Here is a 144,179-nt window from a genome sequence, read left to right as displayed (position 1 = left end):
AGACATTTCATGATTATGTAACAACTAGGATAAAGTCATGCAAAAACATTGGAAACAAGGATCTAATTAGAACTTGCAATCAGAAGATTTTAAGCTTGACCACAATTGTTTAACTTTTTGTCCATTTAAGTCATTCATCACCAAAATCTAAGAAGCTTTAAGCTTCAAATTTCAAAAGCATCATAGATCAGTCATCTGTATACATGAATCCCTCAAATGCAGGTCAACAAGGTTATCAATTTGTAGAACCCATAACATAATAGATATAAAACCTTGATGAATATAATAATTGATAATTTTTTTTTTAACTTCTGGTATGCAAATTAACCAAGTATATAGTGCAATAGAACTGTTAGTCAAATAACCAACCCTTGCCAAATCCCAAAAACCAGATATGGCTTTAACTTTAATCATTCATGTAATGTTTTCCACTATGCCAGCAACAAAATTTCTACAAACATTAATATAAAAATTGAAAACTTGAGGTAAGAAATACAAATAAGAATTTCAATAATCAATAATAATAAGGCACATTACTTACTTCTGGTGTTCCATGGCTGAAAATGATAATCAAGTATAATGTTTCAAAAATTACAGATGAATCAATATGCTCATAGTTGTATAGCTCTCCCAAGAGTCGCATGTAAGCAAGGCGCTGCTGCTGCATTCCATAATCATTCAATTCTAACCCAAGCCTAATCTCCTCCAAAACCTGAAATTGTTTATCATTCTTTTTTAAAAATAATTATACAATGATATTTTTAAATGCACCAGCCATTAACTGAAAAAAATAAAGCATAGTACCTTTGGGGCTGGAAAATTCTACTGAGCATCTTAATAAGTGTTCTGATATTTAGGTTTAAGGGTTGGAAAGCAGAACAGGAGACCAAAGAAGATGGATGGATATGGCGAAATATGATATTGTGGTTCATAAAACTTCGGATGTCTAGGCTTTACACATGTCATGAACATTTATTGGCTGCTTATTTCTTGTTTATCTCTATATTCGATATGTTCAACACATTGTAATTTCCGTCGGCCATCTTTTACATATGGCCCCTCGATACATATTACATATGTCATGTGATTACATGACTTGTACTCAAAATATGAACTTCCATACGAGTTGAAACGAAAAATATGCAATGTATGTGCAATGACTAGATCAAAAGGGTATACATCTAATGACCAGATCACGCTGATTCTTCAAAAGAAACCCAAAAATGATAGAAGGCTTAAATGGCCAACAAGCCTCCTTGTAGTTTCATCGACTTCCAAAAATGCTGAGATGAAACTCCAGAATATGGTCAACGGAACCATCCCGAACCGCCCGGTTCAGAGCGTACCAAGCCGTATCGGCGGCGAACTGGGACGGTTCCAGCAACCAAACCGAAATGCCGTCTTCAGAGGGATAGAAGGAGAAAAAAAAGGAAACGAGAGAGAATGGAGGAGGGAGGGAGAGGGAGAGGAGGGAAGAGAGGTCGTCCCAAGGCTTGCCGGCAGAGGCCGGGGAGCCTCTGTGTGGAGGAGGCAAAGGCCGGAGAGATGCGGAGGCGGGGCTCCACCTCCGGTCCCTTGTTTCGTTCGAAATAGGGGCCTGAAGGGGAGCCCTTTTATTTTTGCATATTTCAGTTGAAGCCGGCAAACCTATTGCCAACTTCACTTAATTTTTTTAAAATATTTTTTGTAAACTTCACTTAAAAATTGCAAAATTTTTTAGCGGTCGGACCCTATTTCGAACGAAACAGAGACCTAGCCGCAGCCTCCGCCACCTATCCGGGCACTGGCCTCCGCCAGCGCTCCTCTCCCCCTCCCTCTCTCCCTTTTCTCTCACCTGTTCACTCTCTCTCCTGCCTCCTCTGCTGTGTCAATACAGGCTCGGCACAGCATGGCGTGGGCCCGTACCGACTCATGCCGCCAGGCAACTAGTACGATGCCCGGTACCAGAACAACAGACCTTGCTTAGAAAATAACAAACTCGCCACTCATTTAACTCTGACCAACAAAGCATAAAACTCAAAACCTACATATGACAAATCATATAATTGAGAAATCTAGGGAAAGGTCTCCATTAAAATTATGAAAGCCAGAGAAATCATTCTTTCCTTATCAAATGAAAGGCACCGAACTTGTTGAAATAAAAGCTAAATGAAATGTAAAAGGAGCTTTTTGTAGCAATTCTAGCAAATTATATTAATCAATTCAGATTTAACAAGATAAAGAAAAAAAATCAAATCTGAGGATACTAAAGACTTTACATATCTCAGGATCCAAAACAGGGTCGGTGAAACCATCCCGAATAGGGTGGTTTTGGCCGTTCCGAGTCGTTTCGACGGCTGACCGGCACAGTTCCAGCAACAGAAACAAAATCCATTGCCGGAGGGGGAGAAGGAGAAAGAAATAGAGAAAAAGAGAGCGAGTGGGGGAGGGAGAGGGAGTGGAAGGAAGAGAGAGGAAGAGGTGGAAGCCAGCCGGCGGAGGCCGGCTAGCCACGCGAAGGACGCTCCTCCGGCCTCTGCAGTTCCACAGACAAAAAATAGGGTGGGTCTCTTGTTTCGACCCCTTTTTTTATTTTACAATTTTTAAGTCAAGTCGAAATGATTTGCTTTCACTTAAAAACCACAAAATAAAAAAAAGGGTCGGACCCCAGTTTCGAACGAAACAGGGGACCCGCCCTGGTTTCTGGCAGCGAAGGTTTCCTCCGTCTCTTGCCCGGGTCGCCGACCTTCGACGGCCCTCCGCCGGCCTTCACCGGCCCTCCGCCGGCCTCCCTCCCTCTCTCCCCCTTCTCTCTCTCTTTTTCTCTCTCTCTCCTGCCTCCTCTACTGTGTCGGTACGGGGCCCGTACGGCACGAAATGGGCCGAAACCGACTTGTCCCACCAGGCAACTGGTATGGTGCCCAATACCGGTTCATCCGACATTGATCCTAAATTGACATTTTAAGATGGGGATCCCCTTAATTTTTTTAAAACAAAAAAAAACATTTTGAAGATGAGGAGTATACACTTCCACAAATTACACCCAGCCTAGATATACCTAATCCATAAAAGAATACAGCTGAACAAGAGACGAGTCAGAATAATCTGCTAAACTAACTTGAATGCTCAATTTTGAAACTATAAAATCCACATGTATCAGAACATGTAAAACTTTAAGATACCAGTAGTCAGGAGAGATTTAATATGAACTAGAACATATACTGTTATGATGCAAGATACCTCAAGATCTACCAATAGGAGCTTAAATTAGCTTTTGAAGGAAGACGACTCTGTTTCTTATATTCATAATTAATTTTAAAAAAAAGGAAAAAAAGACAAATTCCCTAGCAAGAAAGCTGACGTCATCTACTACTGCCACTGCAAATTCATCATGATAGCGACTGCGGCCTGCAGTGAGTAAAGCAGTTAGATGAACATGACTGTACTTCCTCTTGTGGACCTTCAAAAAGCACTTTAAGATATAAGGTTCGCATTCTGCCCAAGGTAACTTGCGCAACTGCCAAAGAACATGTTCAACAGTTGACTTATCGAGGTCTGAGAAAAGCAATTTCCTGATATACAGCAGAAGACAACAATATATTAACTTACACAACTTATTGCAACTGTGTAATCTGAACAAAAGAATTGAAGAAGTACTAATGTGATACCTGATGTAATGGAGGGCGTACTTTAGAAACTCTAGCAGCTCGTTCAGGTGGTTTGCACAAGTAGTAGGCATTTTCTACCAGTGTACTATGACATGGATCCAAATTTTTGACATTCTTTAAACGCATCATTATTTCCAACATGTTTGCCATGCGTATTGTTGTTTCTGCAGATCGATACAGAAAACGGCCACATGTCTCAAGAAGATTGCAAGCAACATCTATGTTTTGATGAAGGAAGTCATCTAAACAGGCCTGAACAAAAAGAGATGACCCTCAGGTAAAAACAATGTTGAAAGCTGCCTATGTTAACATGGACTATGTTGAAATGACCATGATATTACCCTAGAAAAACCCTATAGAGGGAATAATGCAGTTTCAAGTCACATAAAACACCTTAGATCAAAAAGAAAAAAGAAAAAAAAAACTCAAATTTTGTGCCTCAACACTCGTGGCTCACTGCATTAATGAACAACCATATAAAGAAGCAGTTGTCATGTAAAAACAACATAACAGTTGATTAGAATTTGTCAGTTAATGATTTTTATGGGATCGCTGTGTAAACTATTATACTTCCTAATTTTTTGATATTGTCCATTTCAATCTGGCTTTAGTATGATTAAGAGTATGAGATGGAATCCTATAATATTTCGAGGGTCAAACTACTGTAAAAGTACCCAAAACTAGAAACACAAAGCTTGGCAATATAACAACAAATCAAATACTAAGTCACTGAGCAGCCCAACCCTGATTTTTATGATTACAGTAGCTTATGACTTCCTAATTGATCACCAAGCCCTTGGATCTATTGATTTGGGTGCCCAATAACCATAGTAAAGAAGGGGGCAACAAAATCGTCCTAAGGCCAACACCATTTAAAATAAGTTTGAAGTGAACTGTGATCTAGGTAGTTTGCTAAATAAATTGGTTGCTTTAAACTATTTATTAAAATAAAGTATTATATTTAAATATTTGTCATACCTCGAACCCAACACCTAGGTCGGCTACGTATTAGTGATCTGTGCCAAGGAGTATTGAGATAAAAACTGAGAAAAATGGTTAAAGGATTGTTTCGATACGGAGTGTATACCATAACATCTCAAACCGAAACTGGTACCGTACCTGGTATCGAAATTGCAGAACTTGCTATGAATAGCTTCCATTAAAGAAATATTTCATTATGATCCTTACAAACTTTTCTAGTTAGGTCATAGTTATAATGAAAGGGTGCCCTTTCTCGTATGAAACCTACTTTACCCTATTGGTGTTGTCTTAAGCTATAAAGAGGCGGAAAAATGTTGTAATTGTATTGCTTTGTAGTATATATAGTTTTTTAAACAAATCAAGCTTACTCTTTTCATTTTAGATCTCAATGCTTCACTGTCTTTGCTTTTATTTGGGCCAAGGATTGCACCTTTTGGACAACGATTGGAACATACCAGCTGATATCATTCCTGATTTGTTGTTTCCTTCTCAACATCGTAAATAGTTATATTGGATAATGTTTCTATTGTAGATTGTCATCCAAGGTTGCACTACATAGGTTTAAATTACTTCTCCCTTCACAACTATTGCTCCTTCACCCTAATGTAATACCTATAACAAATTTGGGTAGCAAAATCTCAACAGATGACAAAGCCTGAATCCTTTCCCTTCATCAATTTAGTATCAAAGTGAACTTTTGTTAATAGATAGATTGATTATCTAAACAATCCTTGGCAAGAATTTTTAGAATTTGTAGCGAACATTGACAGGAGATGTTGAGATCTTGATGAATATCATGGAGGAATTAAATGATAAGCTCAAGCAACTAGCATAAGGGATTACGTGCCATGATGAAACTCCTTTCCCACCAGATGAATCTAGCCCATTTCACATTATATTGCTCTCGTTCATTGAGATTTATAAACCACCATAACATTAGGAAACTTCTTCTCCGTGTCATTATGCTCCCATAACTGTGGTTAGCAAGACACAATCCATCCCTTTCCACTACACATAAATGTGTTTTGAAAGGAAAAAGTTCAGGACCATCCTTAATCTAAAGAATAGTGTGATCGGTGATGGATTTTCCGTATCCCCTTGAACCACAAGAAGAATTTCCATGGTGATGTGTAGTTTGCTAGAAATGCATATTAAATCCTACATTCTTGCATACACAAATGCATTTTGAATAGTAATTCAAGAACTGAGAAGTTAAACTGTGAAAAAAAACTGAATATATTGTTGAAGAAAGAGATCAACGAAGTGCACACCTTATTTTTGATACTATTAAGCTTGTTAGGTTGCTGATTTATAGAAAATATCACAAGTTCTGAAAATTTACAGCATCTCTTTCCCTTCAAGGTATTTTTTGGCTGCAACTTGCAAAGCATAATTATATCAAAACCAAGGTTCGTTGTACCGACCATACCGACGTACCAGTGGGCACCGGTACAGGCACGGTACTGGTACCATACCGAACCGAAGCGGTACTGTGCCGGTTCGGCTGGTTCAGGCCAAAAGCCAAAACTAATTTGAGGTCGGTGGGGGCCGGTACCATTCGGTACGGACCGGTACTGGGTCGGCTCGGGCCGGTACCAGGTTGGCACGGTACCGGTACGTACCGGCCCATCCGGTACCGGTACGTACCGCACCAGTTCTGTCCGGTACCGATACGTACCGGCCCACACCGATCCGTACCAATCGGTACGGCAGACTTGACTCAAAACTCTAGTTCCTGAAAAAATAAGCTTTTCATTGGTTTCCTTTCCATGGAAACTTTTAGTACTTTCAACGATTTTCTTCCTGTTCTTTCAAAACCTCCCCTAAAAACTGAAATTGTGATTTATTGAATCAATTTACAAATAAACAATCCAAAAGAACCATAGAAAATCATATCAATGCAAAGCTTAATGCTGGTTGCGAAGCACAATTTCTTTATTTCTCTTAATGTAAAACTGCTTCTATCTTCTGGAGAAAACAATTACAAGCTCAACATAAATAGTCAATATTTTCATCTTCAAAATTGTCGTCAATATATTTCATGACATAAGCAGTCACCAGCCTATGTAGAACTAGGTGGTGTTTCCTGCAGCTTCTATTCAAGTATGCAAAATATCTTGCTAAATCATAGGATCTTGCTAATCTGTGATCATCCTATAACTCTGAATCTTTTTAGCCAAACTATGATTGTTAGAGATCTCCTAGAATTACTGCACCGGCAAAATATCTCAAGATTGCATAATTGATTGACTGGAATATTAATGCTAAATTGAAGGTTTTCACTTATATATATATTCCCGTTCCGTTTCTCTTACTTGTTTCAAATAAAATAAACTAAAAAGGTTGTTTTAGGATGTCTGGATTGTGAAGAAGAGAGAGAGAGAGAGAAAGAGAGCTAAGAAGGAAAGTGTATGAAGGAAGGGGTTGTGAGCTTGAATGATACTACTCAAATAAACTCTCAGTTGCATGATCTTGTCATTTTTCTGAATTTACAACATGCACCCAAACTTCATTTCAGATCAAAGCATACATTGCAAAATCACAAAATATCATGATTATGAATTACATGCAAGCGGGTGGGTCACTGCCAGCCTTTCCTTTCGTTATCGGAAGCTCATCGGTACATCGCCTATATTCTCAGACAAGCTACCTTCCCATTCAAGAAGTTACCGAGGTTCCCAGCTGAGCATGGAGAAAGATCTTTTAAGATGACAGACTAATAGAATTGTTAAATAAATAACAAGAACATGATGCCTGAGAAAGTGGTTTTTATATGTTTGGTTAACCATGAAAAGTGGTACATTCCAAAGCAGCTTATATTTAGTTTACAAATGAAACTCTTGGTGTCGATTTAGTTGGGTTTATATGGTTGGTTGGGTGGATATGAGTGGATGAAGGGCAAGGAGGTGGACTACATGCCAACTTGCATTATTCTTCAGAAATCTGATACTTTGATCAATATCTCTCCTTTATGATGGAAGAGAGAGAAAACATAACTTCAAGGTGTAAAGTTCCTCTGCTTCTTGGGGTTCCTTTCTGTATTCTGCAATTATGGAACTATGCAACAAAGCTTGAATACTTGGAAGCATAGCTGAATTTATTATTATAAGGAAAGGCCAACTTTGATTTGTGCTGCACCTTTATTCAAAGCAGAGAGACCAGAATTGCAAACCCAGCAGCAAAATCCAAACCTTTTTCATTTTTCGTGAGATGTGCCATAAACTAGAGCATCTTTTATAAGGCTTTACCTGCCACTAAACTGAAAGGTGAATTAAGAAGCATTTGAAAAATATTTGGAACAAAATAACTCTCACCAAAGGTTACAAACAAATGTTATATTGTTCACATCAGAAAACATACTGGAAGATGGTTCCCATGGAAGGGTTAGATTTTTTTTTTTCAAGAATGAGTCTTCGTGGAAACTAAACCTCTCCTAAAAAGTGAAACTGTAATTTATTGAATCAATTTACAAGTGAACAATCAAAAGGACCATAGAAAATCACATCAATGCACCGCTGAATATTTGTTGTGAAGTGCATAATTTGTTTATTTCTTGCTGTGTAAAACTTGGAAAAAATGATTACAAACTCAACGTAAATAGGCAATGTTTTCATCTACAAAATGGTCATAAATATATTTCATGATATAAAAAATCACAACCTATGTAGAACAAGGTGTGCTTCCTGTAGCTTCTATTCAGGCAATTAAGGAGAAAAGCTCATCATGCCATGTTGCTCAACACCGACGCCTTCATTGGGTGCATCAGCGAATTATTGGAGAATCTCATCAGCCAGTGGTGGTTCAAAAATCTTTTCCAGCTCATCAAGAGTCGGCAATTGCAGAATATCCAAGTTTGTATCAGGTGCATCAGCGATTTGTTGGAGGATCTTTTCAGCTGGCAGTGATTCAAAATTCTCTTGTAGTTCATCAGGAGATGGATACTGTAGTGAGCTATCGTGCGACTTATAAGAACAAAACTCCACCTCTTGGTCAAATCCTTCAGTGATCTGCTGAATTGGTAATACAAAAGGTTGATACCATATTTCTTGCACCTCCAGCTCTCTGCTTTCCATTGTAGGAAGTTCTGTACCACACAATTCTTTGCGAGCACTCGGCCTCAGATAAATCTTGCAAACAACCCAGTCATCCAGCTGCCATAGAGGATGAGAGGCACAGAGTTAATATAATAATGAAAGATATTTCATTAGCAACTACTAACAAGAGATATATGATATTTATGGAAGCATGACAAATACCTTGTTTCGGTCCATCGTCATAGCTGCATCACCACATCTTCTTCTAAGGTTCTGGATGGAGTACTCTTCCATCAACCAGATGCTCTTTTCCTCCTTGCCCAAGGGGGTGCGTTCCATATAGATGAAGTTTTGCTTGGAGCCAATGACCTGGCCCTTGCTGTTGAGCACTAGCTTCACCGATTGGGTAGATTTCCAACGACCTTGGCCTGCAACCCGAGATGCCCTTGTGCTGGCTTCTGCATTTGGATGCTTTCGAGTGGTCCAGGTGAAGAAGAACCACTCCGAGTTTCTATTTTCCATGGCCATTTGACCTAAAGAAAAGGATGACGAGTTAGGAACCTTAATCATAGCAAATATAGATAGAGAATAAGAAAAAGAAGAGATCATGGTGTTGATATATATATAATACGTTTACCAGTAAGGTTGCTAGGGTGGTTTCCATAGACATCGGCTTCTTTGATTATGTCGCATGGAAGTGGCTGATGGAGGAGCTTCTCCTTGAGGAAGAAATCCAAGAGCTCCTCATCCGTTGGCTGGAAAATAAATCCAGGTGGCACCATCATGTATTCTAGCTGTGGTATCAGAATATCAGATGAGAGGGAGTCGGCAAAGGAGACAGACAAAAAGTCAAATAGGAGAAGAAGACCAATAAGAAGAAGAAAAGATGGAGAAGAGTAAGGCACCTCTATCCTTCTTCTTTTGAAAGCGGGTTCCAATGTAGCACTAGCAAATTGTTTCAAATCAGCGTGAGCCTTGCGAGCTTTTGGAGTCAAGTAAATCTTGCTGATGACCCAGTCATCCAACTGCAAGTAAAGGATTAGAGATGCAACGTTAGAACATCAATTCCTACACTCAAGAAAAACACAGCAACAAGAACATTGACAGTTATTTAGGGTGATATGCACCTCATTTGTGTCCCTCATCTCACCAGCACTACCTCTCCTTCTAAGGTTCTGCATAGAGAACTCCTCCATCAACCAGATACTTTTGTTCTCGCCACCGTCCGAGTTCTGTTCCATGTAACAGAAACTCTTCTTCGACCCAATGGTGTTATTCTTGGAATCCACCACGTTCTTGACACCTTTCGTGGCCTTCCATCGTCCCAGGCCTGCGCGCCGAGATGCACGGCTGGTTTCGCTTGCGCCTGGATGCTTCCGAGGGGTAGAAGTGAAGAAGAACCACTCGAAGTCCCTGTTTGCCATGAGATACTCCACTGAAACAACCCAAGAAAACTCAAAGAAAGGGTTAGAAACCGTGAATCAAAAAAGAAGACAATGGAGAAGCACAAGATGATTACAAGCCAAGTCCTGGGGGTGGCATCCATAGACGTCAGCCTCCACAATAACATCGCAGGGAAGAGGCCACTGAAGTAACTTGTTCTTGAGGTAGGTGACGAGGAGAACCTCGTCGCTCGGTCTGAACAAGAAGCCCGGCGGCAGCATTGTCGTCCCAGCGACCTCTCTTGGACTCCAAGCTTCTCAGACGAAGATCAGAGGATTGAGGAGCAAAAGATCGCACAAGAGAGACGGAGAGAGCGAGAGAGGAAGAAGGATCAGGTGAGGAGGAACGACTGACCGAAGTACAGATAGAATACAGAGAGGCAGTGATTGACCCTCTAGAGATTCTTTCACACAGGCGAACCCGCGCGCTAACGGTCACATTTTTGCTCGAAACGGTTGCAATCGCTGCCGGTTTTGCTCCGGTGGAAATCCTGGAGATTAGCTCATCTTTAGTAAACCGTTGTGTCCCCGGAAATCTTGGATTTGGCTGGCCGGGACCTCTCTTTCAACTAATTCCTTGTCTTCTCTGGATTCAGCTGCCACGTTCTATATTTGGATTAAATTTGGCCTCCGAAGGCCAAATTTCACTTCGATTTAGTTCTAGCTTGTTGCTATAAGGGCCTTACTGAGATTACGTTGACCCTTAGTTTGCAAATCCTGATACTTGGGAAGGTTTAGTAATTATGGTTTATGGGATTTCATGTTTGGAGGATTTTGAGTTATTTGAGGTCAAGCTTCCTCAATCTTATCAATGGCTCAAGGGATTTGAAACTATCACTTATGATTTATTTTTTGCACAGCCTTGTACACGAACAATATTCAGTTGTTATGTTCACGAGAAATTCATTGAATTCTGTAACAAACACCAGCTGCAATTACTTATGTACAGCTTGTTGTGCACCGTTACCCAGGGTGTGACCGGGGACTTCAATCTAATTCAGATGATAATGCACCGATACAAAACCAGCATGCATACTCCTCTGCAGCTTTTTGACTTTGTCTAACGAGTTGCAGTTTCTCCCGAATAGCTCCAATAGATCGAGCGTCATCGGTCCTGTTAACTCCATATTTTTGAATATAGCCATGTATCAATAGACTTTTGCTTTCCACTCCCTCACCACAATCACTCACTAAATAAACCCAGAATCCTTGATGCACTGATTTTTTATAAATATGATGGCATTTGATGACTTGTTATTTTATCTGCTCTTTCTCACGTTCAAACTTCTGCTTCCAGAATCATGAAAGGAAGGACTGGAAATGATAAAGTGCATGGGTTCGTTAATTCAGCAAACTTGATGTTCATGCAATTAAGACAAAAAAATATTATAACATTAAGCTGTAAGGGCACAGATACATCCTCGGTATATAGAAAGCTCCAGCTAGGTCAAAAATCTTCTGGTGGAATAGAAAGCTCTAGCTCTTTAATGAAATCACAAATTCCAATTTTCAGTCTGAATGCGACGCCAAGAGATGCCCTAGTCTTGATCCTACATGTGGGAAAACTGCTTTAATTCTATGGAGTAGCGTGTGCAGGTTCTAAAATGTTCTTTGCCAAAATATATGTCCGCATATTAAGGTTCTTCATGTTTTCAATGATCTATTCAAAAGGGTCAAAAAGAAACACCAAAGAAGAAAAATCATATAAAGAATTGAAAGGGTCAGTTTCTATAGAAAAAATAGATATATAATATAAGCCTATAATTGATGATTTTTTAGAACCTAGTCAAAGGTGCTGGGATTGAACTTATATTGGTCTACTTGTCATAGTTTAGGTATTTTTTAGATATCTCTAATCCACTGAGAAAGATCATCCAAAAATGACTAAAATCCACTCAGAAATAATTAGAAAAAGAAAAAAAAGTGAGACATTCGATATTTTGAGCTCTAACTTTCCCTTCCAAACTTCACCATTGATTCCCTCCGTCTCTAGCACAAGTAGCCCCTTGGAGGAGAATTGGATCTCATTCTCCCATTTTAGATCTCTGCTAGTTTTTTTGAGCTCTTTTCTAGTCATTGATTTCTTAGTTTGAGCTCAGATTCTCTTTAACTTTCTCTATCCCCCTTGCCTTCCGTTCTGCTTCTCCCACAATTCCATTAAATCTAGATCACCCAAATTCTAGGAGCAAGATCCATTTTAAATCCAAGAATGCTTAAAGCAAAGAAAAGTCCACGGTAGAGGAGATCCCTAAGGGCCTCCTCCAAAAAGTTGGATACAAGTTAAATCATGCCAATCTATATACTACCAGAGAATTCTTCTTTCCCCTTTTTCCATTTTTCTTGCTATGAACTTGTGATCTCCATATATATCATGTAATTGACTTGATTTTAATAACAATTCTTTGCCCCGTCTGATAAGATTGTGTGTCTTTATTTTCTTATTTATTTCAGCTTAATTCTTTTATCTTAGTTAAGTAGATTATGGTCCTTTACTTTCTTTTTATTTTTAAAATATCTAAATGGATGGATCGGGTCCAAAATCCCTTGATCTAACTTCTTAGAAAGCTCTTGTACTATCAAAACCCTAATTGTAGCATTATAGAGTGCACACGGGGATTAAACATTTGGTTTCTAAATCTCAGCCTCTGATTGCTTAATAGGTGTATGGTATATATGCCCTGGACTCCTTCTACGTGAGGAAGTATGATCCTAGGCTTTCATTAGAGGGGTTCTCCATCTTTTAGCCTTCCCTAATTGTACATTCAAGTCTCACTCAAGACATAGGTTTTGTCATGTTGTCATTATCTACTCTTATCTTTTGATTTTTTGGTTCTTTCTGATTTTAAAGGGCAGGTGATGACTCCAAACCTACCACAGACCATGGCCATGGCCCTTTGTCTAGAGGTATTTGCATTGATAGGATGAAGGGACTATAATGCATGATGGATCATAGAGAAACATAGGCAAGCAACAATCACATGTCATTGTCTCCCAAACAAAAATATGCAAATCAAATAAAAATAAATAGTTAATTTGTTACGAGGTAATATTGACTCATAAAAGGAAAAAAATGATACATAAAATATAAGTGTCAATTAATACAAAATAAAAAAAAATGACACATCAACTAAAAAAAATTCAAAATTCAAATTGACTTTTAAGAGAATATTCCAAACAGATGCAAAAAAGAATATGCACATCAATTTAATGGTTCGACAAAAAATAATTTCTAAATCTAAAGTATATTTGAAGTTTAATTTTCAAGAAAGAAAATTCTCAAACCAGCATCACAAGAACTATATGCTAATTGAAGTGGGACAAAACTTGCATATTGGATTAGAGATTTTGAATTCAATGGTTGAACAAAAATTATGTCTAAATCTAAAGTATATTTGAAGTTTAATTTTCAAAAAGCAATTTTTCAAACCAACATCACAAGAACTATATGCTAATTGAAGCAGGAGAAAACTTATATATTAGATTTAGAGATTTTGAATTTCGTTAAAAAGGAAAATATCAAGCCAACGCACAAGAGATATGTTCTAGAATAGACTAAAGCATTATATCATGCATCATATTGATGTAAAGGTAGAAATAAAAATTTCAAACCAATACAGGCAATATGCGTCTATTAGCATAGAAGAATGAAAGTTAAAAAAAAATTAAACCATGATTTGGGGTGGAAGTATTTTTCTGAAATTAATATCTAATTGCTAAAAATGGAATTGTAGTTTTTTCTTTTTTTTTTGGTGAAAACGGCAATTCATATAACTCTAACTTGAGTACATCCTGCCAAATCAAAGAAAAACAAAAAGTACAGAGGTTGGGGGATGTCCCCTACCGATGTCCATAGAACCTCTCCGGAGTGCCTAGCAATGAAAGAGGAGAATAGTAGTTAAAAAACAAACATCATGTCCTTAGAGACATTCAAATATCTCCATGTAACATACTGAATTGGGGTCTTTATTAATCAACTTGTATGCTATTTGATCATTTGTTTAAGTTGTGCTCAACTCATTAAATAGGTCATCTTAGATTTAAATTTGATTGGGCATAAATGGGAGATTTATTTCTAGCACTTTTCAGATTTAGAATTAGAATAAATAGAGGAATACTTATGTTTGAATTTGAAAATTTTTATTATTAAACAATTGTAGGTTTCTAAATTTTATTTTTTGATTGCTTACAAATATTAAGAAAAAAATATAGGAGCACTTCCTCAACTTAGGGCTTACCCTAGAGATACTCCCTCAACTATAAAATTTCTAAGTGGGTCCTTCAAGTTTTCAAATTAGTCCTCTAGCTCCCTAACTAGCGGACATCGTTAGCTTGCCAACCTCCCTCGCCCACTTAAGAGTGCAAATAAATGAAGGGTTTGAAGTGCTTTGAGATCGGTGCCATGGGTGATATTTAACTATAGGCCATATACTAAGGGCGAATGTATGAAGGGTTTGATGTGCTTTGAGATTTGCACAGTGGGTGATCCTTAACTATAGATCATATACTAAGAATATTTTGAGATCTATGCTAGAGAATAAATGAAGGAGTTTGGAGTGCTTTGAGATTTGCACAGTGGATGATCCTTGTTTAACTTTAGGTCATATACTAAGGATGTTTTGAGATCTGCACAGGCCGATGAATGAAGAGGTTCGAAGTGTTTTGAGTTCTATGCGGTGGGCGATCTTTCACTATAGGCTATATACTAAGAATGCTTTGAGATCTATGCTGTAGATAAATGAAGGTGTTCAAAGTGCTTTGAGATCTATGCAACAAATGATCCTTAACTATGGACCATATAATAAGGGTGCTTTGAGATCTGTGCTATAGATGAATGAAGTGGTTTAGTGTGCTTTGAGATTTGCATGATAGGTGATCCTTAATTATGCGTCATATACTATTAGTCATATTTATTTTAGGATATCTAGTCCTATTATAACTAAATGAGGAATCCAACCCAAATTGTGAAAAGAAGATCTTGCTAGTATTATAAATAGGAGCTATGTACCTAAGTTTAGGAGGTATAGATAATCAATAAAATAAAAGAGGACTTAAGCCCTATTTTTGTGATTTTTCCATTTTTTTCTAGATTTCTTTTGAGAGATTCTAGTTGAGTAGGTTAAAGAAAATCTTTCTTCTCCTTAATCGAATCAGGTTGGTATCAGAGACAAATTTCTTTACATCTATGGGAGTAAGTTGATATGATAGCCATGCTCTTACCTGATGAAATTCTAACTTGATCTGATTAGATCAAGTTAGTATCAGAGCTTTGATCTTCTACATCTATAGGAGTAATTAATATTAGAGCTGGATTCCTTTACATTTATGGGAGTAAGTTGGTATCAAAGTTAGAAATTCTTCTTTCTCCTCGATCAAATTAAGTTGGTATCAAAGCTTTGATCCTCTACATCTGTAGAAGTAAGTTAGTATCAGAGCTAGATTCCTCCATATTAATGAGAGTAAGTTGGTACCAAAGCTAGAAATTCTTCTTTCTCTCCAATCGGATTAGGTTGGTATCAAAGCTCCGATCCTCTATATCCATGGGGGGCTCTATACACATGAACAACAAGCAATCAAGATGATGACCCAAAGATTGATTCATAGATTGATTTTGATGATCACAAAACCTTGAAGTATAGATACTAATGTTTATGTTGCAAGGAGAAAGATATTTATTTTGCAAGGAACATAGCAAGTTGGAAGAACACAAGAAGGCCTCCAAAGCTCTCAAGTTGGAAGAAAGCTACAATTTATTGGCCCAAGTTTAAAGTTCAAAGGATTCAAATTGGAGGAGTAAAATCAAAAGAAAAATTCAAAAGAACAGTCTTCGAGTCGACTCCAGTGGAATTCGAGTCGACTCCGGAGAAGTATGAGTCGACTCCGGAGAAGTATGAGTCGACTCCTAGGAGTCACAGGCAGAAAAGTCAGAGAGCAGTTTTCGGGTCTGAGATTCGAGTCGACTCCCGCATTGCACGAGTCGACTCCGAGACTCCGCGACCATCAACAGACAGAAAACCAAGTTACTGCCTCTGAGATTCGAGTCGACTCCCAGACAGCTCGAGTCGACTCCAAGGCAGCGCTACACCAAGATGGCAGAAGGCTGTGTTTCGCAAACTGAGAGCCGAGTCGACTCCAAGGAAGTTCGAGTCGACTCCAAGACTGGACGAGCCAAAAGACAGAGGATCGGGAGTTCGGGCTCTGAGATTCGAGTCGACTCCCAGGACAGTCGAGTCGACTCGAGAGGACAAAATTCAAAATTGGATCCACGGACTTCAGTGGATGAGCCGACTCCGAAATTGCCAAGTCAGCTCCAGAAGTTGGCGAGTCGACTCCAGGTTAAGACGAGTCGACTCCCAGTCAAGGCAAGCACATTAATTCAAATTTGGAACAGTGGCCGAGTCGTCTCCGGTAAAACACGAGCCGACTCCTGCAACAGGCGAGCCGACTCCTGATCGCGCGAGTCGACTCCGATCCCAACGGTAACATTGTCAGAAAATGCAGACTGTGTCCAACGGCTCTTTTTCTTGTCTCTAACGGCTATATTCTTGTTTCCACGCCATCTAAAGCTATAAAAATAAGAAGAGAGCTAGGGGAGAACTCATGGAAGTGGGAGAGATCATTTAGAAAAGAGATTCCAAAGAGATTACAAGGGAAATCTCCCATAAGCACAAAAGGGCCATTCAAAGTAAAATAGAGAGAAGAAGAGCATCCAAGTGAATCCCAAAGCTTCCTCTCCATCCGTGTGCTGCCTCGGTGATCCTCTACTTCGTGCCAAATCAGAAGAGGGTCAAGTAAAGAAGAAGCCGAGCTCCTTCATCTTCAAAACTCGTTTGAGGGCTTCTCTTTACTCTATTTGTTTATATTGTCATATTTGCTTGTTTAAGAAGCTTTGTTTTGTTTTATACTTTGTTTTAATATCTTGTAACTTGATTCAATCAAGGGATTGAATCAAGGGGTTAAGGTTTGTTGGTGAGCCAAAGGGAAAACCAACGGTGATAGGTTTGTTGGTAAGCCGAGGGTAAAACCAACGTGTAAGGGTTTGATTGTGATCCCGGGAAAACAATCGGGGAGGTTCTAGTCGGTGAGCCTGGGAAAACCGACCGAGTTCGTTGTGCGCTCGTAAAACAACAAGTTGGGTTGTGAGCTTGTAAAACAACCGGCTGTAATCGGTAGGATTATAGTGAAATTCCCAAGAGGTCTTGGGGAGTGGATGTAGGTGCTGGGGTGCACCGAACCACTATATGTCCTTTGTGTTTGTAATGCCTCTAGTTATTGTCTAACTAACACACTTACTCACTTAGATAAATTGCTTGCTTAATTCTTATCCGCACATCCTTTAGTTGCAAGCATATTTAATCAAGTCGAAGTCTATACATCAAACCCTTGCTAAGTTTAACTTTCACCGTGCATCTATACAACTTAGCATAGTTAATCAAAAAGTTTTAGAAGTAGCATAAAAGTTTTAAAAGACCCAATTCACCCCCCCTCTTGGGTTGTATCTACTGGGCAACAAGTGGTATCAGAGCAGGTGCTCTAAGTTTAATCATTGATCTCACGATCAAGAGCCAAAGATCATGACAACTCAAATAGATAGTTTTCTAAGAGAAGGACAATCAATTAATACACCTCCACTATTTAATGGCATAAACTATACACATTGGAAAATACGCATGCGCATCTTTATTCAATCACAAAACTATTACTTATGGAAAATCATAATAAATGATCTTCACATACTCTCTCAAACTTTTAATGAAAAGGACTTAGCACAATTGAATGCTGATGCTATGAACATATTATATTGTGCTATTCAAGAAACAAAGTTTAATGAAATTTCTGCATGCTTATCTGCTAAGGAGATCTGGGATACTTTAAAAAATATTTATGATAAATCTCAGATTAGCTCTCATGTGCTTCAATTACATTCTAACAATGAGACTGCAGAAAAAGGTGTTGAATCTCCCACCTCAGTCGAGTCGACTCCAAGTATTTCAGAGTCGACCCTCAAGATAACCGAGTCGACTCCAATAAGGTCCGAGTCGACTCCGAGGCAAATCAGCTTCCTAAAGACAAAGAAAAAGAGGAAGCAAGAAGAAAGGAAGAAAGAGATAAAAAGGAAGAAAGCCTTGACCAAGAAAGAGTCAAGCCAGAAAATAAAAGTTAGGAGCAACAATGATGATATTAGCTCCAAGAAACTACAAGAGGTAACGGACTTGTGCTTTATGGCACAGGAAGATAAGGTAAAATCTGAATCTACTTTTACCTCAAATGATTTTCAAGACGAATTCTCTTATGATGAATTATTAAATGCTTTTCACGATTTGTATAGTGAATGTAGAAAATTAGCTGTAAAGAATAAAAATCTTAAGAAACTAAATCTGAAAATTTCAAAAGAAAGAAATTCTAATGATGAAATACAAGAGAAACTAAATTCTGAAAATGAAAGCTTAAGGTCATTTTCAGAAGAATTAATTCAGAAAAATCATAGCTTAATTAGAGAAAATCAAAACTTAAGTAAAGAAATTAATCAATTAAAATCTTTTATTAACAAATTCACCGTAAGCTCAGAACGATTGAAAATGATGTTTGAAAGCCAATATGTTGCTTATGATAAATCAAAACTTGGCTTGACTCCTTTACTTAACAATAAATCTCTAGAGAAAAAGGTTATCAATTCACCATGCAAACCATTAAATAAGATAACTTATCTCAAACATGAAAAGAATGGGCATAACAACTTTTTCCATCATTCTAACACAATTAAATCAAATGGTAAAATTATTACTATTAAACAGATTTGGGTTCCAAAAGAAACCATATGTCCTAACTCTCAAGGACCCAAGCAAGCTTGGGTACCCAAAATGAAAATATGAGGATGGAGACATAGATGTGCCAAGATACCCATGGAACAAATAAACTCATACAAGTGGGTGTTCTAGACACACTGAAACTTAAAACATACTTATGAAAAGTAATTTTAAATAATAATAATAATAATAATAATAATAAGAAAATCAGTAATTCTTGCATTTCATTATTATTTGTGCTTTAGTATTTGATATGATTTGCTAGTAGTGATCAATTTTGTGATATAGAAAATACTTTTGGAAATATAATCAAATCATTTCATTTTACTCACTATTGGATAATGTGCTAAATGATTAATCAACTTATTAAGAATAACTCTATGAATTCTCTATATGCTTGATTGAGAGTTTTTATCTATGGCATTATTGTTTATTGATCATAGATATGATAATGTGTACTTGGTATGCTTTTGAATATATGCACTATGAATACCAAAATTAAAGAAACCATATTTGGCATATGAAATCAGCTCATGCTAGTATGTACTTAATCTCAAAAGACCTTGCCATAGGCTTACTTAGATTATCCTCTTAAAGGTCAAAGTTTTACTATGCATGCTAACTAAGGAAACAAACAAAAATAATTTCTAAATCTAGAGATGTTGTTTTCAACACTAATTTTTCAAAAGCTTACATTAGCCTTGTTCTTGGCACTCAAATTGAAATATTTTCTGCATTGGCACAAACTCACAAAAAGCGATCAAATGATAAAGGTTTGCAAACTATGAATCACGGCATAGTTTTGAAAACCAATTTTTGTGTTAAGTTGTGCACAGAAAATAATATTGAATAGAATTCTTTCTGCACCAAGAACACTATAGGTAAAATAGGATTAATAGAATCTTTGAAGAATTGAAAAAGGCAATGTTGTATGATAGTCAGATTTTTAAAAGCTATCATCACTGCTTGTCATACATATGACTTCTATTAGATCTATCTTTGATGAAAACTTCTTTTGATCTTCTGAAAAATAGAAAACGAACTATTGCGTATCTCTCATATTTTTCAGTCGTACATGTTATGCTTGATATGTTCTCTTGAAAAATAATGCCAAATCTAATAAAGATATTTCTATCCTTGGATATCATTCATCAAGCAATGCATATAGAACATTCATGAAAAATTCTAGATGTAGAAGTATCAATTCATTTTATTCTTTATGAGACTAATGATCTATTATCAAAATACTAAAATCAAATTATATGGTTAAATCTTTTACATATAACAATCTGAAAAACTTGTTAATTAGAACCAAATTGGATTTTTCAGATATACACTTAATGATTAAATCAAGAAAAGATGAAATAGATCTTGATAAGATTATTGCATGATTAGAAGTAAAAAATCACCTTTATCATTTGTTTGCTTTATAAACGTTATATCCTATCAAATGAGTGTGTAGAATGGACTCCTATGTGCTTACTTTATATATGTTAGATAACCACCATATTTGAAAACACTCATTACAAATATGATAAAGCATTATATGATTTGAAACAAGCATCAAAAGCATGATATAAAAGCTTAAGCAACCTTTTTGATAGAAAGTAATAATGATAAATCTATGTATCAAAAGGAAGAATTTGTGACATTATTTTTGGTTCTACTAATGAAGATTTATATTTTTACTAAACTCATACAAGGTGAGTTTGAAATATGTATGATGAATGAATTAACATCTTCTCTCAAACTCCAAATTAAGACAAACAGGAAAGGGGATCTTCATTGACCAACATTAGTCCACAAGAAAACTCTTATAGAAGATTGGCATGAAGAAGGTATATCTATGACCCCAACTTATAGAGTTTGAAAAGGATGAGCAAAGTAGATCTATTGTATTAAAGCTGTATTGAAGCATGATAGAATAATTATTTTATCATACAGCTAGTAGACCAGATTGTATGCTCATTATGTGACCGTGTGCAAGACTTCAATCTAACTTTAATTAATCATATTTTATTGATAACAAATAAATCATAATCTGAATTTTGATAGAAACAAATGTTTAAGATAAATTGATTAAAACATAGTTAACATATCTTATTGATAATTATCTTAAGCAAATAGAATCTAAACTAAATTGTCTTGAACTATCTTGGTTAATGAATCTATCTCTTTAGTTCAAATGATATGTGCTTGCTTATATTTAGGCAATCTCTTGAGTAAAGTGACTCAACATGCAACTATTGTCATATCTCATATTGAGTCATCTAATTAAAAAATATATATATGTTGGATGAATGCTTTGTATCTTAAAGAAACTAATGACCTTCCGTCAAGAAAGAAAAATGAGAAATTTCAACTTGAAGGATATCTTCATGTAAGATACACTAAACATTCACATGCAAACAAGAGAGAGGATCTTCTTCAGCCAAAAGTTCACACATAAGAAATCTAGTTTGGCTTGAAGAACATATAATGAATAGGTAATTTTAGATACCTTTCTCACAAATTAATTGAGCAAAGTCAATAACTTAAATCCTATTATGGCATGATTAAATTCTTTAATTATTAATTTTTGATATCATGTCTATATGTGTATTGACTGACTTATACTTTTAGAAATTATTTCATAGTTTGCCCAAACTAAAATATATCTTTGCCTATGTCATAACTATGAAATATACAAGTATATGCTTAAAATTTTGATGTAAAATAACTTGTGAGAAGTTATGAATCCTTGAGCACAATGAAAATGTTGTTTGCATAATATACATCTATATGATACATAAGATTATCTCTTTATTCTACTCTTTCATGTAAATTACTTGAGAATGACAAAAAGGGAGAGAGATAAAGAAAAGAAAATGGACATTGTTCAAGAGATGAAAAATCTGAGTAAAGGCAAATACTCCAATCTTAAGGAAAAGCAAAACAAACATAGTATACTCGGAACATTTGTGAGACGTTTGGAAGAGATAAAATCTGTAACTAATTACACTCAAACAGGGAAAGTTAGAAGTGAACATTTTAACCTTTCTATATTGCTCATCATAGGGATGGTGCCAATGGGGAGGCTAGTGGTAGTACCCGGCACTATTTGACCCAACTATTCGGTGTAGGGCATATTAGGGACGGCACAAGAGGGAGGCTAGTGGTAGTACCTCGTGCCCCTTCCCAACTCCACCGGATAGGGAGCAAATAGAGATTAAAGCATAAGAAAGTAAAAATGAATGACAAAGTAAATGAAAGTATATAAGGAGAATCAAGTCAAGTATTAATCACTTGAAAACACACCTTAAGGATGAAATCATTGCAAGATTATATTTAAATAGGGGGAGTTTATTTGAAAAGAATTGATTTTGATCCTTGACATTCTTGTACTTAGTATTTTAATGCATGACTTAGCACATGGTATATTTTGCATATGGTATGATGTCTTGATTTATGGATTCTCAATATTTTGTAATGTTTCATACTTGGACAATTTGATTGAATGTTTGAATTGCTACATAACATCTTTTGTTTAGTTTTATTGAAAAGAAATTTCAGATTTGTCATTCATAATCATTGTTAAAATCTGAAAGCTAAATAAAATTGTAGAAAGGAGAAGAGAAGAACATCTCTATTTAGAAAAAATAAATTGATATTGATCTATCTTTCTACTTGCCTAACTTTGATACATAATGTCCTAATACTTGTTAAAATATCCTTTATTTTGTATCGAAACTCAAAATTAAACACAAAGATTCTGAAAGTGCTTTAATGTTATTGAAATATGTATTTTTCAATCGTAACAATTTAAGATGAGCTACATTGTGAAAGATACATATCTCATATTATAACTTAGAAAGCTTCTATTGAAAATCCTATGTAATTCAGAATCCGATTTTGTATAAAAGTTTAAACTCCATATGATTACTAAATAAAATGTTAATGTAAGAAAAACAGAATTTATTTTGATTGCTCCGATACGCATCCGAAACATATCATTTCTTACCTTCAAAGTATACTAATTTTGATTCAAATGATGTGCCTTACGATGATCTTGATTGCAAGTAAATATTTTTAAAATATATGACTTTATTTTAATATTTAAAAAAATTTATTGAGCTTCATGTATACATTGCTGAAAAACTGTGATTAAGAAATTGAGTTCTATAAATACACATACCTCAATGATCATCTATATGTTTTTCTCTCCTACATTCTTAGAAACTATCATCAGAATATATATATATAGAGTGAATACTATAAATTTTGAATAATTCTAGATCACTCTACATTCTCGATAACATAGAATTTCAGTTTTATTCACGTTTATTATTAAATTCTGAAATTCAACCAAAGAAAAGAATGATTAAAGAAGAATGCATCTTTTGAGGGGGAGCTTTAGATATTCAGTATCTTATCCTAAAGAAACTTTAATTTGATGCATACCTTGAATTTTATGGATTGATTTTGATGAACCTCCTTATATTGCAAGACATGCTTTAATTACCTTGAGATGAGTTCTATAAAGGCTGTCTTATCTCAAACCTTGAGTCTTATGAAAATGAGCTGAAACTTATAGAAAATATATTTTTGAGATTGACAATTTTATTGAACATTATCTTCAAATTCTAATTTAATGAAAAAAGGGGAGAATAACGTGTTAAATTTTCTTGAGTATCTCGTAGAAAATCTATTTTGGAATTCACTAATGAGTCCTAATTGGCTTGCTCTTTAGAACTTCAATATTGTGCCAATTCATATTTTTATATATGTATCAAATCGTGCTTATTTTTTAAAGGAATAAAAGAAAGTCCTTAAAAGAGCTCTAAGATATATCATAAATTGCATGAATTCATATTTTGGTATTTGTGCCCCAATGCTCTTATTATCATAAAAAGAACTTTGAAGTCATGATCCAACATGATGATATGTTTTTCAAGTATATAAGTTTTGATCTTCAAGTATATAAAATCAATTAAATTGCTCTCATGTTGATAAAATACTTAATAGATTGGGCAAAAGTTCTTCAATGAACAAGCTTTCATACTTATTATTAAAGAGAGGTTAGATTTCCACTCATGTTTTTCCTTGAATATCATTTGTGGTACTTCTTGAATTAACCTAAGGAAGATTCCACCTACACTTGATTAGAAAACTATCTGTGGTATCAAATTAGAAAATCTTTTGAATTCACACTCGATGTGTTCTGCTCTGATCTTTGTACTTAATGTTTCACTATCTTTTTGATGTTGTCAAAAAGGGGGAGAAATATCTAAGTATATGCTATATACTCAGAATGCTTTATTACTTTGAATTGAATACAAATCAGCTTAAAATTTAAATATGTTGATTGTGTTAAGCTGATTAAATCTAAAGCATTATCATGAAGTATGTTTTTAAATATATATGTTTTCCACTTCATGCAACTTAGCTACGTATTACTTCTAGAAATCAATATCTTTTATATTGCATATACTCCAAGTTTTGTCATCATCAAAAAGGGGGAGCTTGATGACCCAAAGATTGAATCATAGATTGATTTTGATGATCACAAAACCTTGAAGTATAGATACTAATGTTTATGTTGCAAGGAGAAAGATATTTATTTTGCAAGGAACATAGCAAGTTGGAAGAACACAAGAAGGCCTCCAAAGCTCTCAAGTTGGAAGAAAGCTACAATTTATTGGCCCAAGTTTAAAGTTCAAAGGATTCAAATTGGAGGAGTAAAATCAAAAGAAAAATTCAAAAGAACAGTCTTCGAGTCGACTCCAGTGGAATTCGAGTCGACTCCGGAGAAGTATGAGTCGACTCCTAGGAGTCACAGGCAGAAAAGTCAGAGAGCAGTTTTCGGGTCTGAGATTCGAGTCGACTCCTGCATTGCACGAGTCGACTCCGAGACTCCGCGACCATCAACAGACAGAAAACCAAGTTACTGCCTCTGAGATTCGAGTCGACTCCCAGACAGCTCGAGTCGACTCCAAGGCAGCGCTACACCAAGATGGCAGAAGGCTGTGTTTCGCAAACTGAGAGCCGAGTCGACTCCAAGGAAGTTCGAGTCGACTCCAAGACTGGACGAGCCAAAAGACAGAGGATCGGGAGTTCGGGCTCTGAGATTCGAGTCGACTCCCAGGACAGTCAAGTCGACTCGAGAGGACAAAATTCAAAATTGGATCCACGGACTTCAGTGGATGAGCCGACTCGGAAATTGCCAAGTCAGCTCCAGAAGTTGGCGAGTTGACTCCTGGTTAAGACGAGTCGACTCCCAGTCAAGGCAAGCACATTAATTCAAATTTGGAACAGTGGCCGAGTCGTCTCCGGTAAAACACGAGCCGACTCCTGCAACAGGCGAGCCGACTCCTGATCGCGCGAGTCGACTCCGATCCCAACGGTAACATTGTCAGAAAATGCAGACTGTGTCCAACGGCTCTTTTTCTTGTCTCTAACGGCTATATTCTTGTTTCCACGCCATCTAAAGCTATAAAAACAAGAAGAGAGCTAGGGGAGAACTCATGGAAGTGGGAGAGATCATTTAGGAAAGAGATTCCAAAGAGATTACAAGGGAAATCTCCCATAAGCACAAAAGGGCCATTCAAAGTAAAATAGAGAGAAGAAGAGCATCCAAGTGAATCCCAAAGCTTTCTCTCCATCCGTGTGCTGCCTCGGTGATCCTCTACTTCGTGCCAAATCAGAAGAGGGTCAAGTAAAGAAGAAGCCGAGCTCCTTCATCTTCAAAACTCGTTGAGGGCTTCTCTTTACTCTATTTGTTTATATTGTCATATTTGCTTGTTTAAGAAGCTTTGTTTTGTTTTATACTTTGTTTTAATATCTTGTAACTTGATTCAATCAAGGGATTGAATCAAGGGGTTAAGGTTTGTTGGTGAGCCAAAGGGAAAACCAACGGTGATAGGTTTGTTGGTAAGCCGAGGGTAAAACCAACGTGTAAGGGTTTGATTGTGATCCCGAGAAAACAATTGGGGAGGTTCTAGTCGGTGAGCCTGGGAAAACCGACCGAGTTCGTTGTGCGCTCGTAAAACAACAAGTTGGGTTGTGAGCTTGTAAAACAACCGGCTGTAATCGGTAGGATTATAGTGAAATTCCCAAGAGGTCTTGGGGAGTGGATGTAGGTGCTGGGGTGCACCGAACCACTATATGTCCTTTGTGTTTGTAATGCCTCTAGTTATTGTCTAACTAACACACTTACTCACTTAGATAAATTGCTTGCTTAATTCTTATCCGCACATCCTTTAGTTGCAAGCATATTTAATCAAGTCGAAGTCTATACATCAAACCCTTGCTAAGTTTAACTTTCACTGTGCATCTATACAACTTAGCATAGTTAATCAAAAAGTTTTAGAAGTAGCATAAAAGTTTTAAAAGACCCAATTCACCCCCCCTCTTGGGTTGTATCTACTGGGCAACACAAGAGAAGTTCTATCCGTGCTTCAAGTACATCAAAGGACAAAGGCAAGTATGGATGCTAGTTCTTCCTCGATGGATAACGAGACAAAGGGACGTCTCATACAACTGAAGGAGAAGATTGTTTGACTCACTAAGATCATCTCCAGATTGGCAATACCTCCAATACAAGCACAAGCAACTCGTATTGCCAAGTTGTTTCCTACATCTCAAGATGACGATCCACCATCCAGGAAGGAGGATGGGGATAAGCAGCCTATAGGTACAAAAAATATCTCTCTTCAACCATTTAAAGTTGAGGGTCGAATCAAGAACAGTTAACCAGACCAGTTAGAGACATACTTTGCTATCTATATACTCTAGTATCCAAAAGGTAGCTTTTGCCTATCTCATAGTTTCTAGACATGGTCCTACCTGGTGAAATTCGTACATGAGGAAAACAGCGTCTCAAATCTAACATAGAATAAATTCAAGAGTCTAATCAAGTAGTTCTACCCAATCAGCCATGAGAAGGATCGGTGGATCAAGCGACAGTACCTATGGTGTATGATCAGTTTGTCCAAAACTACACTACCGAGATCCACAAGCGAGCAATTTCACTCGAAATATCCATTGATCATGCATTTTTTATCAAGTACATCGGAGGTCTCCACGAAAGCATCCGAAAAGAGCTAAAACTCTTAATAGGTAAAGACATTAGCGAAGCCAACGTAAAGCCCACGGAGATTGAGGAGAAGAATCGACCTAGGAAAGGTAAAAAGGGCGACAAGTTTAAGAAATGCAATAAAAAATCAAGCCAAAAGGAGGAGCCAGGCATGAAACAAACCAGCACGACTTAGAGAAATTTTTGCAATTATTATAACCTCTGTGGACTCACTAAGAAGAAGTATTGGAAACTTCACCTCGACCTGTGGCCGATTATCTTTGGGAGTCTTTACTTTTAGGATCGAGATGCAGTCTTCTATCAACATCTAAAATAGTATTGTTTCATAAAAGATGGAAAGGAGTTTATGATCAATACTTCCAAAACACAAGATAATATTGACCTTGCAGCTGCTACCCAAGCAAAGCGACTTGTTAATGCCTGCAACAAATTTGTGATAATAACCACCACCCACCCAAGGCAATGCTCTTTCCCACACCATGGAAGACAGCTGTGGGATGATCACTCTTAGGCTCTTAGGCACAAAAAGACCAAGTGCTAGTTATTGACAACAAGTTGGTTGAAATGAAAAATAAGCTGCTCTATAGAAGCAAATCTCACATGAAACATATCCCAGCTGGGTATCATAAGCTCCCCTAAAAGCAGGCCGTTGAATAAAAATGAGGCCATATGTAAAAGTATGCTTTCCTATTGCTGCTGGCATGTATATCTTGATCATAACTGTAGCAATATTAATCACAACGCAACAGCATCGTCAAAATCTTCTTCATTAAAAGAGATGAAATCAAACAAAAAAAGTTACAAGGTGAAAAACAAACAGCAACAAAGAACCTGTAACAGCACAGTAACATCTGATAGAATACCATCAAAAGAGTTAGATTAGTTCTGGGTCCGATGTGAATTGTTCAGCACTTATCAGTCTCATAGACCTAACCATGTGCTCATCAGAAGCCCGGATTCCGCTTAACCTCTCTTGTACGGCCAGGAATGAAGGGATATCAAAAGCTTCAGAAACTCTCTCATGGTAAAGCAGGTCTTCTGCAAAATTAATCAGAACTTCCCTGGCATATTCCCTCAGTTCCGCTGAATCACCTCTCAACAGATCAATCAGGACCGGTATAGCACCAGCTTCCACCATAGCTTCCCTGTTCACTCCTTCATAACTTAATTGTGCAATGGTTCCTGCAGCTTGAGCAGCTAGAGTTATTGAGAACAATTTACAAGATGATACAGCTTCAAGGAGGAAGGGAAGTCTGCCAAGGTAATAGCCCTCCTCACCTCTCACAACATTGCCTGAAACTCTTATAGAACCATAAAACAACAATTGCAGAAGAGTACTTTCCTCCACTCCTCTCTTTGTATTCTATTTTACATTACTAATATATGTAATATATCAAATTGTATTCAGCATTATATGGTCTATAGATGAAAATAATCACAAGCTCTAGCCTTTAAAAAGGAAACCAGATGCAAGCTTTAGCACCATGGTAAAACTTTACTAAGGCACAATAAACTAAAACAACTATTAACCATGACAATTATACCCTGGCACAATAGTGAACAGTAGCTGACACTGAAGTGCCAGTTACTGAATCACGTTCGAGAAGAAAGAAGGAGAGAGGAGTAGATGAAGAAGATGAAGAGATTTCATTTCATACTTCCATGCCACAAGAGAAGGTGAGACAGAGGTTTTATAACTCTCCTGGGAACATTCTGGAGTTGGGAGTTTGATTGAGGTTTGTTAGGGAGAAAACGGAATGCATGTGTTGGGGCCTCCTCAGTGAATCTGGAAAGAATTCAGAGGGAGCTAACATCCCCCTACAAGATGATGGTGAGGTAATCAGCATCAGCTTGTTGCAGAGAGCACGGTGACGGCGAGTTGAGAGAGCCTTGGTAAATATGTCGGCTGGCTGATCGTCGGAGGCTATATGAGCCGTGCAGAGCTCGCCGGAGTGTATTTTCTCCCTTACAAAGTGGTAGTCTACTTCAATATGTTTGGTCCTAGCATGGAATACAGGATTAGAGGCCAAAGCCAAAGCTGATATGTTGTCGCAGTGTAAGGGAGTGGATGCACAAGGTGGTATTTGGAGCTCGGATAACAAACGACGAAGCCAGATGATCTCCGATGCAGTTACTGCTAGAGCTCTATATTCAGCTTCGGTGGAGGATCTGGCGACCGTAGGTTGCTTCTTTGCATACCATGAAATTAAGTTGGGACCGAGATAGATGCAGTATCCTGTAGTGGATCGCCTGTCATTGAAATCCCCTGCCCAGTCTGAGTCGGAGAAGGCAGAGAGCTGAAGAGAGCCAGGTTGGAAGAAGAGACTGAGATCGGCAGTGCCTTTGATGTAGCGAAGAACCCGCTTGAGAAGCTGAAAGTGTATCTCTAGTGGGTTATGCATGAATTGGCAAAGGTAGTTTACTGCAAAGGAGAGGTCCGGTCTGGTAATTGTCAGATATTGTAGAGACCCGGTGAGACATCTGTAATGTGTAGGGTCTGAGTATAGAGCAGAGCCGTTGGGGAAGACAGATTGTTTCAAAGGAAGGGGTGATGCCACCGGTTTGCAATCCTGCATGCCTGCCTTATGAAGAAGTTTCAAGGCATAAGACTTTTGGTTGAGTGTAACTCCATGGGTAGAGAATGTAGCTTGAATGCCTAGGAAATGAGAGAGTTGGCCCAGGTCTTTCATCTGGAATTGACCTTGTAGTTGAAGAAACAAGTTTGTCATGGCTGGGGACAGTCTCCTGTAAGCAAGATGTCATCCACGTAGATGAGAATATATATTGAGGCATTTTCTTGATGGGAGAAGAATAGAGACGGGTCGGCAGCACTGGATTTGAAGCCATGTTGTAAAAGGAAATTGGAGAAAGTGGCGAACCATTGCCAGGGACTCTATTTGAGGCCATAGATGGCTTTTCGAAGCAGGCATACATGGTCTGGGTGCTGAGGATCGCTGAAACCTTGCGGTTGCTCCATGTAGACCAGCTCTTCTAGTTTCCCATGAAGAAATGCGTTAGAGACATCCAGTTGTCTAACCTGCCAGTGTTTGGTGACTGCTAGAGCAAGGAGGAGCCTGATGGTTTGGAATTTGGCGACTGGGCTGAATGTCTCAGTGTAGTCGATGCCAAATTGCTGTTTGAATCCCTGGGCGACTAATCTGGCTTTATACCGAGCTAAGGATCCGTCTGAGTTCCTCTTGATTCTATATATCCATCTGCATCCGAGAACCTGTTGAGAGGGAGGCCGAGGTACCAGATCCCAGGTGTGCTGATTGAGCAAGGCGTCGAACTCTGTGGACATGGCTTTTCTCCACTGGATGTCCATGACTGCCTTTGTGTAGCATGTTGGTTCAGAGGGATCTGGTGAGGTGCTGAGGAGTGAGAGTATATGTTTGGGTCTGAGGGAACCAGTTTGCTGTCTGGTGATCATGTGGTGGCGAGTGGGTGGTGGAGGTGTGTTATTTGTGGAGGAAGAGGAGTCTAGAGTTTCTGGCTGTGGTGAGACATTAGAAGAGAAGCCTGATGGAGATTGTGGGGATTGTGGGGGAGAGGGAATGATGTGTGAATTGCTGGGTAGTAAGGAGGGTGGGACAAGGCAGGGAAAGGGCAGAAGAGGAGGTTGTGCTGAAGTAGTGGATCGAGAGGAAGCGTGAGGAAAATTAGTTTCATCAAAGCGGACATGCCTGGAGATGAGTACTTTTCCCGTAGCTGGGTTGTAACACCTGTAGGCCTTGTGGTTTGGGGAATAACCGATGAAGATGCATGGGGTGGAACGAGGGGATAGCTTGCTATGGGATTGAGGACGTAGCCAGGGATAGCATTGACAACCAAATGTTCTAAGGAAGTTGTAGTCTAGAGTTTGTTTGTAAAGTACCTCGAATGGAGATTTAAAATGGAGAGTAGGTGTAGGTAACCTGTTGATTAGATATGTTGCTGTGAGCAGGGCATCAATCCAGAACGTTGTGGGTAGAGAGGAATGAATGAGAATGCTACGAATGACTTCAAGTAGGTGTCTATGTTTTCGCTCTGCTATTCCGTTTTGCTCTGGGGTATACGGTGCTGAGAATTGATGGACGATGCCAAGAGATGAGAAGAGTGAGTTGAATCTATTGTTTGCAAATTCACCCCCGCCGTCAGAGCGAAAACGTTTAATGGAGTGACTGAATTGTCATTCAACAAGGGATTTGAATTGTAAAAATTTGTCAAATACATCAGATTTACGAGCTAGAGGATATACCCACGAGTAACGAGTAAAATCATCAACAAACAACACATAGAAACGAGCGGCATTATCGGAGCTTGGAGGAGAGGGACCCCAGACGTCGGAGTGGATGAGTTCTAGTGGTGACTTTGTAGTTCGTGAGTGCGAATTGAAGGGAAGACGACTGCTTTTGGCCATGCAGCAGGGCTCACAGAGGGAAGAGGAGTTAGTTGTCTGACGAAGGCGGAGGTTGTTGGAGAGGTGTTGCAGCACCTTGTTGGCCGGGTGACCCAGACGAAGGTGCCAGATTGAAGAAGGGAAGGATGTAGACGCAGTATAGGCTGTAGGAGATGACTGGATGAAAGTGAAAAGGGATTTTGTAGAGACCGTCAGAGCACCGTCCCTGAAATAGAGTTTTGTTGGAGTTCTTGTCCTTGATAACACAACCAGAGCAGTCAAAGATGAGGATGCAATTATGATCCAAAGCTAGTTTGTGGACGGAAAGAAGGTTATGTGATATGTGTGGGGTGTGGAGTAAAGTAGGGAGGTGAAACGTGTGTAAGGGAGTATGAAGAATACCTGAACCTGTATGAGTAATATCCGTGGCAGAGCCGTCTCCGAGTATAACCTTGTCTGAGCCGGAGTAGGAACTTGGCTGATGAACCAAGGATGAATCTGGTGTCATATGTAATGAAGCTCCGCTGTCAATGATCCAATCACCAGAAGAAGATCCGGTAGAGGAATGAGCGAGGTGAGCTTGTGGACGGTTGAATGAGCGCGGGTTGCCTTGATAACTAGGATCCATTCGAAACCAGCAGTGAGCTGCTGAATGACCCGGCTTGTGACAGATCTGGCATTCGATGAGAGGTGTGGAATCCCTGCTGTGAGAGGATTGAGACCAGCCGCCTTGTCTTGAACGACCACGTCCCCGAGATGTGGAGAAGAAACGGCCACGACCGCGTCCTCTGGCTGCCATTAAAGCAAAGGAATTATCGAAGGCAGAGTGTTGCTTTTCTTTGGAGTTCATGATAATTTCCTTACTACAGAGGAGAGCATATAATTCATCAAGAGTGATGGAGGAAGAACGAATTCTAATGGCAGAAGCGAAGGAGTCATAGCAGGTTGGTAAGCCGTTGAGGATGTAGAGAATAATATCCTCTGCTTCTGGGTTAGATCCAGCAGCTGCCAGAGCATCAACCTTTGATCGGACTTCGTTGAGGTACTGTTGCATTGACAAATTGTGCTTCCGAATATTGTGTAGCTCATTCTTCAGCTGGATAATGTGTGTCCGAGTAGCTGAATTCAGACGGTTTTCAAGAGTCCTCCAGATCTGGTGACAGTGTTCTAAGTTGACCACAAAAGGAAGAAGAGAAGGAGAGATAGTAGAGTACAGTGCAGTGGATAAAAATTGGTCTGTAAACAACCAATTCTCGAATTCCTCTGAATCAATGGAGGACACTGGGGGTGCTGTACTGTCTAGAAAGTTAAGAAAACCACTCGCCTTGAAGACACGAGTGATTTGTGAGCGCCAGGTAAGGTAGTTCTCAGCTGTGAGCTGAGTTGGAACCAAGGATTGAATCCTGGTAATGAGGAATTTCAGATTTGGGGAGATAGCAGAATTGGAGAAACTTCTGCGGGCTTCATTGGATTTGTTTGTCGATCCAGGAGATGCCATGGCTTCGTCGTCGAGAGGAGCTAAGATCACTTCAAGGATGATTGAGTCGGATGACATGAACTGTGTGAGAGAGAGGTTTTCAGGAACTCACGAACATACAAGGAGGATTCCCTGCTCTGATACCATAAAACAACTATTAACCAGGACAATTATACCCTGGCACAATAGTGAACAGTAGCTGACACTGAAGTGCCAGTTACTGAATCACGTTCGAGAAGAAAGAAGGAGAGAGGAGTAGATGAAGAAGATGAAGAGATTTCATTTCATACTTCTATGCCACAAGAGAAGGTGAGACAGAGGTTTTATAACTCTCCTGGGAACATTCTGGAGTTGGGAGTTTGTTTGAGGTTTGTTAGGGAGAAAACGGAACGCATGTGCTGGGGCCTCCTCAGTGAATCTGGAAGGAATTCAGAGGGAGCTAACAATACAAAGATAATGGTCACTCAAAGTTACATATTAAGATAAAGGTAGGATTTCTGAGTTTGCATTACAATATAATAAAGAGATTAATCTACTCATGAAAACAAGAAAAGACATTAGAATAGGAACTATGAGACATTTAAGTTCAAAGCAAAATATCAAGATAGAAAGTTTGGCTAACGATCTTACAAGGAGACACAACGAAATAAGTGATCATAAGATTTCCTAAGCTTCTCGTACGAAGCTGCATTCTCATCGCTAAGCTCCCCTTTAGCACTCAAGATCTTTGCATTCTCAAGTTCCAGCATTCGAAGAGACTGCATAGTAAAAAGAAAAATGAATATTATTCAATGCTTCTGGAAAGTTGTTGCACCAACATGGAAAAACATAAAAGGATTATACTAATACATCAAAAATGAAGGGTAAAGCAAATGAATTACAATCAAAGCAAGCAGCACATGCTCAACCAGGCTAAGAGAAGCATATTCAGATTATGCCAAAATTTTAGACAGTTCCAAAACTTACATTATGCTCAGATTGAAGTAGTTCAGCTACAGCATCATAATATGAGTGCAATGCTTTCTTGAAGAACTTCTTTTGATCTGCAGCGACATTAAGGCCTTTAAAGAACTGCAAGAGACATGGTAGAAAGTTAATTGAGGAAGAAGGAATCTGCAATCATACAGTTAGAAGATATAGAGATAATAAAAATCAGAAAATAAAGGTGACCAATCTAGTACTTACTGAACAAAATAAAATCTAATAAGAATTTAAGAAAGCCTATGAAGAGTGACCTATGTTTCATACAGCCAATAAGTCAATCTTACCGTACCTAATATTCTGGCATGCTATTCGAAGCTAAAGAAGATGGAAGAAATGAGCTTTGACAAATTCTGAACAATAAGTATCTGAAATTAACAGTGCTGCAACTATGCTTTTTATACCAATAAATGCCAATATAGGAGCAAGCTTTTAAGTGCAATTTACTCTTTCTTCCCAATGCCAACATTTTATGATAAAATGGAACATGAACACAGCTTTCATCATGCATGTGAAGAATTCTCACATTTTTGGTAAATTATAATATTAAGCCATTGCAGCAACTGAAAAATGAGAGAAATATTCTGGGATGAAAAAAAAATAGACTTATAGCTGAAGTTAAGACATGCTTTTCCTGGAAAAGAAAAGGAGATGAACCTTCAAGATTGATGGACACAGAATTCACAGCATCTGCTGAGCTGCTGAACGTATCTATGTCCAGTAATTTATTTATGTACATATAAATGTAGCCATTCAGGACATGCCAATTGCCTTCTGGTCAGTCAAAGCTAATAAATTTTCAGTGTTTGTTGTAGCATATTTTGCTGAATCTAGATATAAACTAACTAATCTTTGATCAGAAAGGGTGCAAAATAATGGATTTTCTTCATAATTTAAACCTGGCCCAATCCTCCATCCATCCTCGCTCCATAGCCGTATGTAACAGTTTATCACAAATGTCCTAGGCTGAATCAGAAAAAGGAATATATGAGCCTAAGACAATTCTGGTTCAAGCCCTACAGGTTTAGTTTTCCAGAATCAATTCAGGTGATTGAACATACCTAAAGAAAGTATTGCCTACTGAAGTAAAATGGACATATTGCTTGAAGGAATTTCTAGCATAGGTAGGGGAGACAGATGCTTAAGCCACCATGCAAAAGTCTGTGATCATTATTTGGTATGGATAAGCCAGTCCACACATCATTTTGAGAAAATGCCCATCCAATGGATCAGCCAGTGCATCAGAAACCCTTCTTTAGCTTCTTCAAACCAAGGTCCGCCGTACCGGTACCGGTCGGCGTACCGGTGGCGGCCCGGACCGGTACGAACCGGTCCCGTACCGGGCCAAACCGGTCCCTTACCGGGCCGAACCGGTCCCGTACCGGTTCTTCAACAATAAACTACCGGTACCGGATTCCACGCTGATCCGGTACCGGTCTCAGGCCGGACCGGTACGTACCGGCTGGTACGGCAGACCTTGCTTCAAACAGCATTAAGGAGGTCAACATAGGAACTCAACCCGTGAAGGGTGATGATGTAAATGAGCAGGAAGACATTTCAGGAGAAAGAGCTCAAACTCTACATAAGTCAAATAAGCAGGAAGACAACACAGAATCTGCATAAGGTGGAGTACCACATAGATCCATTCTACAGGATCATTCTATATCCATTCTCTATTCATCTGTTGATGTGTTTCTTTAATGCAATAGTCTTAAAAAATGAACAAACCTTCTTGAGATTGAGTTCCGCTCAGCATGCATGTTAAATTTAATTTACGAAGATTAATTTTTAGAGAAATTATTGTTCTGTAAATTTTCAAATCAACTTTAGCATACATGATAAAACAATAAAAAGATTATATAGACTAAAATATATGCATATCATATCACTGCATACCTTCACTAATTTGGTTAATACTTAATAGCATGAACGACAGCATGAGAATGAGATAGTATAGAGGAAATGGTATGCGTCGAATTGTTCGCAACAAATATGGCAAAACAGAAAAAAATAGGGGATGGAACTGGTTAAACACTATGAACCCCACACAACAATGCCACCAAGGTTATGGCAGATTGAAGTTTCACATGAAGGCATCAAATTAAATTTTAATTAATTTACACTAACACCACAAGCATGCAATACATAAATTGTTATGGTTGTCATCTGCTCATCCAATGACCCCAAAAATGGGGTGATGGTTCCAAGGGAATCTGGTGAGGAGATTGATCAGTTAAGGAAACACAGATGGCATCACTGAACCCTATGAATACAAAACATAGTTCGAAAGTTGACATCTTCCCAGAAGACATTATTTAGAATATTCAAGTTCTCTTCACCAAAATGATGAAAATTACATTATGTCACTGTTGGTAAACAATAATGTGAAGTACAACATTCTAATAGTCTCTGGAAAAATTGTAGTCCACCTCCACTCTAGGTAGGTTGGTGCGAGAAGATTATCAACTTCTCATTACCCCATGAAGAACAAACTGAAGAGCAAGCTAAAACCTACATCACTATGGTCGAGCAATATTAACCAGTGAATTAACAGGGTTTTTCATGAATTATCTACTTGATAACATAATCATCTAGAAAGGGACATCAGCCACTTCGAGCCGTCCAATAATGATGTTCCGTGGTATTGATGCTTCAGTAAATTAAATACAACCACTGACCACAACACGTTCCACTCATAGCTGATATTCAGAAAGATGTCCTATCGTGTATATTTTTTGCAGACGATATAGCATTGATCAATGAAAAGAAAGCTAGATTAAATACTAAATTGGATTTATAGAGGACAAGGGTTAGAGGATAAAGGTTAAAAACTAGTAGAACAAAGAGAATACATGAATTGTAAATTTAATGAGAATGAAAATGAAGACATATTATCAAATAAGATTGATGGACAGGAGATACCACGGAAATAGATTTCATAATTTAGGATCTATTGTACAAAATGATGAGGAGATAAATGAAGATATATACAATAGCATGAGCTGGATGGATGAAGTAGAAAGTGCATCTAGGATATTACATGATACATGCATTACCTTGGAGACATAAGGATAAGTATTGTAATAACAGTAACACCCGCAATATTGTAGGCAAAAAGTGTTGGGTGATAAAGAAGGTACATGAAAACAAATTAAGTGTGGCAGAATGAGAATATTAAGATCGATGTATAGTAAAACTAGTAAAGATAGATTAAGAAATGAATATATTAGAGGTTGCACAAATTAAGGATAAAGTGATTGAAAATCGATTGAGATGGTATGGTGATGTACATCAACGATCTAAGGCAGCTCCTGTAAGGAGAGGTACTTTTGTTTGTGTTAAAGGTTGTAAGAAGAGGAAGACCTAAATTAACATGAATAGAGGTTGTGAGAAAGGAAATGAAGAAATTTCGAACAACATCAGAGGTAGCCCTAGAAAAGGATACTTGGCAAATAAGGATTCATAAACCCGACCCCAAATAGTTGGGAAAAGGCTAGATGATCATGATTATGATTATCTACTTGATAACACAATCGTCCAAAAAGAGATATCAGCCACTTTAAGCCCTAACATGATGATTGTTCAAGGTATTGAAGCTTCAACAAATTAAATACTGAACACTGACCACAATATATCTAGTTGGGTAAGCTAACTATAAAATATTATCTAGCATATTAAATATTGAATTATCAAGCACATAAAAGCTATACCACTTACAAGTTTCTTTGAACTACAATCTATCAAACCAGACAATATTGTATTTACTTGTCCACTTGTTTAATATCATCTATGAGATGGATTATGCAACCACATATCAGCAAACTTACTCCCAGCAACAAGCAGATGGTGATATTTATTACTATATCAAAAATGCATCTTTTCTGACTTTTAGTTTTTTCAAAACAATTATGAGCACAAATCTATAATGAAGCGAGGATGAAATCTCACTAGTGCTAGATGGCTAGTATGATCATGTTAATAAACAATTGGAGTATTCCTATATTACTTTATATAGAAACTTCGATGCTGAGCATTAAATATATCAAAGAAGAAAAGAAAATAGTAAGTACTTAGTGTAGAAGCATATATTTGTACAAGGTTTTAAATACCAGTACCGAATCCTACATTATTTTTCCATTAGAATGGTAAGGTTCTGGTATCAATGGGCTCATAACAAAACTAAGAGCTTCAGGAAAAATGAAAAACTGTTGGTGTGTCCTGGTACAATTGGTAGGATACCATCGTTGCACACCAGTATGGAGTAGTGCAGACTAGTATGGCTGGTACATACCGGTACACAGTTTTGGCAATGCCAGCACCTATAACGATGCCTGTTTTACATCGAACGTACGATATCAGTCATACAATCCCGTTCCAAGAGTTTTGAAACCATGTATTCATATATGATGGTAGGTTTTTGATACTTAAATACATAACAAGACTAATATCCAGATTATTAGATGGCATATGTGTTGGGGTGTGATAAAAATAATTGGCTTCCATTGTCTTACAATGAAAATAGAATAATATATACACATATGCAAACAATTTCAAAATTCCCATTAGGTCCACCAATTTGGCAGAACAAGACCTAACCATCATCCATACTAAGTCAACTTACAAAAGCAGTAGCATAAAACTTAGCAAATTCTAGGTAGTACCTCATCGTGAACTTCTTGTCCAGGCTGATGGAGCTGGAGCCCTAAGAAATATCTGCCTTGTCGAGCAAAACTGGTAAGAAGGGACAAATTTGTCTGAGTTGCATCCCGATGTTTTAAATGTTCCAAGCTAGTAAGATCCTTAATAATATTTACGAAAATGCTGGCATCCTCAACAACTCCAACAAAATAAAGTTGCATTAGAAGTTTTAGAGTGCTCCTCTTCTTTATTGCCCTCATGTTTTTATCTGCATCCAAATCATCACCACATTTTCCTGGAAAGAACACTTTCAGGAGGCCCTGAATAAGACAAGGAGAGATGTCTTTGTATCTCCGATGAAGCAACGAGCAGACCTACAAAGAGGAACACATAAATAAAAAAAGGATTACAGCCATGCTTTTGCATTCTTCTTTTATCTTTGTAGCCAGCACACCGCTGAAAGCAGACAGACGAGCATAAAACATACAATGACAAAATTTGGCAGCATGGTACAATCAACAAATAACCAGATGAGACTAACTCTACTCGAGAAGGCATGACTCTGTTAATTAAAGCATGCTATTTGAGAGTTTTCTGAAAATAAAGTGGAGAAAAAACTGCTACGAGAACCTATAAAAGACTGATCAACAAAAATAATCAGAGTAATAGATAAGTGAATGTTCCCACGTAGCAGAATAAGATGCCTGAATGTATAAAATTGATTCATGATGCTGCACGATTCTGACTCTTATGGATCAGTGTTTCGACCTTTTTAAATAACACAATGAGGTGGAACAAAAATACTTGACATTGCAAGGAAGAACCACAAAATTATTAATAAGATTATCTTAATTTTGTGGTGTGTTTTTTTACAATCATTCTTATTGAACTGTATATATTGATTATCCCTAAATTATACAACTTTGCCATAAACAGGTAAATGTAAGAGAAACCATAGATCATCAAGAGCATGTAGACAACATTAACTCATTAAGGATATATCCTAAAGGGTTTTATCTGTCAACATTAACTCATTCCCTTAAAGCTATTCCTGAATTGCAGGTGTAGAACATCAGAACAAACCTGAGCTTTAATTTGCATCACCAGATGCAGACCTAGCATCCAGAACAATAACAAATGACATAAGAAATGTCAAGTTACCCCCAGGTAACGTTTGATTACCAAGCATAGACTAGTAAAAACGGCAGTAAGAGAGAAAAGAGTAAGAGTTAGGTGGTGGTTATGTTCTTTCGGCCCTTGATAATTGACATATAATGGCAAAATATATAAGGATAAGACGGATGAATGGAGGCAAAAGGGGACCTTATGGTAGAAGGTATCAGCTAAGTGGCTGGGCCGTGTAGGCAAATCTAAAGTTAAAAGATGCTTAAACAAAGTAACTGAGTAGTAAACCTAGGGTGTAATACATAATTAATAAGAAAAAGGTCTCAGATTGATAAATGACATGAAAAATAGATTACATCAAGAATTCCAAGGCAGAGAGGTTGGAAACCGTCATTGAACAAGCAGCTTTGCATATTAACTTCTTCACATAAAACATGACTAAGAAAGAAACCCAGATCTAGCAAAGATGGCGGTTGAATAGATAGAGCTCTAAGCCATATTAGAAGCATAATCCATGAACCATAAAGATGTTGATATCCTTGTAAAATATGATGGGACTATAGAACAATGAAAAAAGACTTTCTTAACTACCAAAAAGGATTTGCACTAGGAGTACATAGTAATGATTCAAAATTTCAAATACGTTGATGAAGAAGATCTGGCTCAGACAGTAATAACAAAATAATGATTCAGCAAGGACGTAGAAATGGAAAGATGGAAACCATACAGATGACAAATAAAGGTGTCAAAATCATTTCAGGTGGATCTGATTTTTCAAAAAAAAAAAAGATAATAGCAACTGATATATTAAAAGAAGGATTAAGTAAAAGAAAATGGATAACACAAATTGATTGTGAGTTACAAAATGAAGTTCGGGATGACGGCAAGTAAATATGCATAAATACATACAACAAGGGTATCAACTATTCTGATTCAGGTCAATTTCCAGCTGGATCCTAATCAAATATCCACCTGACAATGTGAAGCATCAAATCCATAACTGTTTTGGAACATCTTAGTTGACTTACAAGAATAGAAGGGCATAAGGGGGAAAGACTAGTGTAAGTACAATGGAAACACTATGAGTTGCCCTCTCCTTTGCACTCTGCTTTGCTAGAATCTCACACCATGACGGTGATTCAAACTCTCTTATACATCCTTCACCCTTCTTAAAACATCACACTGCACCACCACCCTACCTCCCAGATGCAATATGCCCCTACCTCCACTTCCACATCCCATAGATGGAAGAATTGTGTGCCAGTAAGGTGCTGGCATAATACTAGTGTCATTCCTGCCATGCCATCCCGTGCCATTGCTTCACACAGTAGCATAACAAGTAATTATATGCGGATAAGAGCCGGTTCTGCATGCTTATAAGGTACTAGCATGATCCGTATCATGTTGTGTCATGCCAATCAGCACTTAATCCATAATATCTAGTTCCAAAAGGTGCTATCCAAACCAACGTTGGTGGAACCAATACCGGGCACCATACTAGTTTTCCAATAAGACGAGTCGGTACGGGCCTGTATCGTGCCATGCCGGGCTCGTACGGACACAGTAGAACAGATAGGGAAGAGAGAGAACAAGAGAGAAAAAGAGAGAGAGCGGGGGAGGGAGGGAGAGGCCGGCGGAGGGTGGCGGAGGCATGGCAGAGGCCCGGCGGAGGCCGATGCTGGGCGCTTTCACGATTTACGCGATTGTTCCCTTGTTTCGAACGAAACAGGGGAACAGCCGCGTAAATCGCAAAAGGGCCCTCTGCCAGCCTCCGCCACCCTCTCTCCTCCTCTCTCTCTCTCTCTCTCTTCCTTCTCCTCCGCCTGGGGAACAGCTACGTAAATCGCAAAAGGGCCTTCTACCGGCCTCCGCCACCCTCTCTCCTCCGCTCTCTTATACTCTCTCTCTTTTCCTTCTCCTCCGCCTGGGGAACAGCCGCGTAAATCGCAAAAGGGCCCTCTGCCGGCCTCCGCCATCCTCTCTCCTCCGCTCTCTTTCTCTCTCTCTCTTTTCCTTCTCCTCCGCCATCCTCTCTCCTCCGCTCTCTTTCTCTCTCTCTCTTTTCCTTCTCCTCCGCCTCCGGCAATGGATTTCGTTTTTATTGCCGGAACCGTACCGGTGAGCCACCGGTACGGCTCGAATCGGCCGAAACTGCCCGATTCGGGACAATTCCGCCGACCATTATCTAAACACTTTAAATTGAATTTCATGAATAACTAGACATTTTATAGGCTTGACCCTCCAATTACACATCAACTTCTAGCAATTCTACGTATAAGTCAAATTTAATGTAAGTTTGGCTTATCATTTACCAATTTTAGCAAATATCAGGAAATAGATGCAATTAGTTGCATGTTACAATATATAGACAACTGCATACACATCAAATACATATGCTTTTGGCAAGATATGCTGAACCGGCCGGTACGGTTCAGCCTGTACTGAACCGGTACCTGCGCCGACCGGTCTGGTTCGGCTACACAAAACGGTTCCGGCCCCGACCGGTACAAGGCGGAACCAAACGGAACCGGACCGGTTCCGTCTGGTTCGACCAGGACTTAGTGCAAACCGGCACCGAGTCCAGTCCACTGTGGCATTTAATGCCACTATAGCCATACACTCTAGCTATGCTACAGTGGCATTTAATGCACTGTAGCTTTGCTAGAGTGCATTTAAATCCACTGTAGCGCATTGTGGCATTTTCGCGCGTGCTCACACTCGCCTTCACTGTGTGTGCGCTGTGGCCGGTTTGATACCGGTTCGAACCAGTCTGAACCGGTATCGGCACAAACCAGTACCGGTTCGGCGATCCTTAGCTTTTGGACACCTAGTAACTTGACAAAACATCATGTACCCCATAACATCAATTCCAAACTCAATGAAAAAAACATAATTCACATTACCTATTACTTTATTGTAATTATGCTCTACTTAAAGACAAGTACAAGACAAGCTTCGAAGTACGCAACAAACTATCAGGCACTAAAAAGGTTGTGAGCATGCTGCAAACAGAACTGAAATGAAAATGCTGATGTAAATGCAGGATCAAAACTAAGAACAATGAAATTAGAAATGAATAGTTAAAAAAAAAATGTTGTAACACCAAGATTTTCAGAAATGGTTTCACAAAATTAAATGTTTTCTGAGACAAACCCAGTAAGGATTAAATAGTTAATCACATTCAAATATTAGAAAAAAGGGGGGCCAAATACGATATAAATAGCAGAAAAATAGAACCCAAGAACAACTCCCAATTCAGAAAACTTGACCACAAAAAAGACCAAAACAAAGTAAGATACATGGAAACAACTGCAAGTATGATGAAATGATTTGACGTTTTTCTTCTGGACTATTCTTAAACAAAAAGCCAAACTTAATGCAAGAAAAATAAGAAAACAAAGCACACAATCCATGTCTTAGGAATATTATATGGGTATACAATTTAAACATGCACCAACTAAAAGGATAGATGTAAAAGGTCCTAGAATCCTATCAAGTAGTCAGTAGAGATTTGAGATGTTTTCTAATAACTAACAAAGTTCAAGCTGGACACAAAGATAAAGACGATATTTGCAAGCAATGCAGGAACAAAAATGTAAATTGTCAATTTGATACCTGCACAGCAGCTTGTATATCTGAAGTTCTAAGCTTGGCATCACAAATAGCTGCCACAGCTTCACTGACAAATTTGCTTAAGTTGACACTTCTTAACTCATCCATCAACCCTTCCCGTTGCTCATCGTTTATCCATTTAAGCTTTTTAATAACTGATGTATTGCGTTTAATACTAGAGTCCAATGTTCTGAGAAAACCGGAGTCTGGAAGAAAACATCAAAATATTATTATGTAAGAGAGACATCTGCTCTGATGACTGCACAGGATGAATAAATATAATAATTTAACTCAGGCATCATTCAAAAGGAAATGAGAGAGAGAAAATTCAGCTTCCCTAGCATCACTAGGGCAAAACTTATGGACACCTGTTGTGTAAGCAAGGTGTGCATGATGATGATAAAACTACCATGGGTCTAAATTTTTCATGCACAAAAAGAATTTCAGCGGATAAAAATAAAATGCAGGTGAACCATATATGGAACAGTCAAAGATTTAACATAGGCTGCTAGGCAGTTACATGGTGGCCCAAACATGACAGGCCAAATCCCATAAAATTATAAAAAACTAGTGATCTGAAGCAATTGAATAGGTCATCTTGGAATCAACTATGTTTCATCCACTACAGTTCAAGATCAGAAAAAAAAAAAGACATGATTTCAGAGGGATTAAAAGAGGCTAGAGCAGTGTTTGCCCTACCACCCCGAACCACCCAGTATTCGGGTTGGTACAGGCCCCATTCGAACCCGTACCGACTCATACTGAGGCATACCAAGATGTATCGAGGTGACCCAGGGTACATATCGACCTATACTACCCAGATTCAAGCAGTACCGAGATAGGAAGTAAAAAAAATGACTCGAAAGATATCTAGGTACAGCGTGTGTCCCCGTACTAAACCGGTAACATACCAGTATGGTGCCCGACACCAAGACTCCAAACCTTGCTAGCACCAATCCCAAGCTTAAAACATAAAAAGCTTCAACAATAATTCACTATTTACTTAAAACCCTAAGCCATCTGATCAACATTATTGATAAATAAAAGACTTCTACAGTCATAAAGTTGGATTTGCATTTTCATTAATAAGCATCATATCGAATGAAAATAATTTGTCTTTTGTAAAGAAATTGGAAAATATAGTATGTTGTATTCATTACACGTCAAGTACCAAGGAGAAAGAAAGCAAAATATATAAATAACACCTATGAATAAACTGAGGGTTAAATAGAGGAAAAATATATGTACACCGTGCATCTAGAACAACAGAGGCATAAAAAGGAAGAAGCTACCTATTTATAGAAGCCACAAGAAATCATAGGATTTTGTTGTATTATTTTTAAAAAAGTGTTTCTTAATATGCCAAGGTATGAAAGAAACATAATTATAAATTTTAACTTCATGACATTTGTTTGGCATCCAGTCCTCCATAAGCCATTTCTAACAAGAAGATATAACAGACATCAGAGAAGGTTTAGAAGGATACAAAATTGAATATGGAAAATAAAAAAATAAACTTAATGTAAAAAATAAAAGCAGACTGAATTAAAACAGAAAATAGTTAAAAATCAAATTTAAAAATAAAAATAATGCATAACTATGAAGAAAACATTTGATGGATAGATGCGATAATTTTTGATATTTGGAATCATTCATTCACTTAGTTATGGTAAAGATATTCTATATTTCGTTCACTTATCTTTTTTTCTCTTTTTTTATGGAAGAAACTATAGAGTAAAGAAAAGGAAAACTTGCTACGTGACCTCAATAGAGTGTTATGATCTGAATCTGAATGGAATATGATAGAGTGGTCAATGTTTACGATAATTTGGCATCAGGAAAGAGCAATGGTGTCTTTATTTTTGATACCATTAGATTGGAATTGAGGAAATGTGTCTTTATTATGGTGCAATGACATGTTAAAGAATCTAAATTATGCAACTACATTTTTTGGCACTATATCTTCTTTATGCTTCTGATATTTGAGTGCTTCTAGGAGATTGCATGGAAATATTCTTTCTGTTAAGGAGAGTTTTTATTTTCGCCCCCTGAATTATGCAACTACATTTTTTGGCACTATATCTTCTTTATGCTTCTGATATTTGAGTGCTTCTAGGAGATTGCATGGAAATATTCTTTCTGTTAAGGAGAGTTTTTATTTTCGCCCCCTGGGAGGGGGGGGGGGGGGGGGGGGGGGGGGGAGGCGGGGGTTGCAACATACAAAATCTTAATGGTATATTCCAAATTTTAAAACTTTCATTTCTTTAATATGTTATAGACTAGTGGAACAAGTATAATGCTGAGAAACCTTTAAATTACACCCAGAAAAAAAAAAATTGAGAAAGAAGATCATGAATAGCAAGATACCAAAAATCTGCCAAAACTGATTGAGCATATAAGAGCAAGAATTCAAGTAGCATCAGTACAGCCCATAAATACCCACTCATACGGATACAGAGTACTGGCTGAACAGTTTGTCGATAAAGGTGTTGTAACATCCAGTGACTGACATGGGCTGGCATCAGCCCTTTTCTAAAACATTGTGTAAGAAAGCTACTAGAAAGCAGACTGTATGTCATCTAAGAGAGCTACTAGACAACAGACTCTGTCATCTCATCTGTTAATAATCACTTAGCTGAGGGTGAAATTTCTCATAGCTTTCACTAAGAATACCCTCACTCATTCCTAATTCCTGATAGTTGGTAATAGACCCATGACCAACCCCAGTGTGCCTTCTTTAAACCCATCAACTTCATAAAAGTACTTGTAACCATAGATGTACTATTCGACAAGACAATTCAGAACATCACTTGAAAATTTACTTTGTTATTTTAAAAACTATTAAGCAGTAGTTGGATAACATCTTTATCTTAAATATAAATATGGAAGGAAGTCCATTCTAAGCTTCACAGAAGAATACTAACAAAAGCAGACATTTGGTTTTAGCTAAAAACAAAACATTCCTCCATGAGATATGACAGGAAGTTGGCAAAACCACAATTTTCAAACAAATTCAATTATTTTAAAAAAAAAATTGATACCTCAGGTTATAACTAAGCCAAAGTTAGAATTTGTTAGCATATCCCAATCAGCAAAATCTAAAAATCAATATCCTTCAATCATCATTCGTTAGATCATCCATGTGGATCACATAATCAAGTAATTACTTGAATTTACCAAGTCTTATTAACTATTCACCACGTATTGTTCATAAGTAGATCTAGATAAACAATATACACATACATTTCCTCCTAAATCTAAAAATTATAGAAGTTAATGAAGAAAATACTACTTAATCAATTATAAATACAAATTAATAAAAAAATAGAATAAAATGGAAAAGAAGATGAAACTTCTATTACTACATATAGTTTGTTTTATGCATAACTTCCAAAATGGAACCAAGAGTTTTAAAAAATGGCCACATTTTGTGAGCAACTAGGGTTCCACATAGTGCCTATGCAAAGTAGAAGAGAAAAGCAAAGAGAACAAAGGATGGTGGCACAAGAAGGCAAAAGATTTGGACAAGGATGAGGATGGGGATGAAGGGACATGGGTAGCAAATGGAGGGGTAAAACATATGTGCGAAAATGTCTGTTGTTCATAGCCATTTCCAAATTTCACCTCTAGCTAGCTTGTGCGATCTTAGAGAAATTCCTTCGCACTTAGCATAGTAAGCTAGATTGGAAACCTAAGCAAGCCTGGTACTCCAGGCATTATGGTAGGATATGGATCGATTATGACGAGAATGGACTTCTCCATAATGTAATTGTTTAGAAGACTCACGATCTAGTTCCATGTCGGGCCTTTTCCCTTCTCAACTAGATGATGGAAATATGTATTCCATTCGGGCAGGTGAGGAAGGGTGGCTTGGCTTGACCGTATATTCTCTCCTGGTCAGGTCAAAGGCGAAGACTAGCTAAGTTAATCACTCAACCAAGTATGGTATGTCGTAGGGGTCAATACTGGTGTATACCTATCGGTACGCGGTATGAGAGGTGTATTGAGTATTGGTAAGCTGAACCTACCCCTTACCAAGATACTGTCACTATACCATGATGGCAACGGTACGAGATCCGCTACCAAAGATGGCAAACCTTGCAAACAAGTTTTGCTCTCTGTTGGGTTGCAAGATGTCTGCACTCTCTCCCTTGCCTATCCTTGATGTCTGACTCTAGCACTTTTTTAACAGTAGAAGACAGAATCTGGGTGAAATGGTTTTTAAAGCCCAACCAAACTAAGTTAAGCCCCCCTTAAAAATCATTTTCTTTCTAAGCCGTATATTTTTACTCTAGCCTCTACCCGACCCGCTATGGATCCAAGGCGGGTATGAGTAATGGCAAAACCCGCCCCGTGCCCGACCCAGATATATATCACTCTTCAGAAATCCCCTAACGAGGCAAAAAAAATGATTTGTACGCAAAAAATATTGATTTTTACAGCTTTACCCAACCTAATCCTCCAATCTGCCCCTTCTAACTCTACCCACCCGGCCTTGAGGCAAGTACAGGTAATTGCCTATCCAACCCGTTGCCATCCCTAACATCAAGTCAATAATTATACATCATTACATCTCTGTAGTTTTAGATCATTATCAAGCAGTCGAATAACATAGACTGCAAAGTGATGTGTGACACAATTATTTAGCATTTTTTGCTGGTTTAGATATGACCTTGTCCTTAAATATTGTCAGTTCAAGACATTCTGTCTGAAAACATTGGAATCGTACATTCAATCATTCCAAATAATACAACTTTTTCCCCTTGGCATGCTTCCATCATTCCAAATAATACAACTTTTCCCCTTGGCATGTTTCCATCTCTAATATTTTTTCTATTTTTCACTGAATTTTTTGAAGGAAATAGAGAATTCTTGTAACATAAATTTGATGGGCCCAGCCAAGGGGGAATAGTTTCTGAAACCTTTCATCAACCACTCAGTGTACAAAGTAATTGAGTAGTCTAGTATCCAGAAAAGAACGAGAGTTAAATGAGGAGGCTATCCTAGACCCCAAAAAAGAAAAAAATCATTCCAAAGATGAACAGTACCTAAGGACAGCAAAATTAGGTAACCATTTGTAAACACCATAACCCAATACCTGGAAAGTCCAAAGAATATCCACTAATTTATCTACAGACCGGAAAGTCTTCTAGCAAGTTCTCAAAATTCTCTCCAACCGCAAATGTTTGCGAGTTGTGGCTGATGAAATGTCAATCACTATATAATTGCTTTTTCAATCTGATTTTGCAGCCATACTGTCACGCCCCCGCCTCTGCGAGGCACGTGAGGCACCTAGTGCCCATGTGGGGGCCACATGAGGGGGGAACACGGGGCTCCTCTGCCAGATATTGTCCGATTTTGGGGCTTCACGCAAGCGTCCTTCACCCCTCCTCGGTTTTGTTTTCCACCCAAAACGCGTCTGCAGGATTAGGAGACACCCGCCTCATATGCCCAGGCTCTAGAACGAGTCTTTCCGATGTGGGACTATTAGGCCTTACACCCTTTCCACCATCGGACAAGAGCCGTCCTCGGCTCCGATACCAAATGTCACACCTCCGCCTCTGCGCGGAGCACGTGAGGCACCCAGTGCCCACGTGGGGGCCACATGAAGAGGGAGCGCGGGGCTCCCCTGCCAGATATTGTCCGATTCCGGGGCTTCACGCAAGCGTCCTTCACCCTTCCCCGGTTTTGTTTTCCTCCCAAAACGCGTCTGCAGGATTTGGAGTCACCCGCCTCATATGCTCAGGCTCTGGAACGAGTCTTTCCGATGTGGGACTATTGCGCCTCACACCCTTCCCACCATCGGACAAGAGCCGTCCTCGGCTCTGATACCAAATGTCACGCCCCCGCCTGCGCGGAGCACGTGAGGCACCCAGTGCCCACGTGGGGGCCACATGAGGGGGGACCGCGGGGCTCCCCTGCCAGATATTGTCCGATTCCGGGGCTTCACGCAAGCGTCCTTCACCCCTTCCCGATTTTATTTTCCACCCAAACGCATCTGCAGGATTAGGAGACACCCGCCTCATATGCCCAGGCTCTGGAACGAGTCTTTCCGATATGGGACTATTGGGCCTCACACCCTTCCCACCATCGGACAAGAGCCGTCCTCGGCTCTGATACCAAATGTCACGCCCCCGCCTCTGCGAGGCACGTGAGGCACCTAGTGCCCACGTGGGGGCCACATGAGGGGGGAATACGGGACTCCCCTGCCAGATATTGTCCGGTTCTGGGGCTTCATGCAAGTGTCCTTCACCCCTCCCCGATTTTGTTTTCCATCCAAAATGCGTCTGCAGGATTTGGAGACACCCGCCTCATATGCCCAGGCTCTAAAACGAGTCTTTCCGATATGGGATTATTGGGCCTCACATCCTTCCCACCATCGGACAAGAGTCGTCCTCGGCTCTGATACCAAATGTCACGCCCCCGCTTCTGCGGAGCACGTGAGGCACCCAGTGCCCACGTGGGGGCCACATGAGGAGGGACCGCGGGGCTCCCCTGCCAGATATTGTCCGGTTCCGGAGCTTCACGCAAGCATCCTTCACCCCTCCCCGGTTTTATTTTCCACCCAAAACACGTCTGCAGAATTAGGAGACACCCGCCTCATATGCCTAGGCTCTGGAACGAGTCTTTCCGATGTGGGTCTATTGGGCCTCACACCCTTTCCACCATCGGACAAGAGCCGTCCTCGGCTCTGATTCCACCAAATCTGTCACGCTCCGAGCCCGAGGCGCGGCAGACGCCGCACGCCCGCACGGCGGGCCGCACAAGCGTGCAAGGCATCAGATCATATCAAAGCAAATACAGATGTTCAAAACTGACATAATTATTTAAATTTATTCAAAAGCAGTCTTACAAAATTTTAAAATAACATTTGCTAACATAATTCAAATGTCCAAACTAATCTAACTGAAATGCCAATAACTGATGGAATCATCGGAACATCTAACGCACTCCCCAATCCCGTGCGATCAAGCCTCTGGATCTGAAAAATAGATAAAGTAAAATAATGAGCTACACTAGCCCAGTAAGCAACAAAATACCCCAAAGTGGGGTCGGAGCATATCAGGTCAAAATACAGGATAATGACTGGAATAAATCATAAATAATCCCCATTGGCGGGGCCAGAACAGAACAGATCATATCATAGCCATGTTGAGAATGTATATATATAAAAACAGATTTCATAAATTGTACAGTCATATTTCACGGATTTTAGAGCATATAACATGATTTTCAAAATTTAACATGTCAGACCCATTTTACTAAATACAAAACATATTTCAAAATTTAATCCAGTAATAATTATTTTACCAAATAATTTAGAAAAAATGCACTTTGAAGCATTAAGTTACTTACCTCTTCTCGCTTAGCCCTTACTTCAGATAGGTAGATCAGGTTCACCTGTTTAAATTTAATTAATTTTTGTTAATTTCAGAGCTAAGCAGAACTAAAAAAATAATACTATTGTACATGGCCCAACAGGGCCCAGAGTTGGCCCATAATGGGCATGGCCCGAAAAGGCCCAAATCTGAAACTCAGTCCAAACCCGAAATCCGTTCCGAACTCGAACCTGAACTCGAAACCCGAACCCGAACCCGAACCCGAAACCCGAACCCAAAAACCCGAAACCCAAAACTCGAAACCTGAAACCCAGAATCCGAAATCCGAAACCCAGTTCAGACCCGAAATCCGAAATCCGAAACTTGAAACCCAGAACCCGAAATCCGAACCCATTTGGCCAATAAATGGAATTTTGCAGATAAGCCCTTGACAGTATATTATTTCACAAAAGGGTATTCTGTAATTTATGTTTGGTCCCTATAAGAAAGATTATTACATAAGGCTCCCCAAATATATTTGATTGGTCCCTCCACTAAAGTTTTATTATAGAACAGTACCCTGTAATTAAGTATTAGTCCCTCCAATAAATTGTGTTGCATAAATAATCCATTAGAGACCAACGGCGGCGGGGCGTTCCGACGGCCAAAATAGATCAAGAAATAGGGGACCCGGGTGGTGATGGTGTTGGATCCGGTGGCACGCTCGGTCGGGATCCGCCACCTCCGTCGACCGTCGGTAAGCCTCCCTCCTCCTTGCTTTCATGGATTTTGTTCTCCCTGTTTCAGCCCCAAGCAACCGAGTCGGTTGCTTCTCCTTCCCGTCGGCCACAGCAACAGTCGCCGGCCACCATGGCGGCCGGCTAGCCGTCGACCGAGGGGTGACCTCCGGCCACCCAGGCCGGCCACCCCGCCGGCCCTCTCTCTCTCTTCTGTCTTTCCTTCTTCCCCTGTCCGTGGGGGGTTTGGGGAAGGAGGAGGCCCATCACGGGCTAAACTGGGCCCATTGGGCCCATCCATTGCAGGCCCAACTTGGGCCCAGTCTAGTCCGGTTGGGCCCAGTTGGGCAGTACCTTTGTGGGCCCAACTTGGGCCCAGTTCAAATCCGAACCCGGAACCCGAAATCCGGAACCCAAAATCCGAACCCATTTGGCCAATAAATGGAATTTTTCAGTTCAGCCCTTGACAGTATATTATTTCACAAAAAGGTATTCTGAAAATTTGTATTTGATCCCTGTAGGAAAGATTTATTACATAAAGACCCTCAACTATATTTGTTTGGTCCTTTTACCCAAGTTTTATTACGGAACGGTGCTATGTAATTAGATATTGGTCCCTGAAACGAATTTTTATTGCATAAATGAACAAATTAGAGGCCAACCTTGGGAGGGCCCTATTGGGCCGAGTCTATGTGGGCCCATTGGGCCATGTCTGATGTGGGCCCTATCGGGCCATGTTCATTATGGACCAATTCTGGGCCCTGTTGGGCCGCGCCCAATAGTATTATTTTTGGATTTTTGCTTAGCTCTGAAATTAACAAGAAATTAATTAAATTTAAACAGGTGAACCTGATCCGCCTATCTTAAGTAGGGATTAAGCGAGAAGAGGTAAGTAACTTAATACTTCAAGTATGATTTTCAAATTATTTGACAAATAGATTAAATTCTGAAATATGTTTTGTATTTAGTAAAATGGGTCTGGCATGTTAAATTTTATTTGAAAATTATGCTCTGAAATCCGTAAACTTTGACTGGAAAATTTATGAAATCTGTTTTTATATATATGTATTCTCAGCATGGCTATGATCTGTTCCATTCTGTTCTGGCCCCGCCAATGGGGATTATACGTTGGACCTGTCGACTTGTAATCTGTGAGGAACCGGTTTCAACACCGCGCCACCGGTGATTAGAATAGTGGTTTCTAGACACCGTTTCTACCGGTGACTAATAATAGTGGTTTCTGGCACTCTGTGCAACCCATGCCACTGGGTTACGTGGCCGTAGCCTATTATGTTGAGATTCTGGTATAAGAGTTTTTAAAAAAAATGATAATAAGTTTTGAAAACAACAAAACGATGTTATTTATGATTTATTCCAGACATTATCCTGTATTTTGATCTGATATGCTCTGACCCCACTCTGGGGTATTTTGTTGCTTACTGGGCTAGTGTAGCTCATTATTCTGTTTTCTCCATTTTTCAGATCCAAAGGCTTGATCGCACGGGATTGGGGAGTGCGTTAGAGTTTCCGATGATTCTTCAGTTATTGGCATTTTAGTTAGTTTAGTTTGGAGATTTGAATTATGTTGGCATATGTTATTTTGGAGTTTTGTAAGACTGCTTTGGAATGATTTTAAGTATTTTGTCAATTTTAAGCATCTGCTATTAATCCTTAAATAAAGTCTTGAACATCTGTATTTGCTTTGATGTAATCCGATGCCTTGCACGTCTACGCGGCCCGCCGTGCAGGCGTGCGGCGTCTGCCGTGCCTCGGGCTCGGGGCGTGACAGATTTGGTGGTATCAGAGCTCAGGTTTCAGATTCCTAGGGATTGTGTTTGAAATAGTCGGATGGAGCTTAAGTTTTAGGATCTCTAGGATTCGTCGGAAAGTTGAGAGATGGGTAGGAACCAGATAAGGGGATAATGTTCATTTGTTTTGTTAACTATTATGTATTATTCTGTTTGGATAAATTTATAATATTTATATATTTTTACTGAATCAGAATGCCGCCTCGTCGTGTCCGTAGCTTGAATCGGATGGTTGGGCGCTCTCGGGGAAGAGCCCCCACTAACCAAGCGGGCGAGGCACTGCATAACTCAGGGGCCCAGGGTCAATCAACTCCAGATGCTGCCGCCGGAAATCAAACTCGGGTGCTCGAACTGATCGAGGAGGTCGTCGGGTTAGTACGCCAACAGAGGCAACAACCTCAGCAACCAGTCCAGCAGGATGTTGCTCCTCCTGAGCAAAGAAAGAGTATTACAGAATTCAAGAGAATGGCACCTTCGGCTTTTAAAGGCACTACTAGTCCTCAAGAGGCCGAAACCTGGATAGATGAAATGGAGAAAGCCTTCAGGGCAATGGAGTGCACCGATGAAGAAAAGGTCAGATTTGCCACCTATATGCTTCAGGACCGAGCTCATCATTGGTGGATGTCTGTGGAGCGCACATTGGCACCCGAGCAGGAGGCTGTGGAGTGATTGATTAAAACCCCGTTTGATTTTGATGAGCTCAAAGCATTTGAGTATATCGTGTGATTACTAATGAATTCAATTGAGTGTTTCAGTGAAAATCCTGCTCAAGTGTTTCTAGACATGGTTTACAGTATTTTGGATAAGTTAAGAAGTCTGCTGAACCAATGTCTGAGACTCGAGTCGACTCCCGAGTTTCACGAGTCGACTCCAAGCGTATCAAGGTCACTGGCACGAGCTCGAGTCGACTCCTAATCAGTATGAGTCGACTCCGACTGAAAACAGACAGAAGGATAGAAGAGCAGTCTTTCAGATCTGAGATTCGAGTCGACTCCAGTGGAACGCGAGTCGACTCCCAGCGGTACACAAAGAAAGAGTCAGAGAGTATTTTATGGACTCTGAGATTCGAGTCGACTCCAGTGGAACGCGAGTCGACTCCCACCGGTGCACAAAGAAAAAGTCAGAGAGTGTTTTATGGACTCTGAGATTCGAGTCGACTCCAGTGGAACGCGAGTCGACTCCCAGCGGTACACAAAGAAAGAGTCAGAGAGTATTTTATGGACTCTGAGATTCGAGTCGACTCCAGTGGAACGCGAGTCGACTCCCACCGGTGCACAAAGAAAAAGTCAGAGAGTGTTTTATGGACTCTGAGATTCGAGTCGACTCCCGCATTACGCGAGTCGACTCCAAGATTGTGCGACCATCAACAGAGAAAACCATGTTACTGCCACTGAGATTCGAGTCGACTCCCAGACAGCTCGAGTCGACACCAAGACAAGCTTCACGTCAAAAGGCAGAAGACCAACTTTCGGAAACTGAGAGCCGAGTCGACTCCAAGGAAGTTCGAGTCGACTCCAAGACTGGATGAGCCAAAAGACAGAGAATCGGGAGTTCGGGCTCTGAGATTCGAGTCGACTCCCAGGACAGTCGAGTCGACTCGAGAGGGCAAAATTCAAATTTGTATCCACGGTCTACAGAGGAAAAGCCGACTCCAAAATTGCCAGGTCAGCGCCAGAAGTTGGCGAGTCGACTCCGGGCCAAGACGAGTCGACTCCCAGTCGTGACGGCAACTTTAATTCAAACTTGGAACAGTTGCCGAGTCGACTCCTGAAAAGCTTGAGTCGACTCCCGCTACAGCCGAGTCGACTCCTGATCGCGCGAGTCGACTCCAACCCACCAACGGTCACATTGTCAGGCTGCGCAGAGTGTGCAGAACGGCCAGAAAAAGTGGAGTAACGGCTAGTTTCCGTGGGGGTTGGCTTAAATAGCCACAGAAGACTGTAGCAAAATAGAGAACATACATTCCACTCCAAGCATTCAAGTCTTCAAGCTTTGCAAGTGCTCTTCAACGAGAAAAAGGGGAGATCAGCATTTACTGCGCCACCAACTTCTCCCCAGCATTCAAAACTTCCTCCTCCTACATTCAAGTCGATCACTCATCCAAGAGGAGACCAGAGTCAAGAAGCCATTCCTCTACTTAAGCTTAAAAGCGTTTGAGGGCTTCTAAACTCATCCTTGAATATATTGTTTCATACCTGCTTTTGAGAAGCTTATTTTCTGTTTTCTTTCTACTACGTGTATTTACTTGGTTCAATCGGGGGATTGAATCAAGGGGATAAAGGTTAGTTGGTGAGCCAGTTTTAAAACCAACGTGTGAAAGGGTTTGATTGTGAGCCCGGGAAAACAATCGGGGTTGGTTCTAGTCGGTGAGCCTGGGAAAACCGACCGAGTTCGTTGTTAGCTCGTAAAACAACAAGTTTGGTTGTGAGCTTGCAAAACAACCGGCTGTAATCCAAGGGGGTTATAGTGTATTCCCAAGAGAAACTTGGGGAGTGGACGTAGGAGCAAGGGATAGCTCCGAACCACTATAAAACTTGTGTTTGTGATTGATTGTCTCTTCCTCTTCTCATTTCATATTGCTCACAGCACATAGTAATTAATTAAATAACTTGGCATAGTTTTTAATTAATCATCCATAACGTTTTAAATTATCCAAATTGTTTTAAAACCCAATTCACCCCCCCCTCTTGGGTTGTCTATCTGGGCAACAGGTGGTATCAGAGCCAAAAACTCTTCCACTCAAGAGTTAAAAGATCAAAATGACAACCCCATTTGGATCTTCTCACATTGAGGGTCAGTCCACCCAAAGACCCCCTTTCTTCAATGGATCCGACTACTCATACTGGAAGGCTAGGATGAAAATATTCATCCAAGCCCAAGACTATGAGATGTGGACCATTGTTGTAAATGGCCCATACATCCCATCCATATATATAGATGGTGTCAAGGTACCCAAACTAGAAACGGATTGGGATGAACATGACATGAGGAAGGCACAATTAAACTCTAAAGCAATGAATGTCTTCTATTGTGCCTTAGACCGTAATGAATTCAATAGGATTTCAACTTGTAATTCAGCAAAAGAAATTTGGGACAGACTTGAAGTGACCCATGAGGGCACGAATCAAGTCAAGGAATCCAAAATAAACATCTTGGTTCATAAATATGAACTATTTAAAATGGATTCAAATGAAACTATCACATCCATGTTCACTAGGTTTACTGATATTGTCAATGGCCTAAAAAGCCTTGGCAAGAACTATACTAACAGTGAGCTTGTCAGGAAAATCCTTCGATGTCTACCGAGGTTGTGGGAAGCTAAAGTGACAGCGATCCAAGAAGCTAAAGACTTGAACAAGCTTCCACTTGAGGAGCTCCTTGGATCCCTGATGACTCACGAACTCACCATGAAACAACACGAGGAAGAGTCTTCCCATAAGAAAAAGGTAATAGCTTTAAAATCTACTTCTTCTAACAAGGACTTATCTTGCAGCAGCAGCAGTGAAGAAGAAGAAGATGAGGAAGATGGTGGTGAGGCTCTTCTTGTGCGCAAATTCAAGAAATTCATCAACCACAAGAAGTCCTATCATCAAAGGAGAGGGCCCTCAAATTTCTACCGGAAGGACAAAGGTAAGGAAAGAGAAAACGAGGGGATTGGATGTTACGAGTGCAAGAAGCCGGGTCACATAAGAGCTGAATGCCCCTTACTGAAGAAGGGGAGTAAGTACAAGAAGAAGAAAGCTCTTGTCACTACACTATCCGACTCCGACTCATCATCCTCCTCTTCTGACGAGGAACAAGAAGAAAAGGCCAATTTCTGCTTCATGGCCAACGAAGACGAGGTAACTTCCGATACGCATCCTGATTTTTCTTTTGATGAACTTTATGATGCGTTCAATGAATTAATGATTGAGTATAAGAATATAAATGTTAAAAACAGAGAACTAAAAGTAACTAATCAAACTTATATTCATAAGCATGATTCATTAATTAAGGATAAAGATAATCTTACCAAAGAAAATCTAGAACTTAAGACAAGCAATCAACTTTTAATTAAGAAGACTAACACCTTAACTAAAGATAATGAAAAACTAACTAAGGAACTTTCAAACCATAAACAAGTCTTAAACAAGGATCTAACAAAAGAACTAAATGATTTAAAAACAGAAAATCAAACATTAACTAAAGAACTTAACAAATACAAACCCTTAGTTGAAAAATTTACATATAGTTCAGAAAAGTTAAACATGATACTAAATAGTCAACGTGCAGTATTTAATAAAGCAGGCTTAGGGTACAAACCAAGGAATAAGCAAAAACTTCTTAGTAATTTCTTTGTTAAAGCTGGGGAAACAAAAACTAAGAAAATCACCTGTTTCTGTTGTGGAAATATAGGACATAAAGCAAATACATGTGACTATAGGAAAAGGAAAACTAAAAGAAAAATTAAAAGGGTATGGGTTCCAAAAGGAACCAACTTGACTAACCATGAAGGACCCAAGAAAACTTGGGTACCTAAGATGACATGATTTGCTTGTGTAGGAGTGTCTTGCAGCCAAGGTCAACAAAAATTGCTGGTATTTGGATAGTGGCTGCTCAAGGCACATGACGGGTGATAAAGACCAATTTTTCACCCTTGAAGCTAAGAAGGGAGGTGTTGTGACGTTTGGAGACAACAACCAAGGTCACATCATTGGCATTGGTAAAGTTCAAATCACCCCTTCTACTTTTATAGATAATGTTAGATATGTTGATGGTCTTAAACATAACTTGTTAAGCATTAGTCAATTATGTGATAAAGGATATGATGTTATGTTTAAACCATCACTATGTATTGTAACAAATCCTAATGATAATAGTTTGGTCTTTAAAGGGATTAGACGTGGAAATGTATATGTTGTAGACCTAGAAGATCTTGCAAAACATAACCAATGTCTAGTTGTAAATGAAACCAAAGAAAATGATGCTAGTTGGTTATGGCACCGTAAGTTAGGTCATGCAAGCATGGACACAATAACTAAACTAGTTAAAAGAGACTCCGTGATAGGTTTGCCAAAATTAAAATTTGAAAAGAACAAAATCTGTGAAGCATGTCAATTTGGCAAACAATCTAGGAATTCTTTTAAATCCATAAAATGTGTCTCTACCTCTAGGCCTCTAGAATTATTACATATGGACTTATTTGGTCCTACTAGAACAACAAGCCTAGGTGGAAATAAATATGGTCTAGTTATAGTAGATGATTACTCTAGGTACACATGGGTCATGTTTCTAGCGCATAAGGATCAAGCATTTTCTATGTTTAAGAAGTTCCACAAGGAAGTAACAAATGCTAGAGAATCCTCAGTTATAGCTATTAGAAGTGACCATGGTACCGAATTCGAAAATCAATTATTTGATGAATTTTGTAGCAAAAAGGGGATAACCCATAATTTCTCAGCACCTAGGACACCACAGCAAAATGGAGTTGTTGAAAGGAAAAATAGAACACTAGAGGAAATGGCTAGAACGATGTTATGTGAAAGTAACCTCCCTAAGTATTTTTGGGGAGAAGCCATTAATACTTCTTGCCATATATTAAATAGAGTTCTATTAAGACCCATCATAAAGAAAACACCATATGAACTGTGGAAAAACAGAAAACCAAAGGTTAACTATTTTCATGTTTTTGGATGTAGGTGTTTTGTACATAATAATGGGAAAGATAATCTAGGGAAATTTGACCCTAAATCTGATGAAGGAATATTCCTAGGTTATTCTACAACTAGTAAAGCCTATAGAATCTTTAATAAAAGAACTCTAGTTATAGAAGAATCCATACATGTTGTTTTTGATGACTCTAGTGACATCTCATCTAGTAAGAAGGTTAATTTTGATGATGATATTGAAATACTTGAAGAAAAGATAGATGAGATGGGATTACGAGATGATAATCAAAAGTTGTTTGAAGGAGAATCATCAAACCAAGAGCCTATAGTGGATCATGGGCTAACTAAAGCTTGGAGGTATGCTCACGGGCATCCTAAGGAACTAATTCTAGATGATCCATCACAACCGGTTAGGACTAGAGCATCCCTTAGGAATATGAATAATCATCTAGCCTTTGTTTCACACTTTGAGCCCAAACATATAGAAGAAGCCGAAAATGATGTAAATTGGATAAATGCAATGCAAGAAGAACTAAACCAATTTACTAGAAACAAAGTGTGGGATCTAGTAGAGAGACCTTCTGAATATCCAATTATTGGTACAAAATGGATATATAAAAATAAGCTAGATGAAAATGGAATTGTTATACGGAATAAGGCTAGACTAGTAGCAAAGGGTTATAATCAAGAAGAAGGTATAGACTTTGATGAAACCTTTGCTCCCGTAGCTAGACTTGAGGCTATTAGACTATTATTAGCATATGCATGCTCTAAAGATTTCAAACTATTTCAAATGGATGTAAAGAGTGCATTTTTAAATGGGTATATTAATGAGGAGGTGTATGTAGAACAACCTCCTGGTTTCGAAAATCATCAATACCCTAATCATGTGTATAAACTAAACAAAGCACTTTATGGGTTAAAACAAGCACCTAGAGCATGGTATGAGAGACTTAGTAAATTCCTATTAGAACATGAATTCTCTAGGGGAAATGTAGACACAACATTATTTCTGAAAAGACAAAATAAGGATATGTTGTTAGTACAGATTTATGTTGATGATATCATTTTCGGTGCCACTAACAATCGCCTCTGCGAAGAATTTGCTGATTTGATGCAGAGTGAGTTTGAAATGAGCATGATGGGAGAACTGAACTACTTCCTCGGGCTTCAAATCAAACAATCTGAAGAAGGCATCTTCATCAATCAAGTAAAATATATCAAGGAGATGCTCAAGAAGTTTGATATGGAGGGAAACAAATCAATCAGCACCCCCATGAGCTCATCATGTAAGTTAGACCAAGATGAATCAGGTAAATCCGTCGATCAAAAACTTTATAGAGGTATGATAGGTTCTTTACTGTATCTTACTGCAAGTAGACCTGATATTATGTTTAGTGTGTGCATGTGTGCTAGATATCAGGCTAATCCTAAAGAATCACACCTAGCTGCAGTTAAAAGAATCTTTAAATACTTAATAGGAACTAAGAACATAGGACTGTGGTACTCTAAAGAATCTAGCCTAAACTTAATAGGGTACACAGATTCAGACTTCGCTGGATGTAAACTTGATAGAAAAAGTACCAGCGGGTCTTGTCAATTTCTAGGAGAAAACCTAATCTCATGGTTTAGCAAGAAACAAAACTCGGTTGCATTATCCACTGCAGAAGCTGAATATGTTGCAGCCGGGAGTTGTTGTGCTCAAATCTTATGGATTAAACAACAATTAGAAGATTATGGCATTAAACAAGATGAAATCCCCATTAATTGTGATAACACAAGTGCCATAAATCTAACTAAAAATCCAATTCAACACTCAAGAACTAAACACATTGAGATAAGACATCACTTCATAAGAGATCATGTATTGAATGGTGATGTGTCACTCCACTTTGTGTGTACTGATAATCAATTAGCAGATATTTTCACAAAACCCCTAAGTGAAGAGAGATTTAGTGTGCTTAGAAGGGGATTAGGAGTGATTGATCCATCCTAGTGGGAGTTACCACTAGATTAATTGATTTTGATGATGAGAATGAGGTTAAAAGAGAGTTTCTATTCAATGATCATCATATCAGTCCTTAATTAGGTGATTTTCCCTCATTTGGCGCGATTATAGCAAGAGTTTTAAGTGCGTGCCAAGGTTAGAGACGACTCGAGTAAGTTTCAGAGCCGGCTCCTAAGGGGGAGTCGACTCGCGCATTTGCGGGAGTCGACTCGCAAAGCTGGCAGCAAAAGGGGAGTCGACTCGCGCATATTCTGGAGTCGACTCGAGGTCGAGTCGACTCGCGACTCAGGGGAGTCGACTCGCAGTCGGGATCCGACTTTTTAACCCTAGGTTTGTCGTTTCGCAAACACTTTTCCTCAAGCCGCCACTGTTCACAAAGCCCTAGAGCCGACTCCTAGGTCATCCCCGATCGTCTCCAAGCCTTTTTCCCGTCGATTCTTCGCCGGACATTGAGTTTCCATCCGTTCCTAGGTCATTTCCGGTCCGTCCCGAGCTTCCTCTGTCCGTCCTTCATCGTCCTCAAGGTATTTTTATTCCCGTTTAGGTCAAGATGCCTCGTAAGGCCGTCGTTAGGAAGAGGTCCCGTCCCGCGGCCGTTCCCGAGCGGCGCTCCAAGGCGCGGCATGATCCCGCGAGGCAACCACCTCCGGATCGTTCCCCGCCTAGGGAGGTTCATGTTAGGCCATTGGCCGGGAAGGCCGTCTCCACCGGGAGGTATGTCGATTTTGACTTCCTCTCCCGGGAAGGGTTCACCATAGGCGATAGGCTTAGAGCCCAGGGTCTAGAGTACTTCCTCACCTTGGACCTTCCCACCTATCCTGGCCTAGTTCAAGAGTTCTATAGTACCGTCCATCGGGGAGATGGAGGTATTGAGGGCACGGTATTAGGTGTCCCATTACGTGTCACGGAGGATCTCGTTGCCCATATCCTCCACCTCCCACTGGTAGGGGTAGCTCCTGCACATCCTGAGGATAGATTTGAGGCCCTTACGATCGTCTTAGGGCAGCCACCTCAGTCCCCCCTAGATGAGGTATCTGCTAGCTCACTTCCTATTGAAGTGAGAATCCTCTTGAGCATTCTATCCAGGTCCATCTTCCCTAAGACAGGAAGATTTGATTTTGTGAATGAGAGGGACCTAGCTATTATGTCTTACATTCTTCAGGACACCCCGGTCAACTTCCCCAAGCTGATTTATAGGTATATGTGTGAGCCTTTAGATAGACCTAGGCTCTCCCTCCCATACGGGATGATATTCACTCTCCTGTTTAGGCAGTACGAAATTTCCATTCCTGAGAGGGAACCCTCTCGTGCCTTGCGATGGACTGATCGCTTGGGTACGGGGACCATGCACAGGATGGAATTTCGGAAGAAAGACGGGATCTGGGTCAGGAAGTCCACTCTCACTGCTCAGACCACCAGACCATCACCCAGTCCTGAGCCAGACTCTGATTACCCAGACTCTCCACATCATCCAGACCTTCCATCCACTCCTCCTGCTCCTACCACCTCTGCCGGACCTTCCTCCTCAGCTCCACCATCTATGGAGGTCCGTATTGATCCAGAGCAGCTCCGAGAGCTGCGGCAGGAGATCGTCCGAGATTTGAGGGACGAGCTGCTCCGGGAGCTCCGAGGTTCCGTGCCAGCTGCCACTCCTGCACCCACTCCTGCACCCACTCCATCCTCCGCATTGGTGCCATCCTTGACAGCCGTGACAGACATGACGGCTAAAGTGCGGGAAGAGATATATAATATCAGGGATTTGATGCAGGCCCAGTTCCGCAACATGAGGGAGATCAAGAGCACCACTCGACAGTTTCGAGAGGAGATAGGCCGTGACATGCACACCACTACCGAGGGGGCCGAGCGCTTGTCGAATGTGATTGTCGGCAAGCTGGACGCACTTCAGACCTCAGTGACTGGGCTTCAGACGTCGGTGACTGAGCTCTCCACTATGCACAGCAGAGCCACCTCGTCTATCATCACACAGCTTAGCCATGTCACAGAGGCAGTCGCCCTCCTCATGGAGCGGAGCAGATTGGGAGGAGGAGCCACATCCTCCAGAGGAGGAGACGCATCCTCGAGAGGAGGAGCTACATCCTCGAGAGGAGGAGCTACATCCTCGAGAGGGGGAGCTACATCCTCGAGGAGGACATAGATGATTTTGAGTTGTGTTTTATCTTCTTTTGTATTGTTTTTGCCTTACTTATAGTATGCTCAAATGTATTCACCTTCATATCAATACAATGAGTAGACATCTTATCTTTATTTCTGTGCCAATTGACTGTGCCATTTGATGTTTGATTGTGCCATTTGTGCCATTGATTGTGTGTGTGATTACCTCCTTTTTGATATGATGACAAAAAGGGGGAGAAATATGTATAAAATATGTAATAAGGGGAGAAATATGGTTAAAATATGTAAAAGAACTCTTAAAAACACACACAAATTTGTTCTAAGTGGATTCGGTACCTCGAGGCTCATTATCTCTCTTTTGGGGCTCCTAATGGAGTAATCTCCAGAATCTATTCAAGGGATATTCGGAGATTAGCTTAATCGTACTCAAGAACAAATTGACAGATTTTCCCTCTAAAAACAAAAAATTCAGTTCAAAAATTTCAAAGCATTAAAAGGAAATTCAGAAAACTAAAACTAGTTGAATGCATATGTTGAGGGGGAGAATCTGAATTTTAATCAAGATAAATCATTGATAACATATAAGCCAAACAATTGATTGCATAATATGGAGGCTTATATAATTCCAAATGAAAGGGGGAGCTTTAACTCCGAAATTTAAATGTTTCACACCTTTCAAACTTGGATAAATTAAATTTTCAGACATTTGAATTCACTTGTGAATTTTATTTCATTATTTATTGAGCAATTCATTTTACGTATACTCAAAGTTTTGTCATCATCAAAAAGGGGGAGATTGTGGAGTGATTGATTAAAACCCCGTTTGATTTTGATGAGCTCAAAGCATTTGAGTATATCGTGTGATTACTAATGAATTCAATTGAGTGTTTCAGTGAAAATCCTGCTCAAGTGTTTCTAGACATGGTTTACAGTATTTTGGATAAGTTAAGAAGTCTGCTGAACCAATGTCTGAGACTCGAGTCGACTCCCGAGTTTCACGAGTCGACTCCAAGCGTATCAAGGTCACTGGCACGAGCTCGAGTCGACTCCTAATCAGTATGAGTCGACTCCGACTGAAAACAGACAGAAGGATAGAAGAGCAGTCTTTCAGATCTGAGATTCGAGTCGACTCCAGTGGAACGCGAGTCGACTCCCAGCGGTACACAAAGAAAGAGTCAGAGAGTATTTTATGGACTCTGAGATTCGAGTCGACTCCAGTGGAACGCGAGTCGACTCCCACCGGTGCACAAAGAAAAAGTCAGAGAGTGTTTTATGGACTCTGAGATTCGAGTCGACTCCAGTGGAACGCGAGTCGACTCCCAGCGGTACACAAAGAAAGAGTCAGAGAGTATTTTATGGACTCTGAGATTCGAGTCGACTCCAGTGGAACGCGAGTCGACTCCCACCGGTGCACAAAGAAAAAGTCAGAGAGTGTTTTATGGACTCTGAGATTCGAGTCGACTCCCGCATTACGCGAGTCGACTCCAAGATTGTGCGACCATCAACAGAGAAAACCATGTTACTGCCACTGAGATTCGAGTCGACTCCCAGACAGCTCGAGTCGACACCAAGACAAGCTTCACGTCAAAAGGCAGAAGACCAACTTTCGGAAACTGAGAGCCGAGTCGACTCCAAGGAAGTTCGAGTCGACTCCAAGACTGGATGAGCCAAAAGACAGAGAATCGGGAGTTCGGGCTCTGAGATTCGAGTCGACTCCCAGGACAGTCGAGTCGACTCGAGAGGGCAAAATTCAAATTTGTATCCACGGTCTACAGAGGAAAAGCCGACTCCAAAATTGCCAGGTCAGCGCCAGAAGTTGGCGAGTCGACTCCGGGCCAAGACGAGTCGACTCCCAGTCGTGACGGCAACTTTAATTCAAACTTGGAACAGTTGCCGAGTCGACTCCTGAAAAGCTTGAGTCGACTCCCGCTACAGCCGAGTCGACTCCTGATCGCGCGAGTCGACTCCAACCCACCAACGGTCACATTGTCAGGCTGCGCAGAGTGTGCAGAACGGCCAGAAAAAGTGGAGTAACGGCTAGTTTCCGTGGGGGTTGGCTTAAATAGCCACAGAAGACTGTAGCAAAATAGAGAACATACATTCCACTCCAAGCATTCAAGTCTTCAAGCTTTGCAAGTGCTCTTCAACGAGAAAAAGGGGAGATCAGCATTTACTGCGCCACCAACTTCTCCCCAGCATTCAAAACTTCCTCCTCCTACATTCAAGTCGATCACTCATCCAAGAGGAGACCAGAGTCAAGAAGCCATTCCTCTACTTAAGCTTAAAAGCGTTTGAGGGCTTCTAAACTCATCCTTGAATATATTGTTTCATACCTGCTTTTGAGAAGCTTATTTTCTGTTTTCTTTCTACTACGTGTATTTACTTGGTTCAATCGGGGGATTGAATCAAGGGGATAAAGGTTAGTTGGTGAGCCAGTTTTAAAACCAACGTGTGAAAGGGTTTGATTGTGAGCCCGGGAAAACAATCGGGGTTGGTTCTAGTCGGTGAGCCTGGGAAAACCGACCGAGTTCGTTGTTAGCTCGTAAAACAACAAGTTTGGTTGTGAGCTTGCAAAACAACCGGCTGTAATCCAAGGGGGTTATAGTGTATTCCCAAGAGAAACTTGGGGAGTGGACGTAGGAGCAAGGGATAGCTCCGAACCACTATAAAACTTGTGTTTGTGATTGATTGTCTCTTCCTCTTCTCATTTCATATTGCTCACAGCACATAGTAATTAATTAAATAACTTGGCATAGTTTTTAATTAATCATCCATAACGTTTTAAATTATCCAAATTGTTTTAAAACCCAATTCACCCCCCCCTCTTGGGTTGTCTATCTGGGCAACAGAGGCACTTACCTGGCAAAGATTCCGCACCGCATTCTACTCCAAGTATTTTCCCTCCAGTCGCCTGAGGGAGCTAGAGAGGGAATTTCTCAATCTGAATCAAGGAACTATGACTGTGGATGAGTATGAGGTAGAGTTTGACAGGCTATCTCGGTTTGCTCCCACCCTCGTCATGGATGCAGAGTCCCGGATGAGAAGATTTGAAGAAGGATTGAAGCCTCACTTACGTCGGAGTTTGGCCGCAATACACTCGACGAACTATGATGATCTGGTAGACAGGGCTAAGAATCTGGAAATTGTCTGGAAAGAAACATATGATGCCAAAGATAGGAAACAAAAGAAGAGAAGCAGAGATTATGATGCTTGCAGTGGACAGAATTCTAGCAAGACTGCAAAATCTCATAATCAATCTTGGCAATCAGGGAAGCAAGGATCTTATGGAAAAACTATTCAGCAAGAGAAGCATAAGTGTGATGCATGTGGTGGTATGCATAAGACTGAACACTGTAGACGATTATCCGGTGCTTGTTTCAGATGCGGCCAGCAGGGTCATAAGGTGACGTCTCTTTCTGCTTCTCTTTTTGATTTAGTGCACTCTTATGTCTGGGGTCCTGCCTGAGTGTCCTCAACAGGACCTTCGATCAGTTTAGAGGCCTCAAACTACAAGAACCCAGCAAGTGCAAACTTATCCTGCTCCGGCTCAGTCAGCTCAGCCTTCTTCTCCTAAGCAGCAGAAAGGGGGGAGACCGCACACACAGGGTCGTATTTATGCACTGACTCAGCAGGATGCTCAGGCATCCAACACTGTGGTGACAGGTTCATTGCCAGTTGCTTCTGTTTATGCTCATACATTATTTGATTCTGGTGCTACGCATTCTTTTGTGTCATCTACATTTGTGCAAAAACATGACTTGCCTTATGTGCAATTAGAGTATGATCTGCATGTTAGCACTCCTGCCGGGAGCGGGATGATTGGTAACCAGGTCTGCAAGACTTGTCCGATTCAGATAGTAGGTAGAGACTTGCCTGCTGATTTGATAGTTATAGATATGCATGACTTTGACATAATCCTCGGTATGGACTGGTTAGCATCACAATTTGCCACCATTAACTGCCATGAGAAACGGGTAAACTTTCAGATCCCCGGAGATACCGAATTCAGCTTCGAGTGGTGCTTATACCTCCCCTCGAGTTGTCTCCGCTATGCAAATTAAGCGGCTGCTTAGAAAGGGGAGTATGGCGTATATTGCCATAGTGGTTGATACCAGACAATCAGATCAAAGATTGGAAGATATTCGAGTAGTGAATGAATACCCTGATGTCTTTCCGGAAGACCTTCCTGGCTCTGATACCACCAAATCTGTCACGCCCCGAGCCCGAGGCGCGGCAGACGCCGCACGCCCGCACGGCGGGCCGCGTAGACGTGCAAGGCATCGGATTACATCAAAGCAAATAGTCCCACATCGGAAAGACTCGTTCCAGAGCCTGGGCATATGAGGCGGGTGTCTCCTAATCCTGCAGACGCATTTTGGGTGGAAAACAAAACCGGGGAGGGGTGAAGGACGCTTGCGTGAAGCCCCAGAACCAGACAATATCTAGCAGGGGAGCCCCGTGTTCCCCCCTCATGTGGCCCCCACGTGGGCACTGGGTGCCTCACGTGCCCCGCGCATGCGGGGGCGTGACATTTGGTATCAGAGCCGAGAACGACTCTTGTCCGATGGTGGGAAGGGTGTGAGGCCCAATAGTCCCACATCGGAAAGACTCGTTTCAGAGCCTGGGCATATGAGGTGGGTGTCTCCTAATCCTGCAGACGCATTTTGGGTGGAAAACAAAATCGGGGAGGGGTGAAGGACGCTTGCGTGAAGCCCCAGAATCGGACAATATCTGGCAGAGGAGCCCCATGTTCCCCCCTCATGTGGCCCCCACGTGGGCACTAGGTGCCTCACGTGCCTCGCAGAGGCGGGGGGCGTGACATTTGGTATCAGAGCGGACCCCGCCCATAACCTATGTGGACTAGGAGACACTGGAGCACGGATCTATTGGAACTGACCACGGGCTGATCGTGGTATTTGTGATTAGATTCGAATGGATTTGAACCCTTAGCCTGACGAGGACGTCAGGGCTTGAACGGGGGGAGTATGTGAGGATCCGTGCGAGCGTGTGTTTAGTCCCACATCGGTTATTCGCTGGGTAGATCTTGGGTACTTATACAGGATCAAGGAACGCAAATAATACCTTCCGGCTAGCTATTTTGGGTGAGATCCTGGGTTGTTACACATACATTGATGTAATAAACATTCAGAGCACCTTCCCTTTCATGCAATATCAACAACATATATGTGCTGACAGTTTATCCACCTGGTACAAGGGTGCACACCTCTATCAAGTGTGCTGACCTGTATAAATGCATATTGACTTTGTATCAGTTTGTGTTGTTTCAATATGCATCAGTACATGCTAGTATGTAGCAGTATAGCCTTATGCTGAATTTTCCTGTTTTAACCCATACCCAATCTAAACAACTTTTTAGTATCTTTGCAAAATGATCTGAATCACTTCATAACTACCTTTTCTGATAGGATTTGAAACTGTGATCAACAATTGAACATAATAGCAATAAAAGTCGGCATGTAGTTTGACCAAAGGTTATAAATTGGTATGACATAGTATATAGGCTTTCCTTAGTACCATTAGTAATATGAACTTCCCATAGTACTGACAATATTTTTACAACACTAAAAGTCTGCTATTAACGTGTAAAAAGAGTTGCATATACTCATATTGTTATATCATAGATTTGAGCTTATTTGTATTGTAATAGGTGTATACAACTGTTCACAAATGTTAGCTTTGACAAATCACGCAATGCAAGTGTTAAATCCCAGTATGTATAGATATGTGAGATGATTAATGATTCCCAATTTCTACGGACTAATTAAGACTATATTTATTTGTCTAAAACATGTCTAAGCACTAGTACAAAGCAATATAATTGATCTATTTAAAACAAAATGAATGAAGTAGCCTATCCAAGCATGCATGTTGTGAATCTGCAAGCTAGCATAACTTTCCATACCAGCGCATTCCAAGTGGACATACTATATTCCACCATAATAAGCATATCATGCCAACACCAGAGTCTTGGTTGAAACTGCTAACAGGATATACTGTATGTAGCCAACTGATGCTGGATTTTTCTTTTTTTTTTTGTGGGTTGGAGTGGGGTGGGTGCAGGACTCAGGCACATGGACAAGGGATCTTGTATCAGATTTTTTAAGAAATGGACAGACATAGCTCGCCACCTCTCCTCCATACTTCACACATAAGAAGACCAATTTCACTAGAATGCAAAAAGAAAACCTTAATTTTTGTGTGAATCCAAAACTCCATATTTTCTTGCATAGGGACATCTGACAGCATCAATAATAAAAATTTGTAACAACACAAAGAATGGTTTGCGTATCAGCTGTTGAGGTGAGGACCAGTAGGATCAATTCCCTTCATAATTTTGGGGTATCACAACCAGAATTGGAAAAAAAAATAATATAGTCCAAGTACCTATCAATTTTTTTGCATGCCATCACTTGTGATGAAATATTGCATCTCCTCACCTAAAAATGTTATTGGGTATGTCACTTGCATTTGCGGAGGGGCAAATTCTGATGTCTGGATGTCCATAGATCATTTTGTTTTAGTTTTATTAAATGTCAAGGTAATAGGGCTCATGTAACTTTTTGACATCTAACACAATCATGAAATAGTAGTAACTAATCCTAAACTTGAATGATTGAATCCCTAACTTTCTAGCAGAATACAGTCAAAAAACAACAGAAAATTTATGAAGATGACATGCTTCGCTACATAGTTACCAGGCCTTTCAGGATTCAGATTACTATGACGGAGAGCAAGTTTCCCATCAATTGATTTCTTATATTCCTCAAGACGTGCAGCACTTTCCTGCAAAGCAAAAAATTATATTTATAAGGTTCAGTTATGTGTTAGTTGCATGTTCTGATCTTGAAAACCAGCTGAAGATCATATAGCAGATTACTAGTACCGAATATCTGATGAATATCAATCAGCCTATGAGGTTTACAAGAACAAATGCAAATTATAAATTCTGAGTTCACTATGTAAAATTAATTGCAGAACAAGAAATTGAATAGGACTATAGTTATTTATCCCAAACAGCACTAGTGTATCATGCACTGGTAGCGTTCCCAGCTCTAGGTGAAGACCAACAGAGTGAGGCCAGGCCTTATACCTTTCTCCCTCTCCCATTTAATCTCATTTATAATTTTGGTGCACTTTTTCTTTTTTTTTAAATAACCTCAGATCCTCAAATCATTGGTAAAACCCCAATATCCCTTGCATTTTTCCCCTGAAGAGACGCCACTCGTAGCTAACCTTTATTGAAAATGCATATTAAATTAGAAACTACAGTCAACTATAATTTCAGTCCTGGCATCCTGAAGCCAAAACCTCAAATTACCCCTTTCTCCTTGGCGAAACAAGATCATTTTTTGGCATCAGAGTTATGTTAACACTCTATGCACTCATGAAGGATAGTCATGGTATCAAAGGGACAGTCTTCGACACCAAGAAAATGTAATTAATTGTGGACAATGATAGCAATCAGCTTGATGTATTATTTGACACTATGCAAGACACCAATCAATATAGATCAAGGTCAAAGTGCAATAGGTCACAACCTCTTCAAGCCAAAGACTCTCAGATGCACATTATATCTAAAGCATTGAAGCACCTACTACCCAAGAGCCTAGTCAAACATGTGAAAGTAGCATGCTAAAGAAGATGGCATCATCTACAACTTCCAATGGATTCTCATAATGCAAAACTAAGAGTCTAGCAAAGAGTGCATTGTAGCATAAGAATTGAAAGAGGAGCTGAAAAAAGCTCCCCAAAGTTTTGCCAACAAACAAGATATCCAGAATGATATTGAAGATCAGAATTCTCTCAAAAATATTGAAGATAGAATATCGAAAAAGCTATTTATGATCCTATCATCATCCTTTGTGTTTAGATAGTCAAGGATGACATGCCACAGTATCCACCACAAACTGAGGTAGCTGCATATGATAGCCCCAGGATTGAAGAACAAGTTGCTTATGAAGTGCACTTGAGGATAAAGAAGCTACAAATTTAGAGGTAAACAATGCTTACACAAGAGAAGTGCTTACTTTCTGATGCATATTCTCTTCAATATTGAAGAATATTATCTTTTAAGATCCTTAGTTACAGTGTCTGTCAAAGGACATTGATTTCAACAAGAAGAAATAGCACAGTGAAAGGTGTATAGGCAGCCACTAGAGAAGAACTTGGAGCTTCAAAAGGATATGTTGAGGAATTTATTATCATATGTCATAAGGAAGAGAACATTAGGAAGATCTTGAACATTAGATAATCCAGGATAGCAAGCATGCATGATGCAGTCACTAAGTTGATTTTTTAGGAACCTGTGGACCAAGAGAGTCAAGGATCAAGTAATTTGGTTGAGGCAATCAAGTATTAGCTAATTAATAGACCTGAGAGTTAGTGGTCCTGGCTTTACTGTTTGAGAGAGTACTTGAATTCATGTTGTTTTTCTATTATTTTGTACTATTTTGCTTAATCATTAGATCACGCACTCCTGCACATAGCAGAGGCTATTTTATATTTATGTTTACTAGGTCCATGAGTTATATGGGCATGAAATAGTGACTAACTTGTAATTCGATTATAAGTGGAGAGGCATTTTGGTCATAAGCCATTTTTAGGTCATTTATGAACAGTCAGGCCCCCTTAGGGTATTTAATATAATGATAATAATGTAGTCTTGTTTAATGTTAGAAGTTCTTTTTTCTTTGGTAGAAGAGCCATTTGTCATTTGAGTTCTGCTTTCTATAATACAAAGTCACATGCTGGGCCCTCCAATGAGTTCCAGGTAACCATATATTCTCTTTCTCTATTATCTTTCCTTCTCACAAGTGTGAGGTTCAATCATGGAGCAACACCCCAATGTGAGTCCAGATCTTCACTCTTTTCCTTCTTTCTTTCTCACCAACTATCTTTTTCCTCAAGCATCTACTCCATCCTTACATCCAGAAACATGTAAAATTGTAAAACACTATTGCATATTTTCGACTAGGAATCCTCACTTGTAGTTCACCTTTTCTCAAAACCCAGATCTGAGTAGAAAGTCCAGCCAACTATAGGTTTAGTTCTAGAATTCTAAAGCCCGAAACCTTGAACTTCTCCTTTCCCCTGAACTGTTCTATATCACATTAGGTTCAAATGATATAGAATTATATGATATTTTGTGAGAAACCCAGTTAGTTTGGTTAATTAGGTTATTGACTGCGAATTTAAACTACAGAAACTCCCAATGATAGGTGACTAGTATAGCAATAATTTCTAAGCTGTATAATCATTAAAACATTAAAAATAAATTAAAATAAAAGTATGGAAGATGATAATGTAAAGAAGACCATAAAAAACAAAAATAAATAACAAAACAATTTCCCTTATTCTCAGGATAGTCACTTATTAAGGCTAGTTCCACATATAAGGAACTGATAAAAGATTGACAGGACAGTATGTTGAGATCTTGATGAATATCATGGAGGAATTAAATGATAAGCTCAAGCACCTAGCATAAGGGATTACGTGCCATGATGAAACTCCTTTCCCACTAGATGAATCTAGCCCATTTCACATTGTATTGCTCTCATTCATTGAGATTTATAAACCACCATAACATTAGGAAACTTCTTCTCATGTCATTATGCTCCCATAACTGTGGTTAGCAAGACACAATCCATCCCTTTCCACTACACATAAATGTGTTTTGAAAGGAAAGAGTTCAAGACCATCCTTAATCTAAAGAATAGTGTGATCGGTGATGGATTTTCCGTATCCCCTTGAACCACAAGAAGACTTTCCATGGTGATATGTAGTTTGCCAGGAATGCATATTAAATCCTACATTATTGCATACATAAATGCAATTTAAATAACAATTCAAGAACTGAGAAGTTAAACTGTGAAAAAAACTGAATATATTGTTGAAGAAAGAGATCAACGAAGTGCACACCTTATTTTTGATACTATTAAGCTTGTTAGGTTGCTGATTTACAGAAAATATATCAAAAGGTTAAGCACAATTATATCAAAAGGTTCGTTGTACCGACCGTACTGATGTACCGGTGGGCACCGGTATCGGTACGATACCAGTACCATACCGAACCGAACCGATACTGTACCGGTTCGGCTGGTTTGGGCCAAAAGCCAAAAAAAATTTGAGGTCGGCACGGGCCGATACCGGTCGGTACGGGCCGGTACCGATACGGTACTGGCCGGTACAGTTACGGTACATACCGGCCCATCCGGTACCGGTACGTACCGGTGCCGGACGGAACCGGTACAGAACGTACCGGCCCGTACCAATCCGTACCGATCGGTACGGCAGACTTGACTCAAAACTCTAGTTCCTGAAAAAAATAGCTTTTCATTGGTTTCCTTTTCATGGAAACTTTTAGTGCTTTCAACAGTTTCCTTCCTGTCCTTTCAAAACCTCCCTTAAAAACTGAAATTGTGATTTATTGAATCAATTTACAAATAAACAATCCAAAAGAACCATAGAAAATCACATCAATGCAAACCTTAATGCTGGTCGTGAAGCACAATTTCTTTATTTCTCTTAGTGTGAAACTGCTTCTATCTTTTGGAGAAAACAATTACAAGCTCAACATAAATCGTCAATATTTTCACTTTCAAAATTGTCGTAAATATATTTCATGACATAAGAAATCACCAGCCTATGTAGAACTAGGTGGTGTTTCCTGCAGCTTCTATTCAAGTATGCAAAATCTCTTGCTAAATCACAGGATCTTGCTAATCTGTGATCATCCTATAACTCTGAATCTTTTTAGCCAAACTATGATTGTTAGAGCTCTCCTAGAATTACTGACCAGCAAAATATCTCAAGATTACATAATTGATTGACTGGAATATTAATGCTAAATTGAAAGTTTTCACTTATATATATATTCCCGTTCCATTTCTCTTACTTGTTTCAAATAAAATAAACTAAAAAGGTTGTTTTAGGATGTCTGGATTGTGAAGAAGAGAGAGAGAGAAAGAGAGCTAAGAAGGAAAGTGTATGAAGGAAGGGGTTGTGAGCTTGAATGATACTACTCAAATAAACTCTCAGTTGCATGATCTTGTCATTTTTCTGAATTTACAACATGCAGCCAAACTTCATTTCAGATAAAAGCATACATTGCAAAATCACAAAATATCATGATTATGAATTACATGCAAGCGGGTGGGTCACTGCCAGCCTTTCCTTTCACTATCGGAAGCTCATTGGTACATCGCCTATATTCTCAGACAAGCTACCTTTCCATTCAAGAAGTTACCGAGGTTCCATGCCGAGCAAGGAGAAAAAGATCTTTTAAGATGATAAACTAAAAGAATTCTTAAATAAATAACAAGAACATGATGCCTGAGAAAGTTGTTTTTATATGTTTGGTTAACCATGAAAAGTGGTACATTCCAAAGCAGCTTATATTTAGTTTACAAATGAGACTCTTGGTGTCGATTTAGTTGGGTTTATATGGTTGGTTGGGTGGATACAAGTGGATGAAGGGCAAGGAGGTGGACTACATGCCAACTTGCATTATTCTTCAGAAATCTGATACTTTGATCAGCATCTCTCCTTTATGATTGAAGAGAGAGAAAACATAACTTCAAGGTGTAAAGTTCCTCCGCTTCTTGGGGTTCCTTTCTGTATTCTGCAATTATGGAACTATGCAACAAAGCTTGAATACTTGGAAGCATAGCTGAATTTATTATTATAAGGAAAGGCCAACTTTGATTTCTGCTGCACCTTTATTCAAAGCAGAGAGACCAGAATTGCAAACCCAGCAGCAAAATCCAAACCTTTTTCATTTTTCATGAGATGTGCCATAAACTAGAGCATCTTTTATAAGGCTTTACCTGCCACTAAACTGAAAGGTGAATTAAGAAGCATTTGAAAAATATTTGGAACAAAATAACTCTCACCAAAGGTTACAAACAAATGTTATATTGTTCACATCAGAAAACATACTGGAAGATGGTTCCCATGGAAGGGTTAGATTTTTTTTTTTCAAGAATGAGTCTTCGTGGAAACTAAACCTCTCCTAAAAAGTGAAACTGTAATTTATTGAATCAATTTACAAGTGAACAATCAAAAGGACCATAGAAAATCACATCAATGCACCGCTGAATATTTGTTGTGAAGTGCATAATTTGTTTATTTCTTGCTGTGTAAAACTTGGAAAAAATGATTACAAACTCAACGTAAATAGGCAATGTTTTCATCTACAAAATGGTCATAAATATATTTCATGATATAAAAAATCACAACCTATGTAGAACAAGGTGTGCTTCCTGTAGCTTCTATTCAGGCAATTAAGGAGAAAAGCTCATCATGCCATGTTGCTCAACACCGACGCCTTCATTGGGTGCATCAGCGAATTATTGGAGAATCTCATCAGCCAGTGGTGGTTCAAAAATCTTTTCCAGCTCATCAAGAGTCGGCAATTGCAGAATATCCAAGTTTGTATCAGGTGCATCAGCGAATTGTTGGAGGATCTTTTCAGCTGGCAGTGATTCAAAATTCTCTTGTAGTTCATCAGGAGATGGATACTGTAGTGAGCTATCGTGCGACTTATAAGAACAAAACTCCACCTCTTGGTCAAATCCTTCAGTGATCTGCTGAATTGGTAATACAAAAGGTTGATACCATATTTCTTGCACCTCCAGCTCTCTGCTTTCCACTGTAGGAAGTTCTGTACCACACAATTCTTTGCGAGCACTCGGCCTCAGATAAATCTTGCAAACAACCCAGTCATCCAGCTGCCATAGAGGATGAGAGGCACAGAGTTAATATAATAATGAAAGATATTTCATTAGCAATTACTAACAAGAGATATATGATATTTATGGAAGCATGACAAATACCTTGTTTCGGTCCATCGTCATAGCTGCATCACCACATCTTCTTCTAAGGTTCTGGATGGAGTACTCTTCCATCAACCAGATGCTCTTTTCCTCCTTGCCCAAGGGGGTTCGTTCCATATAGCTAAAGTTTTGCTTGGAGCCAATGACCTGGCCCTCGCTGTTGAGCACTAGCTTCACCGATTGGGTAGATTTCCATCGACCTTGGCCTGCAACTCGAGATGCCCTCGTGCTGGCTTCTGCGTCTGGATGCTTTCGAGTGGTCCAGGTGAAGAAGAACCACTCCGAGTTTCCATTTGCCATGGCCATTTGAGCTGAAGAAAGGAACCCAAGAAAAGGATGACGGATTAGGAACCTTAATCACAACAAATATAGATAGAGAATAAGAAAAAGAAGAGATCATGGTGTTGATATATATATATATATATAATATGTTTACCGGTAAGGTTGCTGGGGTGGTTTCCATAGACATCGGCTTCTTTGATTATGTCGCATGGAAGTGGTTGATGGAGGAGCTTCTCCTTGAGGAAGAAATCCAAGAGCTCCTCATCCGTTGGCTGGAAAATAAATCCAGGTGGCACCATCATGTATTCTAGCTGTGGTATCAGAATATCAGATGAGAGGGAGTCGGCAAAGGAGACAGACAAAAAGTCAAATAGGAGAAGAAGACCAATAAGAAGAAGAAAAGATGGAGAAGAGTAAGGCACCTCTATCCTTCTTCTTTTGAAAGCGGGTTCCAATGTAGCACTAGCAAATTGTTTCAAATCAGCGTGAGCCTTGCGAGCTTTTGGAGTCAAGTAAATCTTGCTGATGACCCAGTCATCCAACTGCAAGTAAAGGATTAGAGATGCAACGTTAGAACATCAATTCCTACACTCAAGAAAAACACAGCAACAAGAACATTGACAGTTATTTAGGGTGATATGCACCTCATTTGTGTCCCTCATCTCACCAGCACTACCTCTCCTTCTAAGGTTCTGCATAGAGAACTCCTCCATCAACCAGATACTTTTGTTCTCGCCACCGTCCGAGTTCTGTTCCATGTAACAGAAACTCTTCTTCGACCCAATGGTGTTATTCTTGGAATCCACCACGTTCTTGACACCTTTCGTGGCCTTCCATCGTCCCAGGCCTGCGCGCCGAGATGCACGGCTGGTTTCGCTTGCGCCTGGATGCTTCCGAGGGGTAGAAGTGAAGAAGAACCACTCGAAGTCCCTGTTTGCCATGAGATACTCCACTGAAACAACCCAAGAAAACTCAAAGAAAGGGTTAGAAACCGTGAATCAAAAAAGAAGACAATGGAGAAGCACAAGATGATTACAAGCCAAGTCCTGGGGGTGGCATCCATAGACGTCAGCCTCCACAATAACATCGCAGGGAAGAGGCCACTGAAGTAACTTGTTCTTGAGGTAGGTGACGAGGAGAACCTCGTCGCTCGGTCTGAACAAGAAGCCCGGCGGCAGCATTGTCGTCCCAGCGACCTCTCTTGGACTCCAAGCTTCTCAGACGAAGATCAGAGGATTGAGGAGCAAAAGATCGCACAAGAGAGACGGAGAGAGCGAGAGAGGAAGAAGGATCAGGTGAGGAGGAACGACTGACCGAAGTACAGATAGAATACAGAGAGGCAGTGATTGACCCTCTAGAGATTCTTTCACACAGGCGAACCCGCGCGCTAACGGTCACATTTTTGCTCGAAACGGTTGCAATCGCTGCCGGTTTTGCTCCGGTGGAAATCCTGGAGATTAGCTCATCTTTAGTAAACCGTTGTGTCCCCGGAAATCTTGGATTTGGCTGGCCGGGACCTCTCTTTCAACTAATTCCTTGTCTTCTCTGGATTCAGCTGCCACGTTCTATATTTGGATTAAATTTGGCCTCCGAAGGCCAAATTTCACTTCGATTTAGTTCTAGCTTGTTGCTATAAGGGCCTTACTGAGATTACGTTGACCCTTAGTTTGCAAATCCTGATACTTGGGAAGGTTTAGTAATTATGGTTTATGGGATTTCATGTTTGGAGGATTTTGAGTTATTTGAGGTCAAGCTTCCTCAATCTTATCAATGGCTCAAGGGATTTGAAACTATCACTTATGATTTATTTTTTGCACAGCCTTGTACACGAACAATATTCAGTTGTTATGTTCACGAGAAATTCATTGAATTCTGTAACAAACACCAGCTGCAATTACTTATGTACAGCTTGTTGTGCACCGTTACCCAGGGTGTGACCGGGGACTTCAATCTAATTCAGATGATAATGCACCGATACAAAACCAGCATGCATACTCCTCTGCAGCTTTTTGACTTTGTCTAACGAGTTGCAGTTTCTCCCGAATAGCTCCAATAGATCGAGCGTCATCGGTCCTGTTAACTCCATATTTTTGAATATAGCCATGTATCAATAGACTTTTGCTTTCCACTCCCTCACCACAATCACTCACTAAATAAACCCAGAATCCTTGATGCACTGATTTTTTATAAATATGATGGCATTTGATGACTTGTTATTTTATCTGCTCTTTCTCACGTTCAAACTTCTGCTTCCAGAATCATGAAAGGAAGGACTGGAAATGATAAAGTGCATGGGTTCGTTAATTCAGCAAACTTGATGTTCATGCAATTAAGACAAAAAAATATTATAACATTAAGCTGTAAGGGCACAGATACATCCTCGGTATATAGAAAGCTCCAGCTAGGTCAAAAATCTTCTGGTGGAATAGAAAGCTCTAGCTCTTTAATGAAATCACAAATTCCAATTTTCAGTCTGAATGCGACGCCAAGAGATGCCCTAGTCTTGATCCTACATGTGGGAAAACTGCTTTAATTCTATGGAGTAGCGTGTGCAGGTTCTAAAATGTTCTTTGCCAAAATATATGTCCGCATATTAAGGTTCTTCATGTTTTCAATGATCTATTCAAAAGGGTCAAAAAGAAACACCAAAGAAGAAAAATCATATAAAGAATTGAAAGGGTCAGTTTCTATAGAAAAAATAGATATATAATATAAGCCTATAATTGATGATTTTTTAGAACCTAGTCAAAGGTGCTGGGATTGAACTTATATTGGTCTACTTGTCATAGTTTAGGTATTTTTTAGATATCTCTAATCCACTGAGAAAGATCATCCAAAAATGACTAAAATCCACTCAGAAATAATTAGAAAAAGAAAAAAAAGTGAGACATTCGATATTTTGAGCTCTAACTTTCCCTTCCAAACTTCACCATTGATTCCCTCCGTCTCTAGCACAAGTAGCCCCTTGGAGGAGAATTGGATCTCATTCTCCCATTTCTATTAAATCTAGATCACCCAAATTCTAGGAGCAAGATCCATTTTAAATCCAAGAATGCTTAAAGAAAAGAAAAGTTCAAGATAGAGGAGATCCTTAAGGGCCTCCTCCAAAAAGTTGGATACAAGTTAAATCATGCCAGTCTATATACTACCAGAGAATTCTTCTTTCCCCTTTTTTTATTTTTCTTGCTATGAACTTGTGATCTCCATATATATCTTGTAATTGACTTGATTTTAATAACAATTCTTTGCCCTGTATGATAAGATTGGGTGTGTCTTTATTTTCTTACTTATTTCAGCTTAATTCTTGTATCTTAGTTAAGTAGATTGTGGTCTTTTACTTTCTTTTATTTTTAGAATATCTAAATGGATGGATAGAGTCCAAAATCTCTTGATCTAACTTCTTAGAAAGCTCTTGTACTATCAAAACCCTAATTGTAGCATTGTAGAGTGCGCATGGGGATTAAACTTTTGGTTTTTAAATCTCAGCCTCCGACTGCTTAATAGGTGTATGGTATATATGCCCTGGACTCCTTCTACATGAGGAAGTATGAGCCTAGGCCTTCATTAGAGGGGTTCTCCATCTTTTAGCCTTCCCTAATTGTACATGCAAGTCTTACTCAAGACTTAGGTTTTGTGATGTTGTCATTATCTACTCTTTTCTTTTGATTTTTTGGTTCTTTCTGATTTTAAAGGGCAGGTGATGACTCCAAACCTACCACAGACCATGGCCCTTTGTCTAGATGAAGGGACTATAATGCATGATGGATCATAGAGAAACATAGGCAGGCAGCAATCACATGTCATTGTCTCCCAACCAAAAATATGCAAATCAGATAAAAATAAATAGTTAATTTGTTACGAGGTAATATTGACTCATAAAAGGAAAAAAAATGATATATAAAATACGTGTCAATTAATACAAAATAAAAAAATTACACATCGATTAAAAAAATTCAAAATTCAAAATGACTATTAAAAGAATATTCCAAACATATGCAAAAAAGAATATGCACATCAATTCAATGGTTCAACAAAAATTATGTCTAAATCTAAAGTATATTTGAAGTTTAATTTTCAAAAAAGAAAATTCTCAAACGAACATGACAAGAGCTAGATGCTAATTGAAGTGGAACAAAACTTGCGTATTGGATTTAGAGATTTTGAATTCAATGGTTGAACAAAAATTATGTCTAAATCTAAAGTTAATTTGAAGTTTAATTTTCAAAAAGCAAATTTTCAAACCAACATCACAAGAACTATATGCTAATTGAAGCAGGACAAAACTTATATATTAGATTTAGAGATTTTGAATTTCATTAAAAAGGAAAATATCAAGCCAACGCACAAGAGATATGTTCTAGAATAGACTAAAGCATTACATCATGCATCATATTGATGTAAATGTAGAAATAAAAATTTCCAACCAATCCAGGCAATATGCGTCTATTATCATAGAAGAATGAAAGTCAAAAAAAAGAAAATTAAACCATGATTTGGGGTGGAAGTATTTTTCCAAAATTAATATCTAATTGCTAAAAATGGAATTGTGGTTCAAAAACAAACATCATGTCCTTAGAGACATTCTAATATCTCCATGTAACATATTGAATAGGGGTCTGTATTAATCAACTTGTATGCTATCTGATCATTTGTTTAAGTTGTGCTCAACTCATTAAATAGGTCATCTTAGATTTAAATTTGATTGGGTATAAATGGGAGATTTATTTCTAGCACTTTTCAGATTTCGAATTAGAATAAATAGAGAATACTTATGTTTGAATTTGAAAATTTTTATTATTAAACAATTGTAGCTTTCCAAATTTTATTTTTTGATTGCTTAAAAATATTAAGAAAAAATTATATGGACACTCCCTCAACTTAGGGCCTACCCTAGAGATATTCCTTCAACTTTAAAATTTCTAAATGAGTTCTTCAAGTTTCCAAATTAGTCCTTTAGATCCCCAACTAGCGGACGTTGTTAGATGGCCAACCAAAATACCTTCACCCACTCAAGAGTGCGGATAAATGAAGGGGTTTGAAGTGCTTTGAGATCTGTACGGTGGGTGATATTTAACCATGGGCCATAGGTGCTTTGAGATCTGTGTAGATGAATGGAGTTCATAATGCTTTGAGACCTGGGTGATATGTTATCTTTATCTATGGGCCATATACTAAGGGTGAATGTATGAAGGGTTTTATGTGCTTTGAGATTTGCACGGCGGGTGATCCTTTTTCTATCAGCTACTTTTTCTGAAGCAGTTGTCTCTGCTGTTCAGGCTGTCTCGTCTCGTACAGTCTCTGCTTGGCTTCCGGTGCTTGCCCCTTCCAATGTTAGGCTGTCTATGCTAGAGAATAAATGAAGAGGTTTTGAGTGCTTTGAGATTTGTGCAGTGAATGATCCTTATTTAACTTTAGGTTATATACTAAGGATGCTTTGAGATCTGCGCAGGCGGATGAATGAAGAGGTTCGGAGTGCTTTGAGTTCTATGCGGTGGGTGATCTTTCACTATAGGCTATATACTAAGGATGCTTTGAGATATATGCTGTAGATGAATGAAGGTGTTCAAAGTGCTTTGAGATCTATGCAACAAATGATCTTTAACTGTGGACCATATAATAAGGGTGCTTTCAGATCTGTGCTATAGATGAATGAAGGGGTTCGGTGTGCTTTGAGATTTGCATGATGGGTGATCCTTATTGTGGGTCACATACTATTAGTCATATTTATTTTAGGATATCTAGTCCTATTTTAGCTAAATGAGGAATCCAACCCAAATTGTGAAAAAGGAATCTCGCTGGGATTATAAATAGGAGCTATGTATCTCAGTTTAGATGGTGTAGATAATCAATAAAATAAAAAAGGACTTAAGCCCTATTTTTGTGCTTCTTCCATCTTCTTCTCGATTTCTTTTGAGAGATTTTAGTTGAGCGGGTTAACGAAAATCTTTCTTCTTCTTAATCGGATTATGTTGGTATTAGAGCCAAATTTCTCTACATCTATGGGAGTAAGTTGATATGATAGCCATGCTCTTACCTGATGGAATTCTATCTTGATCTAATTAGATCAAGTTAGTATTAGCGCTTTGATCTTCTACATCTATAGGAGTAATTAATATCAGAACTAGATTCCTTTACAATTATGGGAGTAAGTTGGTATCAAAGTCAGGAATTCTTCTTTCTCCTCGATCAAATTAAGTTGGCATCAAAGCTTTGATCCTCTACACACTACAGAAATAGTACCTTTTACCGACGTTTTTCACAGCCTTTACCGACACTAATAAGCATCGGTAAAAATTCCGCCGACGTCAGAGAAAGCATCGTAAACGCATCGGCGATAACTGAGTGGGAAAGGTTTTTGCTGATGCTAAAGAAAAGCATTGGCAAAACCCGGGATTTACCGACGCTAAAAAAAGCGTCGGTGTAGGCGCTTTTGCCGACGCAAACATGCATCGGCATAAACTACTACTCGGGCGTGCCGCCATAGTTGCTGGGATTTTTGCCGACGCTTATAAGCATCGATGAATAGTTTTACCGATGCTTTTAAAGCGTCGGCGAAAGCGTTCCAGCCACTGGTTTTTAACGACGCTTTAAAGCATCGGGAGAGGAATTTTTTAAAAAAAAATATTAGAAAAACACATGCATATCATAAATCAACATTTACATCAATATAAACCTGCATTATATTTACATCAACACAAATATTCAAATCATGCAAAACATTCATATTGTCATATATGATTAATAAGTTTAGAATTACAATGTACTTTGAAAAATATAAGAAAGATATATATAAAACTTCTTAAATAACAGTCTAAAAAGTAAGAGGGACCAAATTCAGCACCATCATCATCTCTACGAGTTATTGAAGTATCAGAAATCTACAAAAAAAAAGAGAAACTTTAGAAGTTAGGAATATGAAAATCATTAACTCATGCAAAATAAGTGATAATTATATAAAGTCATCAAATACATATAGTGATTTACCTAAGGAGGGAGAAATCGTTGTAACATAGATGAAATATGCTCGAGCTGAGACTGCAAAGTTTGTTGGTTCTGCTTCAGCTCCACCAACTCTGCCTGATGGCGATCCTTCATATCTTCAATTGATGCCCGAAGTCTACTAACTTCTGCATTGTACTGCCTTCTCCAGCTTTTTTAGTATACATGCCCATTGTAGACAACTGAGTGGGGGTAACTCCAACGCCATAACCCCTCACTCTACCATAATGCTCTGGGCCTAATAATTCAGCGAGCACCTGAGCTTTGACATGATTGGTCGCGTCGGATGATGATGACTCCCCGACGTGCTCTAAAATAAGAGTTGTTGCCCTATCCTATATCTCTCAAAAGAAAAAATCATATTAATGTATGCCAATAATAGAACTAATAAAAATATCGTTGAAAGATTCAAAAATGAATACATACAACTATATCTCTTGACTCCTTTCGAACAAAACTGCTATCTCGGTGGGTGTGAGTCATCTTATAAAACTCCACCTTATCAGGCTCCCTCCCATTATCATCCATCTATAACAAAAAGTATATTGGCAAGCTAGTTATCATGATATATACTATATGATAGAGCAGTTTAAAATAGTTTCAAAGAGTTTCAAAAAAACTTACGAATTCAGCTCTACGTCGAGCATAACTCATCGAGCCTGGAGTATGAGGAATAGTCTGTACCAATGTTGGAATATGTCTTCCCAAAAAAAGAATGAACAATATAAATTTGTAATCTAAATTATTAGTAAATACAATATAAGGTATTGAAAAAATATATACAACCTGAGCTTTCACGGAAAACTAATAGTGGACAAGCTCCCTCTACTGATGAGGGATTACATCAGGAGGAAAAACACGGGCAATCTCCTCTTCTGTCATACCATCGTGCTTCCAGTCTACCTTTAACTTGGCCCTATATTCTTTCCACTTGCGGTTGACGGACTTCAGCACCCAATCATGGCTCTCTCTTTGAGGAGCAAAAACTTTTTCTACATCAAAGTAATTAAAGAATGTTATAATAATGTTAAATCAAAAAATAAAATTATGATAGTAAACAAATTCAATTCTTTACCTCAATAACTTTAATAAGCTCAACCTTATTTGAAGAAAGCATTTTATTTCTTTTCGTATAGTTGAGCGAACACAACTGACCCTTCCACTCAACCGATCCTAGAAAAATCGATAAAATGCTTGCAGCCCTCTTGATAGGCTGCCCTAGTTCATTGCAATGTACCACGATCTTCTCATCCTCGCATAGGCTCCACACGTCCCATGCTCGAGTGGGTCCTCGTGTCCTCCTCACTCTCCCCAGTCCATCTATAAAAATAAAATAAAATATCCATCCATTAATTAAAATATTAAAGGCAAATGATTTAATATAATTAGATTGTAAGAAAAATTAATATATAAAATATAAATCAAATTATCCTGCATGTGCACGTCATCCATGTATGGACAATCAGTAGGTGGAACGTGCTCAGACTGAGACTCGTGCTGAGTATGGGACTCGTGCTGAGAATGGGACTCGTGCTGCTGGGGCTCGTCGGGCTGTTGGGACCGCAGGGACTGATAGGAAGAAGATCCCACGGACGTGTACTGAAACTCAACATCTCTGAATCATTTTTCTCGCAGCATGTTGTTACCTAATATGTACAAAAAGAAACAATATTAGTTAAATAATAAATAAAATCTATATGAATTGATAATTAATTCAATGTGACCAGCTGAGCAATTGAAATTGACCTTGTCAACAATTATCTTGCAAAGAGATCGTAGCAATCCTATAATCACAAAGAATCTTTCTATTGCCAACATGGCATACGGCAAATGGCACAAAGAGAGATTGGTTTGTAAACTATATATATATATATATATATATATATATATATATATATATATATATAATGGTCTGGCTGGGTTAGAATATTAAGACATCCAACCCCTTAACCTGGAAATGAACTAATTCAATTAGTGAGAATTGGAACCAAACTAATCTATATTATTTAGACCTTGCACTGATAATGTACTTCTTATTATCTGATGAAATATTACTCAGAAAACATTTCTATGTCAAGAACAGTTGCTGACCATGCCAGGGACCTTCTCTGTTTTTCAGTTACTATATTTTGCATAGGTTGTCATTCTTGGATTCCGTCAGCGCACGTATCTGTAGTTTGATGCGGTAGAAATTATTATAAGGGCTTAAGGTTTTCATTTCTTATTTAGGTAGAGTTAGTAGTCTATGACATTAGAGTTTATAGTGGTGGATTAGAATCTTCGCACATAATGTGAAGATTTATTTAGAATTATCTGAATGCATTGCGGGGTCCTCCTTCCTACCAATATTGGCCGGCAGTTTGGGGGTTGGAAGCATTAATTGCTTCAGAGCGTTTGGTCTGTGGTCTCCATATTTTGCATTGCATAAGCTTATGTTTAAACACTGAGCCTTCAACAGTAGACAATAAAAGCCATGTTAATTTTCTGAAAGTGAAAAATATTTGTCAAAAACTGGGCACTGTTTCAGTGAAAACAGGCGGAGGTTCCATCTTCTCTCTTTTGTTTACAGTGATGCTAATCTCCTCGACCATGTAACCAAAGAAAAAACAGTAAAAAAGACAGAAGACCTATCCTGCACCCACAGCAAGCGGGCCATCCTGCTCGTGATGCTCCCAGACACGCCTAAACAAAACTTCCATGAAATGTTCTTTCTCTATCTTGTAGCAGAGGACTAAGAAACAAGCCCCGTAAAAATAGTTGCCCATTTATATTTTTTTTCCTTTTTTGGGGGGGTTTCGAATAAGGCCAATAAAATCAAGAACAAAATGCAAAGAAGGATTACAGAAATTCTACATAGAATCAGAAAAATCAAGTGCTGCAATAACAACCGAGGAAAATCTAAGAGGCAAGATAACGTAAAAAAACCATATAAGTATCCAAAAATAAGCACCACGAATCACCGCAAATAAGATTAGAAGTAATAGACAATACATCATGCATATAAATAAGGACTTCATATAGGCATTGTTTCTATGGACCAATCCACGAGCTACTAATTTTTGGTTAATTCTAAAATTTGAAATGCCAGAGAGGGTTGGGAAAAAAACTCACCGCTATTAAATGCCAGAGAGGAGGGAGAAGGAGAGGAGCTTGCCATCGGATGTCGCTCGGCACCGGAGAGAACAAGGGTCGGCCACTTGTCGTCGGAGAGGAGGGAGGAGGAGAGGAGCTTGCCGTCGGACGTCACTCGGCCGGAGAGGACAAAGGTCGGCCGCTCATCGTCGGAGAAGAGGGAGGAGAGGAGCTTGCCATCGAATGTCGCTCGGCGCTAGAGAAGAAAAGGGTCAGCCGCTCTTCATCGGATAGGAGGGAGGAGGAGACGAGCTAGGGCTAGCCTTGATCGGGATGCAGAATTTGGAGGGGAACGGCCGCTAGGTTTTGATGTCAATTTTACTTCTAACGATGCGTATAAGCATCGTCTTAGGCCACAGTCTACGACGACGCTAATTAGCGTCGTCTATGGCCGTCGCTTTTTAAAAGCATCGGCAAGTTTTGGCGCTAGTCCGAAAAGCGCCGACGCTTGGGAAAAGCGTCGGTAAAAAAGGGTCGTTAAAGCACGATTTTCCTATAGCGACACCTGTAGGAGTAAGTATCAGAACCAGATTCCTCTACATTAATGAGAGTAAGTTGGCACCAAAGCTAGAAATTCTTCTTTCTCCCTAATCGGATTAGGTTGGTATCAAAGCTCTAATCCTCTATATCCATGGGGGCCTCTATTCATGGTCCAAACACATGAACAACAAGCAATCAAGAGAAGTTATATCCGTGTTTCAAGTACATCAAAGGAAAAAGACGAGTATGGATGCTAGTTCTTCCTCGACGGATAATGAGACAAAGGGACGTCTCATACAACTGGAGGAGAAGATTGGCTGACTCACTAAGATCATCTCCAGATTGGTGATACCTTCAGCATAAGCACAAGCACAAGCAACTCCTATTGCCAAGTTGTTTCCTACATCTCAAGATGGCAATCCACCATCCAGAAAGGAGGATGGGATAAGCAGCCTACCGGTACAAAAAATCTCTCTCGTCAACTATTTCAAGTTAAAGGTCGAGTCGAGAACCGTTAGCTAGACCAGTTGAGACATACTTTACTGTCTATAGATACTCTAGCGTCCAAAAGATAGCTTTTGCCTATCTCAAGCTTCTAGCAATGGTCTTACCTGGTGGAATTCATATATGAGGAAAGCAACGTCTCAAATCTAACATAGAATAAATTCAAGAGTCTAACCAAGTTGTTCTACCCAATCAACCATGAGAAGAATCGGTGGATCAAGCAACAATACCTATGGCGTATGATCAGTCTATCCAAAATTACACTACCGAGATCCACAAGCGAGCAATTTCATTCAGAATCTCCATCGATCACGTAGTTTTTATCAAGTACATCGGAGGTCTCCACGAGAGCATCCGAAAGAAGCTAAAACTCTTCAAAGGTAATGTAACAACCCAGGACCTCACCCAAAATGGCTAGCCAGAAGGTATTATTTGGGTTCCTTGATCCTGTATAAGTATCCAAGATCTACCCAGCGAATAACCGATGTGGGACTAAACACACGCCCGCACGGGTCCTCACATACTCCCCCCGTTCAAGCCCTGACGTCCTCGTCAGGCTAAGGGTTCATATCTATTCAAATCTAATCACAAACACCACGATTGGCCCGTGGTCAGCCCCAATAGATCCGTGCTGCAGTGTCCCCTAGTCCACATAGGTTATGAGCCGGGTCCGCTCTGATACCATTTGTAACAACCCAGGATATCACCCAAAATGGCTAGCCGGAAGTTATTGTTTGGGTTCCTTGATCCTGTATAAGTACCCAAGATCTACCCAGCGAATAACCGATATGGGACTAAACACACGCCCGCACGGGTCCTCACAGGTAATGACATTAGCGAAGCCAATGTGAAGACCATAAGGATTGAGGAGAAGAATCGACCTAGGGAAGGTAAAAAGGGGGATAAGTTTAAGAAAGGCAGCAAAAAACCAAGCCAAAAAGGAGGAGCAAGGCAAGAAGCAAGCCAACACGACTTGGAGAAATTCTTGCGATTATTGTAACCTCCATGGACACACTACGAAACTTCACCTCGACCTGTGACCGAAGAGGAAGATATAAAAGGATGAGGACCCGAAAAAGAAGGAAAAGACAGTTCTCACTACTGTAGAAGTTGAGGATCTGCCTGAGTTTGAGCAAGCATACTCCAAATTGAGCCTGATGGCGAGAAACTCGAGACAACAACTCAAGCAAATCTAGAAGCACGAGCGAAACTCTTTCGCCTAAAGATTTAAGTAGAACATCATAAAGACTATTATAGATCTTGAAAACCAGAAGAACCTCATCTCTGACAATTTGGTTCGAAAACTGACGTCGCAGAGAAAGCCTCATCCACATCCCTATCCTCTTGATTAGATTCAAAAGGGCGTTGAATTGAATATCACTAAGCAGTGTACCTTCAAATTCGCCATAATTGAGATGCATATTAATAAGGTAACTTATGAAGTACGTTTTTCAAATGTTTGTCAGATTATCTTTAGAAGTCTGTACTTTTAAGATCGAGATGCAGTCTTCTATCGACGTCTGAAAAAGTATTATCTCATAAAAGATGAAAAGGAGTTTATGATCAATGCCTCCAAAATACAAGATAATATTGACCTTGTAGCTGCTACCCAAGCAAAACGACTTGTTAATACCTGCAACAAGTTTGTAATAATAACCACCACCCACCCAAGGCAATGCTCTTTCCCGCACCATGGAAGGAAGATGTGGGATGATCACTCTTAGGCTCTTTGGCACAAAAAGACCAAGTTTTAGTTATTGACATAAATTGATTGAAAAGAAAAATAAGCTGCTCTATAGAAGCAAATCTCACATGAAACATATCCCAGCTGGGTATCATAATCTCCCCTAAAAGCAGGCTATTGAATAAAAACGAGGCCATACGCATTTCTATTGCTGCTGGCATGTATATCTTGATCATAACTGCTGCAATATTAATCACAACGCAGCAACATCGTCAAAATCATCTTCATTAAAAGAGATGAAATCAAACAAAAAAAGTTACAAGATGAAAAACAAACAGCGGCGAAAAACCTGTAACAGCACAATAACATCTGATAGAATACCACCAAAAGAGTCACATTAGTTCTGAGTCCGATGTGCATTGTTCAGCACTTATCAGTCTCATAGACCTGACCATGTGCTCATCAGAAGCCCGGATTCCGCTTAACCTCTCTTGTACGGCCAGGAATGAAGGGGTATCAAAAGCTTCAGAAACTCTCTCATGGTAAAGCAGGTCTTCTGCAAATTAATCAGAACTTGCCTAGCATATTCCCTCAGTTCCTCTTCTGAATGACCTCTCAACAGATCAATCAGGACTGGTATAGCACCAGCTTCCACCATAGCTTCCCTGTTCACTCCTTCATTACTTAATTGTGCAATGGTTCCTGCAGCTTTCTCCCTAAGGTCACCATTCCCATTTCGCAAAAGCTCAGTTAGAAGTGGAATAGCACCCGATTCTCGCACAATTGAAATGGAATGTTTGTACCCTGAAAGATCCCACAAGACATCTACAGCTGCAGATTTTGCTGCTTCTTCATTGCCCTGGAGAATCCTCACCAGCTCTTCCACAATCAACACAGCGTTCTCCTCTGCCACGGCCAGTACACAAAAGACATCCACTGCAATTTCTTTCCCAAGGGGTTCAGGTTCTCTAGGCAGCTCCACATACGTAGGCATTGCACCAGCTTGAACTACTGGCCTAAGATAGTCAAAGTGAGATGAGATAATACCAAGAACATTACCAGCAATGATGCATCACATAGTAATTGAATGAGTGCTGGAATAGCCCCCAAGTCTACAAGCATATGCCAAACTCTTCTAGCAACCCCAAGCAACCCAATGGCTTGAGCAGCTAGAGTCATTGAGAACAATTTACCAGATGATACAGCTTCAAGGAGGAACGGAAGTCCGCCAAGGTAATAGCCCTCCTCACCTCTCACAACATTGCCTGAAACTCTTATAGAACCATAAAACAACAATTGCAGAAGGGTACTTTCCTCCACTCCTCTCTTTGTATTCTATTTTACATTACTAATATATGTAATATATCAAGTTGTATTCAGCATTATATGGTCTATAGATCAAAATAATCACAAGCTCTAGCCTTTAAACAAGAAACCAGATACAAGCTTTAGCACCATGGTAAAACTTTACTAAGGCACAATAAACAAGCTACATCCATTATCCAAGTAGAGGTCCATTCTCCAAGTAGTTTAGATCTCATAAGGCTAATTGCCAACTTTCATGGTGGCATCTTCATAGCATGCTAAAACAGAAGATGTACTACATAAAAGAAATAGAATTTCTAGTAAGAGCATAAATATTATCTAATCTTAACTTCTGAGATCAACAAACGCCAAACAACTATATCCAAGACGATGATAGAAAGAGTATATACAGACTCACAAATACTTCACTCTGAAGACGAATGCCTGGGTGGTGCAGCAGCTTGCATTTATCAGGCTGCACCGAACAAGTTCCAGGAGTATTGATTTCGGATAGGTGACTATTGACTACCATTCTTCAAAACTTGAACCTTAACGATGTTGAGGAACAGGCTTAGATGGCAGTTCCAATGACCATCCTTTCAGATAAACCCACTCTTCATTTGTAAGAAAAATCAAAAAGTACCATGGCACCAATAACTGTCATCTGTTCATCTCCTCCTGCCATACCCATGATAGAACCCCCCAGATGAATGGTGTCGCTGCCGTGCTCCTGGCTTTCCAGCACTATCCCAATTGCCACGACCCACCAGCCTACTGTTACCACCACTGCTCCCAACTTGCATCCAGTTTCCGGCCTGGGATGAAATCCCATTTGATTCCTCCTCTTCCCTCTCATTGTACTCCAGGATCCTCCGCTTAATGCTCTGCTTCTCCTCCAGCTCTGCAGCCTCTTTCTGCTTTGTGCTCTGCACGAGTGAGCAGTCCTGAGGGATATACATCTGCTTTGTCTGCTGTTTGTTCCCCTTCTTAACAAGCACCTTCACTCTCACCTTGTTACCTCCACCACTGCCACCCTCCTCATCCATTGTCTCCTCCCCGCTCTCCCCCTCAATGGTCCTTGAATCTTTAGAACCCTCAAAAATATTCATTGGTATCATCATGTTCAGAGTGGGCCTTGCCCGTAGCTCTAATTTGCGGGACTCCAAACTCTCCTGCATCAGGGCTCTCATTTCCCGATCAAATTCCTCTTCCTCCTTCGGATCAACTTCCACCAACTTCTGCCTGACCTGGACACTGTCTTCCTCATCAGAACCAATGGGTCCCCCATCATCTTCATCGTCGCCATCCCCTTCAGATCTGTCATCTGATTTGTCCTCATACAACAGATCTTCCTCGTCTTCATGTCCCTCCTGATCAATGCTGCCACTATCTGAATAGCTTTCACTGTCTGGTGGTTCTTCCTGGCCCCTGCCATTTTCCTCCATTCTGTTTGCTACACTGCTGCCATTGGCTTTGATGGTTGTAGTTGTTTGGGATGGAGCTTTCTGAGATTCACCATCAGAGTGTTTCTCACTGCTGGCCTTCTCCATTGAGGCTATGCGCTCATGTTCTTCAAGTTCAATCAGTGCCGCATTAACTTCCTCAATGGATGAGTATCGAGTCATGTTTGGTCGTAAATCGGCGAACATATCCTGCAAGCATTTTAATTAATGAGAATTATCCACTAAATTTATTAATGCAGAATAAATACAGAATTTCTTTGTTTCTTCTATTATTTCCTTTTGTTTTCCAAGAATTATAGTGGGAGGGTCACGTGCCAGGATCAAACCTGGATCCCCTCCTTGGAGCTAGCACCAAGGAGGGAGGTGCCAATTGACAAACCAAAATCCAATCAGCCAGAATCTCTATGTTTCATTCAGCAATACTATAAAAAGAACTTTATTTCCATAGTCAAAGCTAAAAAGAGATATGTGACTTTTTCAAAGCATAAGAATTATGCACATTGTGATGCAGCACGGGATACAACCAACATGTACTATAACTAGTTAGACCATGTCAAGCGTTGGAGGAGCCAGTGGATTCATCAAATTTTCTTATAGATTTTTCATTAAGAACAATATCAAATTTTAGCCAGATTTCCATATTTGCAGTAGAATAACTCCAGCATATTTCCTTATTGTCGAGTCCTATTTCAAGTATGATTTTGTATCGAGTTTAATGCCCGAATTAGGGTTAGGGGATTATATCCTATAAATATGTGTATAATACATTGTAAGAGGTAGCCTTTGGCACGATAATACAATTTTTCAAAAGAATTTCCATCACCAAGTAAAAGGGTTCTTCAATCCAGTTTACTTTTATTTGCATGTTAATATTCAAAGTGCAACCTCTTTGCTCCAGTTTACTTCCTCTTCCTTTTGATTGGCATGTGGCACAGGCAAAGGGTTATAAAATTCCATATTTTGTTTTTTGACTTTAGCTAGCTGACAAGTATGAAACTGGAAAACTTTCATCTGACTCCTCCAACGCTTGGCATGGTCTAGCTGGTCATAGTACCTGTTGGTTGTACCCTTTGCTGCATCACATTGCATACACAAAATAATTGTAACTATAAGGTATGACAAGTGCATCGACAATTCTAAAATAACCTTGCATGCTACGAGGCTCAAAGCAACTTACTGGAGAAGGAATACCACTATTGGATGATAGAAAAATAAATAACTACTTGACAAGTAAATTTTAACTAACCTGAATGTCAAACTCAATATCTAGTGGTATTGGACCTTTGCTAAGGACGTATCTCTGAAAATATATCAAAAATCTATCAAGTTTCCTCTTTGAAGAACCTCGATCAAAATAGTGACCGCATGTCTGAAGAAGTGTTATTATCATCCTGATCCGAAAATAGTCTTCTGGTGGATCCAGTGCATCTTGCTTTACAATAAGAAAAATAAAAAAATGCACTAATAAGAAAAATTGGCCAAAGAATATTTCCATCATGTTACATGAAGTAGAAAAATGAAGGAAAAGAAACACCTGATTTCATGAACAAGGACAAGTTCAGATTGCAAAGTTAAAATGCTATTCACAACACCAAATAACTGAATGCATTAAAACAACATCATCTTTTTGATGTGTCGGGCATATTGCAGTCAATGCTTGTGCCATTCTTGTATCGAATATATGCATCTACCAATTATGATTTTGTCAATATCTTAACTTCTAAACAATGACACAGTTTTTGTCTTTACCCCCGAGATTTCTAGAAGTTACAGTAATAAGATAAGGAACAACAGTTGGCAATTTGTGCATTCAGAGCATTAGTTCTCTTACCCTCTTTCTTATTCTCCTTCTCTTTGTTGTACTGCCTTTATTTTTTCACATAACTAGAAAAGCTGTTGTTTGATCGCAACACACTATCTCCATGCAGCTTCATGTCTGATTTTTACATATGTTAATATAGTCCCTATGTACCCCAAAGAAAATTTATTGCTTTATGAGGAAAGTATGCAAGATACGGATATGCACAAGCAGTATACTATTGAAAGAATCGCATGTTATATATTTCCACAAGAACCATATTCTGTCAATATATCATGGCTAAACTGAAGAGTGCTCCGGACCTTGAGTAATTAGGTGGGCATTCAGTATATCTCAGCCTCCTTGTCTATAATATTGAAATCCTGTCTTAGTTACTTTCACCTTAATCTGCCAGCCATGTGGATCTGGCCATTCAATCTGATCACTAATAACTAGCAGAAAATTAAAGTTTCCCAACCTCTACTAAACTGCAATAGGACTAATTATCTTCATAAAGGCTATGTATTTTAAAGTACATAGTGCTCAAAGTTAAAGATTTCCACACTTTACATATGATGACTGAGAATTAGCAGTTTTCTTCATTTGAAATAACGATGATCCCATTGGTTTAGAGTTCCATTAAATGAACTGGAACTCCCATGTGGGACTCTACAAGCTTATGCCTCACCAACATCAGCAACAAAAGGTACACGACATTACTTTTATCAGTTTTTCATCTGTACTTTATAATTCTTTATGAACAACCTCAAGTCTTGACCATAATTTTTTTAAATTATGTCTTGATTGACTAAACTTGATTGTAACAAATTTTTAGATTGTTGAGCCTGTGGAATGCCCAAGCCAGCTCACAAGAAACTGAAAGAGCATGAAATGAGAGGGAAGTGTCTTTATCTACATTGAATCCAGAAGCTATGTAGAAACATCAAGCTTTGGTAGTTGGTTACACCAGTTCTCTCCTAGCGACCATTTCACATCGCATTTTTAACATCATGACTAACTGGAGCAAAGCTTCCTGTTTTTGTGATCATAAACAGTTGACTTAAAAATGCCCCAAGTAACAACAGTTTCAAATAGTATTACATGGTTCAGCAAGAAGGAAAAAACAATAGAGAAACAGCAAAAATAAAATGTTAGTAATTAATGGGAGAAAAGTGATTAGGACACAAGTAGCATGAGAAGAAAGCATTTCTATTATGAATCCATTATACAGGATTTTATAAAATTAAAAAACATTTCATGATTATGTAACGACTAGGATAAAGTCATGCAAAAACATTGGAAACAAGGATCCAATTAGAACTTGCAATCAGAAGATTTTAAGCTTGACCGCAATTGTTTAACTTTTTGTCCATTTAAGTCATTCATCACCAAAATCTAAGAAGCTTTAAGCTTCAAATTTCAAAAGCATCATAGATCAGTCATCTGTATACATGAATCCCTCAAATGCAGGTCAACAAGGTTATCAATTTGTAGAACCCATAACATAATAGATATAAAACTTTGATGAATATAATAATTGTTAATTTTTTTTAACTTCTGGTATGCAAATTAACCAAGTATATAATGCAATAGAACTGTTAGTCAAATAACCAACCCTTGTCAAATCCCAAAAACCAGATATGGCTTTAACTTTAATCATTCATGTAATGTTTTCTACTATGCCAGCAACAAAATTTCTACAAACATTAATATAAAAATTGAAAATTTGAGGTAAGAAATACAAATAAGAATTTCAATAATCAATAATAATAAGGCACATTACTTACTTCTGGTGTTCCATGGCCGAAAATGATAATCAAGTATAATGTTTCAAAAATTACAGATGAATCAATATGCTCATAGTTGTATAGCTCTCCTAAGAATCGCATGTAAGCAAGGCGCTGCTGCTGCATTCCATAATCATTCAATTCTAACCCAAGCCTAATCTCCTCCAAAACCTGAAATTGGTTATCATGTTTTTTTAAAAATAATTATACAATGATATTTTTAAATGCACCAGCCATTAACTGAAAAAAATAAAGCATAGTACCTTTGGGGCTGGAAAATTCTACTGAGCATCTTAATAAGTGTTCTGATATTTAGGTTTAAGGGTTGGAAAGCAGAACAGGAGACCAAAGAAGATGGATGGAAATGGCGAAATATGATATTGTGGTTCATAGCACTTCGAATGTCTAGGCTTTACACATGTCATGAACATTTACTGGCTGCTTATTTCTTGTTTATCTCTATATTCAGTATGTTCAATACATTGTAATTTCCGTCGGCCATCTTTTACATATGGCCTCTCGATACATATTACATATGTCATGTGATTACATGACTTGTACTCAAAACATGAACTTCCATACGAGTTGAAACGAAAAATATGCAATGTATATGCAATGACTAGATCAAAAGGGTATACATCTAATGACCAGATCACACTGATTTTTCAAAAGAAACCCAAAAATGACAGAAGGCTTAAATGGCCAACGAGCCTCCTTATGGTTTCATCGACTTCCAAAAATCATGAAATGAAACTCCAGAATATGGTCAGCGGAACCATCCCGAACCACCCGGTTCCGAGCGTACCAAACCGTATCGGCGGCAGACTGGGACGGTTCCAGCAACCAAACCGAAACGCCGTCTTCGGAGGGATAGAAGGAGAAAAAAAAGAAAACGAGAGAGAATGGGGGAGGGAGGGAGAGGGAGAGGAGGGAAGAGAGGTCGTCCCAAGGCTGGCCAGCAGAGGCCGGGGAGCCTCCGTGTGGAGGAGGCAAAGGCCGGAGAGATGCGGAGGCAGGGCTCCGCCTCCGGTCCCTTGTTTCATTCGAAACAGGGGCCCGGAGGAGGGCCCTTTTATTTTTACAGATTTCAGTTGAAGCCGGCAAACCCATTGCCAACTTCACTTAATTTTTTTTAAATATTTTTTTGTAATTTCACGATATTTAAGTGAAGTCAGCAAATGATTTGCGACTTCACTTAAAAATTGCAAAAAATTTTAGCGGTCGGACCCTATTTCGAACGAAACAAAGACCTAGCCGCAGCCTCCGCCTCCTGTCCGGGCGCCGGCCTCCGCCAGCGCTCCTCTCTCCCTCCCTCTCTCCCTTTTCTCACCTGTTCACTCTCTCTCCTGCCTCCTCTGCTGTGTCCGTACAGGCCCGACACAGCATGGCGTGGGCCCGTACCGACTCGTGCCGCTGGATAACTAGTACGATGCCCGGTACCAGCACAACAGACCTTGCTTAGAAAATAACAAACTCGCCACTCATTTAACTCTGACCAACAAAGCATAAAATACAAATCCTACATATGACAAATCATATAATTGAGAAATCTAGGGGAAGGTCTCCATTAAAATTATGAAAGCCAGAGAAATCATTCTTTCCTTATCAAATAAAAGGCACCGGAGTTGTTGAAATAAAAACTAAATGAAATGTAAAAGAAGCTTTTTGTAGCAATTCTAGCAAATTATATTAATCAATTCAGATTTAACAAGATAAAGAAAAAAAAATCAAATCTGAGGATACTAAAGACTTTACCTCTCTCAGGATCCTAAACAGGGTCGGTGGAACCATCCCGAATAGGGCGGTTTCGGCCGTTCCGAGCCGTTCCGACAGCTGACCGGCACGGTTCCGGCAACAGAAACAAAATCCGTTACCGGAGGGGAAGAAGGAGAAAGAAAGAGAGAAAAAGAGAGCGAGCGGGAGAGGGAGAGAGAGAGAGGGAGAGGTGGAAGCCAGCCGGCGGAGGCCGGCTAGCCACGAGAAGGACGCTCCTCCAGCCTCTGCAGCTCCACAGACGAAAAATAGAGCGGGTTTCCTATTTCGACCCCTTTTTTTATTTTACAATTTTTAAGTGAAGTCGAAATGATTTGCTTTCACTTAAAAACCGCAAAATAAAAAAAAGGTCGGACCCCAATTTCGAACGAAACAGGGGACCCGCCCTATTTTCTGGCAGCGAAGGTTTCCTTCGTCTCTTGCCCGGGTCGCCAACCTTCGACGACCCTTCGCCGGCCTTCACCACCCTCCGCCGGCCTCCCTCCCTCTCTCCCCCTTCTCTCTCTCTTTTTCTCTCTCCCCCGCCTCCTCTACTGTGTCGGTACGGGCCCAGTACGGCATGGAACGGGCCCAAACCGACTTGTCCCACCAGGCAACTGGTATGGTGCCCAATACCGGTTCAGCCGACATTGATCCTAAATTGACATTTTAAGATGGGGATCCCCTTAATTTTTTTAAAACAAAAAAAAACATTTTGAAGATGGGGAGTATACACTTCCACAAATTACACCCAGCCTAGATATACCTAATCCATAAAAGAATACAGCTGAACAAGAGACGAGTCAGAATAATCTGCTAAACTAACTTGAATGCTCAATTTTGAAACTATAAAATCCACATGTATCAGAACATGTAAAACTTTAAGATACCAATAGTCAGGAGAGATTTAATATGAACTAGAACATATACTGTTATGATGCAAGATACCTCAAGATCTACCAATAGAAGCTTAAATTAGCTTTTGAAGGAAGACGACTCTGTTTCTTATATTCATAATTAATTTAAAAAAAAGGAAAAAAAGACAAATTCCCTAGCAAGAAAGCTGACCTCATCCACTATTGCCACTGCAAATTCATCATGATAGCGACTGAGGCCTGCAGTGAGTAAAGCAATCAGATGAACATGATTGTACTTCCCCTTGTGGACCTTCAAAAAGCACTTTAAGATATAAGGTTCGCATTCTGCCCAAGGTAACTTGCGCAATTGCCTAAGAACATGTTCAACTGTTGACTTATCGAGGTCTGAGAAAAGCAATTTCCTGATATACTGCAGAAGACAACAATATATTAACTTACACAACTTATTGCAACTGTGTAATCTGAACAAAAGAATTGAAGAAGTACTAATGTGATACCTGATGCAATGGAGGGCGTACTTTAGAAACTCTAGCAGATCGTTCAGGTGGTTTGCACAAGTAGTAGGCATTTTCTACCAGTGTACTATGACGTGGATCCAAATTTTTGACATTCTTTAAACGCATCATTATTTCCAACATGTTTGCCATGCGTATTGTTGTTTCTGGAGATCGATACAGAAAACGGCCACATGTCTCAAGAAGATTGCAAGCAACATCTATGTTATGATGAGTGAAGTCATCTAAACAGGCCTGAACAAAAAGAGATGACCCTCAGGTAAAAACAATGTTGAAAGCTGCCTATGTTAACATGGACTATGTGCTCTAGTAAAATTATCCGCAGTTCACAGTACAGATGGCTTATACCACACTTGAAAACATCATAACACAGCAGATTAATATAAGAATTACGCATAAAAAGTTGACCATAGCAATTTAAATATGAGATACTTGTAATGCCAAGACAGACAAAACTGTGGAAGATGTGGTAAAGCCAGTAAAGAAGGTGGAACCTGACAACCAGCAGCATGACATACCCTAGACATGCAAGTGGAGTAATGTTGAGGCATCTAAAGTCCAGCTGGGTGCAACAACTCTCACTGCTGCAAGCATCAGTGCTGGATTCCATTTTAGCCCGAAATAAACTATTTAAACATCCAAACAAGTTTAAGAACCTTCAGGTCGAGGTTTTAAAATAGTTCAGACTTCAGTACAATCTGTATCACTTCTTAAGATTTAGGACTATTAGATTTATAGTTCTCTGCTCAGAAATCCAGTTTCGGACTGGAGGTTTCAACAATATATAAATTTACATCCTATCCAATTCTTATCAACTCAAAGCTGGAAATTTTTTCCCTTTTCTCCTCAAAACCCCTGAAGTGGTACAATTGTCATAATAAGAGTTAAATAAACTGTCAGTTTGGGGTTACAGATGACTAGCTCATGATTCATAAGGGCATTACATTAAAGAGAACAAAACAAGGTGAGGCATACAGAATCAGATGCAACAGGGCTGCATTACATTACAGAAAATAAAACAAGGTCAAGCATAAAATCCTGGGCACAGCAGGGCTACACATCTACAAAAATATTTTTCTAAGTGACCTCAAGTTTGCTTGCTAATAATTTGGGTAAGTAAATGCCATGCATCAAGGAATCTCAACCATTCTAAACTAAATTTCCTCAACCTAAGAAACAGCTGAAATAGGAATAAAACAGGCTTAAGGCATAAAGGTTCAGATACATTAGGACAGCATATCTATAATAAGGGGAACACTCTTATATGTACAGAGACCTAAACATACTCATCGTAACACAAAACTAAATATAACTTCTAGACACATTTTACTAAAAATTCCATTCTCACAATGAAAGGACATGTGCCTTAACAGAACAATCGACAATAGTTGACCCACAAGATTTACAATAAACCTAATGTTAAACATGTTAAATAACCTTCACTGTAAAATATCCATGAGTTGAAATTAGTCAACAGGAGTGACTTTTTCCTTGATTGAATGATTAAAGATAGTATACAAGTAAATAGTGAATATTAACACACTTCATTACATGACTATGGTACTCTTACTTTCTGACATATGAGATCATCAGGCAGTTCCAATCAGTCAATTTTCTACTTGATCTCAGTGAATAAACAGACTGTGTGATTTCTCTGAACCTTAAATTTGATCTTGAACCTCTTCAATTTGATCCAGATTCTGCAATTGCATCAATAGTTTACTAAAGGAAAGTCTACCTATCAGAAGGAGTTTTTTTATCAAGTTTCTCTGTATTTAGCAAAGGTTAATTTAACAATTTATACTTCCAACTAGGAGAATCAGGCTTTTAGCACATTTTAGACCATTAACATGCCAGTCACCAGTTAGTATTCATATCCACCCAGACACCAGAGCCTGATCTACTAAGCTTTAAGATTTAAAGATAATGGACTTTTCATCAGTAAATCCATTTAATTATCAGCAATTAAGCTTATTAAGGACAACTATTTTTTGCATGTAGCAGTATCAAAAGATGTTGGATATAACAAAAAGGAACTTCAAGTTGGTTGGAAACCAACAAATTTCAGCACATGATCTTATCGACTTGGCATTAAATGTGAAGTGATGATGAATGCCCAAAATTATAAGGTAATAAGGAGTTTTACCAAAATCTTAAGTTTTGTTTATGTATCCACATAAATTGTAAATATAATTCGGACTCAAACTGGCAATTATTTCTAATGCCATTCATTCACTGCTTTAATTAAATCTGACAGATTGTACTAAAATTTATAAAGGGAAAAGAAAAGGATTAGTGTGATAAAAATGGTGAGATTAAGCAATGGAAAAAAAACTCAATAAGGCAGACCACTGAATGGTAGTTATCCTGCTCATCCAACAACTTGGCACTGTAATTTCAAACAAATGTTTTAATCTTCGAGGGCTCACTAATGTTCTCAGCTAAGATACAACAGATCATCTTACATTAACAACGTAATCATCTAACAGTCAATATTCAGGTACTTGCGGGTCTCTTGCATTAAAACTATCAGATCATAAACTCTATCTATGGAAACTAACTCGGTCCAACCTTGACTTCCACAGAGTACATACCTTCAAGCAACTAAAAACAAGGCCTGCAGGTGCAATTTTAAATTTGCAAAGCTCTCCAATAAACCTGATGTTCTTTATCTTTGTTTCAATGTTTGTTTGATCCTGAAAGAAGATAGTCACAAAAGTAAGTCCAATAAGAATATTCAAAAACATACAGAAAATGGATGGGAGCACCGATGTCCACCATGCATCAGAATACACACATGGTAATGTTCATCTATTACCAAAAACAAGTCATTTATGGATATTAGCATGAGGTTTGTGCAGATCCAGTATAGTGTCATTTTCGCTCCACAAAGATCAAGATCAAATGAATGATCATTCTTTTTCTTTCAAAGAAATATGTATCTTTGACCTCCTAATGACTAATCATCGAGTAAGACATAACTCCTTATAAAAGTTAAAATCCTTCTGGGATTCCTATGACAACATCTGCTAGACTCAAGCAGCTGATGCTGCCATGGGTCGTAAGAAAATAGTGGTTTTTTATTTTTTATTTAAAAAGAGGCTCCATAGCCTATGACTCTTTTAGTATAGATAGATAAAAGGTGTATACTACCGCAAAATCTGTTAGGACCAGTATGTGAAATATCCTAATGTAAAGCTGACGGCACAACTGCATACTGTACAAAATATTTTTTTTCACAAAACATGATGGGTCTTATGGCTTCTTGAATATGTCTGGTCACACAGGTATCAGACATATATAGTAGTAAAAAATTGAAACAAACCAACCAATAAACTAAATAATGAAAGTAGTAGACAAACCTTTTTATTTATCAAAAAGTTGAACTCTTCTTCCAACATTGACAAAAGCATAGTTGGAACATCTTTCATACATGTTGACAATGTTGCTACCATTCGAGAATAATATGGCAGTAATTCTAAGGAAGTCCTAGGGACATTGAACAAAGCCCTGACAAGTTTCTTTCGATTTGCCTTTGAATTCAAGTAGCAAAATTCTACCTGCAAAGCGTACAATATTTGTGCACCAGACTAGGTTGAGACCAAAAACAAATCAAATATAATATATATATATATATGTGTGTGTGTGTGTGTGTGTGTGTGTGTGTGTGTGTGTGTGTGTAAATATTATGCAAGAAAACCAAGTGGAGATTACCGTCAATTGATCAATAAGATCACGGCTCACACAACCTGGAAGCCTCTGTAACAAACCATCCAAGCTTGTGCCATCAAGGCCTTTAACTTTATCCTTTTCGCCTTCTCCTTTCTTTTCCGTGTCCTCTTTTAATTTTTCTTTTTCCGAATCTTTCATCTTTTCCTTATCTTTGTCCTCTTTATCCTTACCTTTTTCCTCTGCTTTTCCATCTGGTAAAGGCTCTGAGTCTCCACAGCCCTCAGCAATATCTTGCACTTCCATGTCTGGCTCCACAGCAGATTCCTTTGAACGATAACTCTCCCAAAGTTAATTGCTACCAAAAATAATATCAAATACAAGGATAGAAATCATAGAACAATATATACCATAAAAGGGTGCCAAAGAAAAAAGAGAGTTTTCAAAGGTAACACTGAGGCACTGGCAGTAAATGCCATAGAATAAGTTAACAAGGAGTGGGCTGCAGAAAGTATCTCTAATGGACTGGATAAAAAATGATAAGATGGCAAAAATAAACTAGCTTTTAAATTATGTATAACAAAAGAACAAATCTTGGTTCAAAAAGCATTGCCAGTGAGAATATGGAATAATTCGGGCATTTGGTCACAAGGGCAGGGCATGGAAGTGTTACAGTACAACATTAAGTCTTTGTTAAGTGATGAGAAGGAAAACAAACAAAACAAACAAATAAATAAGATATAAAACGGATGACAATTTCACGTTGGCATTTAAAAATTAAAAAAGTTTGGTTAAGGAATTCAAACCATAGGAGAAGCATAGCAAGGTTTCATTGCGTGATTCCCATCAAAAAGCATGATGAATTAACACATTCACTCACTTAGGTCAAGGATTTTAATCATGAGGGATGAAAACTAACCTCAGGTTGGAAAAACTCTTATGATTGATAACAGCAAAGAAATTTTGAAATATTAACAGACTTGATGCTTTAAAAGACAATTACAATGGGATCATACCCCCAAAAACAAAATAAAAATTAATTAAAATTTTTAATATAGATTCACAACAAAACAGAGATATAAAAAGGAAATGTAAAGGAGGACAGCAGATTTATCATCATTCCTTTTCCTTTTTTCAAAGAAAAATAAAAAGGAATGATAGTTCAGCTAACTTGATGCAACAACAAGTGTCTAAAAAAATGAATAATCAACATGAGATTGGAAATAAACAACAAATCAAGAATTGGTAAAACTTATGAGTAAGGTGTTTTCACCATTGAAAAGACATGGTTGTTCTCAACTAAGATGCCTAACAATTCACATTGCCCCACTTAATACACAAACAACCCAAAAAGCTCGTCCAAACTTGACTCAACAAGCCTCCTCTACCTAGGCAAGCAGCTTAAGCATCACCTAGGAAGCAAGTCAGTTGGGCTAAGTAGATCAAAATAAGAGGTTGGTTCTCCTAGTACAATCCATCTAAATCAAAGGAAGTTATGCTAAAAGCATTTTTGTTAAGATCATGTTATGAAACTAGAACTATGCAAGATGCTGGCAATGTACTGAATCTATCTACAAGATCCAACGTCAGTGAGCGCAGACATCGTACTAAAAAGCAAGTACAACAAAATGATAGTCCTTTTGAGAAAGGATTATCCAATCCGCAGAGGTTCTTCCAAATCCTCTAGTATTTTTGCTACAGGTCTCCCTAGCCTAAGTATCACAGTTAGTTAATTAGGTTGACGTTATCATATAAATGTTTTGATGGAAGGCATGCTCCTAAAAAACTAGGAAAGGTTTGCCAGATGGTCATGGCATGAGAAACATTGAAGAGTTGCATTTTGCACTCCTTGGTAGATAGGAATGGAAGCTTGTTGGTTATAATTATGATATTTGCAAGCAAAGTTCGCCAAATAGTACTAAGGGTCATAATGGCTAACGACCAGTTCGGTATGGCACCGGTAAATACCATACTAGTCTGATGCATACCGAATCGGGGAGGGGAAGAGGGAGAAGAAAAGGAAGAAGGGAAGAGAGAGAGGGCCCTGGAGCAAGGGAGAGTAAGGAGAGGGAAGAAGAGAGAGGGAAAGGAAGAGGGAGGGAGAGAAGGAGAGAAGGGGGCTTACGAAGAGGGGGAAGGGAGAAGGCGAGGGAATAAGAGAGAGGAAGGGAGGGAGGACCAGGACTTACAGAGAGGAGGGAGAACAGAGAGCAAGAGAGAGGGGGGGCTTACCTCATCGACGGCGGCAGCCGGAACCCCTGCATGGTCTCAATCAGTATCAAAGAGGAGAGCGAGTGCTAGCGAGCGAGGGAGAGAACCTGTTGGGGGGTGAGGGGGAAAAGTTTTATAACCCGAACTGACCATCATTGTCAAACAATCCCACATTGCGGAACCGTCCCAATTTGGTGTCACTTCAATTCGGTATAGACCGAACCGCCCAATTGGGTCAATTGGGCGATCCTTCTTTGGAAAGTTTTAAACCAAAGTTGCTATCACCTTCTGAAACTTAAGGCAGCTTGAATTTGCATATAGATCATTTATCATTTGCAAGGTCCCTTAAAGAGAGAAATTTGGACTTAAGATCATGTGTCGCTATGTCTGCTAGTTTGAGTGCATGTGTGTTCTCTTTTTAAAATAAATAGATAGGTAGGCTTAGATTAACTGGTCACTTTACTAGCTGGTTACAAACATTATCAACGACATAGACAGGCCAGATTATTTGGAAGTAACTTATAAATAAACCCAAGTTCTATTGATGCATCTTCAACAATTCAAATAATATCAAGAAGAAGAGTTATTGTTACAAACATTACAACGAGAAATTGTTAAAGGAAGTTTAAGTCATCTTTCAGATATATTGGTCCTTTTCTTCCTTTTAGATTTGGACATGGGGAAATCCTAATTGGCAATCATTTCAAAGTTACAATATTCGGCAAAGATATGCACACATCCACAAAGACTTTCTAAGAATACTAAGAAAGAACGTAGAACGTCCCCTCGATGCTTATAACAGCCAAAGCACAAGGTTAAGCATCCAAACTCTCAAAGTGGGGCCTAAGCAATGAAAGCAAGGGATGCTATCTTGGTACTAAGCCCCGTACCAGTGCCACCTAGTCACTATATCAGTACGCCCGGTATGGAGGCCGATTCGGCGTACCAAGTGTCGGCACGCCCTCCATACCATATACCGGTACTGAACCGGTGCAGTACGGTATGCTCCATACTGTCCGGTTCAATACGGTATGGCATACCATAAATGAAAGGTAATTTGCTTTGACTCTCTCTTTGTAAAAAAGGCATTTACAAAATTACAAGAAAAGTTCAAGGAAACTAGAAAAATAAAGCAAATGAATGTTGTATGGAGACTTCATCAAATCAATTTTTGGCAATTGAGGATCTTAACCAACAAATTACATATATGCAGAAAAGATGAAGGGTACATTGTAAAGAATGACTCAGTATCACCCATTTAATACTCATAAAGCTTTAAGACCAAAACTACAGATTTCCTGCTGCATAGCTCCACAAAGTTCATCAAGCAACAATCCCATCAAAGAAAGATGAATAAAATCCCACCTTTTTCAATTGGTTCAAGCCAAAGGTTAATGTGTGTCCAACCAATAAAATGCATGAGTAAGACAAAAGGTTAGCAGCTCAAGTGATTACTCTACTTATACATACATATATATATATATGTAACAATTACTCTTGAGAAGAGCAAGGTCCATCTCTCTCTATATACATATAGTGACAAAATTATTGACTGAAAGCTTTTTATCACATATAGAACATACAAGAAGTCTTCTCAAACACTATAAATTGCTACATGAAATTTAATAACTCCAGATCTTCAGTATATTCTAAGTGTGGTCCTAGAATTGCCTTAAGATTTGGGAGGGGAAAGGATTTCAATTTTGCTCCTTCCACCTCATTCTCATTTTTAAGTTCTTCAATTAATGGGATTTTCCTCCAGAGTCATCACTTAGGTTTTCTGGTTATTTAATGTGGATTTATTAGCAGGAACCTTGCATATCACACCATCCCCTCGAACACATGCAACAGCATTAGAAAAACTGCAACTGAACATCTCAAAAGAACATATATGCATGTGCAAATAAATATATGTTCCGACAGTTTTCCCTTGGTGGTTTAAGAACCTGACATTTTGCCAAAGGATGCATCCCCACTCCTTTTTACGTCACCATCATTCCCCTATCAATTCTCTTTTTTTTACAACTAAGATATGGAACCAAGCTCAGCAAAGTCACCCTAAACAATTAATGGAAGACATCATTTCAGTTCAATCTTACCATTTTCGGATTTTAACAGACAAACTAACCATGGAAAAATGATGCTAGGGCAAATCACCCTTTAAGTGTAACAATACCCATAACCCTGAGCAGATTTTTAAGGTTTTTTGGGATAAAATTTTTAAGGCATTTTCAAACACAAAAAATACTAAATGAGATCTCTGATAGTAAAACTATCATGCTCCTAATGGCTCTACACTCGCTACTTTAGTAACATGATAAGGAGCACTCAGCTTCTAAGATTATTAGTTCCCTAACAAATTTGATTACAGTACACCATTCTCAAAAATATTAATGCAAATTTTAAGGCAATATATTCTTTTCATAAACTTTTAAAACTCATTGGAGAGATGCCAGAAGATAACCATTTCATCCTTACATTTTGTCGTTCTGGTGTCTTTGGATGTTGCTCATTCGACTTCGGTTCTGCTTCTCCCAATAATACAGCAGGAACAAAAGCTCTGGTTATAAAATATGCCAATTTGTATCACAAGAACTACAAACAAACAGAAATAACAGAAATCTCTCACATAGATAAATAAGAACAGTATCTTTAACTGAAAATTCACAGAGTATAAATTCTATATAATAGTTCTGAATGATAGCATAAGCAACACTAGTAAAAGTTTTAACCAACCTCAGATCAGGTAAGGATTCATAAAATGCCCTTGTGTCTTCATCATCCCACACAGGTTCAAGCACAGAAGACTCCTTTCCAGAAGTGGAAGATGATACATCCACACCTGTGGTTAACCTAGTCGTGTGCCCATCATCTGGCATTACTGGAGGCTGCATATCAAGGGCCTCAGCTAAACTGTATACCGAAAAATAGGGGAAAAAAAGAATGAGATTGTAGATGGAAGCACAATAATGAAGCTAATGAGAAATAAACAAAAGGCAGGAAGAAAAAAAGAAAGAAAGAAGGAAAGAAAACTTATAGAAGGAAGAGAGAAAAGGGGGAGGGGCGCAAAAAGCATGCAACATCAATAAACTAATGTTTGGCATGTGTTAGGCACATGAAAGGAAAAATTGACGGCTATGGTTTCCCATTAGCTAACAGATTACTTTCTATTATTTATGAAACTGGATAAATGAACTGCTAACTTAGGCTGACACACCTTTTATTTCTCTCCCTCAGAGAGGAGTACAAAATCAAACCTAAGGATGTGCATTTATGAAGACTTCGAGCTCATATAGACATGACTGACAGATGAAGTAACGAGTCCATTCTGATTGAAAACGTTTCTCCACTGAGACATGTGACTTGAAAAGGATACTCCCCCTATTACATAGTATGCTTCTCCTGTCTCTTAAAGACAGAAATGAAGCAAAAGGTTTGTATCCACTAAAGATGAGCTCAAACATGAAATCAAGCTGAGAGCTTGCAACATAAAATAGCAATTGTCGTTGGCACATGCAATGCACATGTGGAAGCACAACTGGTTGTCGGTACCTCTTCTAACTAAAGACTTTTGTAAATTATGTAATTTGAAAGAAAGTTTCCGTGTTTAATTGGTACATCTCCGAACTCTTTCCTTAAAAGATTGAGAACTGAACCAAAAGAAGTATGTATACTAGAGATAATAGCATATACAAAGATAATGGTCACTCAAAGTGACATATTAAGATAAAGGCAGGATGTCTTAGTTTGCATTACAATATAATAAAGAGATTAATCTACTCATGAAAACAAGAAAAGACATTAGAATAGGAACTATGAGACATTTAAGTTCAAAGCAAAATATCAAGATAGAAAGTTTGGCTAACGATCTTACGAGGAGACACCACGAAATAAGTGATCATAAGATTTCCTAAGCTTCTCGTACGAAGCTGCATTCTCATCGCTAAGCTCCCCTTTAGCACTCAAGATCTTTGCATTCTCAAGTTCCAGCATTCGAAGAGACTGCATAGTAAAAAAAAAAAATTCAATATTATTCAATGCTTCTGGAAAGTTGTTGCACAAACATGGAAAAACATAAAAGGATAATACTAATACATCAAAAATGAAGGGTAAAGCAAATGAATTACAATCAAAGCAAGCAGCACATGCTCAACCAGGCTAAGAGAAGCATATTCAGATTATGCCAAAATTTTAGACAGTTCCAAAACTTACATTATGCTCAGATTGAAGTAGTTCAGCTACAGCATCATAATATGAGTGCAATGCTTTCTTGAAGAACTTCTTTTGATCTGCAGTGACATTAAGGCCTTTAAAGAACTGCAAGAGACATGGTAGAAAGTTAATTGAGGAAGAAGGAATCTGCAATCATACAGTTAGAAAATAAAGATGACCAATCTAGTACTTACTGAACAAAATAAAATCTAATAAGAATTTAAGAAAGCCTATGAAGAGTGACCTATGTTTCATACAGCCAATAAGTCAATCTTACCGTACCTAAGGAAGAAATGAGCTTTGACAAATTCTGAACAATAAGTATCTGAAATTAACAGTGCTGCAACTATGCTTTTTATACCAATACATGTCAATATAGGAGCAAGCTTTTAAGTGCAATTTACTCTTTCTTCCCAATGCCAACATTTTATGATAAAATGGAACATGAACACAGCTTTCATCATGCATGTGAAGAATTCTCACATTTTTGGCAAAGTATAATATTAAGCCATTGCAAAAACTGAAAAATGAGAGAAATATTCTGGGACGACTAAAATAGACTTATAGCTGAAGTTAAGACATGCTTTTCCTGGAAAAGAAAAAGAGATGAACCTCCAAGATTGATGGACACAGAATTCACAGCATCTGCTGAGCTGCTGAACGTATCTATGTCCAGTAATTTATTTATGAACATATAAATGTAGCCATTCAGGACATGCCAATTGCCTTCTGGTCAGTCAAAACTAATAAATTTTCAGTGTTTGTTGGAGCATACTTTTGCTGAATCTAGATATAAACTAACTAATCTTTGATCAGAAAGGGTGCAAAATAGTGGATTTTCTTCATAATTTAAACCTGGCCCAATCCTCCATCCATCCTCGCTCCATAGCCGTATGTAACAGTTTATCACAAATGTCCTAGGCTGAATCAGAAAAAGGAATATATGAGCCTAAGAAAATTCTGGTTCAAGCCCTACAGGTTTGGTTTTCCAGAATCAATTCAGGTGATTGAGCATACCTAAAGAAAGTATCGCCCACTGAAGTAAAATGGACATATTGCTTGAAGGCATTTCTAGCATAGGTAGGGAAGACAGATGCTTAAGCCACCATGCAAAAGTCCGTGATCATTATTTGGTATGGATAAGCCAGTCCACACATCATTTTGAGAAAATGCCCATCCAATGGATCAGCCAGTGTATCAGAAACCCTTCTTTAGCTTCTTCAAACAGCATTAAGGAGGTCAACATGGGAACTCAACCCGTGAAGGGTGATGATGTAAATGAGCAGGAAGACATTTCAGGAGAGAGAGCTCAAACTCTATATAAGTCAAATAAGCAGGAAGACAACACAGAATCTGCATAAGGTGGAGTACCACATAGATCCATTTTAACAGGATCATTCTATATCCATTCTCTATTCATCTGTTGATGTGTTTCTTTAAGGCAATAGTCTTAAAAATGAACAAACCTTCTTGAGATTGAGTTCCGCTCAGCATACATGTTAAATTTAATTTACGAAGATTAATTTTTAGAGAAATTATTCTTCTGTAAATTTTCAAATCAACTTTAGCATACATAATAAAACAATAAAAAGATTATATAGACTAAAATATATGCATATCATATCACTGCATACCCCTTCACTAATTTGGTTAATACTTAATAGCATGAACGACAGCATGAGAATGAGATAGTATAGAGGAAATGGTATGTGTCGAATCGTTCGCAACAAATATGGCAAAACAGAAAAAAATAGGGGATGGAACTGTACTTCAGGAACAGGTTAAACACTATGAACCCCACACATCAATGCCACCAAGGTTATGGCAGATTGAAGTTTCACATGAAGGCACCAAATTAAATTTTAATTAATTTACACAAATACCACAAGCATGCAATACATAAATTGTTATGGTTGTCATCTGCTCATCCAATGACCCCAAAAATGGGGTGATGGTTCCAAGGGAATCTGGTGAGGAGATTGATCAGTTAAGTAAACACAGATGGCATCACTGAACCCTATGAATACAAAAAATAGTTCGAAAGTTGACATCTTCCCAGAAGACATTATTTAGAATATTCAAGTTCTCTTCACCAAAATGATGAAAATTACACTATGTCACTGTTGGTAAACAATAATGTGAAGTACAACATTCTAATAGCCTCTAGAAAAATTGTAGTCCACCTCCACTCTAGGTGGGTTAGTGCGAGAAGAATATCAACTTCTCATTACCCCATGAAGAACAAACTGAAGAGCAAGCTAAAACCTACATCACTATGGTCGAGCAATACTAACCAGTGAATTAAAAGGGTTTTTCATGAATTATCTACTTGATAACATAATCATCTAGAAAGGGACATCAGCCACTTCGAGCCATCCAATAATGATGTTCCGTGGTATTGATGCTTCAGTAAATTAAATTCAACCACTGACCACAACACATTCCACTCATAGCTGATATTCAGAAAGATGTCCTATCGTATATATTTTTTGCAGACGATATAGCATTGATCAATGAAAAGAAAGCTAGATTAAATACTAAATTGAATTTATAGAGGACAAAGGTTAGAGGATAAAGGCTTAAAAACTAGTAGAACAAAGAGAATACATGAATTGTAAATTTAATGAGAATGAAAATGAAGGCATATTATCAAATAAGATTGATGCACAAGAGATACCACGGAAATAGATTTCATAATTTAGGATCTATTGTACAAAATGATGAGGAGATAAATGAAGATATATACAATAGAATGAGCTGGATGGATGAAGTAGAAAGTGCATATAGGATATTATATGATACATGCATTACCTTGGAGACATAAGGATAAGTATTGTAATAACAGTAACACCCGCAATATTGTAGGCTAAAAGTGTTGGGTGATAAAGAAGGTACATGAAAACAAATTAAGTGTGGCAGAATGAGAATATTAAGATCGATGTATAGTAAAACTAGTAAAGATAGATTAAGATATGAATATATTAGAGGTTGCACAAATTAAGGATAAAGTGATTGAAAATCGATTGAGATGGTATGGTCATGTACAACAACGATCTTAGGCGGCTCCTGTAAGGAGAGGTACTTTAGTTTGTGTTAAAGGTAAGAAGAGGAAGACCTAAATTAACATGAATAGAGGTTGTGAGAAAGGAAATGAAGAAATTTCGAACAACATCAGAGGTAGCCCTAGAAAAGGATACTTGGCAAATAAGGATTCATAAACCCGACCCCAAATAGTTGGAAAAAGGCTAGATGATCATGATTATGATTATCTACTTGATAACACAACCGTCCAAAAAGAGATATCAGCCACTTTAAGCCCTAACATGATGATTGTTCAAGGTATTGAAGCTTCAACAAATTAAATACTGAACACTGACCACAATATATCTAGTTGGGTAAGCTAACCATAAAATATTATCTAGCATATTAAATATTGAATTATCAAGCACATAAAAGCAATACCACTTACAAGTTTCTTTGAACTACAATCTATCAAACCAGACAATATTGTATTTACTTGTCCACTTGTTTAATATCATCTATGAGATGGATTATGCAACCACATATCAGCAAACTTACTCCCAGCAACAAACAGATGGTGATATTTATTAGTATATCAAAAATGCATCTTTTTTGACTTTTAGTTTTTTCAAAACAATTATGAGCACAAATCTATAATGAAACGAGGATGAAATCTCACTAGTGCTAGATGGCTAGTATGATCATGTTAATAAACAATTGGAGTATTCCTATATTACTTTATATAGAAACTTCGATGCTGAGCATTAAATATATCAAAGAAGAAAAGAAAATAGTAAGTACTTAGTGTAGAAGCATATATTTGTACAAGGTTTTAAATACCAGTACCGAATCCTACATTATTTTTCCATTAGAATGGTAAGGTTCTGGTATCAATGGGCTCATAACGAAACTAAGAGCTTCAGGAAAAATGAAAAAATGTTGGTGTGTCCTGGTACAATTGGTAGGATACCATTGTTACACACCAGTATGGAGTAGTGCAGACTAGTATGGCTGGTACATACCGGTACACAGTTTTGGCAATGCCAGCACCTATAACGATGCCTGTTTTACATCGAACGTACGATATCAGTCATACAATCCCGTTCCAAGAGTTTTGAAACCATGTATTCACAAATGATGGTAGGTTTTTGATACCTAAATACATAACAAGACTAATATCCAGATTATTAGATGACATACGTGCTGGGGTGTGATAAAAATAATTGGCTTCCATTGTCTTACAATGAAAATAGAACAATATATACACATATGCAAACAATTTCAAAATTCCCATTAATAGGTCCACCAATTTGGTGGAACAAGACCTAACCATTATCCATACTAAGTCAACTTACAAAAGCAGTAGCATAAAACTTAGCAAATTCTAGGTAGTACCTCATCGTGAACTTCTTGTCCATTCTGATGGAGCTGGAGCCCTAAGAAATATCTGCCTTGTCGAGCAAAACTGGTAAGAAGGGACAAATTTGTCTGAGTTGCATCCCGATCTTTTAAATGTTCCAAGCTAGTAAGATCCTTAATAATATTTACGAAAATGGTGGCATCCTCAACAACTCCAACAAAATAAAGTTCCATTAGAAGTTTTAGAGTGCTCCTCTTCTTTATTGCCCTCATGTTTTTATCTGCATCCAAATCATCACCACATTTTCCTGGAAAGAACACTTTCAGGAGGCCCTGAATAAGACAAGGAGAGAAGTCTTTGTATCTCTGATGAAGCAATGAGCAGACCTACAAACAGGAACACATAAATAAAAAAAGGATTATAGCATCAAAACAAGTTAATAGCACTTGCATGTTACCATTAATGTAAAGATTTATTTCTACAGTATAGTTTATGCAGCCAGACTAAAACACTAAGTCATCAACCTTCCATGCTGAGGCAGCAATTCACTTAACACCTAGATATAAGATACAGCATTACTACAAGTTTTTACTGTAGTTCTTTCGAGATAGCAAGTCAATCCAACTCCATGTAAGCTTGATTTAGCATGGGAAAAAATTCTTTTAAGACAAAGGACTTATCGACCCTGCTTTTGCATTCTTCTTTTATCTTTGTAGCCAGCACACCGCTGAAAAAAATTCAGACGAGCATAAAACATACAATGACAAAATTTGGCAGCATGGTACAGTCAACAAATAACCAGATGAGACTAACTCTACTCAAGAAGGCATGACTCTGTTAATTAAAGCATGTTATTTGGAGTTTTCTGAAAATAAAGTGGAGAAAAAACTGCTATGAGAACCTATAAAAGACTGATCGACAAAATTAATCAGAGTAATAGATAAGTGAATGTTCCCATGTAGCAGAATAAGATGCCTGAATGTATAAAATTGATTCATGATGCTGCACGATTCTGACTCTAATGGATCAGTGTTTTGACCTTTTTAAATAACACAATGAGGTGGAACAAAAATACTTGACATTGCAAGGAAGAACCACAAAATTATTAATAAGATTATCTTAATTTTGTGGTGTGTTTTTTTACACTCATTCTTATTGAACTGTATATATTGATTATCCCTAAATTATACAACTGTGCCATAAACAGGTAAATGTAAGAGAAACCATAGATCATCAAGAGCGTGTAGACAACATTAACTCATTAAGGATATATCCTAAAGGGTTTTTATCTGTCAACATTAACTCATTCCCTTAAAGCTATTCCTGAATTGCAGGTGTAGAACATCAGAACAAACCTGAGCTTTAATTTGCATCACCAGATGCAGACCTAGCATCCAGAACAATAACAAATGACATAACAAATGTCAAGTTACCCCCAGGTAACGTTTGATTACCAAGCATAGACTAGTAAAAACGGCCACTAAGAGAGAAAAGAGTAAGAGTTAGGTGGTGGTTATGTTCTTTCGGCCCTTAATAATTGACATATAATGGCAAAATATATAAGGATAAGACGGATGAATGGAGGCAAAAGGGGACCTTATGGTAGAAGTTATCAGCTAAGTGGCTGGGCCGTGTAGGCAAATCTAAAGTTAAAAGATGCTTAAACAAAGTAACTGAGTAGTAAACCTAGAGTGTAATACATAATTAATAAGAAAAAGGTCTCAGATTGATAAATGACATGAAAAATAGATTACATCAAGAATTCCAAGGCAGAGAGGTTGGAAACCGTCATTGAACAAGCAGCTTTGCATATTAACTTCTTCACATAAAACATGACTAAGAAAGAAACCCAGATCTAGCAAAGATGGGGGTTGAATGGATAGAGCTCTAAGCCATATTAGAAGCATAATCCATGAACCATAAAGATGTTGATATCCTTGTAAAATATGATGGGACTATAGAACAATGAAAAAGGACTTTGTTAACTACCAAAGAGGATTTGCACTAGGAGTACATAGTAATGATTCAAAATTTCAAATACATTGATGAAGAAGATCTGGCCCAGACAGTATAACAAAATAATGATTCAGCAAGGACGTAGAAATGGAAAGATGGAAACCATACAGATGACAAATAAAGGTGTCAAAATCATTTCAGGTGGATCCGATTTTTCAAAAAAAAAAAAAAGATAATAGCAACTGATATATTAAAAGAAGGATTAAGTAAAAGAAAATGGATAGCAAAATTGATTGTGAGTTACAAAATAAAGTTCGGGATGACGGCAAGTAAATATGCATAAATACATACAACAAGGGTATCAACTATTCTAATTCAGGTCAATTTCCAGCTGGATCCTAATCAAATATCCACCTGACAATGTGAAGCATCAAATCCATAACTGTTTTGGAACATCTGAGTTGACTTACAAGAAGGGCATAGGGGGAAAAGACTAGTGTAAGTACAATGGAAACACTATGAGTTGCCCTCCCCTTTGCACTCTGCTTTGCTAGAATCTCACACCATGACGGTGATTCAAACTCTCCTATATATCCTTCACCCTTCTTAAAACATCACACTGCACCACCACCCTACCTCCCAGATGCAATATGCCCCTACCTCCACTTCCACATCCCATAGATGGAAGAATTGTGTGCCAGTAAGGTGCTGGCATAATACTAGTGTCATTCCTGCCATGCCATCCCATGCCATTGCTTCACACAGCAGCATAACAAGTAATTATATGCGGACAACAACATGCTGGTTCTGCATGCTTATAAGGTACTAACATGATCCGTATCATGTTGTGTCATGCTAATCGGCGCTTAATCCATGATATCTAGTTCCAAAAGGTGCTATCCAAACCAATATTGGTGGAACCAATACTGGGCACCATACTAGTTTTCCAATAGGACGAGTCGGTACAGGCCTGTATCGTGCTGTGCCGGGCCCGTACGGACACAGTAGAACAGATAGGGAAGAGAGAGAACGAGAGAGAAAAAGAGAGAGAGAGCGAGGGAGGGAGGGAGGGAGAGGCCGGCGGAGGGTGGCGGAGGCATGGCAGAGGCCCGGCGTCGGTTTGCGATTTACGCGACTATTCCAAAAGGGCCGCGTAAATCGCAAAAGGGCCCTCCGCCGGCCTCCTCCACCCTCCCTCCTCCGCTCTCTCTCTCTCTCTTCCGTCTCCTCCGCCTCCGACAACGGATTTTGTTTCTATTGCCGGAACCGTACCGGTGAGCCACCGGTACGGCTCGGATCGGCCGAAACTGCCCGATTCGGGACAATTCCGCCAACCATGATCTAAACACTTTAAATTGAATTTCATGAATAACTAGACATTTCATGGGCTTGACCCTCCAATTACACATCAACTTCTGGCAATTCTACGTAGAAGTCAAATTTAATGTAAGTTTGGCTTATCATTTACCAATTTTAGCAAATATCAGAAAATAGATCCAATTAGTTGCATGTTACAATATATAGACATCTGCATACACATCAAATATATATCCTTTTGACAAGATATGCTGAAACAGCTCGTACCGGCCGGTTCAGCCCATACTGAACCGGTACCTGCGCCGACCGGTCTGGTTCGGCTACACAAAACGGTTCCGGCCCCGACCGGTACCAGGCCGAACCGGACCAGTTCCGTCTGGTTTGACCAGGACTCCGTGCAAACCGGCACCGAGTCCGGTCCACTGTGGCATTTAATGCCACTATAGCCATACACTCTAGCTGTGCTACAGTGGCATTTAATGCCACTGTAGCGCGTTGTGGCATTTTTGTGCGTGCTCACGCTCGCCTTCGCTGTGTGTGCGCTGTGGCCGGTTCAATACCGGTTCGAACCAGTCCGAACCGGTATCGGCGCCGACCGGTACCGGTTCGGCGATCCTTAGCTTTTGGACACCTAGTAACTTGACAAAACATCATGTACCCCATAACATCAATTCCAAACTCAATGAAAAAAGCATAATTCACGTTACCTATTACTTTATTGTAATTATGCTCTACCTAAAGACAAGTACAAGACTAGCTTCGAAGTACACAACAAACTGTCAGGCACTAAAAAGGTTGTGAGCATGCTGCAAACAGAATTGAAATGAAAAAGCTGATGTAAATGCAGGATCAAAACTAAGAACAATGAAATTAGAAATGAATAGTTAAAAAAAATGTTGTAACACCAAGATTTTCAGAAATGGTTTCACAAAATTAAATGTTTTCTGAGACAAACCCAGTAAGGATTAAATAGTTAATCACATTCAAATATTAGAAAAAAGGGGGGCCAAATATGATATAAATAGCAGAAAAATAGAACCCAAGAACAACTCCCAATTCAGAAAACTGGACCACAAAAAAGACCAAAACAAAGTAAGATACATGGAAACAACTGCAAGTATGATGAAATGATTTGACGTTTTTCTTCTTGACTATTCTTAAACAAAAAGCCAAACTTAATGCAAGAAAAATAAGAAAACAAAGCACACAATCCATGTCTTAGGAATATTATATGGGTATACAATTTAAATATGCACCAACTAAAAGGATAGATGTAAAAGGTCCTAGAATCCTATCAAGTAGTCAGTAGAGATTTGAGATGTTTTCTAATAACTAACAAAGCTCAAGCTGGACACAAAGATAAGACGATATTTGCAAGCAATGCAGGAACAAAAACGTAAATTGTCAATTTGATACCTGCACAGCAGCTTGTATATCTGAAGTTCTAAGCTTGGCATCACAAATAGCAGCCACAGCTTCACTGACAAATTTGCTTAAGTTGACACTTCTTAACTCATCCATCAACCCTTCTCGTTGCTCATCATTTATCTGTTTAAGCTTTTTAATAACTGCTGTATTGCGTTTAATACTGGAGTCCAACGTTCTGAGAAAACCGGAGTCTGGAAGAAAACATCAAAATATTATTATGTAAGAGAGACATCTACTCTCATGACTGCACAGGATGAATAAATATAATAATTTAACTCGGGCATCTATCAAAAGGAAATGAGAGAGAAAATTCAGCATCACTAGGGCAAAACTTATGGACACCTGTTGTGTAAGCAAGGTGTGCATGATGATGATAAAACTACCATGGGTCTAAATTTTTCATGCACAAAAAAAATTTCAGCGGATAAAAATAAAATGCAGGTGAACCATATATGGAACAGTCAAAGATTTAACATAGGCTGCTAGGCAGTCACATGGTGGCCCAAACATGACAGGACAAATGCCATAAAATTATAAAAAACTCGTGATCTGAAGCAATTGAATAGGTCATCTTGGAGTCAACTATGTTTCATCCACTACAGTTCAAGATCAGAAAAAAAAGACATGATTTCAGAGGGATTAAAAGAGGCTAGAGCAATGTTTTCCCTACCACCCCAAACCACCCAGTATTCGGGTTGGTACAGGCCCCATTCGAACCTGTACAGACTCATACTGAGGCATACCAAGACGTATCGAGGTGACCCAGGGTACATATCGACCTATACTACCCAGATTCAAGCAGTACCGAGATAGAAAGTAAGAAAAAATGACTCAAAAAATATCTAGGTACAGCGTGTGTCCCCGTACTAAACGGTAACATACCAGTATGGTGCCCGACACCAAGACTTCAAACCTTGCTAGCACCAATCCCAAGCTTAAAACATAAAAAGCTTCAACAATAATTCACTATTTACTTAAAACCCTAAGCCATCTGATCAACATTATTGATAAATAAAAGACTTCTACAGTCATAAAGTTGGACTTGCATTTTCATTAATAAGCATCATATCGATTGAAAATAATTTGTCTTTTGTAAAGAAATTGGAAAATATAGTACGTTGTATTCATTACATGTCAAGTACCAAGGAGAAAGAAAGCAAAATATATAAATAACACCTATGAATAAACTGAGGGTTAAATAGAGGAAAAATATATGTACACCGTGCATCTAGAACAACAGAGGTATAAAAAGGAAGAAGCTACCTGTTTATAGAAGCCACAAGAAATCATAGGATTTTGTTGTATTATTTTTAAAAAAGTGTTTCTTAATTGATTCACTTTGTTCCTTATGCCAAGGTATGAAAGAAAACATAATTATAAATTATAACTTCATGACATTTGTTTGGCATCCAATCCTCCATAAGCCATTTCTAACAAGAAGATATAACAGACATCAGAGAAGGTTTAGAAGGATACAAAATTGAATATGGAAAATAAAAAAATAAACTTAATGTAAAAAATAAAAGCAGACTGAATTAAAACAGAAAATAGTTAAAAATCAAATTTAAAAATAAAAATAATGCATAACTATGAAGAAAACATTTGATGGATAGATGTGATGATTTTTGATATTTGGAATCATTCATTCACTTATTTATGGTAAAGATATTCTATATTTCGTTCACTTATCTTTTTTTCTCTTTTTTTATGAAAGAAACTATAGAGTAAAGAAAAGGAAAACTTGCTACGTGACCTCAATAGAGTGTTATGATCTGAATCTGAATGGAATATGATAGAGTTGTCAATATTTACGATAATATGGCATCAGGAAAGAGCAACGGTGTCTATATTTTTGATACCATTAGATTGGAATTGAGGAAATGTGTCTTTATTATGGTGCAATGACATGTTAAAGAATCTAAATTATGAAACTACATTTTTTGGCACTATATCTTCTTTATGCTTCTGATATTTGAGTGCTTCTAGTAGATTGCATGGAAATTTTCTTTCTAGTAAGGAGAGTTTTTATTTTCGTGGGTTGGGGGGGGGGGGGGGGGGGGGGGGGGGGGGGCAACATACAAAATCCTAACGATATATTCCAAATTTTAAAACTTTCATTTCTTTGATATGTTATAGACTAGTGGAACAAGTATAATGCTGAGAAACCTTTAAATTACACCCAGAAAAAAAAATTGAGAAAGAAGATCATGAATAGCAAGATACCAAAAATCCACCAAAACTGATTGAGCATATAAGAGCAAGGATTCAAGTAGCATCAGTACAGCCCATAATGATGGCTACATACCCACTCATACGGATACAGCAGAGTACTGGCTGAACAGTTTGTCGATAAAGGTGTTGTAACATCCAGTGACTGACATGGGCTGGCATCAGTCCTTTTCTAAAACATTGTGTAAGAAAGTTACTAGAAAGCAGACTGTGTCATCTAAGAGAGCTACTAGACAGCAGACTCTGTCATCTCATCTGTTAATAATCACTTAGCTGAGGGTGAAATTTCTCATAGCTTTCACTAAGAATACCCTCACTCATTCCAAATTCCTGATAGTTGGTAATAGACCCATGACCAACCCCAGTGTGCCTTCTTTAAATCCATCAACTTCATAAAAGTACTTGTAACCATAGATGTACTATTCGACAAGACAATTCAGAACATCACTTGAAAATTTACTTTGTTATTTTCAAAACTATTAAGCAGTAGTTGGATAACATCTTTATCTTAAATATAAATATGGAAGGAAGTCCATTCTAAGCTTCACAGAAGAATACTAACAAAAGCAGACATTTGGTTTTAGCTAAAGACAAAACTTTCCTCCATGAGATATGACAGGAAGTTGGCAAAACCACAAATTTCAAACATATTCAATTATTTAATAAAAAAAATTGATGCCTCAGGTTATAATTAAGCCAAAGTTAGAATTTGTTAGCATATCCCAATCAGCAAAATCTAAAAATCAATATCCTTCAATCATCATTCGTTAGATCATCCATGTGGATCACTCAATCAAGTAATTTCTTGAATTTACCAAGTCTTGTTAACTATTCACCACGTATTGTTCATAAGTAGATCTAGATAAATAATATACACATACATTTCCTCCTAAATCTAAAAATTATAGAAGTTAATGAAGAAAATACTACTTAATCAATTATAAATACAAATTAATAAAACAAGATAGAATAAAATGGAAAAGAAGATGAAACTTCTATTACTACATATAGTTTGTTTTATGCATAACTTCAAAAATGGAACCAAGAGTTTTAAAAAATGGCCACATTTTGTGAGCAACTAGGGTTCCACATAGTGCCTATGCAGAGTAGAAGAGAAAAGCAAAGAGAACAAAGGATGGTGGCACAAGAAGGCAAAAGATTTGGACAAGGATGAGGATGGGGATGAAGGGACATGGGTAGCAAATGGAGGGGTAAAACATATATGCGAAAATGTCTGTTGTTCATAGCCATTTCCAAATTTCACCTTCTAGCTAGCTTGTATGATCTTAGAGAAATTCCTTCGCACTTAGCATAGTAAGCTAGATTGGAAACCTAAGCAAGCCTGGTTCTCCAGGCATTATGGTAGGATATGGATCGATTATGACAAAAATGGACTTCTCCATAATGTAATTGTTTAGAAGACTCACGATCTAGTTCCATGTCGGGCCTTTTCCCTTCTCAACTAGATGATGGAAATATGTATTCCATTCGGGCAGGTGAGGAAGGGTGGCTAGGCTTGACCGTATATTCTCTCCTGGTCAGGTCAAAGGCGAAGACTAGCTAAGTTAATCACTCAACCAAGTATGGTATGTCGTAGGGGTCAATACTGGTGTATACCTACCGGTACGCGGTATGAGAGGTGTATTGAGTATTGGTAAGCTGAACCTACCCCTTACGAAGATACTGTCACTATACCATGATGGCAACGGTACGAGATCCGCTACCAAAGATGGCGAACCTTGCAAACAAGTTTTGCTCTCTGTTGGGTTGCAAGATGCCTGCACTCTCTCCCTTGCCTATCTTTGATGTCTGACTCTAGCACTTTTTTAAAACTAGAAGACAGAATCAGGGTGAAATGGTTTTTAAAGCCCAACCAAACTAAGTTAAGCCACCCTTAAAAATCATTTCCTTTCTAAGCCGTATATTTTTACTCTAGCCTCTACCCGACCCGCTATGGATCCAAAGCGGGTATGAGTAATGGCAAAACCTGCCCCGTGCCCGACCCAGATATATATGACTCTTCACAAATCCCCTAATGAGACAAAAAAAAATGATTTGTATGCAAAAAATAATGATTTTTACAGCTTTACCCGACCTAATCCTCCAATATGCCCCTTCTAACTCTACCCACCCGGCCTCGAGGCAAGTACAGGGCGGGTACAGGTAATTGCCTATCCAACCTATTGCCATCCCTAACATCAAGTCAACAATTATACATCATTACATCTCTGTAGTTTTAGATCATTATCAAGCAGTTGAATAACATAGACTGCAAAGTGATGTGTGACACAATTATTTAGCATTTTTTGTTGGTTTAGATATGACCTTGTCCTTAAATATTGTCAGTTTAAGACTTTCTGTCTAAAAACATTGGAATCGTACATTCAATCATTCCAAATAATACAACTTTTTCCCCTTAGCATGCTTCCAACATTCCAAATAATACAACTTTTCCCCTTGGCATGTTTCCATCTCTGAATTTTTTTCTATTTTTCACTGAATTTTTTGAAGGAAACAGAGAATTCCTGTAACATAAATTTGATGGGCCCAGCCAAGGGGGAAAAGTTTCTGAAACCTTTCATCAACCACTCAGTGTACAAAGTAATTGAGTAGTCTAGTATCCAGAAAAGAATGAGAGTTAAATGAGGAGGCTATTCTAGACCCCAAAAAAGAAAAAAAACATTCCAATGATGAACAGTACCTAAGGACAGCAAAATTAGGTAACCATTTGTAAACACCATAACCCAATACCTGGAAAGTCCAAAGAAATATCCACTAATTTATCTACAGATCGGAAAGTCTTCTAGCAAGTTCTCAAAATTCTCTCCAACCGCAAATGTTTGCGAATTCTGGCTGATGAAATGTCAATCACTATATAATTGTTTTTTCAATCTGATTTTGCGGCCATACATTGATGTAATAAACATTCAGAGCACCTTCCCTTTCATGCAATATCAACAACATATATGTGCTGACAGTTTATCCACCCGGTACAAGGGTGCACACCTCTAGCAAGTGTGCTGATCTGTATAAATGCATATTGACTTTGTATCAGTTTGTGTTGTTTCAATACGCATCAGTACATGCTAGTATGTAGCAGTATAGCCTTATGCTGAATTTTCCTGTTTTAACCCATACCCAATCTAAACAACCTTTTAGTATCTTTGCAAAATGATCTGAATCACTTCATAACTACCTTTTCTGATAGGATTTGAAACTGTGATCAACAATTGAACATAATAGCAATAAAAGTCGGCATGTAGTTTGACCAAAGATTATAAATTGGTATGACATAGTATATAAGCATTCCTTAGTACCATTAGTAATATGAACTTCCCATAGTGCTGACAATATTTTTACAACACTAAAAGTCTGCTATTAACGTGTAAAAATAGTTGCATATACTCATATTGTTATATCATAGATTTGAGCTTATTTGTATTGTAATAGGTGTATACAACTGTTCAGAAATGTTAGTTTTGACAAATCACGCAATGCAAGTGTTAAATCCCAGTATGTATAGATATGTAAGATGATTAATGATTCCCAATTTCTACGGACTAATTAAGACTATATTTATTTGTCTAAAACATGTCTAAGCACTAGTACAAAGCAATATAATTGATCTATTTAAAACAAAATGAATCTGCAAGCTAGCATAACTTTCCATACCAGCGCATTCCAAGTGGACATACTATATTCCATCATAATAAGCATATCATGCCAACACCAGAGTCTTGGTTGAAACTGCTAACAACTGTATGTAGCCAACTGATGCTGGATTTTTCTTCCTTTTTTTTTTGTGGGTTGGAGGGGGGGTGCAGGACTCAGGCACATGGACAAGGGATCTTGTATCAGATTTTTAAAAAAAAGGACAGACATAGCTCGCCACCTCTCCTCCATACTTCACACATAAGAAGACCAATTTCACTAGAATGCAAAAAGAAAACCTTAATTTTTGTGGGAATCCAAAACTCCATATTTTCTTGCATAGGGACATCTGACAGCATCAATAATAAAAATTTGTAACAACACAAAGAATGGTTTGCTTATCAGCTGTTGAGGTGAGGAGCAGTAGAAACAATTCCCTTCATAATTTTGGGGTATCACAACCAGAATTGGAAAAAAAAATAATATAGTCCAAGTACCTACCAATTTTTTTGCATGCCATCACTTGTGATGAAATATTGCATCTCCTCACCTAAAAATGTTATTGGGTATGTCACTTGCATTTGCGGAGGGGCAAATTCTGATGTCTGGATGTCCATAGATCATTTTGTTTTAGTTTTATTAAATGTCAAGGTGATAGGGCTCATGTAACTTTTTGACATCTAACACGATCATGAAATAGTAGTAACTAATCCTAAACTTGAATCCCTAACTTTCTAGCAGAATACAGTCAAAAAACAACAGAAAATTTATGAAGATGACATGCTTCGCTACATAGTTACCAGGCCTTTCAGGATTCAGATTGCTATGACGAAGAGCAAGTTTCCCCTCAATTGATTTCTTATATTCCTCAAGACGTGCAGCACTTTCCTGCAAAGCAAAAAATTATATTTATAAGGTTCAGTTATGTGTTAGTTGCATGTTCTGATCTTGAAAACCAGCTGAAGATCATATAGCAGATTACTAGTACCAAATATCTGATGAATATCAATCAGCCTACGAGGTTTACAAGAACAAATGCAAATTATAAATTCTGAGTTCACTATGTAAAATTAATTGCAGAACAAGAAATTGAATAGGACTATAGTTATTTATCCCAAACAGCACTAGTGTATCATGCACTGGTAGCGTTCCCAGCTCAATGCCACCAGAATGGCACCCCAACATATTATGAAAAAAATAAGAAAATAGCAACAAATTTCCAAATTACCAAAAATTACTTATATATTTTATTGGCTAAAAGAACCTTTGAGCTCTAATCCGGGAAAAAAGAATAACAAACCAACCTAATAAATCACAATTTCTACATTGCTAACAAATTACTCATATTTATTCATGAAATACTCATGAACTGCATATAACTATGTTATATGTTTTCGTTCATGATGGTAGTTATGCCATAGCAGGTAAATGTTACCTTTTCTATATATCCTTTTGCAAAAATTAGTGTATGAACATATAAGTAACTTTCTTTATTGTTTTAGTTTATCTAATTTGGTATGAAATTGACCATAACCTCTCCGCACACAAGGGTAAGGATGCATACATTTGACCCTTCCTAAACCCCATAGTGGTGGGAGCCTCGTGCGCTCCGATGCCCCTTTTTTCTACCCAAAACTAATGTGAAAGCGAGCACCTAGGCACCCTATGCAGCCAAAGAAAACATTTACCTTTCTGATGCCCACACCATTTCAGTATCCTCAATTGTCCCAATTCTCATACATCTTAGTACTTATTTGTTAGACTAATCTTCTAAGTTTTACCAAATGTGACAACATTAGCATCTCTATCAAGTCCATCATCCATGCCGAGAACTTTTTTCCTAGTATTCAAAACCATATAACATTTATGCTTAGCACTCTTCCAAAATGCCCATGAAACCACTACCTATAGCCAAGGTTTTAAATACAGTACCAAACCACATATCATTTTCCCATTGGAATGGTATGGTATCAATACGGTATCAATACCGACTAATATGTACCGAAACTGAAATCAAAAATATTAAAAAATTTGTTGATACCAACCAGTACAGTCAGTACAGTATCATCAATTCAGACTAGTACAAGTGGTATGTATTGGTACATACTGTTTCATACCCCGACACATGTATTGATGCTGGTTTCACAATAGAATGATGTGGTACCGGTGGTACTGTCCCATTCCACCAGTATTTGAATCCATGTGTAGCATTATACATTTAATAACAACCAAAAAAAATATTTTCATGCTTAGTTAAATTCTTTATAATTTCACTAAGCAAGAAACTATTCTCCATTATTAGGCTTCCTAGTATAAATCCATATTGGTTCTATAAAGATTATGTCATCAATCTTGATCTTTGTTCTCAACATCCTCTCGCATAACTTGCAGAGTTGATTAATTCCAGTATGTGGTAGAATTTTGTTCATCAACCTTGTTATTATAGATATGTAAAGTTCTCCAATCAGTTAGCAATTTTTCTATTTTCAAAATCATATTGTTAAAAACTTATTGATTTTGTAAAAGTAGCTGACTTCTTGACTTCTATGATTTTTAGATCCCAAGCAACATCCAGCTTGCTTTAATGCTTTTTTACCTATTTGCATCTTTTTCAAAGCTACTCCTACATCTATTTGAACCAAGGTCGGCAGAAAAATCCCGAACCGAGCAGTTCCGGCCGTTCCGAAAAACGAAACTCATTGCCGGAGCCGGAGAAGGAGAAGGAAAGAGAGAGCGAGCAGAGGAGGGAGAGGGAGAGGGAGAGGTTGGAACGCCGGCGGAGGCCGCAGAGGGCCAGCGGAGGCCGAATGAAACAAGAAAACCGATCGCGGCCTCCACCAGCCTCCCTCCCTCTCTCCCCCTTCTCTCTCTCTTTTCTTCTCTCCCATGGTACCGTGCCCTCTGTCAGTACAGACCCAGCACGGCCCGTACCAACTCGTGCCGCTGGAGAACCGGTACTGGTTCCTCCGACCTTGATTTGAGCGACACAATATAGCGCTTAAAAAGATCCTAATAGGCTGCTTGATCGTCTATAAGTTTTTTTAAAAATATGATTCACTATAAAACAGGTTTTATGAAAACTGGGGAAATCTATTTGACATTAGGCCTCTTTTTTAGGTTTGATGAGTTGTCATTTTTGGCAAAGCAAGTTTTATAGAAAACAATTAAACAACCAAGTTTGTAAAACTCAATCATTTTTGAGGTTTTTGTTAATCTATTATTTACTAAAACTTGTCAACCAAACAACCCCTAAGAATGGTGATACAGACCTTATTCAAATATATCTATAATTCATCTTCATTTTATCTATTCAGCTTCTATTAAAATCATAATTTCCTCAAATGCATCTGATTAATCTTCTTATAATTCTAATTATTTTGTTAATCAAATTCAATCCCAACCTATTATACAGATCATCATAGGCAAATTTAGTCATGGGCTTTTCTAATTGTAAACAAAACACCTTGCCATATGCAAAAGATCAAGGAGTAGTCCATTATACCGTGCTATATGTATGACACATTATACACCATCAGGTTATCAATCGTAAACCAGTGTGTGCCTCTATGTCATCTATACCAACTTGCATCACCATGTACAGGCCTATATTGATGTGTGTCCGAGTGATACATGCTGCATAGTAGCAACACAAACTTAAACACGGCATCATTATAGAATACAGCATGTAGCGGTATAGGCTTAAACCTTACATCTCCCTTTCAGAACCATTGGGTTTTTCTAATTGTAAAGAAAACACCCTGCCATACGCAAAAGATCAACAATTAGTCTGTTATACCGTGCTATATGTATGACACAGTCTACCCCAACAGGTTATCAACATTGTAAACCAGTGTGTGCCTGTATGTCATCTATACCAACTTGTATCACCATGTACAGGCCTATATTGATGTGTGCCCCAGCGATGCACGTTGCATAGTAGCAATACAAACTTAAACACGGCATCATTATAGAACACAGCATGTAGCGGTATAGGCTTAAACCTTGCATTTCTCTTTCAGAACCATGCCTAGCTATCCTAAACACTTGGCACAATACATATAGTGTGCCAGCCTTCAATAGGCACCAGCACAATATAGATTACTTTAATCATTTCCAAGAAAAAGGAAGACCAAGTGCTTTTCACAAATACATATTAGTAAATATAATATATAAAACAAAATAGAGATAACTAACTTTTTAAGATCAACGATCAACTTTAAATAATGTTGCTTAATATTTGCACTTATGGACTATAAAATATCACTAATCAGGTGAACTAGACTTACCTCATCATCATGTTTACCATGATGTTCACCAACCATCCGACACTCATCTTCCGGATGCTCCATTTCTCCTATATATCACATTATCAAATATCAATTATAATCAAGTAAAACTAAAGTGCATGAAGCATTAAAAAATCAGACCAGTATGCAATAATATGTTGCACTTTAAGAGTGTGAGTTTCCAACTCAAACTGACAATGTGAATCTAAATAAATTTGGATAATATGCATGAGGCAATTGTACTTTAACATTAGTGACAACTTAAGCAAAATTAATCACCTGCATCTTGAGGTGATTGTAAAAGAATAAAAGATGAACAAACTATGTGGCATACCATTCATATATTGGGGAGGAAGGCTCTCTCTTTTACCAATGAATCACAAACAATGTGAGATTAAAAAAAAAGGGGGTGTCCAAGTGCACAATGCTCTATAGGGTGTGGGGAGGGTCAAATGTATACAGCCTCAACCCCACATACAAAGAGGCCATTTTCATGTTTCGAACCCATAATACCTAAGTCACAATGGAGCAACCTTACCATTACACCAAGGGCCGTCCTCTAGAAGATGTGAGATATACTCCTAATAATAACTAATAAAGTTGTAATAAGTAATAATAAAAATAATACAAAATTCCCTTGAACTAAGCCTATAGTGCAATCCAATTTTCTCCCTTATCTTTTATGGCATTTATGACTAAGTTATCCAAACACAGATTTTTAGGACCTTCAAAAGTGGTGACTCTCATCTGTAGTTTATAGTCTTCTTACTCACATCAGCTTAAAAGGCAGCACTTAGAACATTACATAAATGCAATGATGACACTACAATATCCATCATTTCAAATGATTCTATGAAAGTGTCAAACCTTTTTTCTAATTTTATTTTATTATATATAAGTTCTTTTCTTATCACAGGTTACCATTATGTTGTCAAAAACAACCTAACAAACAATATTGTAAACAAATATTGGAAACCTATGCATATTCATTAATATATTTATGTGTGCATATGCATGTTCGTGCAGCAGAATTATCCTTATGTGAGATTTTAGAAGGATAGCATGTTCTGCACATTGAGACACTTGTAACTTGAGTGAGTGCCTAGGCAACATGAACTTCTAGTCTATCAGAAAAAGGCCATCCTAGGACCTACTTTTAGCTATGACCTTCATTGTTTGCCTCAATGATTGTTTTTGCTTTCAACAAGTAAAGAAAATATTACAATTAGGACTATACACTAGCACCAATCATCTTGCAACAATAACTTATTAATTACACTACCATGGATGATCTTCTCCACCTTGATCCAAGATACCAACTTAAATTCTTGCTACAAACCTTCAAGGCTCCTTGTTGCCACATTGATTCTCCCCCATCAGTAACTGTAACCACACTATGATAGTACAACATCATACTTGCAAAGGTCTTGAATCTTCCCAAACTATTGCCGCTTTTCATTTGGAACATCCATTGATCAAAGCAAGGTTCCCTAAACCAGTACCGAAAAGCCTACCAGCCGCCTACCGATTCGACAGGGTACAGGTCCATACCGTGTTGTTCCCTAGAGTAACAAACTGGGAGGGAGGAAGGGGGGAGGCAAGGATTGAACCCTAACCCTAACCCTAGTGGAACAAGAGAGAGAGAGAGAGGGAGAGGAAGGGAGGGAAAGAAGAAGGGAGGAAAGGAAAGGGCCGAGAGGAACTGTAACCCTAACCCTAACAGAGCGAGAGATAGAGAGAGACGCGGAGAAAAGGGACCCTGACTGGTGACGCCACATGTGGGGATTAATCGAACTAGGGAGAGGGTTTAATCGATCAAGAGAAGGGTTTAACCAAACGATCAGCCTTTGTTTTCAGCCAACAGGGCAAATTGTCCTGATTGCCTACTAGTCCAATTCGATACGCCCCAAACAAGGCAATTCAGGATAGCACGGCCAACCATGGATCAAAGTGCTATATGTTCTTTCATGAATATTTTTCTTTGTTATACTTCTATAGAAAATCAATTAATTAGTCCACTAGGCCAAATTCCGATAACCTACTCTCACATACTTTTGGACTCAATTTAACTTAGTTCATGGCAAGAAAATATGCTTGTTGATTGAACCCTAAATTACCACTACCAAATCAATAACTTAAAACCATGTTTTCTCCAACAAAAAAGGGGAAAAAACCCAAAATTTCATCATTAACTTAAAGCCATGTTTTCTCCACAAAAAAAAAGGAAAACACCTAGGATCAAAGTTCAAGCACGAGCAAGGTGTGAGATTTTCAATTCGGTTGGAACAAGTGCATCTACTTACTGATCCATTATAACCATTGATGCATGTGCAATTAGCTCTCATATATACATCCTTTGGGCCTCTTTGGATGCATAGCTTTACTAAAACCATTATACTTAAGGTACAATGCGAAGTGAGTTTTAGTTAAACAATTGTTAAATTAGGTTAAGAAAAGTTTAAGTTTACTAGGTCCTTTGTAAAATACAAAAGCTGCCTTTTATTAAAATAGGGAATCTGCATTTTTTTTCAAAATGAGACGTCACAAACTGCATTTAGTTGATTGCTAAACCCTCGACCATGCAGAATTTCCATTCTCACCCACCCCCTCCTTCCCCTTTCAAAACCCTTCCCTTCCCAAATCCCTTTCTTGCCCTCACAGACCTACAGACCTCTACATATTTCTAACTGGATTCACTCACCAAACACCAGTGAAGACCAACTCTAGCAATATACAATCTAACCTCGACATAGAGATGAGGCACCTTGAAATCTGATATGCCTCCTCCTAATTCCCTTTCTTCTTCTAATGATTCTGCTGGAAAACCGACAGACTTCATTATTCCCTAATGAAAATTCTAAATTTAGCACATCTTTCTTATAAAATTTTCTTAAAATCAAACCCATCTACCATGCTAAACCAACTGTACTTCAAAAAAAACAATTGACAAACCCATATTTCTTGCATAGAACATTTCCCCTGAGCTATTATCGTCCTCTTTTTTTTTGTTGGGAGAAGTTACGCCTAGCCTTAGTGGGGATTGAAAGGGCATGTTTGTTTAATTAATTAGCAGCATTCCCCTTCCTTAGATTACACACTACTGTATATGACCTTGAGCATGAAAATTCTCTTGCTTCATTCCACTACAATGTCTGAAATTGAGTGTGACACTCTGTTCGTGAGATCTTTGGATCATTCATATGGTTTTTTTAGTACTGGTTTTTCAGTAATTTGAAGTCGAACCTTTGTGGATGCTAGGTTTTCTAAATTCGCTGAAGTTTGCATGTGGAGCTCAAGTTTACTTCCAGGGGTAGGGTTCATCTCCACAATGGTGTGACTGAGGTTTTAATCTCTGCAAAGTATGTATTTTCGATCAGGTTTTGATCTCTTTGGAATATGCATTTTGGTCTCAGTCTCTAATCTTTGTTAAGTGTAGATTTGTGATTGGGTTCACAAGATTAGCTTATTTTCAATTTACTCTTTGCTGCTACTTAACTCGCTGCTTTCATTATTGCTTCAAACGGAAGCTTGGCAAGGATTTGCCCCATCCTTCTCTCCAAAAATAGGAAAAAAATTGCACACTTTGGCCTTCCTATTGTTGCCAGATTTTCGTCTATTATTGCAGTTCATCTACCTACCATATCCCTGATTTAGACATCATACATTTTCTTTAATTAAATTTTGATATATGACTTGAGATATTCTCTATTATATGTTATCATATTCATTTTTACTAATTTTACATATACAAATTGCTCGACAAAAATATCTGCATTTTTTGTTCTATAATTTGTCAATATTAGAACTAAAGCTCTTCTGGCATTTGCTTTTGATTTTCACTTTATCTACTAGCTTCCCACTCTCCTAAATCATCTAAAACATCATAAAACATGTCAGTGGAAGGGGTAAGCTCATCAATGATGACTATTCCTTCAAAACACACAACAAATCTCAACAAGCAAACAATATCTTTGTAAGTGTGATAAGCACTATTGACTCTTTCCCTATTACCTTAAGCTTTTGGGATCAATTGGTTTGTTAACAAACACGGTCTACTTGCTAAGCTTTGTGTTGACAAAACACAGATCAGCATCTAGATTTACAAAATTGGGATCTCCACAAGTCACTACTAAAACCTGGCTTCAAAAAAAATCTAAACAAACATATGAAACATAGCAAGCAAACAGCCCCTTAGTCTCTCTAGTATTGTTGTGTGCATGGTATGCCATACTGATCCATATCAATGTATCTCGATACTGCACCGGTATGTGGTACAAGGGTGTACTAACTATCGATACACCGAATTGACCCTCATACCGGACGTATCAACACTATACCAAGATGATACCTATATAGGGTCTGACACCAAATTTGTGAATCTTGTTAGCATATACATAGGTTGACGACAATCATACTGTACAACCCTCATAAATTTTGCACATGTATAATTTTTCCTATAAAGTTATCTCTCAGTATCATCCACCATATATTATTCAGTCACTGTAACAATCTATATTGGTTAATTTTTTTCAATATAGCTTGGTCTAGTTGTCTCTATGTTATGGTACTCGCATTTCTTATTCTTTTCACACAAATTACTTAATCTTTTCCAAGTGGAAGATAGGGTTGAAAGGAGCATCATCTCCAATGCAAAAAAGGAGCATCATCAACATCTACGTAGAAACTGGAACCCCGATCTATCTATGATATCCCTAAAAAAACATACTAAATGAAGATCCCTTGAGCTGTCAAGTTTTATAAAATGAGGCAACCCATTTAAAAAGAAAAATAAGAAAAGCCTATATATCATCTTTGGGCTGGAAAAAATGATCCAAAATTTCTTCCATGCATGAGCAACTAATGCAAAGACTTATGGTCGAATAGGTGTAATTCATCCTTGATAGAAGATTAGTGATATCATGGGACAAATCAAAAATCAGAATTAACATTTAGTTTATTAAATTCAAGCATGGATATCTTTATGAGTTTAAAAAAAATATTAAAAAAAAGATTAAGGAGCAAAAGAAATACGATGTTTTCTTTCTTTATAAGCTTCCACTGCTGTTTATTACAATCTTCCTTTAGTATCTGATTGACAGAATTGCTGTTGGAAAAAAGTAAGGCAGAAAATGGAGACAATTTTATCAAAATTTTGCTTTCCATAGTAAGATTTCCATTGTAATGACACCCTAAACTTAGAGCAAAGTTGAATCTTCAATATCAAACCGATGTTTGCTCTCAGGACTGTCCCAATAACACCCTAAACTTATAAAAGCAGAGTCAAATCTCAAATACCAAACTGATATGTTGCTCTCATGACTGAAATTATCAAATCCACAAATCATTAAGATTTGTTTCAACAATAAAGGTAGACAATAGAGATACAGGTCATGCAGTCCTTTTTTAACCCAAAAATATCTTTACAAAACAGAAATATAACATGTCTTTAGTTAGGTTTAAGAAGCAGCTTGGTACTTAGAAGAAGAGGGTGCTATCAGTCTGGGAATAAAATGGCCTTGTTCAGGGTGGTTTTCTCCATTACAATGTAGGGAAAACTACAACTAACTCAAATCTCAACAACTAAAAGCTTAAATCTAAACCTAGAACACCCATGATACCCTTCCTTCCCCTCAACAAACGATTATAAGTAGCCTCAATGCACAAAAGAAAAGGAGCTCTCCCAAGGAGCATCAGCATGCAAATCATGCATCTTAATTCACTGCCACATTATGTTCCATCATAAGTTTGGAATTCCAAATATTTTCAATGAAAGAAAACATCAAAAGGTTGATTGAAAAATTGAGAAAAAATCAGAAAGTTATTAACTAAGAAATAAGAACATTAAGAGATCAAACACAACAAAAAAAGAAAAGAAAAGAAAAAAGGAAAGATCCCAAACAACAGGAGAGATGCTAGGAACCTTTCCACTGATTATATTTTTCCCATATTGTGGCTGTGAACCATATCATCCGACTATCTCAGTCAATTCATCTTTTACAATTTTCAACTCTCACCAATCAAAACCGCAATAGAGATTCCTCGCTCCCACCATTTAAACCCATCAACCATAAAACCGTACTTTTTGAACATACGAACTCCTATCACATCTCGTAAAAGAAAAGTATTATCAACAATAATTATATTTCCAAAAATTACAATTTAGCATAGAATACTACATTAAATGGTCAGCAAGAAAAAAATAATCAAACAAGCTCCTAGTTTTCATTGGAATTAAAAAAAAAAAAAAAAAACTACGAAATACCTTTAGTAGGCTGAACCATCTGGCTCTGCAAAACGCCTCTAGCCCTCAGAACATCAACTGCAAAAGGTAAACAACCAAACTCAGGAGAAAAATACAATAATCAAAAGAAACCCTAGAATTTAGGTATCTTGGGCAGCGTTTGGAGGGCTTGGATCCGATGGCGACTAGGGTTTGGATTCGACAGGGGCTAGGGTCAGGGCGAGAAAGTCAGAAGGCAAGGGAAGGTGAAGGACCGGCGGCGGCCACGGAGGGTTTGGTGACCGCGAGCAGCGGCCGTACCTTGGTCCGAGATGGCGATGGCGAGGGTCGAAGCAATGATCGCGAGAAGGCCGAGCCTTTGGGGGTACTGGAGCACGATAAGAGAGAGACCACAAAGTAACACTATAGTACACGTGAGGCCGTGCGCTGGCATGTGAGCTGATGTGGCGATAAGGCCACGTCAGCAATTTAAGTGGTAGATGCCTACTAATGGTGATTATGGATGCATCCATGCAAGTGCTTTTCATGTCTAATCAAGCTTGATTTGAAATTAATTAGAAGTTTGAATCTTGTGATCAGCCTAAACTTCTTTATCATATTAAATCTAATATACTATATTTTGATGCAAAATTTTTTATTTAACTAGATTTTTCTTCCTTAACCTTAATTATCTCCAAACATACTATGCCTTTGTTTTCAGAATTAATTTCTTTGACTATTATGGTCTCCAAGAGGACTCATTTGTCTTTTAGCTAACTTTGTTTTTAGTTTTTTTATGCTAATTTTATATTCGGGAACCCCTTTTTTTTGTTCTGTAATATTTTTTCTCTTTTCCTCTTCTTTCCTAGAGTGATCCTGCAAAAAAAACTTTAGAAAAGAAGAAATTCAATAGGGGAGTAATCGAGCTCTCAACTCCTCAAACTTATTCTTCCACCCAGGCTGTAGATGAATTCTGTATCTAGCCAAAACTTTGTTTACATCAATCTGTTCTTCCTCATCTCCTTTCCTTTTCAACGTTGGAGCTCTTAAGTCTACCTAAGTGATGTTAATATCAGCTTCGGGGAATGGATTGTCATTTGATCAACTTTACCCCTTTCTCCTTCTCTAGAAACTTCAACCTCGCATCTATAATTTCCTTTTGAATAGTATTGTGGAGGATGATGCAATTATCGGTGTGATGGCTCCATTTATTGTGTCATTTATAATACTTTTTATCCTTTGATTCTTGTAGCGGGGGAAATTTTGCATGCATCAGATAATTTTGTTTGCTTGTCTTCCAAGAGATGATCAAAATCTGCTCTATGTTAGTAGTGTCAAAAGAATATTCCATATCATCCTTCGAAACAAGCTATCTTATCATTAGTCGATTGTGTACAATCGGCCGACTTAAAACTGTGAAGATGTGATGGTTTCCAAGTTAGGATCTCGGCTATATCGATTTTATTGCAATCACCTTAATCAAAACTATGTTATTCAAAACCATCTGCTTCTACGACCAAGACTTTATAATTTGGATTTCTATTATATGTCTCTTTGGATGCCTTTCTTTGTTTCTCTTCCTTAGGAATAGCTTTATATTTCACAGCCTCAATAGTAAGATAGAAAAGATGTGAGAACTCCTATCCAACGAACTTCTTTCTTAATTCTAGATTCAGGCTAATTCTATATAATCTAACATTTACATTACATCCTAATGTTTGGAGATCGTCGTACACATGGCGTTTCTGAAATAGAATATGAAAAGGAATTAATTCCAAGTACTGAGCCAAGACCTAAAACTTTTGCGGCCACCTAAGGATTAGTAAAAATAAAGAATGCTTAACTGAATCAAACAAATGTGGACCCGAAGGAACCGACCAAGTTAATTCGAAGACACTGTTGTATGAGGATCCTGCTATAGGCCGATAAAAATAAGATGGCCAAGCTAAATTATTATAATGCAGGCAGAACGTTGACATCACAACAAGATCGAGCTAGATGAAATATGCTATTATGATAACATGGGCAGTGGAGGATAAAGTGGAGACCAAACATAAGCTATTGTTATTGAAGAATAGGCAGTTACCTTATCATAAGGTTTGTCGTCTATTATAAATAAGTAGATTGTAACCTAGAAAAAGGATGTTCCATCTTTAGACTCATCAATGAAATTAGTTTACTTTATCTTTATTTTATCTTTAGATTTCTTGCTCTTAGTTTACTAGTAGGTCTTTAATTTGTCTTTAGGAGTAACAATAAAGTATTCTAATTGTAGTTTCAGCTACATCCTATCCCATCCTATCCATCTTCTTTCGAACAAGCAGTATGATAGTAGTAAAAGTTTTTAAAGATCAAGACATTTAGTCCCACGCTTCTCACATCATCATCCTCCTATTTATAGTTAATCCAATGCGGTGGCATGCTAGCTCATTTATCCGTAGCTATGAGACTTGTCACAAGCTTTTGGCACATTTATCTCCAGGTGGAAAGAAAAGCATGCCGATAAGTCTCTTTTGGTATACCCGACGGGACAGTCGCGTAGCTATCTTCATTGCACCACAAAAGAACATTAATGTTCTAGCAACTAGAATACTAGGTAATCTATCATACCATGCCAAGAAGCCTCTGAGTTTTCTGGCAAAGACGTTCAGATTACTTCTCCTAGCACTATAGAGAGTCGAACACTTTGGTAATCAAGCAAACTAAACTCCTCCTAAGGAACTTGGCCACGAAAGCTATACTCCTCAGCTGGATGTGACAGTCTCCAGCCAACTCTCTTCATGATATAGTCGCATAGATCAAGTTTTATATGGATGACAATAGTCAACATGTCTTTTCATATGTCGTTATTAATCAGATGGCCATGGTGTTAAGACTAGTCTTAAAGCAGCATGAAGCTTCTTTTACATCAGTGGCGAGATAGGTTGAATGACTTGTTTCAGTTATCACTGATCAATATCCAGCATTGCAGTTTGTTCTGGTGTACAGCATGGTGAACCCAGCAAATCATGTTTCGGCCTGTCAATCTTTATAATATGGGAATGTCAAAATCCTAGAAAGGTTTAATTTTCAGAAACTTTCAACCTATGAGAAAGATAATACCGATTATTATTGTGGTGAGACCTTGGGTCCGCAAGACATAGAATATAGATGATGAAAAAACTATTTTGATGGTAAATACTTTTGAAGGTCAAACTAAACAAGTTGCCAGCAATGCTGTAATTCATGCATGGCCATCACTTGAACCTAGAGTGGATGTTAGTCACTCTGATACTCACAATGTTTTTTGGAGAAACACCAGTGATGCCTCACTGATGCCAATTCTGGCTATAATAGTTAGTCGTCCCATTGGGGTGAATGAGGAATTGCAAAATGTCTAGCCTCAAGCACAGCCTATGCTTGCACCAAGGGCTACAGGGCGGCCTCCTCATTAGGTACCACTACCAGCATGACAGTAATCTGTAGCAACCAATCTCTATGCCGGGGGACACCAAACTACGATACCAAACTTATATGCCAGGGACAACAAATAATACAATTAAGGTGTCCTCCGGATGTACAACAACTCACACTATCAACTGGTATCGAAACCAACTTTTTTTGCTCAACCGGCCATATATGGAGAAGAGAGGGGGAATTTTCTAAATGCAGCTTAATTGGTTGAATGGTATGAACCAACTGGAACATTCTTATCACCCTATCTTAAGGCTGATTTATTGAAAACTATATCTTGAGTAGTATGTTCGGGCGTATGAGTTTCCCAGAGGTTAAAAAGTCTCGAAATTGTCAAGATTTTGGAAAGATGATAACATGTCTACTATCAAGCATATTGGTTGATTTTCAATCCAATGTGGTGAAGTTGAATTTAAAGTCTCATTTCCACATATAGTTTTATCGAACTGAACCCGAAGTATGGGTAGCTTATTTGGCTAGGCTAGTTTAACAGCTTAGCGAGTATGTGGAGTGGTTTATGGCTAGATTTAAGAGGACCAGAAACTATTGTCGCACTTCTTTGAGAGAGGCCAAATATGTAAAGATTGCACAAAATGGCCTGAACTTGGAACTAAGAAAAAAGTTGCCAAGCAGGAATCTGTAGACCTCTTCTAGTTGACCACTCAAGCAGTGAATTATAAGGCTACAATTTTGTGGGAGAAGAAGCTGAGAAGGGCGTCCAAAGGGGCGTATATGAAGAACCTAAATTATGAAGTATCAGTCTTGGAGGTCGATGATTTTGATCAGTGCAGTTTTTGAAGAGGTTGACTGCTACAAGATTGATAACTTCTCACTAGCAATCCATACAACTGCAAAGTGCTGAGTATGCCGACCCTATAGAATTGGCCAATATCTAGACAACCTGTTCCTAAAGGCGATGTAAAGTATTTTTTTTGATATCACGAAGATGAAACATATTTTTGACCATTTGCTAAAGCCAAAAAAATAGAACTGCTTGACGGATGTAAAATCTCTCAACCTTGGGAGTTGAAAGACAAAAAATATTATAAATAGCATAACAAATAGAGCCATCATACCACCAACTATGTAATTTTTCAAAATTCTATCCATAAATCTATTTGTGGATGATAGATTGAAGTTTCTGGAGAAGGACAAAGGTATCATGCTAGTAGATGGTAATTTCTTTTTAAGGTAGAGGTGAATATGGCTTCAATAGAGTTGAGATTGTTAGTGTCGAAGAAACAAAAAATCTAAGAGACCAATACTGGAAGGGTGTCGATCAAACGTAGGTTTGGTCCCAAGCCCAAATGAAAGCGATTGTGGGAGACAACCCCTCCAAGTCTCTTACAAGACCCCTCCAAGTCTCTTAAAAGACTTATACACCGTACAACATCATGTCCTAAAGGATTTTAATCAATCATGGTGTTTTGCAAAGTGATTTAATTAGAGAGGTGAATCATCTTGTCAATGCATGTGGACAATCCTCGAAAGGAGAGAATACATATTGGTGGGAGTTATGATCAAAGAATATTTCTAGAAGTGCAGGAATTCCAAAGAGAGTAAGTATCCCTGGCATCGTATTTATTACAAATTTACAATAGATATAGTTTCCAATACATTCCATCATCCTAGTTAATAGCTAATAGGATATGGGAGGCATTGTTTACACCAGATCCTGATACTAGGGATCATTGTACATATGATGATTTTGAAATAGAATTTGAAAAGGGATTTCAAGTATTAAGCTAAGACCAAAAACTTTTGCAATCACCTAAGGACTGGTGAAAGTAAAGAATGCTTGACCTAAGCAAAAACAATGAAGGGAAACAACCAAGCTAAACTATTATTGCACATGCCGAGTGAACACATCACAACAACATCATGCCTGATCAAGTATGATAGTTGGTCTGACAAGTGATGTAGGGTCCGACAATTATGACAACTTGGGCAATGGAGGATAGTTGGCATTAGTTGCTAGAACTATGAGAAGTGGTGGCCAGATGTGGACTGTTGCTGTTGAAGAGTGGGCTGTTACCACACCATTTGATTTGTTTTCTCGTATAAATAAGGAGATTGTAATCTAAAGAAGAGATATTCAACCTTTCAACTCATCAATAAAATTAATTTACCTTTAATTTTATGTTATCTCTAAATTTCTTGCTCTTAGCCTACTAGTAGGATCCTAATTTACCCTTAGGAGTAGCAATAGAGGACTTTAATTATATCTCCAACTACATTTTATACTATCAGATATATTTTCTTCCAAATGGATGGTGGGACGGTAGCAAAAGTCCTTGAAGGTTAGGGCACTTGGATCCACTGTACCCTCATCATCATCCTTTCACGATTCTATTTCTGACTAATTCAATACCAGTGGCATGCCTGCACATCTACCCGTATCTATGAGACTTGTCACAAATTTTCTCGCCTGCCCATCTCTAGACAAAAAGGAAAGCCTGCTAACAAATTGATATACCCAACATCTTGAAGAGAAGTGTAGCAGCGGTTACTTGTTTCTTTAAATCTAGGCATGTACCATTCTATGGACTCTCCATGTTATTGAATCAACTTAGCAACATCGGTAGTAGACATTTTGGGATTAGTGTGATAAGTTTGTGCATGGAATTTTCTTTGCATGTCTTGCTAGGTGAAAATAGATTTAGGGGCAGGTTAGCATGCTAAGTAAAGACTGATTCAGTTAATGAATTAGCAGATAACTCAAGCTTCAAGAAATCGTTGCTCTCGATGTCTGCATGGAGCTGAGAGTCAACTAATTTGCTCAATTATTCAAAGATTATCATCTTTAGAGAACTTTAAAAATTTTGGAATTTTGTACCTCCTAGATAACCCGTATACACCATATATGTTTTTTTATATGCTGATCTCAAAGCTGGCCAATAAGCACATCCTAGCTGGTAACTGCTCTCTAATTATATTATCCAGCTAGATGATATTTGGTACGTTCTCCTCTTTGGAGCATAATTATTCGGCTGATCAAGCTGAACTAGTCCCGCTGATATAAAATATTTTAGCATATATTGTAGGCACCTTGGTTAGCCTGAGGTTGCTACCCAGCGTACAAATTTGACATGCCTAGCTATTGGAGGAGGTAGAGGTACCCACTAGAATGGTTCCCACAACTTTTGGAATAGGGGCAAGCAGTAATATATGTTGGTAGAACTGTTGTCTCCTATCCATTATCACTAGGGTATGATCAACTCTAAGTATAGAAACCTAGGTGGGCGTCATGATTTCTTCTAGTAGACATCTATAGATCAAGATAGCAGAAGCCTATCTCGGAGTCAAATATTGGCTTGACATTGACCAAAGCATCAGTAGTATCATGTTCAGCCTAACTTGTTGATCCATATTCAATTATAGGGTACTCTCCTCTTTATCTCGGTCTTTAGACCTTGAGGACCATCTAGAGGAATATTCGGCTTTACCCTTATCATAGGTAATGAACTTATGGAGGTAATGAACTAATGGATGGATCATCCCCACCTAAGGAACATGGCTTTTGAAGACAGGATCTCGTAGAGGAGTAAAGCCGATTTGGTTGCTAAGAACTTCATCTCCTAGCTAAGCTTGAGGAACTTATCCATTTAGCCTGGTGTACGAATTTTTGCGGTTCTTCAGTAGCATTTGAAGTTGTTGCCCAGATAGACAACCCAGGAGGGGGGGGGGGGGTGAATTGGGTTTTAAAATAATTATTGCAATTAAATGGTTTGTGAAATACTAATTAATACTTTTTGCAAGTTGATTAATTAGATGCTATATGCAGTGAATGAAATGAAAGTAAAAGATGACAAGGCAATCACAAACACAATGATTTTATAGTGGTTCGGAGCTAACCCTTGCTCCTACGTCCACTCCCCAAGCCTCACTTGGGAATTCACTATAACCCCTCGGATTTTAGCCGGTTGTTTTACAAGCTCACAACCCAACTTGTTGTTTTACGAGATCACAACGAACTCGGTCGGTTTTTCCAGGCTCACCGACTAGAACCACCCGATTGTTTTTCCGGGATCACAATCAAACCCTTACACGTTGGTTTCAACCTAGGCTCACCAACAAACCTTTACACCCTTGATTCAATCCTCTGATTGAATCAAGTAAGGACCAAATGAATAGACAAACAAACAGAAAAATACAGCTTCTAAACAAGCAGATATTCAGCAATATGAATAGGAGAGAAGTTAAGAGCCCTCAAACAAGTTTATGATGATGTAGAGGAGGGCTTCTCGAACTCTGGGTCTCCTCTTGAATGTCTTGAAGACTTGAAGGCTGAAGGAGACTTCTTTAATGCTGGGAAGAGTTGGTTAAATGGAGTTAATGGCCCTCTTCCTTCTTTTCCGTTGAAATCCTTTGGCAGATGAAGATTTCGTATTTTCTTTGAAAGGAATATGACTTCTCTCCCTTGCTACAGTTCTCTGTGGCTATTTAAGCCATTCCCCACGGAAACTAGCCGTTAGACACAATCTTCTAGCCGTTCTGCACATTCTGCACATCCTGACAATGTTTCCGTTAGGATCGGAGTCGACTCGCGCGATCTGGAGTCGACTCGGCTGCAGCAAGAGTCGACTCATGCTCTTCTGGAGTCGGCTCGGCAACTGTTCCGGATTTGAATTAAAGTGCTCTTCTCGACTGGGAGTCGACTCGACTTAACCTGGAGTCGACTCCCCAAAGTCTGGAGCTGACCTGGCACTTTTGGAGTCGACTCATTCCAAGGAATCCATAGATGTATTCTTCAACTTTGCTCACTCGAGTCGACTCGGAAATTCTGGGAGTCGACTCGGCGCTCAGAGTCCGAACTCCCGATCTTCTGTCTTTTGGCTCGTGCCGTCTTGGAGTTGACTCGGACTGTTTCGGAGTCGACTCGGCTCTCAGTATCCGAAAAACAGTCTTCTGTCTTTTTGGGGTAGCGCTGCCTTGGAGTCGACTCGAACTGTCTTGGAGTCGACTCGCCTCTCAGAGACGACAATACTGTCTTCTGTCTTTTTGGGGACGCGCTGTCTCGGAGTCGACTCGGGCTTTGCGGAAGTCGACTCGGCTCTCAGTGTCCAAAAGTTGCTCTCTGACTTTTGCCCTGTATTACACTGGGAGTCGACTCTCACTTCCTTTGGAGTCGACCTGCCAACCATCGGAGTCGACTCGCGTTCCTCAGGAGTCGACTTGGCTCTCAGAGTCCAAAATAACTTCTCTGTCGTTCTGTCTGTAACTCCCTGGAGTCGACTCATACTACTATGGAGTCGACTCGGCAAGCATCGGAGTCGACTCGCGCTCTTCAGGAGTCGACTCGTTGACAGGTTTTGAGTTGGATCTTTCTGTCTGTCTGTCTGTTCTCAGTCGGAGTCGACTCGTAATGTACATGAGTCGACTCGAGCCTGTGCCAGTGCTTCTGATACGCTTGGGGTCGACTCGTAATATCCCGGAGTCGACTCGAGTCTCAGACTTTGGTTCACATTGTGTTCTTTACTTATCCAAATTGTATCGAACCAAATCTAGAGACACTTAACCATAAATTTACAAGAATTTCACTGAAACACTAGATTGAATTCATTAGTAAACATAAGATATACTCAAATGCTTTGAGCTCATCAAAATCAAATAGGGTTATAATCAATCACTCCACAATCTCTCCCTTTTTGATGATGACAAAACATTGAGTATATGTAAAGTGAATTGCTCAACAAACAAAGAGATTTATAGTAGAATTTTAAAATGAATTCAAGTGTCTGGTTATTTAATTTATCCAAACCTGAAAGGTGTGCAATAATAAATTTTGAAGTTAAAGCTCCCCCTTTCATTTGGAATTATATAAGCCTTCATGTCATGCAATCGATTGTTTGGCTTGTATATATTTAATGAGTTTGCTTTCTTAAAAAATTCAGATTCTCCCCCTCAACACATGCATTCTACTTTGAACTTAAATTTTTGATTTTTAGAGAAAAAATCTGCCAATTTGTTCTTGAGTATGATTCAACTAATCTCCGAATATCACTTGAATAGATTCTGGAGATTACTCCGTTAGGAGCCCCAACAGAGAGATAATGAGCCTCGAGGTATCGAATCCACTAAGAACAAATTATTGTGTGTTTTAAAAGTTTTCTTTGTATTGATTTTCTTGATTTCCTTTACATGTCTATTCAATATATTTCTCCCCCTTTTTGTCATCATAGCAAAAAGGAAGAAAGCACATCACATAAGCAATTAGAGATTAATTTGCACATTTTTGAAGAAAATTGTCTACTCATTGTATTGATGTATATGTAGGTACACTTGTGAATACAAAGAGTAAAGCAGTAAGTACATGTCAAAAATGAAAAAGCAGGCTAGGGTTTCTTCGAGGAGGATGTGGCTCCCTTGCCCAGTCTTGATTGTTCCATAAGTAGACTGACCCCATCTGTGACGTTCCCTAGCTGCGTGATGATCGCCGAGGTGGCCCTACTGTGGATCGAGGAGAGCTCAGTCAGACTCGCCTAAAGTGTGTCCAACTTGGCGATCAACACATTCGCCAGACGCTCGGCCCCCTGACTCTGGCTGCCCATGTCGTGTCGGATGTCATCTCGCATCTTTCGTGTGTTGCTTATGACATCGCTCATGTTTGAGAATTGGGCTTGTATAAGGCTTCTGACATTGTAGATCTCCTCCCTCAGATGAGCCGTCATCTCGGTCACGGCTGATAATGAGGGAACCAATGCAGAAGAGGGGGCAGTGGCTGGACCTCGGAGCTCCCTCAGTAGGTCGTCCCGAAGATCCCGTACAATCTCCTACCGCAACTTCCGGAGCTGCTCAGGAGAGATCCGGACCTCTATCGGCTGAGTGGGTGGTGCTGAAGAGGAGGGTCCGGCTGAGGTGGATGGTGCTGAGGTGGAGGGATGAGT

The 144,179-nt window shown here is 38.7% G+C and overlaps 3 protein-coding genes and 2 long non-coding RNA genes across 10 annotated transcripts; all 5 read right to left on the bottom strand.

Annotated features, from left to right (window-relative positions):
* Positions 1-8,368: 8,368 nt before the first annotated feature.
* On the bottom strand, positions 8,369-10,829 carry LOC149767797 (uncharacterized). Its single transcript, XM_089930130.1, has 5 exons — positions 9,790-10,829; positions 9,568-9,687; positions 9,300-9,456; positions 8,885-9,195; positions 8,369-8,779 (listed from the first exon to the last, which is right to left on the bottom strand). Exons 1-5 carry the CDS (start codon positions 10,084-10,086, stop codon positions 8,399-8,401), a joined length of 1,266 nt encoding a protein of 421 aa, XP_089786256.1. The 5' UTR covers positions 10,087-10,829; the 3' UTR covers positions 8,369-8,398.
* A 65,317-nt stretch (positions 10,830-76,146) lies between these two features.
* Positions 76,147-77,666, bottom strand: LOC149767796 (uncharacterized). Its single transcript, XR_016400425.1, has 3 exons — positions 76,627-77,666; positions 76,405-76,524; positions 76,147-76,293 (listed from the first exon to the last, which is right to left on the bottom strand). It is a non-coding gene; the product is annotated as an uncharacterized LOC149767796 (long non-coding RNA).
* Positions 77,667-82,683: 5,017 nt separating this feature from the next.
* On the bottom strand, positions 82,684-84,814 carry LOC149767795 (uncharacterized). Its single transcript, XR_016400276.1, has 5 exons — positions 84,057-84,814; positions 83,768-83,973; positions 83,606-83,681; positions 83,408-83,509; positions 82,684-83,316 (listed from the first exon to the last, which is right to left on the bottom strand). It is a non-coding gene; the product is annotated as an uncharacterized LOC149767795 (long non-coding RNA).
* A 4,144-nt stretch (positions 84,815-88,958) lies between these two features.
* Positions 88,959-90,104, bottom strand: LOC103698141 (ARM repeat superfamily protein). Its single transcript, XM_008780129.6, is given in 3 exon segments — positions 88,959-89,346; positions 89,349-89,852; positions 89,855-90,104. Coding segments are annotated over 3 exon segments (783 nt in total). The 5' UTR covers positions 89,961-90,104; the 3' UTR covers positions 88,959-89,173.
* A 99-nt stretch (positions 90,105-90,203) lies between these two features.
* LOC103698142 (regulator of nonsense transcripts UPF2-like) lies at positions 90,204-134,253 on the bottom strand. 6 transcript variants are annotated; one of them, XM_088719955.2, is made up of 19 exons: positions 134,161-134,223; positions 133,882-133,938; positions 127,620-127,687; positions 124,134-124,221; positions 123,355-123,612; positions 117,442-117,644; positions 112,788-113,138; positions 108,372-108,476; positions 108,034-108,161; positions 106,896-107,072; positions 106,638-106,719; positions 101,994-102,275; positions 101,642-101,839; positions 100,874-100,975; positions 98,262-98,513; positions 97,955-98,173; positions 95,135-95,305; positions 92,796-92,981; positions 90,204-91,738 (listed from the first exon to the last, which is right to left on the bottom strand). In XM_088719955.2, the coding sequence occupies exons 6-19, from the start codon at positions 117,544-117,546 to the stop codon at positions 90,755-90,757; spliced, it is 3,342 nt and encodes a 1,113-aa protein (XP_088576081.2). In that variant the 5' UTR covers positions 117,547-117,644; positions 123,355-123,612; positions 124,134-124,221; positions 127,620-127,687; positions 133,882-133,938; positions 134,161-134,223; the 3' UTR covers positions 90,204-90,754. The 6 variants fall into 6 exon arrangements, with proteins under 6 accessions (XP_088576081.2, XP_088576084.2, XP_088576083.2 ...); XM_088719958.2 differs by lacking the exon at positions 123,355-123,612 and having other exon boundaries at positions 134,161-134,243; XM_088719957.2 differs by lacking the exon at positions 101,642-101,839 and having other exon boundaries at positions 134,161-134,226.
* Between the last annotated feature and the right edge of the window lie 9,926 nt (positions 134,254-144,179).

This window comes from Phoenix dactylifera, chromosome 4 (genome assembly GCF_051530095.1).
Source record: "Phoenix dactylifera cultivar Ajwa chromosome 4, Ajwa_hap1_PhDact_Kaust_v1.1, whole genome shotgun sequence".
In the NCBI taxonomy this organism is placed as follows: Eukaryota; Viridiplantae; Streptophyta; class Magnoliopsida; order Arecales; family Arecaceae; genus Phoenix; species Phoenix dactylifera.
This window is presented reverse-complemented; position numbering and strand designations above follow the sequence as displayed.

What these genes read in the sequence shown, in the direction of transcription:
- LOC149767797 (XM_089930130.1), bottom strand. Translation starts at nt 10,086, where the DNA reads ATGGCAAACAGGGACTTCGAGTGGTTCTTCTTCACTTCTACCCCTCGG. An exon ending in CCACCCTAGCAACCTTACTG is followed by an intron (nt 9,196 to 9,299) that starts GTAAACGTATTA and finishes CCTTTTCTTTAG; the next exon opens with GTCAAATGGCCATGGAAAAT. An exon ending in TGACGATGGACCGAAACAAG is followed by an intron (nt 8,780 to 8,884) that starts GTATTTGTCATG and finishes CCTCTATGGCAG; the next exon opens with CTGGATGACTGGGTTGTTTG.
- LOC103698142 (XM_088719958.2), bottom strand. An exon ending in ATGGTAAACATGATGATGAG is followed by an intron (nt 124,222 to 127,619) that starts GTAAGTCTAGTT and finishes TTTGCTTTGCAG; the next exon opens with GAAAGTGCTGCACGTCTTGA. An exon ending in CAGTGGCAATAGTGGATGAG is followed by an intron (nt 95,306 to 97,954) that starts GTCAGCTTTCTT and finishes AACCAATTTCAG; the next exon opens with GTTTTGGAGGAGATTAGGCT.